General features: G+C 36.9%; 1 protein-coding gene across 1 annotated transcript; it reads left to right on the top strand.

Annotated features, from left to right (window-relative positions):
• The first annotated feature begins 69,882 nt into the window (after positions 1-69,882).
• Positions 69,883-124,272, top strand: LOC149793795 (uncharacterized). Its single transcript, XM_089967788.1, has 17 exons — positions 69,883-70,168; positions 103,484-104,188; positions 105,265-105,686; positions 107,114-107,842; positions 108,396-108,636; positions 108,967-109,219; positions 110,055-110,195; positions 111,915-111,961; positions 112,689-113,393; positions 113,911-114,169; positions 114,991-115,162; positions 116,406-117,040; positions 118,628-118,712; positions 119,907-120,141; positions 120,792-121,044; positions 122,128-122,274; positions 123,288-124,272. The coding sequence occupies exons 1-17, from the start codon at positions 70,105-70,107 to the stop codon at positions 123,448-123,450; spliced, it is 5,256 nt and encodes a 1,751-aa protein (XP_089823914.1). The 5' UTR covers positions 69,883-70,104; the 3' UTR covers positions 123,451-124,272.
• Positions 124,273-144,179: the final 19,907 nt, after the last annotated feature.

Below are 144,179 nucleotides of genomic sequence, written 5' to 3'. Positions count from 1 at the left end.
TCAAGGCTCAACGACGAAACAATATCAGATTTCGAATTTGCTCTAATGGTTAAGATATACGAAGACTGCACCCGCCATTTAAAAACAACAAAGATAGATAATGACAGAATTACTTCATCAGATAGTCGAAAATACAAGCCCCAAAAGAACTTCGATGATAACGGTAAGCTCGACTAACCCTGAATTTAGTATTAATTTTCCAACTGCAATTCCCGTGAAAGAAATCGCACTAGCACAATTGCGAGTATATCACAGTTGGCCCAATATCAGATCAAAATCATTTGGTGGATTACCAGCGAATAATTCGTTTGTGTTTGCAAATAAAAACCGACCAGATGGTACACCAGACTGGAACGTCATTGGGATACCAACCGGGTTTTATCAAATCGAAGAAATCGATGAGGAATTACAAGGTCGAATATAAAATATCACAGGAAAAGAATCCAAGATAGCAATACCCATTCATGAACCAACGCTGTATTCTGCAATCGAAATAAGCACCCCAGACTACGCTGTGGATATATATCAGAGTTCGATCAGAACAGTGTTAGGATGGCCTGAAATTCCACCTGAAGCACCACCAATATCACCAGAACCTAAAAGTCTGATTATCTCACGGACACTAAGTCATATGACGATGATGTCTTCACCATAAACCTTTCTCGTGTGCGAGATGTAACAAATCCAAGTGAATACCGTAATGGGTTTTGGTTTTTTGAAAACATTGGGGATTGGACTTCACTGGATCAAGCTGATGTTTTGGGACATTTCGATACCCTTAATAAAGGTTATAAGGACATGTTAAATGAAATACGGCAGAGGTTTCAAGAACATATTTTTGATTTATCGTTAAAAATCTCAGTTATCAAACGCATAGAAATATTAAATCAAATTGCACATGACATGGAATTGTTTAACCTACGACTTGTTCAAAGCGTATTAAATGCCAAAGATGGTTCTGTCAGAGAAGGGTTTGCAAATAGGTATAAAATACACGTAGATGATATTTCAACATTTAAATTGCCAGGATATATTCCACCAAACGAACTCAAAAATCAGTCAATAATATCATTGATGAATATTTTCCTGATATACTCGCACAGTACAAAAAAACACTGCCACCAGCAACTATTCTCCGGCACAATGACCCAGAAGGGACAGGGCGACATGCATCCCCGGAAATCGTAAATATAACCCCTGTGGTCGCTGTCAATCTTGTGTGTGATGTCATTGATGGCAGCTACAGCACGGACACTACAGTATCAAATCAACCCCAGCAAGGATTTGTTCTTTATTCATTCACCCCGAAAGAACCACCTGGATATCTGATTGTGCAGGAGCCTATCAATCAGGTTTATTTAAGGTGTTATAATCCACTGTTATCAAGAATAAATTTCAAACTAACAGACCAATCTGGCCACCTTCTGGATTTAAGGCATGAAACACTACCTATTAATCTACTTGTGAAATCGTAAATATTTCTATCGTAAAGATCTCATCCTAAAAATCCATGATTTTCAAGGATTTTGTCTTAAGACTTTTATCGTAAAGATTTCTATCCTAAGGATCTGCTATAAACATCTCATCCTAAAAATCCATGATTTTCAAGGATTTTGTGTTAAGATTTTTATCCTAAAAATCTCAATCAAGAAAAAAATATTTTTTGACAGTCAGCGTTGATTTTTTTTTTACTGTCGCTCAGAATAAGAAACTTATATTTTACTGACAGACCCTGATTTCTAATTAATCAAACGAGTATTATATAATGTACCACCATATGAAAGTTTTTATACACGACAAACAAGCACTTGAAAACTACATCAAAGAGGTGTTTATGCAGTCCCCGGTCAGCACAGTTGATTTAGTTATTGATGTATTAAGTATTGAAGACTTTTTATTAACGCAGGGACAGTTAGATGAACTGCGGCAAAAACTTATTTGCATGATCACATGTGACAGAGATCAGATTTTAAATTACGCGCATTCCTGCATTAAATTTGATCGGCTTAAAGAAATATTATTTAACTCATCAGATCCAGGTCAGATTGATACAAGTGAAAATAACTCATCAGATGCAGGTCAGATTGATACAAGTGAAAATAACTCATCAGATTGATGCAGGTGAGATTGATGTAGGTAAAAAAAATCAGATTGATGCAGGTAAAAAATATTATTTTTTTTACTGTCAATGCAACCAGACTGACATTCTACTTTCAAATTCATTTCCACGTACCTGACTTCATTTCCCAGTAATCAAGGGATCTAACTCACGATCTGATATATTTTTTTCAACTGTCTTGCACGAGTATGGATTACCTTCCTGGCTTCGTATTCTTCAGATAATGCTGATCTAATTTTTTCGATTGCACGGCAGAGAGGGACAAATTCATCCAGTTGCTGTTCTTCTATTGTAGCTAGTGATTTATATAACTCTGTCTGGATTTTCTTTATAAATTTATCTGAGCAGGCAAAATATACCGACCTTCCAATTTAGCCTCATATAGTGTTTCAAAATCAGACATGATTTTTTTAGGATTCAATTCATCAGATATATTAATTCCGTTTTCTTCTAATTTTTTAATAGCAACAATTACATCATTGATATTTTCGTAATTCATTATTTATATAATTATATATTCAAAAGAAGAAAAAAAAAATAAACAGTAGTTATGATGAGCGGCTGTTGCGCAATCTCCTTGATGACATCAAGGAGGAGGTAATTCCATCATTGACTTTTACACAATCGCTGTGGAGTTATCTTCGTTATCTGTATCTAACACCAATGGAATATAAGAGAACGAAATCCAGGCATTATGCGAGTATGAAAAGGCCGATTTGGTTATATTTTCTGCAACATATCGTACCACAGCGGTGTTAATACCAAAATATTTACCAGCCGCGGTCATTGACTGAAAAACCATCTCTTTGCCGGTCTCTTCATTGAAGGATTTAACTACCCTAGACTGTCTCTTCCCCCCAGCACACCCACGTGCAACATTTTGGCATTGTGTGATAGCTTGCAGGTTAGACAATTTTATTATTAAGTTTATTTCCGTCAATATGATCGATCACAAGACCATCCTTGATGACCCCACGAAAAACTTCGAACACGAAACGATGACAGAGATATCTTTTCTTTCCGGCACCAAACATTAGATAACCAGCATTATTAGCAATACCAACTTTTTTTCAGCCTACAATGCCTAACTATTCCATCACGAGACGCTTCATAATCCTTGATGATAGGGTGAGAATTATATCGGAAAGAATCTCTCCACGAAGAAATGAGAAAACTCGCACAGAGATATACAGCAAATACTGAGCAGTTATTAGCTAATTGTTTTACAGCTCCGTCAGTTGCTGCCCACGCCGCGAGAGAGAGAAATTCATGGAGACCAACACACGCTGAGTTCCTTGAAGATGTCCAGGATAGTTGTATCGAAAACGGACACGGCGGTTTGTGGAACACCAAGTATAATATCAGCGAGATGATTTCCGTGGACATGACTGCGTGTTATCTCGGAAGTTTTCTTGGGATGGGCGAGTGTGCTGGATATTTTAAAAGATTTGGTCATCCTTGTCATGAGATTGTAAGAGTATCAATTAATGGTCAATTATCTGATTTTGATCTGACATGATTTGCTCGTGTAGTGTCGTTTGAATTCACTATGAATCTTCATGCTATTTGTTATGTTTGGTTTCGCAGACACTTCTCGGAGAAACGTTGGGCGCCACTAGTGTTATTACGATATATGCTTGATAGTAAAATATTGATATCGTTGGTTGTCAGTGAAGCAATTATATCATTTCGGCCGCGGACTTCGGTTTGGTTACCAACACCGGAGCGTATCAGTCTCGATCAAGTCATTGAAGAGTATGCGCAGGAATATCCGGACCTGTCCGCGGATGTCATTGTTAATGATGCTCCTAATATTCTTAAGATTAAACTCAACAACAACGAAAAAACCGCAAAAGATCTCGGCAGAAGAATAATCGGCAAATTTACTCAGGGTGGTGCATATGATGATAAACGACATCTCTCACGACTGATTATGTTGAATTAGATTTTATAACTGCTGATGCCACTGCGAGAAATATATTTTGTATTCAGGAAGATGTTTACTTGTCTGACGGAACATGGTTGGGCACAATTGTTAGTTACATCAATGGAGAATCGCCTCAGTGCACACATCTAAGATCTTCGATGCTTGCTTATGTTTCTATAAATGTGCTATCAATGATAAATAGATTTCCTGACACTGCAGTTAGAGTTGCAACGGATTCATTTTATATCGATAACAGATATTCAGAATTACTGGCTCGTTTCACAAGTAATGATGAATCATGGAGTTCGTGGAGAATAAAGAAGGAAATGTTATATTGTTATTGTGAATCAGCTCATGTTGCGGTTAAAGATAGTTATTGCAAATCAGAATTATCAGGAATGTCAAATGCACCATCTGTGTATGATCCAGTATCCAGACACAAAACCGTTTATTTGAGCGGGGCGGGCGGTTCTGGTAAGACAACTCGAGTGATTGAATTATTTCGACAGAATTCAGATATGATTGTGCTAACACCAACACACAGAATTGCCAGGGAGATGAAGCAGCGAGGAGTCAATTCTTGTACTTATCACAGCTTTTTCAAATACAGTAGTGGTGTGCGGACTTCAGATCGAATGGGAGAGAAATATATTCCAAAAGTTATAATTTGGGATGAAATATGTACGGTACCGTTAGAAACATTAAAAACATTTCTCGATTAGATATTAACAAAAAATACAGCTATGGTTATGTGCGGCGATCACGGTCAGCCACCTCCGTTTGTTGGACCATCTCCACACGATTGGTTGAAGAATGTTGTTGATTATTACGAAGTAGTGACTGATGATCACATATCTCTTGATGCAGAATTAAAGGAATTTAAAACATTAATCAGACTACAACCGAATAAAATTCAATGCGAAATTATGTGCAAGGTAATTACAGAAACTTCCTTGAACGACTTTTGGAAAACGTGGAGGCCAAACGATTTGATAGTGGCAAGTAGAAAGATAGTCAGAGACACACTTCAACAGCAGTAATTTCAATTGCACAACAAAATATTCCCAACACTACCAGTGCCATTGTGTTATAGACCAGCTGATTCGCGGTTACAGAATATTGACGTTGATATACCAGGACAGTCAGGGAGGAAGCAGAATCTTGTGTTGAATGATATTGTCGCAGTTGATGTCAATTTTGTTGAAGATGCACTGCGCGCCGATTAATCCCCGTGGACGCTAGGATACGCAATGACGATTTATTCATCTCAAGGACTGACTATCTCTGATACAGTTGTTTGGATCATTGATGATCGAATCGAGTGGTCAAACTTAGTTTATCTTGCAGTGTCTCGAGTTAGAAAAATATCTCAATTGCGGAGAATCGTCATAGACTCGTCAGAAACCATTAATGATGATAATGACAAAGATATAATAAGAAAAAAATTAGCTGGTTATAAACAAAATGACAAAAAAAAATAATCGCGATTTTGACCTTGATGTTGAATTTATCATGACACTGAAACAACAGCAGAATAAATATTGTGCAAGCTGTAATTGTGTAATGTTCTGGCAGTATTCGAGTAATAATCCAAGACAATTCACCGTAGATAGAAAAGACAATCGTCTTGGTCATACACGAGAGAATGTGATGCTGACCTGTCTTGAATGTAATCGACGTCAGGGTGCTAGTTAAGTGATCTGGGCGGTAATTGTGTGTCCTCGGGAAATACTTGTACTTGTTCACGCGTGAATCCACGTTGAGGAGCAGTTGAATCCAGCCTGTAGATTGCTGGTCTACCAGTTGATCTAGTTATACCAGATATCTTATATTTAGTGATGCTACAGATAGGATCAGTCGCTCTTTTTTACCCTTTTCAAGTTCCCCTGGTTCATATAAATATCTTACAGTGACATCACCCAGTATTGGTTGTGTTGAAAAATCACGTCGTTGTGGTATATGTTTTTTGGTAATTGCGTTAATAGGTTTCATGTTGGTTGTTCGAGTTATTTCATTATTTAATGCAGCTATCACACCTGGTTATCTTGCAACCCATTCGCGTGATCTCTTGTCCTGAATGAATTTTTTCGCGTATTGATATCCAAATAACCGCTCAGCAAGTGTTCGATTACATAGCTCAACAATTGCCTGATCACGATGAATCGCAGTATGTCCTCGTCTGATGTTGACATAATGTTGTTTCATCAGCGATGATACTGCACCCTGAAATTCTTTGCCAGGATCAACTTGTAGCAGATTTGGCCATTGTAGAGGTCCTCGTTGATAAATTCGTTCAAACGCATCGGCTACTTCAGTTGCTGTTTTAGTCATTAACGGTTCTGCATCTTTGTATCTACTTGCAACATCAACTACAGTTAGCGCGTTCTTGTATGTAATTTGACGTCATCGGATTTTAACGGCATCATGTGGCAGAAATAATATATCAGCTTGATGAACTTCATTAGGAACACTAACATCAAAATGTGCAAAGTGAATTTGTTTAGGCGGTGGTTAGTAAATTTGCCATATTGCCTGTTTGGATAACCAATTTTTAGCAGTAACGCGCGTAACTTTTGGTGCTTCAGCGAGTTTACTAATTGCTGCGCTACCCCTCCAGTATCCTCTTGTGGAATAATAAATCGACTCCATTATAATTAATTACCAGCACCTAGCGCTAATTTACCTTTCATTGCAGATTTTATTAACCAACTAGCTAATTTTTCCTTGAGAGATTTATCAGTGATGGAATTTAGCACATGAATTAATTTCACATCCGCGAGATCTCTATCTTGTAGATTTTTACTTTCATAAGCAACGTCATGAGCATGACATGCCTTATCAATAGGTTTTGGTTGATCTTGGTCATCAGGTCTAATATCAAGTTTGGTTCCAGGGCCGCAGTAATTATATCCTGGAAGATGTTTTTCTCCTGGGTATTTAGCCCACGGAGTCCCGGGTAGTTTTTTCTGTTGCTTTTTTGTTCACCTGACTTTGGCTTTGGTTTTGGCTTTGGTTTTGACTTTGGTTTTGACTTTGACTTTGGTTTTGGTTTTGACTTTGGCTTTGGTTTTGGTTTTTCACCTGACTGCACTGACTTGCCAGTGGAAATAAATTTAAATTTCTTTGTATCGCATCGCTCACACTTACCCATAACCGCAGATCTGTTATTTTTTGTTGTAATGGTTGTTAGACCACTTGTTGGCGTGCGCGCCCTGCATTTCACACAATATAAATCCATATTTATTTTATATTATTTTAATGGAGATCACTGACTTTTCTGCTACAAGGAAATGAGAATCAGTTAAGCATCACGCAGCGCTACCAAATTCTGTTCGTATGATTATTATAGGTCCATCTGGAATGGTAAAACACAGTTATCACTTAATTTAATAATGAAATGGATGAAATGGGATAAATTATATCTGGTAGCTCCATCTGTAGACGATCCACGATGCTACGAAGTGTTAAAAGATTTTAATGAAAGTGCAAAATCGTTAAATGAGAGCGGAGATGATGTTATTGAATTTATAACTGACATTAATGAAGCGCCAAGTATTGATGATATTGACGAGTTAATTAACAATTTAGTTGTTTACGATGATATGATGTTGAATAAACAATCAAATCCTGCCAGGATATTTTCTAGAGGTAGACACAAAAACACAGATGTAATTTATGTAACCCAGCGGTATACACAAATTCCTAAAGTGATCAGGGATAACTGTAATATTCTTACTGTCTTTAACGGAGTTGATACTCACACGTTACGAAATATTCATCAGACCTGGTGTAGAAATTTCTTTAGCCGTGCTAAAATAACCCCACACGGATTTATAACAATAAATTTACACGATCCTAGAACACGGTATCGAGTTGGTCTTGAAATTTTTTTTAATTCATAGCAGCAGGGAGGGCGAGCCTCTAACTTGTCACCGACGATCGCGCATTTTTCCTTTAGTTGCATCGAAGAAAAAAAAAACTATCAGCGATAACAGGTAAGCCAATTTGTCATCGACGGAGTTGTCTTCTGAATATCGCATTTTTTTTTACGATTTTTGCGATCTCCCGGGATGTCGTATTTTGGCGAAATACAGGTGAACCAATTAGAGGCTGTTCGCCCTCCCTGCTGTATTATGATGCATTGGTTACAAAGTAAATTTCCATTTTCAACACATTCACTAGATGCATCGAAAGAAGCTGGTTTGAAAACTGATATTAACTGTTGATTTCAGACAAAAAATCTTCATTGGAAAACAAACGATTTGTCGTATTTTTAGTTGACCTATTCCTATAATTTTTTTTTTTTTGTCGTGTTAAACCATTGCGTTCTCTATAGAGACAAATCAAAGCCAAACCAAAGAAAATGACAAATTTTACGACAATGTGTGGCCGTTTGAATGCTCACTTCTTGGATGAAATCTTGTACTTGAAACGGTACGCAGTTTTGTACATTAATAAATACAAACAGCCTCCATGAACAGCAATAAATATAGCTGATGAATTATTGCAGTTCAAGATGGTTATTGACAATGCATGTGATGCAAAACACATTTTCAATCCATTCTGTGTTATTACAGCTGAATCGATTTCACCAATATATATGTGATGTAATTTGCATCAGCCATATTTACAGACTTAGGCATCGAACCTTGTCTGTATTTGAAATCTCTGTACGCTATCATCATGACTGTTGTGACTTTGAGCCAAATTTGTCGATCAATCAGAGATCGAATATTCTTGTAGCAAAAGTTGCAATTTGTAAGGACACATCGCGCTAATGTTCGAAATAATTGTGCGCCTCCGATCTTAAAACTAATTAGCAGAAAATCGTTATAGAAACCAAGGACACAATAGGTCCATTAATATCTATTTATGAGTCTGTCTATCTATCTATCTATCTATCTATCTATCTATCTATCTATCTATCTATCTGTATGTCTGTCTGTCTGTATGTCTGTCTGTCTGTCTATCTATCCATCTATCTATCTATCTATGTATCCACCCATTTATCCATCTATCAATCTATCTATCAACATATCTATCTATCTAGCTATTTATCTATCTATCTATCTATCTATCTATCTATCCTAATGTCTGTTTTTCCACTGTGCCATTCTTTCTACGTATTTGCGTACCTACCTACATGAGTAGCTTCCTATTTACCTACCTACCCACACACATGCATACATACATGCATACATACATACATGCATACATACATACATACTTACACACACACATACATACGCACATACTTACACACACATACATACATACATACATGCATACATACATACATGCATGCATTTATGCATACATACATACATACATACATGCATACATACATACATGCATGCATTTATGCATACATACATACATACATACATACATACATACATACATACATACATACATACATACATGCATACATACATACATGCATGCATTTATGCATACATACATACATACATGCATTTATGCATGCATACATACATACATACATACATACATACATACATGCATACATACATGCATGCATTTATGCATACATACATACATACATGCATACATACATACATACATACATACATGCATACATACATACATGCATGCATTTATGCATACATACATACATGCATACATACATACATGCATGCATTTATGCATACATACATACATACATGCATACATACATACATACATGCATACATACATACATGCATGCATTTATGCATACATACATACATGCATACATACATACATGCATGCATTTATGCATACATACATACATACATACATACATACATACATGCATACATGCATACATATATACATGCATGCATTTATGCATACATACATACATGCATACATACATACATGCATGCATTTATGCATGCATACATACATACATACATACATACATACATACATACATACATACATACATACATACATGCATACATACATACATACATGCATTTATGCATGCATACATACATACATGCATTCATACATACATGCATGCATTTATGCATACATACATACAAACATACATACATGCATGCATGCATGCATGCATACATACATACATACATACATACATACATACATACATGCATGTAACCACATTAATGGAACAAGTATGTAAACTATGTGACCTTTAGGCCTTTTGATGGCAAACATTTTCTCTTTTGACAAATAAACATTATATACTCCGTTGTAATAATTGTATCACAACAAAATTGTTTTTATAATAATAATTATTTCCATGAAAACGATAATACTTGGCCCTTAAACGGGGCATTTTATGGTTTTAGTAACTTGAAGTTACAATGATTGATTTCGCTGGTGACATGGTGCAATATAGCCATACTTAGATCGACGTAAGCTAGAAGACAGATATAGATTCAAAGGCACAGAAACAATCAGAACCCCAGATAGATACATAGATAGATAGATGGGTAGATAGATAGATAAATAGATATACAGACAGACAGACAGACATACAGACTGGTATATATATATATATATATATATATATATATATATATATATATATATATATATATATATATACATACATACATACATATATATATGCATACATACATACAGACAGACAGACAGATAGATAGATAGATAGAAAGATAGATAGAGGTATATATATATATATATATATATATATATATATATATATATATATATATATATATATATATAAGGACGCTGGCCGACATGCAGATAGTCATGCGGATAGACAGGTTGATAGACATAAAGATATGCAGGAATACTGATGTGCCTGTGTCAGATTTTCCGCTTATTACAAATTTGGATGGGGATGAATGTGTCCTTGCATTTCAAATAGGCGTGTTTGTATACAAGATAGTGTTCTCCGTCTGCATCGGTTGTATTTTCGGGAAGCAATTTTGAAGAAACTTTCAGAATTGGACGATCAAATTTTTTCATGAATTTATAAATGCTCTCATTTTCGCGTTTACTTCAAAAATGATGACGTACATGTTTCATCATTAAAATTGTTTATTTTCGAACGTAGAAGAATTTCCAGTCAATTATTCATCGGCGACGCAGTTGCTCTGGTAAAAATAGCAATGAATAATAAAACAAGACATGACTTTATTACACTCATGTTGTTAAGTTTTCAATTTATTTACATGAAGTATAGTAGAAAAAGAACAATATCATAGCATGAATATAGTGCGTGATATAACATGAATACAGCGTGTGATATACCATTAGGAATAGAGCAAGTGATATAACAACATCAATACTGAGTGTCATTCCTAACATTAATATAGCGTGTGATGCAACATGAATACAGCGTGTGATATACCATTAGGAATATAGCAAGTGATATAACAACATCAATACTGAGTGTCATTCCTAACATTAATATAGCGTGTGATGCAACATGAATACAGCGTGTGATCATCATCATTGGCGACTCTGTCTCGAGAGACCAAGCGAATAGCCCCCTTGGGGTGTTGTCTGTCTCTGTGGTGTTGGCATCGTCTGCTGTGGCTGTGCAGGCCTATAGGTGAGTGACAGTCCCTATTGCAGTTGATGTAGACATACTGGGAAGTCTGAGTTAATGTGGTTGCTGCCGCGTTCTTCTTTCTCTCACGTTTCTCCGCAGCCATCTGGCCTCTCCTCACATCAGCGACTGATATGCCCTTGTTTAAACTGAATCACTTTATATTGATAAAGACCATTTGGAGTTGCAATTGGTGAAATTTCTTTTGCTCTCTCCATCAGTGGACTTTCTTCAAATCCTTTCATAATGTCAAACTTGGTGACGCAGTTTGCATTATATGTTTGCAAATGCAGTAATCGATTCTTGGACGTGGAAACTAATGTATTTTGATGATAGTGTCGACTTATCTAAAGTCAGTGCACATGCGGAAAATGTTATCTAGTTTCAGCAGAAGAATACATGCCGAATTTCAGCTACGTATACTTGGTTCTATGAAATAAATCTGCAGCAAATATTGAGTTTCCTTTTGTAAATATTTCTGCTTGAGAAGATTCATCCGTCAAGAATGATGTTTCACAAGTGTAGAACCTACGATTCAACGTCATGGTTGGTTTTGTTTGCTCTTATGCTAAAGTTTCTTGTCCATATTCTTCAATATATATAAGACTTCGAAGATTAAATAAACCAACGTCACTACAGTCAGGCTGAATTTCATCCATTACACTGTGTGGGACAGTACAACTAAATGATTGAAAAATTAACTGGGCTATCTTTATTAACATCCTTCTTTAAAATATTTATATGACAGAGTTATTTATATTTCCTCGTCCGATGATGTCAATTATATAATGTGAGTCACTTATACTTAGCGTGAAGAGGATTTTGAAGTATGCGCTAGAGAATCAAAAAACTACTACCATCATAAATACTCTTGTCTGCATTTCTGTCATACCTTAATTTCGTTTGGGACTGATTAGAGTGGATATTAGTTCTAGCTACTTTATAATCACTTGACAACTTATATTTGAAAACAGCTACATAGGAAACTTAATCTTGGTCACGTTATTTGAAACAAGTTGCTCTTTTAAAAACGTCGATGGTCACGGAAAGTACGCTCACATACTAGTAGACAAGGATCAAAACATAATGATTCTTGAATTGATTCCCTAGCAGCCAACAAACGTAAATGAACACACTTATCCCCAGTAACTTCCGTTATCAAAGCCCTAAAACAGAATCATGTTCGAACTGTTATGAAATATTTCTAAAGCCTTTGACTTTCAAGGTGACAGGTTGAAGATTTAAACTGATGGATGTCTAATTCATGCATAGCTCTAGACATTATATTTGCCGTATGATCAGATTCGACAGATTTCGAAACGACAAAAAGTTTGTTTTAAAAAAAATAACCTTATCAAGACTTTTACTATCGTTTTCAATTTAATATTCCGAAATGGAATTTACTCTGGAAACCTCATCGATGTGCACGTTATGTTCAACCAACAAGTATTTGTTCAATGACATGGTCTTAAAAAAGTCTACATTCTTCAGCACAAAGGTTTGGCAAATGCACGACTTGGTTGAAAGTTGGCCTATGAGTTTTCTTATGATTGGGTATTCCTACCACTTGAAACGACTAATACGATCGACAAATATTTAGAAACATTGATATTGATAATCAGCATATAAAATGAATCATGATCATGCGATCAGTTTTACTGAATCTCAAATGACCAGCCATTGGAGATCGTGGGTTATAAGAAAAATTTGCACAAAATGACAAGGTAGTGTTTGTGTGGCTTCGGTTTCACTAATAGCACTATGAGATAAACAGATATCGCATGATCTTCTTGCTCTTTGATATCGAGTGATCGTGTTTCTAGGGGAAGCCTGATTGAAATAAACAAATGGATAGTGAAAAGTGGATTATTGATATTAATATATAATTATTGATCAATACCAGGAGCAACGTGACTTCATCAAAAGGCTGACCAATAGACTTTTCGGATAAAGGAATAAAACAAGGCTTGACAGTTACAGTTGGAGCAGTCTTATAACGATCTGTTCTCCAGCTCGGTCATTAATTAGTAATAAATTAGTACCCTCAATGGATAACATAGACACCTTTCCGACAATAACGGGTCAAGAAATTAAGTATGATGCTAAATTAGCGCAGTGTAGAGGAACATTAACAAAGGCGCACTCTACTTCATATACAAAGACAAAGTAATAAAAGACTGCAAAAAGCTCCAGCATCACATATAATACTTTAATAGGCATAGGCTTAGCAGAATCGACAATAAGTGATATAGAATCTCTAGATAAGAATGGTTCATAATTCTCCATAATAGATTGAAACGGGTGTTTATCTGACCCAATAAATATATTGCTTTCTGTATAGTTAGATGATATAGCTCCGTCTTCAGCATGTCGTTCATTTTGAAGCCTGTCTCAATCAAATACGAATTGACAATTCATTTTACAATACGTTCACGTATAGATGGATAATTGTTTCTGTTTAGCCTTATCTGAAATTTGATTCCTTACAGTTGTGCAAGACTGATATTTGGAAGTACTCATATGAGACAGAGCTGAATGTTTAACAAAAAGGTGCTGATATGAAGATTTATTGACAAATGAAATTTTATGAGACAATGAATAATCAACAGCTGTGCAAGGGTTATATTCCAGAAATTTCTCCTGTTGCTTATGAAAGTAGTTCTTGATTTTAATATGGCTGCAACTCTTGAACTCTTCAATTAATATGACGTGTCTCAATCTTGATCAACCGTCTTTGCTGAATACCAGCTAATAAATAGTTAGGTTTTTTTCCCTAGCAAAGTCGACATGGGGTTTGTCCAGTTTCTTGTCTACAGTTCCTTTACCTCTGTCGATATGTCTCGGGTACCAGCACATAACCATTCAAGATATATTCCCTAACCACATCAACATTACTACTATGTTGTACCGCCGGTGAAACGAGGATGTCAATATCATTTTTTAATAAGAACACTTTGTTAAGCGAAAGTTCAATGCTCTCTTGGCCAATTCAAGTTTGCAGCTATTTTCTATCAATGAGAAAAGTGTTGATCGACTGTTGCTTCTTTAAAAGGCGGAACGGACCTAATATTTATGGTAACATCAGAACATAAACTTGTAAGCAAATTCGGTGAGGTGAGTTAGCTCTGCATGCATGTTCTGATTATTTTAATTTCATTTTCATTCCCATTCTTCTCTCTGTAATCGCGTTTATCTTTATTCTATTTTTACCTCTTTTCCCTCTCTCTAAATTTGTATTTCTCTTTGCATCTGTTCTTTCTTTCTATCTCTTTGCATTTGAAAGTTTTCTCTCTTCGTTTTTCTCGTCTTCTCCATTTCCTTTTCCTCTTTCTTATTTCGTATTTCCCCACTCTCTGATTCATTCTTTCTCTTTCTCCATCTCCTCTCTTCTCTCTCCGCATTTGCCCATCTTATTTATTTTTCTTTCTCTGCCGCTTTCCAATACCAGAGTTTTTACATCTATTGCCATCTGGTGTTTACTGTCTGATTATTTAAAGATCGTATCAACAGCAACAAAAAATAAATAAAAAATCTAACCCAAATCACTTAAATAAAGGAAAATTATTTTCCGCCAAATTATGAGCGTACAAAGTCCTTATCTCTAGCGGCGATAAAGAAGCCTCCCCTTCAATTTGTTATGTACATGTTAAATCAAATCATCCTTTTTCAACGAATCTTAACCTTCTTGAGTTGGTGTGAAACCCATTTTCTCCACTTTAGTTGGCATTGTGCAAGCTTGTTGGTTTCTCTCATGATTTTCCAAATACGTGAAACTGAACAGTTTACCAAGGAAATATTTTAAAGGTATTTGTACCCCCTACTAACTCCAAATTTCTGTTACACTTTATGGTCTTAAATTCAAAAACCGAAATTGCCGAACCAATACGTTTTGTAAAATTCAGTAATATCTTCCCTAGAAGGCAAAGTTACAATTTCAAATGAACGTACAACATTGTTAAATAAATCACAAATCTTAAAAGTTATATCGCAAATCTAAATGTGTAGAATATTGCGAATGAATTCTAGTATTTCATGTGATGTTTGGTAATATTCTTGGATGAGCTAATATGCCACCAATATTGATGTATCACAATGATATAATCCAGAAGGTCATTAAATGAATTTACAATAATCCCAAAATAATGTTTTAGTCCCAAAGGTTAATGAGTTTATAATAAATCCAATTAATACTTTTCAATACAATATTCATTTCAAATAATATATTAACACAACTGAACTTAGACATTGGATTACACAAGTTTGATGAAAAGAACCATATATGGAAACTAAGACACATCACAAGGAGCAGGATGGGGGTTAAAACTTCATTTCCCGAACATTTTAGGTTATAAACAGGCTCGCGTCGTTTCTTTACACTTTGTAAAACAAAGTACAGATATCCAATATGCCATATTTTATTCCAAGGGAGAAGTCAATGACCTGAACATAAATCCAAGTAAATAAGTCGGTTACAAATGACCATTGTCTTAAAGAATGTATAATCTACAATCATGGACAAAGTTTATTTACTTAATATATTGTTTACAATGGACCCTTGAAATCAACATTTATTGAGAAAAGCTAAAAACACAATGTACAAGATAATTAGACAGTAATACAAATATAATACTATATTGGTGTAATATTACTCACGTGGGAGATTGATACCAGTAAGTACCAGACGTACCATTCACTGCTCAGTAGCGAGAACATGAAAGACTTGGAGAAAGTTAAGGACTAGCGCGCGGCATAACTGGTTGAAAAATATGGGGGCTGTGACCGTAAATATGCTCATTTTTGGCAAGATCTGGTAAAGACGACGGTTCGTGCTAAATATTACGATGGATATAAAGGGTTCCCTGCGCCGAAGTACAAAATGTTCGTGGGATGTCGTCGGCAACGACATGAATCACCTCACGCGGATTAACGCGGATTAACTTTGTCGGTCTAACACCAACGCATGGGTGTATTCTCTTGCATGAAGGTAAGTTTACCCAAGTTTGATATCAAAAGATGAATTTACTCTAATGGAATGACTTCTTGTGCATATCGGCACCATGCGATTGACTTCCTTAAAACTGAGATGACAGAGTTACCTAAAACGCATTTTGGAGGAAATCGTGTATTCGCAGGAACGAATTGTAATTCATCTTTCACAAATACCGGGCAATTTTCCAGTCCATGCTTTTTTACCAAACAACGTTAGCTCTAGGCTGAGAACTAGTGATCTTGGTTTGCTTTACTTTCAAGTACAATCTTGATTCGTATGCCTCCATTGACACCTTACGATTCTTTCTCAGATTGTAGGTAGCAAAGGAGAGCCTTCTCAGATTCAATTCAAAATAGATATTGTTTGAGATTATGTCGGAAACATACAGCATCATAGCTGCTAAGAGGTTCTTCTCCGGACTTTGAAATATTGTTGCGGATAAAACTGGCATAACGTTAAAAAAAAAACGATGTTTTTGTATCGCACACTAATATGCAGCACTTTTTATACCCGTTCTGTAGGTAATCATCTATTAAAGATTTTAATTGTTCAGTGATGAGAAAATAATCTCTTCATGTTTAGTATTTTCATTACATTTTTCATTTACTCGTATGGAAAATTGTCTTTTATCAAAATTTAGGCTATGTATTTATAAAAAGATTATTAGTTTTTGTTAATACCTTCTCGTTTGACGTTTATGCTGTCTGTTCTAAAGAATGCGTATGAATCCAAAGATTTGTTAAATGTCATATGTCTTTTCAAGTATTGTTTTCTTTTCCGTTCTTTCATAAAACTATAAACTATGAAATATTTGCTGACTGTTATATTATCATCGCCGTTGTAGGGTATGCCATTTACATTTTCCTCTCGATTATCTTCAATCAAAACCTTGTTCAACATATCAATTTAATAAAAGGACATTTCGGAAAAAAACAATAGCTTTTTATTACTTATTATACAAAAATTGCATTTATCATATACTGTCCCTGCTTTTTAAGTAATCGTGCTCGCGAACGTTGCGAACACCAACATTTTTGTCACCAAACGTGACACCTTCACTGTCGCAAGGCAATCATTGTTCTGCAGGGAAACTTTTGGCCAGTATTCTTGTCCTTTTATTGTTTCTTTGGATTTTTTATAGGTTTATGTAGCAAGGATTGTTCATTCCTGTTTTGAGTTCGGTCAAAAGAGCATTTTTGCCGCTGTGCTCATATGCAGTTCGACGCAAATGTTTTAAATTATTCACTGTAATTGTAATATATTCATTGACTTTATAACCACAACATTATTTTGGAAATATTGTAATCCATCCAAAAGACATTATGGATTATATTATTGTAATACATTAAGACTATTGGTACATTAACCTAGTAAAGACTACTAGTCAAACAGTACACTGAAACTATTTGAATTCACTCAGAATATTCTTTACTGTTGGACATAAGATGGAACATTTCGTTTTATTTGTTTTTAGTTCACAATTGTGTAGGTTCCTTTGACATTTTCATTTTGTATTCAATGAAAATATATTGTTTAATAAATCTAAGAAAAATGTGTTGGTTTCGCTTCTTTTATATATTTTTGCTTAAAACAATAGCGTCTAAAAATTATTTTGTCATGAACAATGAAAACACGCTCTTAATATCATTAAAGTCAAAACGAAATGCTTCTTAACATTGGTGCATGGATGTGATTGGTTTCTTTAGTAATCACACTAAATGCCTAGATCATTTTAAATGATAAATAAAAAAATTGTCCTTCTCGTTTCGCAACTGCTATAAAGAACAATCTTATAATGTATAATATACAACGTACATAGTAGTGAAGGTCTTTTATCCGCTACCGTTTCTAATTGTACTTTTACTTATTATGTATACAAGGCCAACTCGTTCCAGTAGTGAAAGAGTTTTACAGTATAACGACAACAGCTATGACATTTCTGTAATTTGTGAAGCACGGCTACCTTGCGTATGCTTCCTAATGTGAAATGCTAAATAAAAACAAATCAATTATTGTCAACGTTTCGTCGTATACCTTCAAAACGATAGCATGCACTCCAGTACTATGGTAATGTCAAGAGTCAAAAGCGGACCAAGAAACCGCACCATTCGAGAGCATTTGAGGATTGATGCAAGGTCCAATAACGTTTTTCCAAAGTATTATTTTAAAAACGTTGCAAAGACTCTAATATGGGACGAGATAGAAGTGTTCTATGTTTAACTTAGGATTAGCAGGGAAGCGTGTTTTCTAGGACGGAGGGTGCATATAGTATACCTTAATGTTTTACAGGCTTTCATATAAAAAAAACAATAAGAGATATCAACCTATAACAAATTTACATACGCAACAAACTATAGGTGTCAATATAATTATTTATACATTTCTATGATTTCTCAATAACACTGAATAAATAAGAACGAGTTCAAAATGAAATCAAACAAAAGTAGTCTAGCTTTCTTCCCTCTAGCTCGTGTTAAGAAAACAATTGGGTGCCTGACATTGCAACGGATCAGTAAGTTTCCTAGTAACTGAAGCATATCACTAAGCATATCACTCGTTCTCTCTCTCTCTCTCTCTCTCTCTCTCTCTCTCAGCCTGTCCAGATCCGACCTGATCAACATCTGTAATCTCTGTTTCTCGAAGACTATTTGCTCCACTTTATCCACCACCCCTTTTTGTGAAAACCTTTAATTTAGAATTCGTCTTTGAAACTTGCTATCACCAGGTCTCGTTAAATTCAAAGTTACTGTACAATTTTTCTAACGTGTGGTCCACCAGATAGTTACAGACTACTATATTGCAAAAGTTAATACAGGAAAGAGCCTTTTTGTATCTATCCAGTACTAAGACACAACATATGTTAACCTCTTTGCTCATTCTTTTACTTTACTCGGGGGCATCTAAATCCAAGTGACAATGGCTAGGATGCGTGCGTTTTCAAATCCATTATATGCTTTTTTACCTTTTCAAATACATGCACATAATTATATTAATTTGAATATTACAGGCTTAAGAATTCAATATTTTTATAATAGTCAAAAAGGTTTACTATATGCGTACTTTTTTGTGTATATGTCATGGATAGATTGAACAGAAACTAAACCCTCAGAACTTTGACTTCTATCTGAAAGAAATGTAGGTACTCTCAGACTTGCTTTACCCTGTCAATCGTCAGTCGTTTTTGTTTAATTTGTGAGCGTAGTCCATACCATACGTTGGTCAATGGCATTACCAGCGACTTGTTGAGTCATTTTCCGTAACTATATTGCCTCGTCGTGTGTTCTTCCCGACAATTTATACACTTTATTTTTAATGACGCTTGGCATCTTAAATTTGATTAAAACTGTTTTAACTATGTTTTATACTTACTTAAAAGAGAAGAGAAAATAAACAAGAATGTACAACTAAAATGTGCATGGGTCGAATTTACTATTACTCTAGATATTAACACTTATAAATGCACGCGCGCTCTCTCTGATGATGTTTCACTCTTTCTCTTTCAAACACGTGACAGTCAGGCCGTGTTTAATGCAGATGAAAGCGTTTAAAAATAGCAAGCCTCCTGTGTCAGAAACTTCAAAAGTGTAAGACTCATTTCTACTAACTGGATGACGAATAGTGCTCTAATATAATTTTAGTGTCCTTTTGGTTTTGTGTCATCCTTAGTACATGATAGGTTAAGCATGGTGCCCAGTATATTTGGTGGACAAATATCCAGGGAATGATCAACGACATACTGGATGCTACTTTACAACTTTCTCACATACTTGCGTTGGGTTATCTGAGACTTGAATCCACCTGAACTGTGATGTTAGTAAAGCGCAAGCGCCTTAGACCATTCCGCCATTCGGGGCCAAATTTGTTAGATATAGTGAGTAAGCTGAGTTTGAGTGCATATTACACCCTAACCCCAATTTTCCCTTTCATTATTATGTTTGCACGAAAAGTGTTTTAGCAGAATACAAGTAATATAGCTGCTTTCTCCTACAACTATCTTGTTGGCAACTACAGGAGACTGTCGTTTCTCCGAACATAGTTCATTTATATTATTGGTTTAGCCAAACCACACATGTTTGCTGGCATTACGCATAGCGACCACGGAGGACTGTAAAATGAGGTTACACAATAACCAAGAACACTAAGGGGGCTTTTGCACTTTAAAACACATGGATCTTTGACATGTTCCATGATAATATGGGATTCAGATGCAATATGATGTACCCTTTTTGATCGCCCCGACTTTGTGTGATTACTTGCCATTACAACTTATTTTTACTATTAAATTATATTTATTTAAAACTAGAATAGCAGGCTAAATTACTCTAATCTGGAGTTTTAAGCAAAGACGTCGAAATGTGACTCTGTCCCAGTGTTTCCTATTCGTTGAGTTTGCTGCCAATGTCAAGTATGTATGTTGTGACTCGGACTGGGAAAATGTTGCACAAGGAGAACTAATGATGCACCAGATGTGTTGACCAGAGCTTCATGTATCAAAGCCTTATCAAAGACCAAGTACTATAAATGATTTTATTATTGTACTGCCTCCTCCTTCTCGTTGTTGTTTATGGGAATGATTGATCGATTGATCAAATGATCGATTGATTCCTTGATCGACTTATTGATTGGTATATAAAAAACACGTGAATGAACGACAGGGTTCATCTTCCTGAGGCAATTTTAAGTAAGGTGACGTGCTCAGAGATGCAGAAAAGTGCCACTCTGGTTTGGGGAGGATTAAAACTCGCTGACTTCTGTTATTTATCCGGTATAGAAACAAAAGAGACAATAGACATACATACACTTGCACGCCCATCCAGGCAGGCTCAAAAACACGCTAACGTATAAAAGCGCGCTGTCTGAAAGTTATCCAGCCAGTATTCACAGAGGCATATTTACGACAAAATCTAGAGTAGCAGCAATAATGATAAACAAAATAGTACCGTTAACGTGGCCGCATGTGTCGCGTAGAATTGCGTTTGTATGTTTAAAGACAGAATAAAAACAGAAACAGCAAAATAATACATCAATGCATCAGAAGCACACAAAAACTATAAGAATAAAGATACACAAAATACGTCCTAGATAGCAACAAATAACACGCCAATATTTAATATAGGCTTGTCTTAGAATGAGGACTCATAAGAACGAAATATTTCATGGTCACATTCCATAACTGACTGGGAACGTGAGCGAACTCTGACAGCCTTGTTCATAACCTTGAACGTATATTTGTGTCACTGCCTTAATAACACTGTAATTTGCGATAGTAAAGCCGCCTCTTCAATATCTGATAAAGTACCGTGATGGACACAAGTAGAGCAAGAGATAAAATGGTTTTAGTTAATGTCAATCGCTTAGTAGATAGCATTGACCTGAAGAAAAACTAAGTACTGAGGTGTCCAATATATTATTTTTTGTGGAGCAAACTAATCTTATTCTATCTGATCGAATGGCTAAAAGCAAGCTTTTTGAAATTAACCTAATGTTTAAATTCAAATCATGTCGAATGCATTTTATACATCGTCCAAATTCATCCATTTATATGTGTGTGTGTGTGTGTGTGTGTGTGTGTGTGCGTGTGGGGGGTGGGTGGGTGTGGGTGTGTGTATAGTATGTATGCTGTATCAATCATATACCAAGAGATGTATAACTTTTTCATTAAAAGGAAACGAGGCTTGCCTGAGCTTCCTTTTAATGAAAAATCTATACAACGTAATGCTATGCATATATTTTATTTATATCACATGCATATACACATATTTGCACTTTGAATGGAGTTACGATATTCTCCTGGCAACTGTGTATTGACCGAGTGAATGAACTCATATCCCTGCGAGTGTGTCCGCTACAAAATGTAGTTCTACGATTTTTCTTCTTATTCACAATCACATATGCAAAATGTTTTCTTTTTCAGCTTCTAATTTTTTTCACATTTATGAAATCAATATAAGACACACTCAAGATTTAAACATTAAATATATTAATTTTTTTTATTAAGAAAGTAGTGCACTGCATACACGGTTAGATTCTTGTACACTGAACATGTACTGTCAGGCATTCACGAACAGGCGTATGGAAATTAGCGTGGAATAGAAACTATATGAAATGACTAACCCACAAGAGGTAATTAAAATATTTTAATATATTGAGAGTTCATCTAAGTTATTCTGCTTTAATTAACATTATTTATAAAGGCTATACAATTCTCTCTCTCTCTCTCTCTCTCTCTCCTTCTCCTCCTCCTCCTCCTCCTCCTTTGGACAGCTTGACTATCATTACCATCATTCAAAGACCCAGAGACATCGTCGTATGACACAGGCGAAAATCCCCAACGGTCGTATTTTCATGGATTTTCGCCCGTATTAAGCTACGATAATCCTGAGAGAGGGGGGTGGGGTAGTGGCGACCATTTGGACATTTTTATATTTAATAATTAATAATCGATGTTTAGAACATTATGATAGGTTTAGTAAACAACTACAAAAGATTAAAACACAATGCAGTATGTGTGCCTCGTAACCGACAAATTTAACTTATAGTGTCACGGGCTATTTCAACCATGTATCATTGATATTATGAACACTGTAGATAGATAACGTAAACACACCGTTACGACGAACCAGAATATTGTAGGTGACTTGGTACAAGTTCAGTTTTAATGTTGTCGTCCAGTGCAATATATTTTACTCTCTCACTCCAGATTTGTGGTTAATTTATCATTTACGCACGAGAGGGGAATGGAAGAAAGAAAGGATTCTGATGAAATTGGGTACCATTGTAATATCATTTAGAAACCAGGGACTATTAATACTTGTTATCGTTATTTTCATATGTCATTTATGATTAATGAATGAGTATCAATTCTTCATTGATCTATAGGCCTGCGGTTGGAACAATGTTTATATATTCGTATTATAGCTCCATAGGCGGATCACAATTTCATATACCAATAGTATTGGTATATCAATTTCCTTTATAGCCAAACTTTAAATGTTTTGTTATGCCCCAGCTACCAAGTGCAGAGTATCGATTAAAAAGTGTTCTCCATGGTATAGCAGTGTTAGGGACCAGCTTCGCACTGCTAAAAGAGACCGACATAAAGCTGAGAGGTTCTAGCTTTCCACCAGACTCACTATTCATAAGCAAATCTATGAAGCCGCTAAGAAGAATGTCACAAATATAGTCTATGCAGCAAAATCAGCCCACTACACTACTAAAGATCATGGAAAGTTCCAGCTGCAAAGAGCTATTCGAGATTACTAACAAGCTAATGTCAAAGAACAAATCAACACCACTTACAACTACTTCCTCTCCATTCGTCCTTCCGGACACGTTTGCAAATTTCTTCCATGACAAAGTACAAACCATTAGAGATAAACTTGACACCACAATTTCAATTCACTCGTCGTCACCATACAGTTGGGATACAGAATTTGAGCGTGATGAAGAGTGTACCAAAGTCACGTGAACTTGATCGAATTCCAACATCACTGCTGCTTGAGTGCTTAGATCCAGTATTGCCTTCACTAACTGATGTTATTAATACCTCTCTCTCATCCGGGGAATTGCCATCATTTTTCAAAGCTGCCATTGTAAAGCTTCTGTTGAAGAAACCAACACTAGACCGTAACGATTTAAATAACTACCGCCCAGTTTCTAATCTCCCATTCATATCAAAAATCTTAAAAAAGGTCGTTCTATCCGAGCCTGTATCTCATCTAAATTAAAACAGTCTTTTTAGCAATGTACAATCTGCATATCGCCCTTGCCACAGTACTGAAACTACTCTTCTAAAAGTAGTTAATGACATTCTCTCTGCGTTGGATAGCGGAAAGATTACAGTCCTCACTCTCCTTGATTTGTCTGCAGCATTTGACACAATAGACCATGATATATTACTTCACCGTCTCCAGCATGTATTTGGCATTCATGATACAGCCTTACTGTGGTTCAAGTCCTACTTGGTCAACAGGACACAAATTGTATCTGCAAATGGAATACACTCCAGCCCAGTTGATTTATGTTGTGGTGTTCCACAGGTGTCTGTTCTTGGACCTGTTCCCTTCATTCTGTACACTCAGCCGCTCTCAAGTGTCATATATCATCATCCAGTGTCTCACCAATTGTACGCTGATGACACCCAAATATACAAATCTAGCCACCAAACTGAAGTTGATGTTACCATCCAAGGTGTACAGATGTGCATTTCTGATGTGAAATCATGGATGACATGGAACAAGCTGCAGATGAATGATAATAAAACTGAGGCCATTCTGATCACAACACAAAGACTTTCTCATTCACATCCTTTACCTCAAACAATAAATATCAGCAACACCAACATTAAATGCACACAATCAGTACGAAACCTAGGTGTTACTCTGGACCGTGCTTTCACATTGCACCAACATGTCAAGAACATATGCAAGGCTGCATATCTTGAGCTGAGACGCATCAGCTCAATTCGCAAATATCTTTCAGTTGATGCCACTAAAACACTCGTGTGTTCACTAGTACTTTCACGACTGGACTATTCTAACTCAGTTCTGTCTGGTTCATCTCAATATCTACTCCAAAAACTTCAAGAAAGTTCAAAACACAGCTGCTCGGATCATACTCGGATCGCCGCTGCTCTGTACCCTACACTGGCTATCCATTCGATCCAGAATCAAAAACAAAATCTGTTCTCTGTGCTACGTTTCACTGTCGGACTCTAATCCAACGTACCTATCCGATCTCACCCATGTGTACACACCAGCAAGATACTTACGCTCCTCTTCTGACAATCGTATACTCATTATTCCCACTATGAAAACAAAGTCATATGGACAGCGTTCTTTTGCATACCAATGCCCAGCAACGTGGAATGAATTGCCAACTGAACTTTGACACAAAGACACAGTGATCACATTCAAGATGGCTCTCAAAACTCACTTATTTCGACTGCAAGAACAAACTTAAAGACCTAATAATGTTTCCTACCTGAAATATTCTCAGTATGTTTTTTATTTTTTAATGTTTTTCTAATTTCATGCTGTTTGTTTTTGTAATAATATGATTATGTGTTTTTTATCTTATAGGTGTTGTCTAATGTTGTAAAGCGCTTAGAGCTTCTAAAGATTAGGCGCTATACAAAGTCCTCATTAATATTATTATTTTTATTTGCAAAATATGTGATATATATATATATATATATATATATATATATATATATATATATATATATATATATATATATATATATATATATAATGCATACGAATTTCAAGAACGGACAGGTTTTGTCTTCGAAATGCAAAAACATATTGTTTTCTCTTCTTTTATTTATTATGATATATTTATATTTTTATATCAAATAAAATAGCTATTAATTTTCAAACACAACAACAACAGCAACAACAACAACAACAACAATACTACTACTACTACTACTACTACTAATAATAATAATAATAACAACAAGGTAGTCGACATGTATACAGTTGCACAAGTTTATCGCTCATAGCGCTCCGATATGATCCATATATGATATATACATAACACGATTAAATCATTAGATGCTACACGTATCATGGGTGTGAAATACTTTAAAATGCAACGTTTGTAAACAATCTGTAATTCTCCACATTATTCTTTTTAAATATCTTTTAGTCCATGCTGTTTTGTGTCTGCGTTGCATTTTAAAGTATTTCACAACCATGATACGTGTAACATCTAATGATTTAAATACGTAATAATTTCAAACTGTGAAAAAGAACACCAAAAAAAAACCACAGCTCCGATATGTATCAAAGCAGTACTAATCAAAGAAAAAGACATGACAAGGAAAATATGAAATAATCATATCTAGACGAAAATTTGCCAACATGGTTCATCAGGATGGAATGGCCAATTAATTATTTCTCAGACCACTCCGGTGATATAATTGTTTAGAGCGTCCGCCTCGAATCCAGGACGTCGAGGGTTCGAAACCTGGCCGAGTCAAACCAGACACTTATACAAGTGGTACTAGCAGCTGCTTCCACTGGCGTTCAGCATTAAGAGGTTAGCGTTAAGACAGCTCGGCCTGGTGTTTAGATAAAGTGACTGGGTCTACATCATGCAACATGACATGTGACACGATGCCCTCGTGCTAGACATCGCTATAAACTGCCCCACTGCTGATATCGTAGCGATAGGACTGAACATTTGTTAATGCTACTTTAAAACTCCAAATCACACACACACACACACGTATATTTATCGAGTGCGATTTGAGGGCATGGGGGAGTGCAAAAACACGTAAATTTATCTATAAAGCTGATGTCTTATCAGGGGTACGAGAACACCCCAGAACTGGGAACACTTTTAAGTTTCTAAATCAACACCATCCAGTAAGGTGTTAAGAGGACGTTGCAACCGAATTACTCAATATACCCTCGACAGAGAGACAAAACTCATATTGTATTTAACACCAAATACAACAGATTTAATATCATTTTACGAAATACAAGTTTAGTAAAATACATTGAAAAAGTGGAATAAATGATTGTCTATTACTGGATTTTTTTAAACATTTTTGGTCGTTACATTGGTTTCTAATCCTAGTATGAATAAATATAGTATGTCCTATCACCAGTGAGATAATATAAAGGGTCTCTATTAACAGTAATATACATTTTAAAATTTTTAAAAACCGCTCACCGATTTGGAATTTTCAGGTAGGTTATTCCACACGAGAACTCAAGATTTACTGGAGGTTGTACTATTTCAAATCTGGGATATTCATAATCGGCACACAATTTATAATAGTAACGTGGACGTAATGTTCTTTTTCGATGGTCATTTCATTTAATTTAATGTTTGTACTTTTCTTTAAACAGTATTTTATTTCGCAATACTAATTATGGGAAAAAATCATAAACCAAGTTTAACTAACCAATATACATTATAATCGACATTTTGAAAATGCACAAGACCAGCCGCAATGTTATTTGTTAACTGACTTAAAGGTATCACGTGTCTACTCTGCTACTTATGGTGATTTTTGTCATGGGTTGCCAGGTGTGAATCTGACTTACCATCCCTATACCGTAAGTTTCGTATCAACAGTAAATATTTTCCAATATTCAACTTTTAAAGGTCTCTCTGTAATGCCGCTATGTTAGTTGAGTTAAATAGATTGTTTGCATCCTCAAGGCTCAGAAATGTGCATTAAGAATTAACATGACTGACTTAATATATATAAAGTGACTGTGTTTATACTTGCGAATGGTGGGCACAAATAAGCATCCCAGTCACTGTGAATGATCCCACTAATCCATTTTCCCCACAGTTCTCAACTTTACGGTCCGTTTATTAGCAACATCAACCGGATTGTACTAACAACTTTTAATAATTCATGTCAGGAAATTGCTCGAACTCGGATAAAACATTTTACAGTCTCTTTAATTATGTTTTCTTTTTGTTTTTGTTTTTCATAATCATTTGGATGTGTTTTTGTATCTAAGGTCGCCCCTATACTCAACAAGGGTTGCGAGGATGTGTAATGTTTGATATCATGCCATCTTTAATGAATTTTGCTTAGGTCACGCTTAAGACATAGAGAGTTATCATTCCAATTACCCTTTACCAACAGGAACAACATCGTACAGAGAAACATAGTACAGCATAAGTTACACTCAGTGCTTTTCTCATAGAGCGACACGTGCCAGAATACACGTTACACTCAATGTCTTTCATCCCGTGTCCGTTACTTTTTGCAAGCAAGGGAGCTGCGGTAGCTTAGATGGTAATCTTATACTCGTAATCCAAGATTATCTTGATATATAAATTGCCCAGGCCAGCCTGTGTTGGCTGCCTCTGTGTGTCCTTTGGCCGGGCACTTAGCTTCTATTTCACCTGCATGGGATAATAGTCTGTCAAAGATGCCAATGAAACTAACACAGCCAAACCTAATAAACAACCGTTGGTTTGAGACATGATAAAAAGTCATAAGAACTGTACAATAATTTAAAGATAATAAAAATTTAGCACAGTCATTACTGAATCGAACCTTAAGCGACCATATTATATCAGTGGGTTGAAAAATAATTATTTTACAAAGGACAATCAAGAGAGATGGATGAAGTCAGAATAAAAACTATCAAATGACAATTAAATCTGTTATTTATTACAAATTTGTATATCTAGACCGAAAGCAAAGAAAATCTTACTTTCATCGAATTTTATATAACTTACATGCTGATGTTGAAGAAACACAAGACGAAACAAAAGAATCTGGAATCACACCCCAGACATTATTTAACAGTTATTATCATGTTTTGCTGAATGCAAACTGCACACAATGCGCGTTTCATCGCAATATGTCATTCAAAATAGGAAATGCAGTTTTAAAATATTTGTAGTAGCTTGTATTTTGTTAACGTCTTCGATATCATTTTATTTGGATTAGAGATAAAAACCGAACGTTTCGCGGCATGGTCAGGATTTCAATTTATTAGAGACCTAATATTTATGGTGTAAGAGAATCACTTTATACTACGTTGAAAGGAACAATGTTATATGTATAACACCTGCAACCTTTGCCATCTGGGATAGGTACTGCACACAACACTGGTCGTGAAGCAATGCAGTACTTACTTTCAACAGATCGAGGAACTCCTCTTGACTTTCATTTGTTGTATCTTTGTGACCGTCCTCGCGATTTATGATTGAACATTGCACTTACAACAGACTCTGACGTGATAAGTGGCGGTAATCAAGACATGAAATGAGAAATATTTGTTAGCTACTTCGATAGGATTACTTCGTTATGCGATTAAGAAATAAATGGGATTGCTTTGTTCTACCACTATATTACGAGAGAGAGAGAGAGAGAGAGAGGATTCATCGACATAAAATTCGATAAACTTTGACAACCTTTATGTTTTATTTCCACAGTAAAGGAAACAAAAGTGAGTCAGAAAAGTGTTTCAATTAAGCAATTAATAATTTGTTGCAACTAAGAAGGCTTGCTAAAAATGAACTTGCCCAGTATGAACTATTTAAATTGTTTTCAATTTAGGTAACGTTTAACAGAAACCGCTAAATATTTTTAAATTAACAACAAAGACAACATATATAGGTAACCTATACGTTACACATGCTTACACTAATAGCCATAGCATCTCGCGTAATAACACCTTGCATGGCACATGCTTTGTATTAGCTAATGCACAAAGTTAAATCATTTTTTAATCAAAAGCAACAAAAATATAGGTGCTCACGAAATGTATATTTGTTCTGTGAGTGATGTCATGTCAAAATTCGAAACAAACACCTAAAATTAATAATGCTTAGGCGTAGGTACTTATATGTAAAAATGAGTCGTACAGTATGATAATCCGTGGAGTGGCTCATTCTAGGAATGCTATGTTTACCCTAAATGTGCTACAGCCTGAATACAAAGAACTAGGACGGCATCATTAGACTCTGGCCCACTTTTCTTTAAACCAAATCTTCCGAAACGTGGACGTGACTATCGGAAGATTAAAAATGTTGTAATAATAAATCATTTGATTTAACTTTGATATATATCTAGAATGATTGTTAACGTGAATGTAGAAGTCAATATTTACTTTATGACAAACGACTGCAGCAATCCTGACAAAAATAGAAACAAAAGCAACTAACATAATCAAACTAGGTCTAGGCGGTAGACGTTGGACGTATCTATGTAAGAGATCCATCAAAGATACATGCCTTAAATCAAAGATTCTAGAGTGAAATCAGCCTGTTAGGAATTGTTTAATAGTATGGACAAAATAGCAATGGTGACATAAATTTCAAGAAAACTGTTTTATTTCAGATAACATTAAATGACAAATTGCACAACAGGATAAACAAAGATTTAATGGCATCTGAATCTCCTTTCCAACATTTTGTGTTTTTATGTATCCCTAAGGCAATGAGTTTACTTTGGCAGTAAAACAACAAAATCCAGAGACAAATTCACTGTTTTATTTCGTTGTATAATCATCGCACGTGTGTATGATTTAAGCTAATCCGTTTACAGGTAACTCTGTTGTGATTAAATAAAAAGCATTTGAACCCTGATCCACACAAATATCTAAAGATGAAGTAATGTAGCCCATTCTTTAAACCCCTCAGCAGTTGATTGTACGTACTGAGGTCAACCGAATATGTTATTCTTTTAAGTCGAGACTACTATATAAGAAACGTGATGTTATCGTTCCTGTCATTGAAAACTCTTTTAGTTTCACCTTGAATGCATAAATAAGGAGAATACGTCATTCTCAATCTGATTCTTTCACTGTATGTGTTATAACTTGTGACAGCATAATTCGTAAGTTATTGGTTTACATAATTCCAACATTGTCAATCCACCATAAATTGGCTAGAATCATTCGATGTGACTATTTTGCAAACTGAATAACACTTGAAAATAAATAAACAATTCCTTCACTACGAAATAATATATCACAACAAAAAAAGGGATATAATCACCACCACAACATTCGATAAAACTTGACATACATTATGATTGATTCCCATAGATGAGATTAAACAGTATTTCCATACAAAGTCAACAAAGAAGAGAAAAAAGATCCAAAAATGTTTCTTTTTCAAAACTGCAATCAATAATCCATTTTGCTTTTGAAGCAATAATCTGTACATACTTTCACTGTTTACCTTTGCTGAGATTTTCCATATGTTTACTGGATACATCGATATTCACTGGTTTCAATACATCCTTTCCAAAAAGCGTGTATTCTTCTTTATTCTAAACTTTTATTTAGTTCAAAATACTGGTTATGGCAGGATGGCAATTATAACAAGTAAGCTATAGATAAGCTATAGATTTCAATTATGACTCAGATGTTTCTCCTTGATCTTTAATATTCATTACTATTCTTTTTCTGCACCTCTAGCAAAGGAGATGTTCACGTATTTTGGTCCTTACGCTTGTGAGAGAAGGTAATGCAAAATGGTTTTCAATGAAGTTGACATTGTCTAGCATGTCTAATTCAAGTAGACAGTGGCGATTATTAATATTTTTATGCTTATTGTGTTTCTGTTGTTAACGATTAATAAGTGGAAATTCTTCATCGATCAAAAGAATACATAAGCGATAACTTAAAAACTCACTGTTTAAACTATGTCTATCTATCTATCGATGTGTTTATCGATATATCTATCTATCTATCTATCTCTCTCTCATATGTATATATATATATATATATATATATATATATATATATATATATATATATATATATATATATATGTGTGTGTGTGTGTGTGTGTGTGTGTGTGTGTGTGTGCTGCAACATGCCAATTTCGCTTTTAATTCCAGTCTACCAATTTGTAGGTTCTAGGCATCTTGATCGCAATGTATGTTTGGTTTGAAATCTTCATTGACGTCTTTAACGCTTTCATGACCATTATTTGGTACTTGAATGATTGAGTAAAGAGCAAGACGCCTCAATGAACGCAATACGTGTCATCGAAACCCTTCCAGGGTTATACATTTATTCACATGGGTAATGACTTTAGTCAAGTATTTAGGCTATATACATGTAAACAATTACGGTGTTACTGTGAACTTGGTATGGCATATACTTTTAGCCGTATTTTCTTTACACTCTCGCATGAGTTTATAGTTATCTTCAAATAAGACTGTCCATTTGACTCTTATTTCCTTTTTCCTTTTTCTTGAGCCTGTCATAAAATAAGTGATTGCTGTATTACATGTATTTATCGTCTTGTCATCAAGGGATGTTAATGAAGAAATATTGATTTAGTCCTCTTGCTGCCAATGAGAGTAATGTTGAAATTAATACATCCTTAGACAATATGAAATTAAAGTTGGAGACAAGATCATTTGTATGAAATCAACAATGTATAGTCCTGGATCATGAACTCCAATATATGTGTAGGGATATCTAAACATTACAAATATAAAGAACGAAGGGGTGGGATGTGAGGAGCGAGAATGCTGAAGGACATAAAGTACCAACAGAGCTATGCACGTCTATACTTATATTTGTACAGGTAAAACTGGTGTACAAGTAATGACAAGAACTGAAAAACGAGCCAATACAATAACTCAGCTACGAGTTGAGAACGATCCAAATTCAAATCCACTTAGCAATAATACTGCTTCAAATTCTACACAAATCACTGTTCGAAGACCACCCGGAATATGTTATGGCATCCAGTCATTACGAAGCATTATCGCGTCATTTCCTGATATGCGCCTTCCTGATATGCGTGCTGCTGATGGACCTCACTGTCCATATCGAGGTATGCATCTTGACGTGGCTAGGAATGTTCTTGATGTCGATGACGTCAAGAGGTTAATTAGAGAGATGGCAATGTACTAGCTAAACAAGCTTCATCTTCATCTGACAGACAAATAAGGCTGGAAACTGGAAATTACCGGATTACCATAGCTGACCGAGGTTAGTAATTGACTTTATATTCTAATGGCGAAGGCTCCTGATAGACTGTATACCTAATATACAATATCACAATACAGATTGTAATTTTGTTACATATGAAATAAGAAAGGTCAAATGTCCGACAGTTTATTAATGTGTCTCACTTTAAGCCGTATATTTCCGAACAAATTCATACACAAGCTATTTTATCAAGCTTAGAAGCAAGCTTTGTCATTTAGAAAAAAAGGAAAGCAAAACCAAAAACAACAACAAAAACAAATTTGAAAAAAGTAAAGCTAAAGGCTGTAAAGTATGATAACAGTTTCAATCATCAAACGTTTCTAAATGTACCATACATTAAGAACAACATGGTGTTCTTAATCACATATGGTCTTTTTTGTAAATATAAAGATCAGCTATATAAATGCAAGTGTCGTACTATGCATGTATAAAAAAGTACTGAAACAACAACAGTCATAATTTGATGGTTACAGCGGTCAAATTTCATTTTCACACGTCCTTCATGTAGTAGTTAACATTTTTCATATCTTTCATTGCATCAGATTGTTAAGGGACGTATCTCGCAAAGAGGTCGGTTCTATAACTCGAACGTTTACTTTTAAGATAGTGCATGTGCATGTGATCTGGATTTTTAACGTAGCTTTAATAATTTTTCAGTCATAACTCTACAAAGTCTGCAGTGTGGCGATTTGTAGTGATGTCTAGCACTGGGTCATCATGCTGCAGACATGTAGCATCATGTCCCACCCAGTCACATTATCCTGACACCAGCCCGGCCAGACCTAACACTAACCTCTTAATGCTGAGCGCCTAGCTAGGCAGCTGTTAGTACCATTTGTATGAGTTATTGGTATGACGTGGACGGGCTTCGAACCTGCGAACTCCCGCATCCGAGGCAGATGCTTTAACTGCTTTAACTACAAGGCCACCGGAGCGGTATAATTTTAAGATATAAAATATGTTCATGCACACACACACACATACACACACACACACACACACACACACATATATATATATATATATATATATATATATATATATATATATATATATATATATATAATCAAATCCAAATTTCTTTAATATATAATCCATGTATCATAGCCCACCCCAGCCGCTTATTGTAGATAACAATACAGAAATTAATCATTTCTCTTCAATAATGTAATATAATATTGAAGACATAGTGTGGATGAATGTACGTATTGCACATCATTAAAGCAATATTTCCAGTAACGGACAAATACATAAAAGCGTGAGAAGCAAAACACAGGCGAAGAAAATAAAACACAATATATGAACTAGATAGCAACAAATAATACCCGAAAATTAGAAGAAACTTGTCTTAGAATGAGGTTGCAGATAATAGAATCGTTCATGGTCAAATTCCATAAACGGCTGAGAACATGTATTAACTGTTTACTCTGACAGTCTTGTTCATAACCTTAAAGTTTCATTAGTGTCACTGCCTAACAACAATGTACTTCGCGATAGTAAAACCGCTTATTTATTATCTGATAAAGTACCGTGATGGAAAGGGTCGCGACATAACTAGAGCAACAGGTGAAATGGTTTAGTTACTGTCAATTGCTAATTAGATAACACTGACTGGAAACAAATTAAGTACGTAGATATCCAATATATTATTATTTGTCGAGCAAAGTAACCTATTCAGAATGATGAAACTGCTAAAAACAAGCTAATGTAAATGAACATAATGTTTAAAATCAAACCATGTCCATTGCTCCAAGATTATATTCTTATAACAATTTCATCCACGATGTTGTCCCCTCTAACCTCTGCCTTTCGTTTCTAACTGGTCATCTTTCCAAGCGCTTTTAAAGCTACGTAATTGCCTTCACTTCCCATTTTTTTAATAAAGGTGACATCCACGTCATTTTACGTAAGAACCGTAAACATGAGCACTCAAAGGCCACAGCTGTTATATAACGAAATAATATACATGATGCAAAGTTATTTAAGATTTTATATGCCAGATCAACCAGGTAACACTCATATCTGACACATGTAATTGTTCTAAACCTGATCTGTTCTTTCTGTCTGTGTTGGGAAGATAAGGTCTGTACTTAACTACCAGCCTTCCTCTAATTATATACTGGGTTTTATGTTATATATATATATATATATATATATATATATATATATATATTCAGTCTTTGTATATATTTGAAAAAGAAATGAGTTTTTAAACATAATTGAATCGCTACAATCTGCAAAGGCGTACAGCTACAAGTTTTCGCAACATTAGATAAGCCCTGACAAATGCAAATACAGTGGTACGAAATAATCACAAATGACAAGCGGCAGGAGAAAATAATACAATGGAGTAATAAAACAAAACAAAAAACATGACAACAACAAAAAATTAGGTATGCTAAAAGTTAGAGGATTAATGTTCCAGAAAAATAAATATGAAGAGAGATATCCAAAGTAAGAAAACAATGATGTTACCAAACTTCGAAATGTAATAGCATAGTTCATGTAATAAAGGATTACTGCATCTATATCACTATCAATTGTTCATTGTACAGTCTGCAAAAGAGTATTATTAATAACAACAATAGTCCCTTTATATTTACAATCTAAGGAAGAAACGTTAGTTGAAATTACTCGTATCTTTAATGTACTTTTGAAAGAACATGCCGATGTTCAAAATTTGCGTAGTTAAAGTTCAGGTGTGCCAAATAGAAGAGTGTAAGAGGGTTTAAAGAGATTGGAACCAGCATTTCATTAAGAATAAAGTTTAGAATTGGCCTTTGAACTGTATATTGTGCATATGAAAATATAATCATTTGCTCTTTATGTTTCTATCCCACAGTTGTGTAAGGGATTGTCTATCACACGATTGTGATACGGGCCTTTCTAGGTCGTTACGTTGGTGTCTAATTCTAGTATGAACAATAGAGTATTTGCCATCACCAGAGATAAAATACGAAGGAACTATATTGTTTAGCGGGTCATATACTCTCCAGATTTTTAGATGTCGCTTTCCGATTTGGAATTTTCAGTAAGAGCATTCCATCTGAGAACAGAATATTTAAGGAAAGTTCAATTTGTTTTTTCAAATCTAGGACATTGCAAAATATACGATCTACTGATTCACATGTACATTGACTACTCGGCCCAAAGCAGATTCGCCCAATGAACGTTCTCGGCCCCTAAAGAAGTCGGCCTGCACAAATCGGCCCATAACATACTCGGCACATTACATAAGCGGCCCATGATTTATAATAATAATGTGAATGTAATATTTTTTATTTCAACGGTCATTTCAAATTTTTTTTTCTATGTACGTTTCTTTAAACGGTCTATTTTTATGCTTTTGAAATTCAGGGGAGAAAGTCATAATCCAAGTTTAACTAACTTATGTACTATGTAATCACATTTTGAAGCTGTCCATCTCCCGCGGCAATGTTATTTGTTAATTGAGTTGAAGGTAGCACGTGTCTTCTCTGCTACTTCAGATTGTAAATATGGGTTAACACGCGTGAATCTCTGACTAACATCCATATACCGTGCATTTTGCTTCGAACGTATATATTATCCAGCATTCTCAGTTTAGAACATTTCTATGTAAGGCCGTTATGTTAGTTGAGTTAAATATATAATATATAATATTTTTCTTTAAAAATAAGGAGAGACAGCAAACATTTCTCATTCTTGTGTATTAATTTTTGGTAGAAAACTTTGCATCTTTGACGTCCTTGCTTTGTCTTATTCCTTCTTTTGACCGCTCCGGTGGTGGCCTAATTGGTTAAAGCGTCAGATTCGAGAGTCGTGGGTTCGAAGCCCGTCCATGTCATACGAGAAATTTATAAAAATGGTACTAGCAGCTCCCTCGCTAGGTGCTCAACGTTAAGACGTTCGTGCTAGGAGACTGGCTGGCCTGGTGTCAGGATAATATAACGGGGTGGGACATGATCCTACGTGTCAGCGGCATGATGCCAAATTGTTTTTTTTTTTGGGGGGGGTGTTGGGGGCTGGTTTAATTTGCTTTATTTTATGAGGTTTTTTTTCATGTCATTTAAAACTGCCAACGTTCAACAATCAGGATTGTGCTGACATGGTTAAGATACATTTGCATTAAATTGTAGAACAACGATATTTGATTTAATCTGTGCAAATGTGCCTATACAACCACGCTCATATATACTTAATTAACTCCACGAGTAAACAGTTAACAAAAAAATCAAAACATGTGATAGTTTTCATTTTTATTTCGGTGACACTGGCAATACATTATTTACCATGTATTGCTAAATATCAACAAGAGATAAGAAGCCACAGAAGTTCAAGGTTAAGGTCGACATTGCGTGGGCCGTCGGCCTAATAGGCAGAGTATGTCATGTGGGTATTTCCTAATGAATATGTATGCGCCGAGTCTGTAAAGGGCCGGTTTTGTTATGGGCCCAGTATCTTATGGGCCGAGTATAATATTGGCTGCGATTACCAGTCCCCCTAGGATACATATCTATCAGTTGGTACACGATTGGTTGATTTTGAAGAAAGTCTCGTAAAAAAGATCATTTTCATGTAAGTAAATATGTACATGCTTGCAAAGTACGCTTTCCTTGATATTGTCTGCTAAGCAAAGTCAAGAAATGGGTTTATACTTTTTGAGTCATTATTGCTATCTTCCTTATGTGTTTGTAATAATACGGCTTTTGTTGCAAAGAACGAGAAAACAGTTATCCTTAGGAGATATGTCGCTAACTTTAAGGTTTTTGAAAATGTAAGCTTATCGTCGCATTTATTAAATTTTACCCATTTAAATTTTAAGACCTATATATCTACCCACCTATCTATTTATCTACCTGTCTTTAGGTCTCGCTATCTTTCATTTCATCCCAGGTAATAATAACCCATGTATCAATCAAACCTATATAGGTTTGTGTTTATCGGTTGTCATTAAAATATGATTCATACACGAATTAAAAAGGTACAAATGAGAAATATACGAAACAATACATACACTTTCAAAGAGCATTGAATAAAATAATCAAGATTCATTATGCTAAATCATTTTTCAATTTTGTACATTTTTGCAAAGGTATTTATAGATTTAGATAAAACAACAACTTAAATATGGACCTAGTTGTGCAATATCATTGTGTCTGTGTGCGCGCACGAGCGTTATTTGGTTTAAATCGAGGACATTCATGAGACTGCATACTAACGTACTGAGGACAAGCCTCCATCCTAGGAAATCCTGGCTTAGTAAAGAGTAAAATCTTGCTTCTACAAATAATTTTAACCTGGAACAATGTACAACATGGCTCAGAGGAAGGGTGTACCAAATACTGCACCTGATGCGTAAGAGGTACATGAAACTGCTATTGAAAAAAAATGTATACATTTATTGTTGCGTTGCATAAAATTGTACAGTTATCCTACCTGATTATAAAGTCAAAATGTCATGTTTGCAGTGAGGCTTCACACGTGTAACGTTATTGAAAATACGCTCATGATATGTAACACTTATTGTATTCCATGAACTATATCGGACTCCATTACACCATTACATACTTTTATATCAAAAAAGGAGCAATGTGTTGTGCATCACGTGACTGATCATGTTATATAATAGTGACATTGCATTTCAGAAGACCTACTTTGAAGTTGAATGCATATAACTCAGTAGATTAGACATACAGGCAGACTGACGGACAGGCAGACAGATAGATAGACCTATCAATATATATATATATATATATATATATATATATATATATATATATATATATATATATATATATATATATATATATATATATAGATAGATAGATAGATAGATAGATAGAAGTCCCAAAAGAAATATTTCATTACATAAATGTATTTCGTCGTGCTGTTAAGGTTTGTAACAATATGTGCAAGCAGAGTACACACAGATATATGTATTACATAAATATTTGCTCTTCGCCTTCATTTGCGCGAGTTTGTCTCCACTCGACCAATGAGATATGCGAGAAAGCTTGACAGTAGCTTCCTGTATGTCTGTGGCTTTTACCTCATTATCCCGTGCTCTTTCTCCACCAGATATACTGGCCGCAAGCTATAGCCTATCATGTGCTGAAAATGGCGTTAAACCCATAATAACAGTTTTGATTCACACATTATTCACTTTGCATGACTTTGCTGACTTTAAAGTCAGACCAGGAATTTAGGAATTCAGGACCTGATTCATGGCATTTTTAAGGACAGTCCCTGAATTTGGGACTTCACGATATTCACAACCATTTAAAGCTCAGGCCCCTAACTTAGGATTTCAAGACCTGGTTCATTGCACTTTTTAATGGAATGGCGCGTACTTGAATGATCATTTCCAAAGAAATACATAACTGAGCCATGCGGACGTTTTGCTAATGGTGCAGAAAGAATGGTCGATATTGTTCAATATTAATTTTGGAATCAATTAAAGATCAATGCATGACAACAATTAGCGTTTTGAGAAATGTATGGTTCTTGTATGATTCAGAGCTACATAAATTTCGCATCCATAACACAATCGAATTGCTACGTGTACGAACCAGGCTGTCATAGTACATCTAGGTATTACTCAGCTGACTCATAGTACAATGTACCCATTTCGATTTTCAATAACGTTAATTGCAATAAAAATATTCAATCAAAAGCGGCATAATTAATTTGAGAGTGTAATGTGTGTTATGAAGAACAAACACACACACACACATTAACAGACATGTGAATATATATATATATATATATATATATATATATATATATATATATATATATATATATATATATATATATATATATATATATATATATGATCAAGCAACCTTTCGGTAACATCTGATGCTTAGAGGCGAGTAATTTTATTTCGAGCCACATATAAATGTATGAGCTTATTACATTTTTCTAGCTTGTCCCTGGGAGGGCGAACCTCCGTTCTCGCGGAATCCAATTCGTATCTGAGATAGGTCATGTCTGTGGATGGGGCAAATGTTTTATCCTCAGCCATCGGAACCCCGATGTTGGCACATACAATCAGGAAGCGATCAAGCTTATGCTGGCATTGGACACGAGTTGCATCTAGTATAAAAACATAGTCCAAAACATGTGTCATGTGTGTTATAGATAACTTTGTGTTCGCTATCCGTTGAACTACAACTCATTGCTAAGCCTTTGTCAAAATAGTGCCTATTTCGCCACAAACTCGTCGAATTCCTTTTGCAGGTTCTGAATAAAGTATTTGAAGAAGAAAATAATGTTACCCTTTAAGGTGATTAACATCCGAACTAACGTCAACGATTGGTACTACGTCTCAATCATGAAACAAAAGTTGTTGTTATAGTTAACGTTTTTATTTTTAGAAATAATTGTAACCGTCAAAGTTGTTTACGCCTTCTTAGAAGCTAAATTCCAAACTGAAACATCACTGTATATGAAAATCGACCTCAATCGCCGACATTTTAGGCACATCATTGTATTCATTTTTTAATAACAGAAACAGGATTGTAGGTGCTCACGAGATATAAACTTCTTTTGTGACTCATGGTCAGGTCGAAATTTGAAACAATCACCTAAAACCAATAATGTTGAGACATATATACTTATATTTGAAAGAGGCGTACAGCATGATAATCTGTGGAGTGGCTCATTGTGGAAACAATAAGTTTGCATTAAATCCGGTAGAATCTGAGTTAAAGGAATTTGGACGGCATCATCATACGCTTTCTCCCTTTTCTGTAAATAAAGACTTGCGAGTGGAAGTTTATATCTAAAGATTAAAAATATTGTAATTTTAAATCATTGGATTAACCCGGATATATAGATGGAAATAATTGCTTATGTGGATGTAGAAGCCAATATTTACTTTCTGACAAATGACTGCAGCAATCTTGAATATAAAGAAACGAAAGCATCTAACCTAATCAAAATAAGTTTTTGCGATAAACGTTTGCAGCATCTATGTAAGTGACTCTCCAAAGATTCAAGTCTTAAATTAGAGATTCTATAGTGAAGTCACTTTGTTTGGAATTGTTTCGTAGTAAGGAAAAAACAGCAATGGTGACATGGATTTGAGGAAAGCCCTATTATTTAAAATAACATAAAAGGGAAATGTGTTGCTACTTTAAAGCAGGGCAAAATAAACAAAAAATTTAATGATATTTGGATATTCAATCCAATACTTTGTCTTTGTATTTGTCCATATGTTAACGAGTTTACGTTGGCAATAAAACAACACTCGTCATTTTCGTCGACAGACAATGCCACTGTTATATTTAGCTCTAAAACATCACACGAATGTATGATCTAATCTAATTCATTTCCATGCAACTTTGTTGTGATAAAATACATAAGTAGTATTTGAACTTTAATCAACATAACTATCCACTGGTGAAGTAATTTGGCATATTCTTGTAAACCTTCAGGAGTTGTTTGTATCGTATCCAAGGTAAACCGCGTATATTATCTATATGAGAAGTGACTACAATGTAACGAACTTGATATTAACGTCACTATCATTAAAAACGCTTTCAGTTTCAACATGAATGCATAAATAAGGATAATCCGTCAATCTGATTCTTTAACTGTATGTGTTATATCTTGCTGTAGTATAATTCTTAAGTTATTGGTTTACATAACCCTAACACTGTAACTTCATAATAAATTGTCTACAATCATTGATGTGACTCTTTGCAAACTGAATACCACTTGAAAATATATAAATAAATGCTTCCCTACGAAATGGTATATCACGACAAAAATGGGATATAATTACAACCACAACATACGATGAGATTAAACAGTATTTCCATACAAAATCAAGAAAGAAGTGAAAAATGTTTTTCAAACAAAGCAGTCAATAATCCATTCTGCATTTTAAGCAATAATCTGTACATACTTTCACTGTTTACCTTTACTGAGATTTTCCATATGTTTACCGCGGATACACCGATATTCATTGGTTTCAATATACATCCTTTCCAAAATCGTATATTCCTCTTCATTCCAAACATGTATTCAGTTGAAAGTACGATTTATTCCGGGGTTGTAATTAATTATAACAAGTAAACTGTAGATAAAGACCGTACAACAGAGAATGTGATTGAGATGTTTATCTTTGCTCTTTGATATTCATAACAGCCTTATATTGTTGGTTTGGCGTTCTTGCAAACAACACAAATCTTTTTCTGCAACTCTAGCAGATCATACTCCTCATAACCATTCCTCTAACCGCTCCGGTGGCCTAGTGGTAGAACGTCCGCCTCGATGTGGAATATCGCGGGTTCGAACCCAGGCCGAGTCATACCAGACTTTTAGGACTGGTCGGCCTGATGTCGGGATAATGTGACTGGGTGGGTCATCATGCTACATGTCTGTGGCATGATACCCAGTGCTTAACATCATTATAACGTGCCACACTGCAGACATCGTAGCGATATGACTGAAAAATTGTTAAAGCTATGTTACAGATCTAAATCAGACACACAATTCTTTTTGAGGTAAAGGGTAGGCCCTACAGTAATCATGCAAGTGTAAGGAAATATCTAAAGTCCACTTCAAAAATGTAATCGGCACTACAGTCATTTATGTCGTTCCTGTAAATATCAGCTCGTGACCGAAAATAAATGTTGTTAGTATTTGGGTCATAATCTATGACCTGGAACTTTCGTTCTCAACTTGACTTTCATTTGGAGACTTGTTGTGTTAAACGTTACCATAGGTTTTTAATATAACCATCAGGCAGCATTATTAATAATATATTTAAGAAACGAGGCTAACCGAGCTTCCTTTTAATGAACAAAATCATGCAGCGTACATACTATACATATGTTTTATTTATATCTCATACCAGTACACATACTAGCATTCCTAACAGAGCTAATTTTGACTGCTGTCAACTGTGTATGGACGGAATGGATTAACTCTTCACATCTCTGCTCATTGTGTCCGCTTTAAAATGTTGCTCTACACCTTTTTCTTATATCCATAATCCTAATACCAAACTCAAACGTTGCTTCTTGTCTGTTGTTGAGCTTCTATTTTCATTCATATGGATTTTATAAATATAAGACACGCTTATAATTTAAATATGTAATAAGAGTTAAATGGAGAAAGTAGAGCAGCACAATCACGTTATGGTTCCCTTACTGAACATTTAATGCGCAGCCATTTAGTTGCGTGTGGTTATGTTGAAATGAATTCGGGAAAATAAACCAAGCAAAACTGACGAACCAAGAAGAGATAACTCAAACATTTAAATGCACTTACAGTTGTCTAAGTCGTTCCTACGTTTCAGTTAGCTCCGTTTCCGGCCATAAAATTGTACTAATCTTTCTTTCCGCTCTATGTTGGTCAAATTATATGTAACTTTTACTTCTGTACAGAGTTATTTCTATTACATGGTATAGTGACATTGTCGCATAACTCAAGTACAAGTCCATCATGCTCAGATTTTCATCGATAGTCATACATATCTTCTAGCAGCAGAGGGGGCGAATCGGACATTTTGTCCAATCGTTATTTTGCTTAATTATTACTTTCTGCACTCAACGATCTAGTGTCGTCAGCGCCTGGTAAAAAAAAAACGACGACGGTCCATCCTACACGATGGTGACGTCATTTGGTTTAATTAACACCTTCTGCGCGCCGATCCCCAGCGTCGTCAGCGTCCGGTAAGCACATCGACGACCGCGTCGATGTCATTGCCCCCCCTGCTGCTAAGTGGTTATTTACAATGAAAATTATTTACAACTAACCGAATATTTGGTCAAGTCCGATACGATATCGTGTCCGAGGATCATGTAAATTTATCGTTACGAATCCATGTGGGGTCGACTGAGCATGACTAAAAAAGTTTCGAAAAACATTAAAGTCCATGTCACCGCCGCACCATGTCTGCCAAATATTTCGTAGCGTGTGTGTATCAACGCCGTTGAACACAGCAAGAATATTACAGTTGTCTCTAATTACTTTTGGAATCTGAGTGTATCGTTGAGTGACATATATCACGTCAGTGTTTTTATGCCTGCCTCTGGAAAATATCCTAGCTGGGTTTTTTTGATTGTCTAACATAACATCATCGTACACGACTAGATTGTTAACGTCGCCATCAATATCATCAATACCTGGTGCATCATTGATATCTGTAATAAACTCAATAACATTTTTTTTAGCGATCGCTGATGCATTCTCGTTGAAATCTTTCAACACCTCGTAGCATCGTTGATCATCTACGCTAGGAGCAACCAAATACAACTTATCCCACTTCATCCATCTCATTATTAAATTGAGTAACAATTGCGTCTTGCCGGATCCAGATGGTCCGATGATAATCATCCGGATCGAGTTTGGTAACGCTGCAACATGCTTAACTGGTTCTCTTGTTTTAGTCGCCGAAAAATCAATTATATTCATATCTCTATACATAAATTATGGATCTATATTGTGTGAAGTGTAGAGTACGTACTGGCACAAATGATATGACAACCGTTACGACAAGAAATAACAGATCGGCCCTTACTGGCAAGTGTGTACAATGCGGTACAAAGAAATTTAGATTTATTTCTATTAGACCCGGAGATGTTTTAAAAAAAAGCGAGGAGGTGACATCGCAGCCAAATTGGCAAAACTCCCCGGAACACCGTGGGCAAAGTATCCAGGAGAAAAACACCTCCCAGGATATAACTACTGTGGCCCCGGAACACGATTAGATATTAGACTCGATGATCAAAATCAGCCCAAACCCGGTGAGTATCCAATAAACGCTATCGATAAGGCGTGTCATGCTCATGATGTTGCTTACAAAAGTAGCGATCTGCAACAGCGTCATATCGCGGATGTAAAATTAATTCACGCATTAAATGCTATTCCTGATAAATCCGTCAAAGAAAAATTGGCCTCATGGTTGGTAAAATCGGCTATGAAAGGTAAATTAATGATTGGAAGCGGAGCTTCTGGCGCTGGTAATTGAAAACGATAGCGTTTATAATAACAACATGGAATCCATCTATTATTCTCCGAGAGGATACTGGAAGGGGAAGGCCGCAATTGGTAAGCTTGCAAGCGCTGCAAAGGTAACAAAGACCACTGCGGCTAATTGGTTATCCAAACAGGCTATATGGCAAATCTATCTACCACCGCCTAAACAAATCAACTTCTCGCGCTTTGATGTCAGCGTACCTAATGAAGTTCATCAGGCTGATATACTATTTTTGCCGCATGACAACGGTTACAAATACGCGCTAACCGTAGTTGATGTTGCGAGTCGATACAAACAAGCGGAGCCGTTAAAAACAAAGTCGGCAACTGAAGTAGCCGCTGCGTTTGAAAGAATTTATCGAAGAGGCCCTCTGCGCTGGCCAAATCTATTACAAGTTGATCCTGGCAATGAATTTCGCGGCGCTGTTTTATCAACGCTGAAACATCATAGCGTCGCGATACGACGAGGTCATACTGCGCTACATCGTGATCAGGCAATTGTTGAACGATTCAATCGGACTCTCGCTGAACGGTTATTTGGATATCAATACGCGAAGGAATTCATCCAAGAAAAACGATCTCGTGAATGGGTTAAAAGGTTGCCAGGTGTAATTGCAGCGTTAAATAACGAGATTACCCGAGCAATCAACATGAAGCCCAGCGACGCGATTAAATACGAGTATATACCCGGAAAATCAAAAATAAATAGCGTTTTCAAGCCGATTCTCGGCAATGTCACCGTGAGATATCTGTATGAACCAGGAGAGCTTGAAGGCGGTAAAAAAAAGAGCTACTGATCCTATTTGGAGTGTTACCACACATAACATATCAACGATAACACGATCAACTGGTAGACCATCGATCTATAGACTGGATTCAACTGCTCCTCAGCGCGGATTTACACGCGAGCAACTACAAGTGATACCTAACGATACTCAATTACCCCCACGTGGTCTTAACTAGCGCCGTTACGTCTATTGCACTCAAGACAGGTCAACCTCACATTGTTTTTGACATGACCGAGACTGTTATCGATCCTATCCACGGTAAATTGGCGAGTGTCTTTATCCGAATAACGCCAACTCATTATGCAATTGCAACTTGCGCAGTGATTATTCTGTTGTTGTCGTAGCGAGATTATTAATTCGGCATCAATATCAAAACGCCGCTGTTTTTTTTTATCCTGTTGGCGGTAACCCGAGAGTTTTCTATCAATGACGCTTGCATCGATGGTGACCTTGTCGCCGGCTTCGTCGATGGCTTCGTCAATAACAATTCTTCGAAGCTGATTTATCCTTCGTACTCTGGACACTGCAAGATAGACTAGATTCGACCATTCGATGCGATTATCAACTATCCAAACAATTGTGTCCGTGATGGTTAGTCCCTGCGAGGAATGTATTGTTGTTGCGTATCCTAGCGTCCACGGGGATTTATCAGCACGTAGCGCGTCCTCGACGACGCTGATATCAACGAGCACAATATCATTCAGCACGAGAATTTGTTTTTTTGTCCCCGACGCTGTCGGGGCTGGAATTTCAACTTCAATGTTCTGCCGCCGTGTGTCCGCGGGTCTATAACATAACGGCACTGGACGCGTTGGAAACTTTTCCTTATGCAACGTAAACAACTTCCGCTGAAGTGTGTCTCTGACTATCTTTCTACTCGCTACAATCAAATCGTTTGGTCTCCATGTTTCCCAGAATTCATTCAACGGCGTTTCCGGAATCACCTCGCGGATTATTTCACACTGAACTCTATCCGGCTGTAATCTGATTAGTTTTTTAACCTCGCGCAGTTGTTCATCAAGTGCTCGGTAATCAGTATCGGTTTCTTCATAATAGTCTACGAACCCGCTCAACCACTCATGTGGACCCTCGCCGACAAATGGTGGTGGTTGGCCATGGTCGCCACACATGATCACCGCTGTATTCGCGCGCAGCAGCCACTCAAGAAACATTTGTAAAGTATCTAACGAAACAGTACATATTTCGTCCCAGATGATAACCTCAGGAATAAATTTTTCACCCATTCGATCAGGAGTCCACTCACCGCCGCTGTATCGAAAAAAGCTGTGATAAGTAACGGCGTCAACATTTCGTTGTTTTATCTCTCGCGCTAGTCTATGGGTCGGTGTAAGCACGATTATACTTGCCCGCGTTCGAAATAATTCAATTGCCCGAGTCGTCTTTCCTGACCCGCCACAGCCGCTTAAATAAACTGTTTTGTGTCTACAAATTGGATCAGAACACGATGGTGCATTAGACCATTCTGACAATTTATCACCGCGTAAGTAGTTGTTTTCAACGGTGACATCTGCTGACGGGGAATAATCGCGTCGTATTTCATTTTTAATTCTCCATGTACCCCAACTCTCGTCCGGACTAGTAAACTCGGCTACGTTTCCCTTATACGCTACGTCAACATAAAACGAATCAACGGCTACTCTAACCGCGGTATCGGGGAATCTATTTATCATCGAGAATAAATTGATAGCGGCATATCCCAGCATAGACGCCCTCAAATGTGGATACGCCGGGCTGTCTCCATCGCTGTAGGTAACAACTGTACCCAACCTCGTTCCATTGGACAAGAAAGCTGTTTTGCAGTTCACGTATCTATTTTTTGCCACTGTGTCCTTGATTACGAAATCATATTCTGCGTCATCTATAATCAGCCGTGAGCAATATCGTTTGTAGTCGTGGTTTTTTCCACCTTGTGTGAACTTACCAATTATTCTTCTACCGAGATCTTTTGCCTCGCGGTTTCGTTGGTTAAATATCCTCCTGGACCATTCGATGATATATTCCTCGTCGGCATCAATGTGTTTTCTGGACTCGTCAATTATGCTATCTAGACGCTCCGGTTCTGGTAACCAGACTTCAGTCTGTGCCCGGTATGATATAATCGCGTCACTGACAATCAACGAAACTAGCATGCTACAATCAATCATATACCGTAGCAGCGCTATTGGCAACCACTTCTTTTCAGCTATGTGTCTACCGATCCAAATATAGCAACAGCGATGGAGTCCTGCCGCGAATTCAAATGATACTATGCGAGCGAATCCGGTTAAATCAAAATCAGGCAGTGGTCCATTAATAGCAACACGAGTCATTTCATGACTGGGGTGTCCAAATCGTCTAAAGTACTCAGCGGCGGATCCATACCCGAGAAAACTCGCTGGATAACAGGCAACCATATCAACCGAGATCATAGCGTCGCGGTTGTATTCAGTGTTCCATAATCCACCGTGATAATACTCCAAACAACTGGATTGTACATCCGGCAGAAATTCCTTGCGCGTTGGTCTCCACGCATTTTTCCTTGCTGCAACATGAGCTACAACCGATGGAATCGTAAAACAATTTGTTAGCAGTTGTTCATCATGCTCCTCAAATTCTATGGCGGTTTTTTTCATCCTGTTGTGAAATGCTTCAGTGCGATATAATTCGCCGTTTGGTCTTACAAACTGATCAAAGGTATCCGCATCGTTTTCAGCGCTGCGAAGTAACCACACTGATACAGGGTCGTTTTTACACAAGTAGGCAATAGCATCAAATAGTTTCCTCTCCGCGAGAAAACCATCCCTGGAGAATTGTTCTCCCAGGAATTCTTCGGGTATATACTTTACTGTTCTATCCCGTGGAAATATTGTGATCGCGGGCGTCCACGCGTGTTCGTTATGATCAATAATTTTGATTGGGGTTCCCTTTGATTTATACTTTGATTCGTATAATACTTCACCGGTTATTGTTGTAACGGTTATTGGAAATCTCAGCGATGTTTCTAATCTCGCTATGTCGCTGATGGTTGCTCCACGCTCTTTTACGGTTAGTTCCCACTGGTTGATTTTGCTACGTCGTAAATCAGTCAATTTGTTTCCTCGACATGCATTTGTAAAATGCTCTATTATTCGTTCTGCTACACAATTTATCCCAGTTGACTGTTTCATCGGTTTCAGTTTTCCGATATCAGGTTTCTTATTTAACGGGTATATTCCATAAACAACTGCTGTTTCAGGATACGCTCGTTCATAGTATGGTTTGTCAATTCCGGTTAACAACCCCGGCTTGGAGTCGCGGCTGACAGTGACTGTTTTCTTGTCGCTGAGAACTGGTTCAAATTTATCACGCATGATCCAATCGCCTGATTCCACCCGGACAATGAATTTTACTCTGAAGAAATACCTTTTACCGTCAAGTTGTGATATTATCATTGCTGCGCGGTTGTCGTTCATGGTAGCATCAACAATGCCATCAATTCGAAATGTTGACCAACTGTGAGATGCGCCATCACGCTTGAATTCATTGATACAATCGCGTATTTTACTCAACAGGGTTTTATCGTTTATTAACGCTTTTGGTGTGTCCTTGAGGACTCTATCGAGATTAAACCTAATATTTTTCCGGGGTTTAATTGCTGCCAATCTCTCGAACTCATCCATATAATTAAAACAAGTATTTAAATGAAAGAATATAGTATAATGAATCACTGCAAATGGTTGATGATTGGGTCGACAACCCCGTGCAATAAATCATGTAGAGGTGAATTCTGCGGGTATCATTTACAAAGCGTTCGTAATGGTTCTCTTGGCCCCCTCCCGTGCTTGGTTTGCCACGTCGGTGTAAGAGGAAAATCGCAGTTGTGTATCAATTGTGGCGGAAAGCGATACAGAGAGTTAAAACGTTATTATGACAAACGAATAAAAAACGCCGTCATTGACCCCACCGCCGACTTCGTCATCAAAACCCCCCAAGACTACGTTGAAAGATTCATAATTAAACCAAATAATAAATTAGACAAGTAGTATTATTATACAAATGGACCAAGAATTTCAGCCGCATCCCCTGCTCGTCAATTACGAGGCATCTCGCGACGGTATTGTTAGAAATCGTAGACTGAAGAAGCCGGTTGGATGGAAAAACAATCACGGGTATTTAATGTTTACTGCTGGAGGGAAAAAATATCTCTGTCACAGAATCATCTATGAATGTTTCCACGGATTGATCAAAGATAGTCTCGTTATTGATCACATTGATTCTAATTATCAGAATAATAGACTGTGTAATCTGCAAGCCATCTCTCAGAGTGAAAATAGTAAAAAAGGCCAAACTGGTAAATACTCAAAGAAAGCAAAACCCGTAAAGTCATTTGATACAACAACTCACGAGGAAAAAATATTTCAGTCGATGAATGAGGCAGGAAAATATTTTGACATTTGTATCGCCTCAATACAATTTGTTGCAGAACGAATATATCAAACAGCGATCTCAAAAAAGACGGGTCATAGAATTCGATTTTCATATATAACATCAAAGGGAGATAACTCGTTTTGTGATAGCGTCGCATGACAAGAGTTACGTCCCTTGAAGTCTAATTAATGTTGCGTCCCTTGAAGTCCAATTAATGTTGCGATTAATTAATCATTTTACGATGAAAACTAATGAAATACACGCTATTATCTAACAGCTGTATTCTTTTTTTTAATGTTTTATTTGAGTATTTGGTTTCATTTAAATGCCGTGAAACACCATTAATAAGTATTTAAGGATTCAAACGATTCAAGGGAATTCAAATTAACACACACCTTGTGACTGACGCCGCTGTATTAGTCACTTTATATATAAGATGACTCGTTATAAGCCTGGGGCTTTCGAAAGCCAATTCAACTAATCAAAACTAACCCACGCTCTTGACCCGGGCGTGTGGTTGTCTTTTGTTTACAATCATGCAACCGGGTTAATTTAATTGGGTTGCTTTTGATTGGTTGAATTGGCCGTAGAGTTCCGCCCCGCCGTTTTATGTTTGTGCTGTCTTGTGCCGTCCCATCATCCATCAATCATTTCATTATAAATATATTCATCCTTAATTAAGTACATGTAGTGATGTCCCCCAAGCATATCTTCTGGGCGGTCTACGATGACGTTTGTCACCCTAGGCCTCCCTCCCGGAGATGTATGCTTTGGGGTTCCAAGATGTGAATGTCCTTAATTAAGTATATGTATATGCCTGCAATCTGCCACAACACTCGAGTGGAGATCTACGGCATTGTACTGTCCATGTATGCCTGCAATCTGCCACAACACTCGAGTGGAGATCTACGGCATTGTACTGTCCATACAAAAAACGGGGTCAAAAATGGCCCCAATAATTTTATTAAAATTTTTGATATTAGAAATAAGATGTTTTATAAGAATAATGAATATCGAAGACATCAATAATATATTAACTGAGATTTCAAAATTAAAAAATCAAGGAATTGAATTATCTGATGGTCTCGACAGTGAAAAAATATTATCCGATTATGAGATTATTAACGAACAGTCGAAACGGGGGCGTTTTACCCTGGCCCGCGAGTATTTTTTTATAAAACGATTACAACATACGATTAATGAGAACCTGTACCACAATGACGCAAATGCATTCATTGGACTATTTACTGCCGTTGAAATAATACGAAAAAAACTCGGACGTGTTTATGAACGACGCCGGGAGATTTCTAGTAAGATCAAAAACATTAGAAGGATTATAGACGAAAACTCCGTGGAGCTCCCGATGGTACACTCGGCGGAAAATTAGAAAATTGCGGATCAATTTACAATAATGGTAGGTGAATCACTTACTACTCGGCTAGCCAGAGAGCGGCTAGCAGCGCTTAAAAAGTTTATACCGTTACGAGACAGGGTGAGAGAGAAACTTCAAACGCGACAACAAATGCAAACCGATTTTACTGTTGGAAGCGAACAACTCTTTGCCCCGGTAACTAAAGCGACTAAGGATGTTACAGCGGCAACTGTACCCGTTCTTGGTGCGCTTGAAAAGATAGCGGCAGAGACAAAACAAACAAAAAGGTCTTTAGAAACACTCCCTGCAAAAATAGCGGCTGCTACAACACGGAGGCCACCACCACTCGCTATAACCGAACCACAAGAACCTTATGTTACAATGGCCGACGAGGAAGAATTAGGTGCTACTGCGAAAGAACCAGAAGAAGAAATACCCGAAGAAACACCCGAAGAAACATCGAAAGAAAAAAAGAAAGAGGGAAATATACCCCGTAATGTTCTTAAAAAGTCCGCAATAGATCAAATTAGAGACATCGACGACGATGAAGAATTAGTTAATTTTGTTGCTACAACATCAACTAAGAGCATTCGAGATGAGTATATCAATGAAGGTTACAAGAAAAAAATAACCTCGACGGAGAACTGGGCAAGAATAGTGTATTTAGCGAGTAAACATAGAGAAGCATTACCACATCGTGGTGATCCCGATTACGATAAATTCCTCGAGAAAGTTAAGAGTAGAACACCAAAAAAAGGAAAAGGATACCCTGTTGGTAAAGAATCCTACGGCGTTACCTGCCCTAATAGTGTTCTCAGTGATATATCACGGCTGGAAGTACTAATTGGAGGAAAACGAGCCGGAAATAACTCTACGGAAATAATCAATGAGGCCGCTGATATTTGCAAGCGGTTATTTGCAGGCGGTATTATGGACATTAATGCATATCGAACGCTCATAGACGAACTCGTGGATGATTAATTGGAAAACTGGTGTTTTTAATAAGGATGATCATACACTACAACCATGATAAACCAGTACTCGTCTACTTGGTAAACTCGCGATTGCCTGTTTACCGCGCGTACTATGGAGATGGTCTCGGTAGCACCATTGCGGGGTTATTTACAAGAATGGCTCCAAAAGTAGCGCCGTTAGCCAAACAATTAGGAATGAAGGCTATTGATGTTATTCGTGATAAGGGTATTAGTGCCATTGGAGATGTTGCCGGAAGGGCGTTTTCAGCCGCGCGGGACAAACTAATGTCATTGGTGAAATTCAGGAGAAAAAAACAGAAACCACCGGTAATGCCATCAACGACAGTGATGCCTGCAAATGTCAGTAAGGTAATAAATAACGCCGTGGAAGAAAAATTAGAGTCGTTGGCGACGACTTCGCCATCCGCCGATGCGGCAACCAACGCGCTCATGAACGCGATAGCGGGGAGTGGTTTAAATTCAAGGAATTTACGACGAAAAAATCGCAATTGAAAACATCAACATGATAAATAATAGAATGTTTGCGCGTACCGCTGATCCCGCGTTTGATATGGACGCCCCAGTACGCAGGGATGATTCTGTCCGTGATTATCAATATTATTCTTATTATGCAGCGCAACCTGACCTACGATCGCGAATTGAACTTCAAGTCCAAGATACCAGTAAATATTTTTTGCCGTGTGAAGCGTTTATCGAAATCGAGGGAGAACTCGTGACAAATGCCGCCGATAATGCACCATACGCAGATGACCATCGTGTTCGAGTTGGCTTCGTCAACAACGGTATCATGGCGTTATTTGAGAGCGCCAGATATCTTATTGACGGGCGAGAAATTGAATCAATAGAACGCGAGGTTGATGTTGCAACAACGATAATTGGGTTGGCGAGATACTCGGATGATTATACAAGATCGGCGGGCCCATCTATGATGTTTTCGAAGGACACCACCAATAACGCTGACCATCTTCAGTACGTTAACGTGCTGACACCACGAAATACCGCAGCTGACCAGGATGAAGCAGCTAACCCAGACCGCAGAGCAAAACCAGGTGACAATTTCACTGTTATAAAAAGCACCAACAATGATTTCAATCTAGGATTCGCAACACGAGTAGGAATGTTGCAAGGACCACGCCGAAAGTTTTCATGCGCGATTCCACTCCATCACATATTTGGATTCTGCAGAAATGTCAGAAAAGTTATCTATGGGGCTAAGCATACAATCGCGCTGACGCGAAGGGGCGATGATAACAATGCAATATGGCGTGCTGCTGGTGTCGTCGCCGGTAAAGTCATTTTAACTAAAATGGCATTGTGGATGCCGGTGCTGACTCCATCAGTTACCACGGAAGCACGATTGTTAGCATTTATGGAACAGGGAGGGAAATCGCTGTTGAGTTGGCTAGCGGTAACAACTGATGCTAAAGAGGATAACGTCGCCGATACGTTTACATGGCACCTGGCGTCAAAACAGGGTGTTTCAGCCCCGCGTCATATATTCATAGCGCTGCAGAATAGGAATCGATTGGGTAGTCAAGAACACAGCCATATGATATTTGATCAATTAGGAGTCAGGGATGTTTCGCTGAGAATAAACGGACAACAGGAACCATCCGAGGATATACAGCTTAATTACGGCGACAACCATATCGCACGTGTGTATCATCGATTGCTGTCATATATGGGTCGTGATCAAAACGTCGACACTGGTTTGCAAATATCACAACTTGATTTTAAAAACCTGTATCCGATTTATTACTTTTCGTTGGAACATCTTGATTTAACGAGACAATCCGTCGTTGATATACACTTCCGAGCTCGTATAGCCCCGGGTGGTGTTAATTATAGAGCGGTTGCTGTCATTCTCAGCGATAAATCAATGCTGTTGGAAGGCGTTGGTGGACGAATGAGAATCGTTGATGCACCAGTGGAAAACATGTAATTGAAAACACAAACGCGTTTACAATAAATGTCGTATAGTGTCGTCAGTGTAGAGTTGACTGATGGTCAAGTCAAGAAATTACGATCAAAGTCGGCTAAACAATGCGGAACCACAATAACGCTGAAGCCGTCACAGATGGCGGGTGGTAATCATAAGATATCGTTGACGGCGCGTCAAATAAAACATTTCAATGATGCGATGAAGAATAAAAAGGGTGTTCAAATAGATTTTTCCGCCGCAGCAATTAAAAACATGGAAAAGACCGGTGGGATATTTCCGCTGTTAGCTGCGATTCCAGCGTTGATTGCCGCGGCCGCACCAGCAGTGGCTAAGGCGGCGGCGTTGGGGGCCGTTGGTACCGCGGCGGGAATGGCATTAAAGAAGGCAACCGGGAAAGGCTACAAAAAAAAACGACCCGTGGCCGGAAAGGGTCTAAGACTACCGGGAACCCCGTATTCATGGTATTCGGGAAAGGGTCTAAGACTACCGGGAACCGTTTATTAACTCGGGAGTCAATGACTCCTGAGTCTATGACTCCAATGTCTAATTTTGATTTAATAGACGCCGCAAACGCGTTAGCGATAAAAAACTTCAGAGGTGTTTTTATGAGGGATCAATTACCGGCGGCCCCAAGGAATACTGAAACAGGCATAATTAACCTCGATGGGTCCTCCGGAGCGGGAACTCATTGGGTTGCGTACGCGATTGATCCGCGTGCAATCGTCTATTTTGATTCATACGGGTTAGCCCCGCCGAAAGAGTTCATGCGGTATGTCCGGGCGTGTTCAGCCCGGTGTGTTCAACCCGGGTTTTTTATTCCACGCTGCCAACACAGCAATTGAGTGACCCACCGATATGTGGCCGTGAGGTATTGAACGTACTCGCGGCGATTTCATCATCGCGAAAACCACCTCATGTGGTTGTAAACGAATACACTAGTGGGGTCGTAGAAGCTCAACGGATTTTAGAGAATAACATTTACAATAATAATGATTGATATCTGGGGGCGACCGGTTTCGGCGCTGAAAGAATCCACGGAAACGACCGCCGCCGACATAAAAAAACTAATTGAGGATGAAATCGCTGATATGTTGAATCTAACAAGTGTTGACCCGGGCGAAATAGTTGTATTTCAAGACCGCCAGGGTAAATTGAAATCCGGTAATGTGTCACTGTATGACGTTTTAATACGACAGCGTGATGCCGCCGAGGACACTATCGCGCTGTATACCAGCGACGGACGACTCAAACCGGGTGGACATATATCAGCGGTGACGGATAGGGTAACATTAGTCCAGGACGGTTTTACAAGGTTAGATAGATCGGTGACCGAACTTGACGCGCAGGTGAAAAAATCTGTCGCCGAGGTGAAAAAATCTGTCACCGATATACAACTCACTACCGCTAGTTTTTTTGGAACCCCGACGGTAACCGAACCGAATCTTGCAACAATAAAAAATACTATTTTGGAGTTTACGACGCTGTCGGGCCAATTTACCTCGTTACGAAAAAATGTTAACAGGATCGATGACAACTTTGATAAATTCCTTGGTAAAAAAAATACCAAACCGGATGAAATCACAATAACTATAAATGATATCACTGCGTATGGACAGGAAATAAAAACAATCAAAACTGATGTTGCAACAAACAAAAGGAGTGTAGACGCGCATGAACGGGAAATAGAAATAATCGGCGCTAATGTTGCAACGATCATAAATAATGTAGACTCGCATGGACGGAAAATAGAAACAATCAAAACTGATGTTACAACGATCATAAATAATATGGACACGCATACACAGGAAATAGGAACAATCAAAACTGATATTGAAGCGAACAAAAAGGGTGTGGACGCGCATACACAGGAAATAGGAACAATCAAAACTGATATTGAAGCGAACAAAAAGGGTGTGGACGCGCATACACAGGAAATAGGAACAATCAAAACTGATGTCGAAGCGAACAAAAAAAATGTAGACGCGTATTGGCGGGGAATAGGATTAATCAAAACTGATGTTGCAGCGAACAAAAAAGGTATAGACGTACATACATATGAAATAGGAACAATCAAACTTGATGTTGCAGCGAACAAAAAAAGTATGACCGAGAATACACGGGAAATAGAAACAATCAAAACTAATGTTGCAACGAACAAGAATAATATAGACGCGAATTTGCGTAGAATAGAAATAATCAAAACTGATGTTGAAGCGATTAAAGACGGACTACCGAGAATAACAGAGCAACTCGAAACTAATATTGAAGCGAACAAAAAAAATGTAGACGCGTATGGAGGGGAAATAAAAACAATCAAAACTGATGTTGAAGCGATTAAGGACAAACTACCTAGAATGACAGAGCAACTCGAAAAAATGAAAACACCTCATGGGATCATCGGCAGTGGCGTATACACGGTTCAATACGGATCATTCGATTGGACTCCTACGCGTAATGCAATAGATGTCACCGCAATTGTTAAGGGCATTTATCGATTGACATTGATTTCGGCGATGCAGTTCAGTATATCATCGCCGAGTTCATCCGGGTTTAACAATACAATATCAACAATCATCGACAAGGATACAATCGAACGGTTTATAATTAAAGCCGTTGATAGCAGTCTATTTAGGGCAAACATCACATGGTATGCGGAATTTGTAGTGGATCTAAGTAATTAAAAACACTAGCTCTTTTAAAATAAAAATGACCACCAAGGAAATTGAATCAGAGGTATCACCGACGTCACATCAATATCGATTCGATACCGCAAAAGAATTTTCCGCGAACTTGAAAACGCTTTCCGAACAATACCGTGTAAAAATAAAAAAATACCGTCGTAAAATAACCGCCATCGACGCGGTCGTGTACTCGGTGTCGGGTATAATAGCCGGTACCGGTGTTATTTTATCCACGGTAACCACGATAGCCCCGATCGCTGTTCCAATCGCTGTCTCCGCAATGACAACAGTTGCTGGAGTCGCCAACGCAATCACTAAAAAGATATCATCGTGTTTTCAGAAAAAACTCAACGAGTATACAGTAAAACATCAAATAGTATCCGACGCATACTCGAAATTATCCGGGTTGATCTCGTTATCGATTGATAATTTGTTCGTATCCGATGTTGAATTCTCCACGATGGTCCAGTTGTATAGCTCCGCGATGTCAAAAATCGAGGATTTTCAACTGGAAGCCGGAACCACCTCAATGGGCTCTGGTTATTAATATTAAACACTAAAGACAACAAATAATAATAATGTCACTGAACCCCGAAGGGTTTCAATTACTTCAGCGGATCGCGGAGAACACCACTCCGGTACAAACAAATATGATATCGATAACATCAACGAAACCCGAATTCAGTGTAAACTTTCCATCACCGGTTCCAGTGAAGGAAATAGCGCTGGCAAAATTGCGAGTATATCACAGTTGGCCTAATATTCGAGCGGACGCATTTAACGGACAACAACCTAATAACTCGCTGGTTTTTGCACGGAAAAATAAACCCGATGGAACCCCAAACTGGGAGGAGGTTACAATACCAACTGGGTCATACCAAATAGAACAAATCAATAAAGAATTTCAACGCAGGATAAAATCGATCACAGGAAAGGAATCAAAAATCGCTATTACGGTTCATGAACCGACGTTATCGTCGACGATTGAAATAAGCACACCGGGGTATATGGTTGATATTTATAACAGTTCAATAAGAACCATACTAGGATGGCCTAAGAATCCACCTTATGAAAACCCCGAGGGCAAACAATCGTATCATGAGATTAATCCCAATTATCGAGATGTTTTGTTTGTTATGAAAAACTCGTCACCCCCCGACTGGTTTACATTTCAAGACAGGAATACCATGTATTGGTATTTTAGGTACGAGAAAACTCCTGGATCGGTCGTCGAGGTCGAAGTTAATTTAAATGATATCGATAGGTTTTTTACCGAGATTAATCGTATTTACCAATCACAACTAGAACAGCTACGGGAAACAAAAGCACAAAAACACGTTGAGGTGTTAAATCAACTTATATCAGACATGGAATATATCAATGAAAGAATCATCGGGGTAATATCCACTAGCAGAATTGATAATAAACAAAAATTCCTAACCGAGTATAATATCGCAGAAGCCGATTTACCCGATTTTAAGTTTCCAAGATACAACACGCCAGAACTAAGAAAGTCTCTTAATGATTTTATCGGTCCATCAACTTATATCCTCAGACACGATAACGGGGATGATGGTAGGCATATTGCTCCATACAACGTAAATATCGCATCGGTGATAGCAATCAATCTAGTGTGTGATGTTATCGAAGGGAGTTACCAGGTAGATACCAATCAATCAAATCAAGCTCAACAGGGATATATCCTTTATTCATTTTCACCAACAGCCCCTCCGGGATTTTTAATCGTTGAGAATCCGATTAATCCGGTCTATATGCGATGCCATGATCGGTTTTTAACGAGAATTAATTTTAAACTCACCGATCAGTCAAATAACCTAATTGATCTACAGGAGGAGGAGTTAGTGATCACTCTGTTTGTAAGATCATTGTAAATAACCACTTAGCAGCAGAGGGGGCGATGACATCGACGCGGTCGTCGATGTGCTTACCGGACGCTGACGACGCTGGGGATCGGCGCGCAGAAGGTGTTAATTAAACCAAATGACGTCACCATCGTGTAGGATGGACCGTCGTCGTTTTTTTTTTACCAGGCGCTGACGACACTAGATCGTTGAGTGCAGAAAGTAATAATTAAGCAAAATAACGATTGGACAAAATGTCCGATTCGCCCCCTCTGCTGCTCTTCTTATGATGACCCAGTGAGAGAGGGGGGTGCCTTGGTGGTGGGGGGATATTTGCAATAAGGTCATATTTTTCTGGTTTTGTTCTTTTGGTTTTTTAGTCTATCCCTCGACCAGACAACAAAGTGTGCGGTAGAGGGGTCTTCTGACATTTTATTATTTTAAAAAAATCTGATTTTAGTACCATATACGTTTTCAGTCTCGACAGGCTATTACAACGTTGTATCATTGGTATTGCGAACACTGTATTTAAATCCCGTGGAAAGGGTACAACGACCAAGGTTATTCTATGTTACTTGGTGTCAGTTCAGTTACAACGGTTTCATAAAGCCCAAATTATTTTTATCTCTCACTCCACAGATGTACACGTATTCCTCATGCACGAGAAAGAGACGGGAAACCAGAATGGTTGTCAATGAAGTTGACATTGTCTAGCATGTCTAATTCAAGCAGAAAATGGTGATTGCTAATATTTTTGTGGTTATTGTGTTTGTGTTTTTAATGATTAATAAATATAAACATAAATTCGTCACTGATCCAGAGAATGTAGAGGCCACAATTTACTGTTGAACAAATATTTATGTATGCATCTTGAGACGAAATGGTGGGATCACAGTTTGATATACCAACAATAATGGTATATCAAGTTGCTTATAACAACATTTGAAAGCCATGTTATTTTTAATGTATGTGGGTGTGTGTGTGTGTGTGTGTGTTGAAAAGTTTATTTCGCTGTTTATTCCAGTTTCATACAACAGGAACATAACATCCATTGCATAATTGTCTTGGAAAACTTTCGAGGGATATACATGCATTCACATGGGTAATAGCTTTCCTCAAATATCAAGCTGTATATTTACAAACAATTACGGTGTTTCTGTGAAATTCGTGAGGCTTAAATTGTTACCCTTTTGTTCTGTACACTGTCCGTTGAGTTTAAAGTTATCTGCAAATAATATTGTCCATCTGACTCTTATTTCCTTTCCCTTGTTACAAGAGCCTGTCATAAAAGAAGTCATTGCTATTTTACATGACATTTGTCGTTGTTGCCAACTTTACAAGTCTTAACTTCCTTGTTAGGCAGATTCCGGGTTTGTCAAATTTTATTTCCCACAACACGCCATAAAATAATAATTTCCTCATCAAATCACTATAACAGTGATTTGTGTCTTTCAAATCCAGTAAATTATCGCCAATGTATTTGTATATGTGCATGCAGAAATAAGAATTTATGACACAAAGAAAGCTACAACATAAATATTTTCTGATCTTTAGAAACATTGTTTTAATGTTGGTGGAAAAAATGTGTGTCTGTGTATGTGCTTGTATATGCCAGAGAGAGAGAGAGAGAGAGAGAGAGAGAGAGATGGGGATGGGAATACTCACAGTTTATCACAGATACCAGACGAACACGTTGAAAACATACTAACACACACATAACATATATATATATATATATATATATATATATATATATATATATATATATATATATATATATATATTAAATTTAATATAGCTGTAAAATATTTGAGAAATTAGCTAAGTAGAGTAGCAACCTATCATTAAATGCATTGATGTTGTTGCCTTTATTTTTTTTATATAAATCAACGCAATAACACGTTTAAACCAAACGTCTGGTACAAAGCCAGTATTAAAAATTATATTAAAATGTTTACATTCACGTATAGCGTTTAAAAAGTAAACTTTTATATATTCACATTTTATATTATCAATTGAGCTTGCTTTGTTAATTTTCATAATGCTTGCATTATTTAATGTTAGTATAGCAAGAAATGGGGGGTTTGAGGCTATTATTACCTATCACGACTCGGAACAATAAACCCTTTGATATTCCCCATAACTTTTCTCAACCGGAGACGTCTTTCACAAGTGTGCATCCGCATTTTGTAGCCCTCGTGAGATCGAGTACTGGCCTCCATGATGGATTTAGTGTTAGGAGTCGATGTTGGATGGCGTAGCGTCATACACGCCCTTGTTGACACTGCTGTAGGTATACTACAGTCGATCATTGCTGGGATTCAGTGATATGAGCTTTTATACACTGATAACACGTAAGTGACTCAAGCTTAGAGAACTGTAATTGACTATCACATAAAGGAATTAGTAACCACACACTTTGACACATAAAGCGTTCTGAAATAATTTAAATATACGGTTGCAGGAATTAAATTTCCAGATCAGTGGTGTTTTTGAAACATCCGGCAAAGACACAATAATAGCAAAGATCACCGCAATTTGAGTAATGCATTCAGCATATAACTTTCGTACTGACATTGTGAAGAAATTCAAAAGGAATCCATGTGTACAAAATTATGTATCAGTCCCTCTGTGAACCATTTATCATAGGATCAGAATAGCAAATTGTTATGCATATCTACATTTTTGTAGCTCCTTGTACATGGTTTATCTAATTTTCATAATTCTTATTCATGGCTGTTTTGTGTACAAAATATGTTAAGTTACGTTTTGCCGTTTGACTTGAATTTGTTACGATTATAACATTGCATAGGATCTATAAGTAGATGCTTACGTACGTGTTGACAATTATTAATTGTAATCTTACTAACAAGTTTTAAATGGCGCATATGGCGTAGTTTCTCAGTGACGGATGGGATATTGATGTTTCGAGAATAATTTTGTATCTTCCCGCTGGTTGCGCGAGGTCATGTGAATATGCTTTTATCGATGCAAAATCAAAAATGTATGCTGTTACGTGGGGTCTATTGCGAAGTACAGTCGCACTATACGGTGTATATAATGAGAAATTTAGTCAATCGGATTCATTCAGGTCTTTTGGAGTCATTCACACTTATTGTGTTCCTGCTGTAAATCTGCAGACTTGTTTTGTCTTGGACTTTGATGTTACAAAAAAGTGTTAGATTATTACATCCTTTAAAGGAAAACGACGTCGATTATTATGTTTCACATTCTTTTAAGGACAAAGACGTCGATCAGTATTTTGCACATTTTAAATATATATCATAGAACTTAAAATAGTCAAGAGAGAACTGGTCTTTATTATCACGGAGTGTATGTTTTGGCAAAGTCGTGATGTTTCTATTTCAGTTTCAGTATAGCAGTTGATGACTATGACCTGGTCAAAGAATATGTCTTGATGGGTTATGAGTTGGTACCTGAAGCATATCGATAGCGATTTTGGAAATGTACAAAAGAAAGTAGCCAAACCCATGTTGAGTTTGCTAGGGAAATATAACAACTATTTGCCCGTTGTGTGCATCTAAAAAAAGTGATAAAGATTAGGACAAACATAGACAACTCATATTAATTGAAGAGTTCAGAAACTGCCTCATTGGTGACGTCAAAAGTTACCTTGATGAACACAATCTAGATAATATAGAAAATGTTGCTCGTTCAGCTGACGATTATTGCCTGGCTCACAAAGTTTCATTGGTCAATACGTTTAACTCTCTGCAAATAGTTAGTATAGAACCAAATAAGTCTCAAGCTAGTACTTACAAATTTCAATCTGGTACAACTAGTAAGAATCCAACGTCTCATAAGACTGATCAGAAATCCTTATTTATTCCTTCTTGCACTTAATGCAAGAAAATGGGGCACGTTATTTCTGATTGCTTTAAATTAAAATAATAAGCAGCATGATGAAGACAGAGCAGTTTAAAATGCTCTTGTTTCTCATAAATCAAGGTCAAGGTCATGTTTTGGAAACAATAAATATGTCGGTCCAATTAACCACAGCCTGTTTATATAATGTTGAATTATGAACCATTCAGGTCTAAAGGTTATATTTCACTTATTGGTGATTTGACCAATCCTATCCCTATTATAATATTAATGGACACAGGAACTCCTCAGAGTATTTTTTATTGGCATGCACTTTGCCTATGTCTGATAATTTTTCTTCTAAATGTGTTCCTGTTCAGGGATTAGACTGTAGTTTTATTCAAAGTCCTCTCCATATTGTTAATTTAACATCAGACATAGTTCATGGACCAGTGACTGTCAGCGCTATGATTTCTTTACCTACTGAGTTTGTTCATTTATCGCTAGGAAATGACTTAACTAGAGAGAAGGTTGTGGTTAATCCATTTATAACTGACAAGCCTTGATTAGAACAAAACGTTTATCCTATTAAAAAATGAAAGCCCTGATTTATATCCATCTTGTGCAGTTACTAGATCTTTTAGGAAAAAGAGATATAGAGAGTGAAGTTGATCTGAAAACTATCCTTTTGGCTGACACATGGATTGGTCAGGCGTTTGTTATTGTTAACGTTGCTTCTCTTGCTCATCAGTCAAAATGTTTTGATCATTGTGATCCCCTTTTAACTACTAATTATTATATGTCGAATCAGGATGACAAACAACACTCACATGTCGTTGAACAGGAAACAGATCATGATATCTCCTGTTTGTTTCAGAGGGCTATTAGAGAAGTTGATTCCTCAGTGCCAGTTAAGTCATTCTAAGTATAGCCCATGGAACGCATTTGGCTGGTCTTTAGGAGGTGGTCAAGACATTATTTTTGGCTAGATATAAAATGATGTTTCCAAATATTGTATATCTCGTTTTGTTTGTAAATGGACTTTGTTTTAGCTCTTTTAAACTACCTTTAGGACATGTTGAACATATACCATTTGAGTTGTTAAAAGATAAACTTATATTAACAGAGCATTCCGATATTAATCTCTTAGATTATTCTTTGTTTTATAAATGTTACAAATAACATCTCTCTACTCACTCAAAACTGACAACGAGACGGGTCAAAATTACAAAGGTAAGAACGTTTCATAATGTGTAATGTTCTGTCTTTATTGCCTATACTTCACAATCAAATTCAGGTTAGATGGTATGGTCCTTATAATGTTTTTCAAAACGTTTTTTAAATTATATGAAGACTCATGGGAGGCGGAAACACAAAAAACTCCGCCACAAGTTATATATGTATTTTGCAGGAGTATGTTGATGGTGATAGCTTTGTACATTATTCAAAACATGTATTTGTTCCCGTCCCACATAATGACAATTTAAACGATGACGCACAACCGTTATGTAATGACCTGGGTTCAACCAGTCTTTAGAATTCTGAAATATTACAAAATCTGGACAATAAACATTCATGACTACAGCCAAAGCAAAATAACGATTTAAAGCATCTAATATGTAGATTAGAGCACTTGTTTGCAGTTGTTTTAACTCGACCAAACAAAATCTACCACGATGTTTAAATTGTAGATTCTAAAGATGTAAAATTACTTCTTACAGGATTAATCCTCGTACTCAGGAATGTTTGAAGAGGGATTAATATTTACTGGAGATTGACTTTATTGAATCAAACAAAGGTAGCTGGAGTTCGCGGGTATTCTTGTGCCGAAAACATGCACTTATTTCCAAATGTGCACATAAAACAGCAAATTGAACAGTGTCACGGAAAACAGACGCATTTCCAATACTGATAATTGATGACTGTATTGACAGGCTTGGAAATGAAATATATGTTACTAAGTTTGACCTGTTTAAATGATTCTAGCAGATTCCACGTGCGATAGAGCAAACGAAATTTCGGCTTTTGCAACTCCAGATGGACTCTATCGATACAGAGCGATGCCATTTGAAATGAATAATTCTCCCTCTACATTCTGCGCTCAATGAACATGATAAAGTCTGATATAGATGGATGTGATGCATACATTGACGACGTCATTATTTACAATGATTCTCGGAAGGATCACCTGAAAATTATCTGGAAATAATTATTCGTTCGATTGAGTGGGACAAATTTGACAGTTAACCTAAGAGAAAGTGAATTTTGTCGAGCTTGTGTCAAATATTTAGAATATATTGTGGGACATAAACATGTTTAGCCTGTAGATGATACGGTTAAAGCTATCTATGAATTCGCTGTGCCTATGAATAAAAAGGCACTGATGATAATTTTATTTATGACTAGATATTATCGAAACCTTTGCTCAAGTGTTTCCATAATTGCTGAGCCCCTGACCAATTTAAAAAGTAAGAAGAACAAGTTTTTGTGGTTAGACAAATGCCAGGAAGCGTTCGATAAATTATAGGCCATACGTAAGAGTGCACAAGTTCTTCAATTCCAGATGTCAAACAACCATTTAAAGTGTACGTTGATGAAAGTAGTTGGTGGCGTATTAATATAAGAAGATAAAAATAGCGTGGATCATCCTCTGTGCTATTTCTCAAATACAAAACAAATATGTTAAATAAGCACCAAAAATATTATTTCACTCTCGAAGCGTGTTTGGCTCTAAATCTTGCTTTACAACACTTTGAAGAGTATATGAATGTTACGCCTTCTCCGCTTATTGTATCCAGCGATCACAACCCCCTTACTTTTATCAACAACATGAAAACTAGAAACCAGAGGTTGTTGAAATCCATATTCAGCACATCACCAAAGAAGAAAGTGAAATCGCAGATGCACTTACACGTGTATAAGAGTTTAAATATTGCTTTATATTGTATGCATTTTATACAGTCTTTATACCTCTTCCTTTTTGTTGTTGTTTTAGTTTTTAACGCAATTTTTCAGCACAATATAGGCTATACAAAGCGGCCGGTATCAATGGTGGAGGAAGAACCCGAAAAAGAACGGGAAAGAACCACCGACCCACGAGAAGCTACTAGCAATCTTTCTCACGTACGCACATTGGTCGAACCGAGACTCAAACCCACGCAGACAGAGGCGAGACGGCAGTGATCCGTAACTGTAAGCGCTTTAGACCACTCTGTCATTCCAGGCCCCTATTCCTTTGTAATTTTGTAATTTGTGTATTTGATTAATATGGAAAATAACGCTTTATTGCTTATATCAGTATTTCCCTTATGAATTGGGTGTTCAGTATATATGAATATATTTTTTGTAACTCCCGGTACATGATTGCATCTATTTGTTTATAATTCTTATTCATGGCTGTAATGTGTACAATCTATTTTTATTTAAATTTGGCCTTATATGTTAAGAGCATAATATAGATAGGATGTATATAGTTGTTTATGCACGTGTTGACAATTATTAATAATAATCTTAAAAATAAGACTTAACCGGCGTCTATGGCGCAGTTTCTCATTGACTGATGAAATATCGATTTTTCGGGAACAATTTTGCAGCTTCCCATTGCTTGCGGGAGGTCACGTAAATATGCTTATTTCGACGCGAGACGAATAGGGTATGCTGTCACGATGAGTCTATTGCTAAGTATAGTCGCATTATACGGCGTACATAAGGAGAGATTTAAGCCATCAGATTTATTACGATTATTTGGAGTCATTCACACGAATTGTATTCCTGTTGTAAGTCTGCAGACGTGTTTCTATTATACCTAAATATTATTTGAGAGGAAAAACCATTTGTTAGGACTGTTCAGTGGAAATAGAATATACTCTTTATTCGGACTATAATATTATTCTGAAACCGTTATAAATTCAAGGATTACCAGTATATTTCCGGTATTGGAATATATAAGGAACTTTTCATTCGTTTAGGACTTTACAGACCTTTAAAAGGATTAGTTCGGATCTACGTCATACTACTGTAAGTTTCTCGAACAATTTTTATTTATAACGTTGATAATTTAATTATTTTTCAGTTGTATAAAACATGTTAGCTTTGCTTCTATTCTTCGCACATGCCATCTTCTAAATTATCCTGTGTCATATTGGATGCCAAAGCAGGTAAGAATGAAATAAGAGCAAGGAATTGAATTAAAGACTAAACGTTTGATATATATTTCATGAGACGCTATCAATGAAAAAAAAACCATGCCGTACGAATACGGGTAAACCACACATGATTGCGTTAGACGTTGTGTTGGGTGTTCGACCATGTCTTAAATGTGGTATCGAAGTCAAGTCGCCTAATCAGTTTCTTCGACCATGTTGGTCTGTGGCTGAATATTGGTGTACAGGTGGCCAAGATTTACCAACATGAATGTGGAAATCGGTAGCATCAATGAAGTTGATGAAAATGACAATAATGCTGCCAAAGATATACTATTTGAGTCGATTGCTATTTATTATATTACCTCAAAATTATGCTATAATAATGTACAATTTTAATAAGCAATTAGACAAAACTTTTTTCTTTATATACGGGCATTCGTCTGTGATTTAACTTAAGCAATACATGTGAGAATATTGAAGTACATTAAAGGCAGGTATCTTTTACATGAATATTTTTTAAAGATGACATTCACCACACCTTCAATAATTATTCACTGGCCCTGGAAGAGATGTCGGTTCCTCGTTGTTTTCTCACGGAATAAAAAGCTTATGTGGTGGCATGTCCGTTGAGTACATCAAGCGGGTACCGGATCTGCCCCTAAAGCTCAGCGATACCATTCACGTACGAATCTTGCGTTTATATTTGCAGTTGGAGTAGATGGCCCCATAATTTCAGATGCAAGCAGATCTGCTAAAAGTCTCCAAGAAAGAATTCGAAATGGACTTCTTTAAGCTCATGAACAATGCTATGTTCTGGAAAACCATGTAGAATCTTCGAAAACGAATTCGTGTCGACCATCTAACGGACAGTGATAAATTAAAATTTCACAGATTGATTGCCGACCAGGAGCTCGAGTTCACAAACAGCATGAAATCAAGCGGAAGTTGACAAAACCCATTAAGTTGGAGCATTTGTTTGATCTGTCAAAGTTTTTCATGCACATTACCACCAATGGCGTAGAATCACTCGCGTTGGAGTTTAGCACCAGTTAATACCCGAAGAGCCATCCGATGTTCAGTAAAGTCAACAAAAAAATCGTTGAAACATTTAAGCATGAGTGTGCGGGCAAACTTACATTTGTATACGTGGTACCGCAACCTAAAATGTACATTGCTATAGCAAAAACTTGTTACGCCGACGCCTCTGGCAAGACCTGTAAGACTATCACAAGTACCTAAGGTCATATTTAGTTAAATGTTTTGCTTATATTTGTAGTGTATTTACTAAGCCAAGTCAAGAAACAGGGTTAAGTATGATTACTATTCTTCCAGCACAACCAATATTATGATGATCTAGCGTCATACAGCAGGGTGATTTTTTAACCCATCCTACATTTTAGAAGTAAAATAGCATATAAACAGCTATAGTTGCCAGTAACGAGTCTTTTGGAATTATCAGATTCTATGGAAACTTAACAACTTCTGAGTCGGATTGGGTAAATAGGATATTATATTACTAATAGGCCACAATGGAGTCTATGTGAATTACCATTTCTGTTTGGACTGGCATGAGTTGTATATAAATTGCAAATATCACGTTTGCGAGATAATAGTAGGTGGATGAATTCAATATTTTCGATCTACGTGGTCCAACATGAACGTACGGAATTACAAAATTATTTGTTTCCATTTCCTGTTTTATAACCTTTCCAGATCTTTGAATTTAGTTCCTGGTAATTTTCCTATGTTTATAATATATATATATATATATATATATATATATATATATATATATATATATATATATATATATATATATATATATATATATATATATATATATATATGTATGTATATATATATATTAAATGTGTGTGTGTGTAGCTTTCAACTTCAAATCGAAACATCTGCACCACGTGTCTAGTTTTCATCAATGTATATTACGAGACTACAAACATGGCATGACCGCATTCTTCAAATGATGCATATTTTCAAAATCACATTTCTTTCGTTTACATTAGAAAGGTATCAGATAAGTTGCCACAAGATCGTTTCTTATTTTCGATTTTGTTCTGTATAATTGACAGTAATTAGGATACTCATGAAAATGTGATCCCAAAGTATATTGCCTGTTACAGTAAGAACTAAAGCGGTATTAGATCCTCGCAAATATGTCAGTCGATAGTCTAGAGTACTCATACAGAGATCTATATTATAGTGTTTATCGAACAGTTGGAATGATGAAAAGATCATTTGCAAAATACGAAGAACAAAATTAAAACTTTCTTAGTTATTGTGTAAATTAAAATGAATACATTTTGTTTGTTTTTATTAAAGATAGAAATCGGTGTATTATGAACATAATTTCACGAAGCACATTTAATGACTACAAATATGTTTTGCATACACCGCAATAGTTAGATAGAAAGAGATAGATAGATAGATAGATAGATAGATATAGATAAGCGCACACTTATCGATAATGATGCTGTTGTTTAGTTTGTTTTTTAATTTTGGTGTGGTATATTGGTTCTTTTCTAATTTAGCTCGCTTGTTCGCGTGGGAGTTCAAAAGGACTTATTTGTGTAAAATAATGCTGAAAAAACGAACGAAAAGAACATCCAAATATCAACGACACATAAAAACGACAGAAACGGCAGTATTCAAACTAAATAGCATAAAAACAGCAGACGAGAGATCCAAACTGCTCTTTTGTTCTTTCAAAAACAAATAGTTTGCCACATTTGCATTTAGTAACACTAATTGCCATTACAACGTAAGACCAAAACTATTCTGCACACGTAAACGGTGCGTCGATGTGGTACGTGTAACATCAAGTCATCTTTTCTGATTACACTCACACGGTTTCTTCTGGAGCTGCATAAAAAACACATCAATCATGGTACAAGGTGACGTACGCTCTAGTATTATGGTTGAGGTAATAGTCGAGCGTGGATCCCTAAACCATGATATCAAGTGCATTTGAAGATTGTTTGAATATTGTTGAAAGGCCTGAAAACGCAGAATAACACTGTGCCTTCAAAGTAATCCATAAGATGCATTCCTCAAGAGTCTAATATGGAACGTGCTAGTTGCATTTCAAGATGGCTCCGCAGAGTTGTGTGCTGTTTATGGCTGGCAGGCAAGTGTGTTTTCTAGTTCCTTTCCACAACGTATATTGTATATCATTCCGTTTTCCAGGCCATAACGAAAACGAACAAATGACGAAAATCATCCAATAAGAACAGTACATACTTAATATATTAGAGTTGTCAATGTAATTAGTCATACCTTTGTTTAAAGTCTCAGTAGCATGGAATGAATGATAACGGATTTCTAAAACAACTGTAACCACAGGTAGTTATTCCCTCTAGGTCTTGCTTAGAAATATAATAGATTCATTTACATTGCAACAGATAAGTAGGTTCCCTCGTATCTTTGTTTTGAAACTCGTTTCCAACATATCTCTCTCTCTCTCTCTCTCTCTCTCTCTCTCTCTCTCTCTACCCCTCGTGACAACTCTAGGTCTTCAACTATGTCAAATAAAGAAGCGAAACCAAAACGTTTAGTAAAATATTAATTTATTTCTCAAACGTAAAAAGCAAAAATGTAAAAGAATATTACAATGAAAAAGATCTTCAATAATGTGAGATTTCCTAATAAAGGACCAAAAGGATCTTCAATAATGCGAGATGTCCTAACAAACCTTGCATGCATGCTTGGATTTTGATTCTTGACCATTGATGACTGAAGAAAGAGGTTCTACCATATTAGTTCTTAAAAAATCACCTATTGACAAGTTTAACACTTTAAAACGACATGGATATTTGGCATGTACAGTGATAATCTGGCGGATAAGATGGAACATGTTTTACCCCTTACCAATTTCCACGATGCTGTGCGATTACTAGCTATTACAACTTATTTTAACCATTATAATATCATACCATATTACTCAAAATAATACAAAAATCTAAAACCACTCATCTTTGGAGCTGCAAAGCATTATATGCTTTTGATGCAAATGTGACGGATGTATCTTGTGTTTCTAACCTAGAACATAACGCAGACAAAGCACTATGCGTTGACCATTGCTTCATGAATTAAAGTCACGTCAAATACCAAGTCCTATAATGATTTAAATGATTTTAATATTGTAGCCGCCTCCACACAAGTAGATTAGGATCGGTATTTCTTCTCGTCATCGCTTATTTGATTGATTAATTGACGTTAATGGATGAACGACTACATCTTTCTGAGGCAAATAGGTTTGTTGACTTGATCAGAGATGCACAATGTGCCACTCTAGTATGTGAAGATTCGAGCTCGACATAAGGCATAACACACACATACAGGTGCATGAAACAGGCAGGTACACTCATGTTCACGGTTAAATACACAAACGCGTTGTCTGATTGCGAACTAGCCAGTATTCACAGGCAAACCATTGCGAAACATTGACCGTGGCAGGGACAGGGATAAAATATAGTACTGTTATGTCACGCAGATTGTGTATTTGAAATAGTTCCCTTCAGAGACACCGCTAACCTGTTATTTTTGATAACTGCATTGTATTTTTAACTTGATTTCATTATCTCATTTGCTGTTGCTAATACATGTTGGCTTTGTTAATCCACCATTTATGTGTGCTGTTGAAATTATTTTATATACGTTTCCTTTCTATATTAAACTTCACATATAGTGCTAAACTGAAAGCCTTGTAATAATATGTGTTGTGCTTGCTTTTGCATCTTATACGAGAAAAATTTAACAAATTTCTGACACAAATGTATAATCCAGCCTCTTCGTTTCTGAGAAATACATGTTGGATATCTGCGGAGATTTAAACCTCTAAAAATAATTATTTACACCTTTTGTATGTTTCAACAAAGAATAAACACCAAGACAACTAAAACTACACAGTAAAACATCAGAAGCAAATAAACACCACATAAAAACACAATACTTGTACTGGAATATAACATACACTACACCGTCGAGTTGTAGCAAAGATTTGTCTTAGAATGAGGACTCAGACTGAAAAATAGTCTTTCATCGTCGAATTCCATAACTGACTACGAACCCGAGATAACTATTTATGTGACAGCCTTGTTTATAACCTTGAACTTACTTAACTTTGTGTCACTGCCTAACAACAAAGTACTTTGCGATTGTAAAACTGCCTATTTGATATATGATAAAGTATCGTTGATGAAAGGGCACGGGGAACAAATTGAGACACAGGTGAAATGGTTTTAGTTACTGTCAGTCGCTACGTCGATAACTGCATATATCTCCAATGCAGTATTACCTGTTGAAGAAAAGAAATCTAGACGAATTGGCAATAAATATGATATATGAAAATAACGTCAAATCATGTTGATGGCCCCAAGGTCACATACATTGCCCAATGTCATTCATGTTGTCCGCTCTAACGTTTCCCTTCTCGTTCTAGCTGGTCCTCGTTTGAAGCGGCTATAAAACTCGGCAACTTAGTACGCTTTCCCTTTCTAAACATTAAAGTCAACGCCATTCACATGAGATCATTAAAATGCGAACTGAGGCCAAAATTACTGCAGTATTTAAATGGGAAAAAGTGTGACTCGATAATAGTTATTTTATACTTAATGTGTTAAATCAAACGGATAATGAGCATACCTGACGCATATATATGTTAAAGACCTGTTCAGGTCTTCATATATGAGTGGGTGAGAGATGGACTGACTAATTTTACTCGCCTCGCTCTAATTATGTACTGGATTATATTATATTATATTATATTATATTATATTATATTATATTATATTATATTATATTATATTATATTATATTATATATAATATAATGTATATATAATAAATATAATATATATAATATGCATGTATGTCTGTATGTATATACATGTATGTACGTATATATACATATGCGTGCATAGTGTGTATTCTGTATTAATGATATGCCTTGACATGTATACATTTTTCATTTAAATTTAATGAAAAATGTATACAACGAATGGTTCAGCCATAAATTCTTTACATATATTTCATTTTATCACATACCTGCCTTTTCAAAAGAGTTTAGGTTAACTACAGGCAAATAAGTATTCATAGACTGAGTGAACTCTTCACATCCTTGCCCAGTGCATCCGATACAAAATGTAGTTATGTGCCTTTGTTTCTATATACAGGCATCTTTGCACATAGATAAGATGACTGTTTTAATTTCGAGCTTCTATTTACGTTGATATTGAGAAAATAAATATGACACAAACTTATTCATTAAACATAAAATATTTTTAAAAGGAAAAATGTTGAGCACTATACATACACAATCAGCTTCTTGTACAGTGAACACGCAGCCATTCACTTTCCGGCGAATGCATGGAAATGAGTCTGGAATATAAACTGAGCGAAATGGCGAACCAACAAGAGATAAGTTAAATATTTCAACGTATTTATAGTTAATTTATTTTATTAGTTTGCCTTAATGAGCATTACTACTGACCATAAAATTGGTTTACCCTGCAGCTCTCTCACCCTCTGTCTATCTTTTCCGTTGGTCGATTTGACTGTAACATAAGGACTATCTGCTATTTTCAATCTCTGTCTTTAGTAGTTGGTTAGTCTGCTGCCTGACCAACCAAAACAATGGGAGGCATTTTCATTTTTAAAATAATCGGTTTTTAAACCTAATTTTAGGTTAAAGAAAACCACAAAACAAAACACAAACAAAATGACAAGCATAGATTCAATATGTGTTCCTTGTAACCAAGAAATGTAGCGTTTATTAAAACGGGAAATTGCAACTTTGATTTATAGATATTATGAACACTACAGAATGTAGATCAATCTCAACGAAAGCTTCAAAAAAACCGTTGCGACGAACCATGTTATTTTTTGCTATTTGGTTTAATTACAGTTCCAAGTGTTTCATCGTGTCCAAATTCTTTTATTTCTCACTTGAGAGTTGTTGCATATGTGTCAATTGTGCATGAGAGAGAGGGAGAAAAAAGGAAGGATTGCAGTACAATTATTTCCCATGTTTAATTCAGTTAGGAACCGGGCAGAAACAATTTTTTCTATATATATATATATATATATATATTCTAGCATCGCTCGTAAAAAATTCACAATAGAATCGTCTGTATTCGGTTGAAACAATATTAATATTTGCATATTAATGTCCCATATGGGTCGAATCAAAATTTGATTACCAACAGTAGTAGTAAATCAAATTGTTTATAAGAACACTTTAAAAGACATGTTATTTTAATGCATATATATAAATGTATATGTTTGCACATTCAATTACAAGAACTGACACATTTTTTTTTATTTTTGACGAAGCGAAAACAAATATATTTGGCTATTTGTTTATTAACGTATATTTATACACCTACATACAATATATATTCATTTTGTAAAATAATAATAATAATAATAATAATAATAATATTAAGAAGAAGAAGAAGAAGAAGAAGAAGAAATTCACCATTTATAAAACCACACCCATTTATCGACCGTAGCGCTTTACTGTGCTCCATCTAAAATATATTCATAACATACGTACATACAAGACAAAATAGCGTCAAATACAAAGTGCACAAAATAATCACGCCTGTCATACGTGTGATATATAATGATCGAATCAGATAATTACTTCAGACCGTGAAAGTGCAAACAACTTAGAAAAGAAGGATCTAAACAAGAAGTGCAGACCTGTGTCAAAGCAAAAGCCAATATGAGAAAGATTTTACAAGACAATATTAATAAAATTAAATCTAGAGGAGAATTTGCTATCGTAATTCATCGGGATCGAATGATATATTCTATATATATTGAGTGCGAGTAAATGATGAGATGAGATGTAAATGATTTTAAGCGAACGTATAATTATGAATTAAACGCAGAAAGAGATAAAAGATTGGCGTTTTATGTGGTAGCATCGATGATGTTCAAAAAAGAAATAAACGAAAGCACAGAGACATTGGAAATAACTAAAATAACTTTGCCTGGCAATATTATAACATTGAAAGAAGATATATAAAACTAAAATAATCCCAGATTATAAGCTGGTGTATAATTTTTGCATTATTCTGATTAAGGAGTATCCGATTAATACTAGTTTAATTTAATATCCAAAAATGGCGAATATAGCCATTAGTGAGATGATGAATTCCAAGAAATAAAACATTTGTATGAGTATTTCTATAGCAAACATTTTACCAGAAAACAGTCATGGATTTATCTGTATTTCATTACATTTTGCTGGTTGTAACGTTACACATAATAGATCCATTCCAACCAGGGGTTGTTCAGATAAAAATGTAAATGTTATTCTCCTTGCTTTAAACATGAATATAAATTATTTTATATCTTATCATGACTAAAATAGCATGTTCTTATTCCATTAGAAGTAGACGACAAATTCATGTGTCACTCGCTGGAGAATATAAAAGAGTATGAACATATAGTATACAGCGTAAAATAAATGTTTAGATGCTATCTAGAAATGGACAATCTTTCCATAATTAAAAACAAACTGTACAGTACGCACTAATAATTCTTCCATGTAAAAACTACTGACAGCGGTATCACAATTCGATACGAATAAATCAAATTAGCATGGCTACGTGCGCAGTTATGCCCTAGGGGTAAAAATAAACGTCATATATTTACATTAAGCAACTCATTCGTATATCATCCTAACGGTTCTGATGAAAACAAACTCGACCTATCCATTTAAGCAGTGGAAAACAAAAGCGTTCGATGAAGAGTGACTAAATACATTTGACTATTTTAAAGAATGTGTACATAAAGAGCGAATATACCATATCGTATATATACTTAATTTTTAGCAAGTAGGAAATGATACCACAAGGATTTAAATTTCTCGTCATTATGTCACATATAAACTGACAAGGTTTAAACCCGTACATAATGCCAAAATTAGCTTAAGAAAATATATTGATTGTGTATGGTGCATTCTTATTTCCTTTTGTATCAAAGTGAAAAGAGATGCTGTCTACTAGGTGCTAAACAATTTGGACAGAATGCTTAATGCATGGTGCGGAAGTTAAATGACTACAACATTAGCTCGATATAGAAAAGTATGTGGCTTACCGTGCCAGTAGAAACGAGGCAGCTGAAGTAATTGAGGCCGAAGCCATAACTACGAATTGGGAATATTTGGCAGCAGTACGATACGATTACATTCGAAAATAATTGCCCAGTCGGAAAATTATAAGTTCAGAAATTGATTCCATGGCTATACCACCATGGTGGAAAACATCAATATAACAGCCAACTTAAGTTTAGCTAACATTACACTTAGTTATAACAGGATAGGTTTATAGTTTATTGTAATACTTAAAAAGGATGGAGAGGGTTATCCTGAAACGGTTTGCACTTGTCAGATGAAAATGTCGGTGACTGTATAAAGTCTGATACACATTGTTTGTTACCATGATTTTCATTGTAGGCAAATATTTATAGAAGACATGACATAGTTTTTCAATGAAACCCAATAAACAAATAGTATCGTGGATACGTAATACGTAATTACTGTTAGCGGGAATTTCGTTCTTTATTTAAGAACGATTATCATCATGAGAACTCATCTCATGTATTCAGTTTTTATGTTATATATGATTGCACGATCTGAAGAAAAAGAACTCAACTCTTTGATATTTTCCTTGGAAGTGAATAAAATGCTTTTATATATCTCACGCTGTTTTTATTACTTTTGATCGTGCATTTTGAATGCCTTTGCGTACCTTTTTTTCATTGGAATCCGACTTGGAATTAACCCACTAAACTCTCTAGTCGCAACGCCATTTTAGCTCGTTCTTGAAAAGTCGAGGAATGTTGTTCTTCATCCGTATTATGTTAAACACTTTCGTCTTTTTGATAGTCACTAGAATCAAAAAATTAGATGTCTATCTTCATATCGCTGTATCATTTTTGTGTAAGCAGAAGTCCAAAATCAATGTAATAGTTATGAATAGTCTCATTCTATTAATGTATTATTTTCAGATTATTGCAATAGAACTGATACATGAACAATATGGATAACGTTAGCAGTACATTTATATTTTTTAAATATAACCTTGTCTTGTTTTCTCCACTGGCTGTTATCACAACTGTATCTACTATTTGTTTTGCTTGAGAATATTTTGCGAATATCATTTATTTGATCATTTTTATATATGTATGTGTATTAAAACTAAACTGGCATTTAAACTGTTGGTACATTGATATACTAATTCTATTGGTATATCAAATTGCAATCTGTCCATGGTGCAATAATACGAATATATAAACTTGGTCCAAATCTGCAGGCGAATATATCAATTATGAATTTTCACTTATTAAGCATTAATGGCGTGGAAAATAACGATAAAAAGTATTAACAGTCACTTTTTCTAAATGAATTTGCCATGGTACACAATTTCATGACAATCTTTTCTGTTTTACGTTACCCTTTCTCCTATCATGCATAAGGAGCAACATGCGCAGAAATATTGAGAAACAGAGAGAAACAATTTTGGTTGGATTGAAGCCTTAAAACCAAACTTGCTCAATGTAATCTACAAGAATATAATTCGTTGTAAATGTATTTTTACACATTCTTGTGATCTCTCTACAGTTTTCATTACATTAAGTATACACAGTTGCAATAGACTGTCGACACCACAATTAAATTTGTCGATTACGACGTATATATATTGTTACGTATTTGATGCTTTATTGTTCTTGTTGTTTTTAAAACCTATTATAATGTTCTAAAAATCGAGTATTATTAAATAATATGATAATGTCAAACGGCGCCCCACTATCTTTCTCTCTCTCCCTCCCTCCCTCTCTCTCTCTCTCTCTCTCTCTTGAGAGAGAGAGAGAGAGAAACAATTTTATGGCCAGTATTAATGTTAATTAAAGCAAACTAATTACTTACATTAACTGCAAACTAATTTAAATATTGATTACCTCTTGATGGTTCTCATTTCGCTTAGTTTCTATTCCACGCTAATTTCGATACGCAGTACAATCTTGAGGCTAACGTGCTTGTAGTGCTCTACGTTCGTCATAAAAAACAACCTTTCATGTTTAAATCATAAGTGTGTCTTATAATGATTTAATCTATGTGAATAAAAATATAATTTTAAAAAGAAACCAGTCAAATTATCAATTCGCAAATTGTGAACAACAATGGAAGGCATATAACTACATTTTGTAACCGACACACTTGCCAATATGAGGAGTTCATTCTCTCGGGCAATACACGGATGCCCGGAACATATCTTAACTCCGTTCAAAATGCAAAAGCGTGTATTTATATGTGATGTAAATAAAGTATTTGCATATTACGTACGCTGTATCAAAGATATGCCACTCGCTGTGCAAATGTTTCATTGAAAAGAAACTCGACAAGCATCGTTTCCTTTTAAGGAAAAATGTATTCATCTCGTATCACACACACACACACACACACACACACATATATATATATATATATATATATATATATATATATATATATATATATATATATATATATATATATATATATATATATATGCATGTTCATATCTGTTCATGTTACCAATTTAATTGTTATTACACCGATGTTGAAAGAATACTTACGCCTACCCTACCATATCTGTTCTTATTAAGCTAGCTTCAAGTAGACGTGATTACTGTCTCAACGTGGCTTGTTTTCTTAACATTATCCTTACTGATTTACTGTAACTTCTATTATCTGCGTCATTTTTGTCCCTGTGTGACAGGCATTTTCACCTGTTGCCAACTTCTTTTCCTTGCAAGTTTTCATACAAATGTGCGGCGATGCCAAATCAAGTTTTCTTCTTTTAAATAGTATAACTTTTATTCGTCATTTTATTGAACATATGTATGTTTCACGTAAATTATATTTTGGTGCTGCATGTGAGGTAATCGAAGACGTTTTGAAATTGCCTGATTTTATTTTACATATATGCAAGTTTGTTTGTTTACACCCATTAAGTCAAATATATAAATGACTTTTTTCTGAGAAGCGGTTATTTATATCTAAGCAATGTAAACAAAATCAGTCTTTTCAAAGAATTTGTGTTTTGCTACTTTTCTGACCCAAGAAGGTATGCAAATGTGAAATACGCTATCAATGAAGTCACCCATTTCACCTCTGCTAATGTGTCTTGTTTTGTCGTAAAAGTATATGTACCCTAATTGATCTTGTCTCCTTCTTGAGTCTGTCACTTGGTCTAAACATTAAGTCTAGGCGTTCTTTCGTGCAACCAAATTGTCGAACATAAAATCTGTATTGTTACCGCAGTAAAACATGAGTAGTATATGGGGTCACCCTACGGACAATGGGAATTAGCATTAAAAACACCCCTGGGTCACTCTACGGACAAGGGAAATTTAACATGGAGAAAAATCGTGGGTCACTCTACGGACAAGGGGAATTTAACATGGCAATAAATCGTGGGTCACTCTACGGACAAGGGGAATTTAACATGGCAATAAATCGTGGGTCACTCTACGGACAAGGGGAATTTAACATGGCAATAAATCGTGGGTCACTCTACGGACAAGGGGAATTTAACATGGGATTTTTTTCTTTAAAAATTTTTTTTAAAAAAGGGGTAGGCAATTCAAAGACTATCTCTTTTCGAGAAATATGGCTGGCCCTGAAAAGGGCCTTTGGGTTTTATGTTAATGTATTCATTAACATAAATGGCACCGCATTGGTCTTCTTCTTGTCCTTAGGCTGCGTCTTACTGTTGGTCCGTACATCAGCACTCTTTTCAGGCATCCTTGTCTTTCGACGTAGATCCTACGTATCCACAGGCTGGTGTTTGTCCTGTGGACAACGGTCCACTTGGATCGGACATACATGAGCAAGTCTGTCCGAAACATCATGGAAGACACAAGGGTGGATGACTCAACTGTAGTCCACATCTTGAAGCGACGAGAACAGGTGAATCAATGCATTGAACGGCGCTTATTTATAGGTACAGAAAGGATTGAAACGGATTGAGTTCATTCACCAATCCAAACACGCGTTACAGAATTCAGTCAGCTCGCATCCAATCCGAAGAGAGCAGTCTGTGACGTCACGTAGTCAATATAGATTCGCTAGCGCTTGTGTGCATTCAGTCTATGCAACAGTGATTCAACATGACGGAAACTCAGAAAACGATCCATTGGGGTGCACCAACAGGGGAGACTGCCCAAGGGAACTCGGACTTACTTTCAGAAGAGGTGAATTGGGATTTTGTGGATTTTCTCTCCTCGCAAGAATTTGTTCCTGAACCTTCGTTACCTTCTTCATTACCGCAAGTGGAGAATTTTAGACAGAGACAGAAAGAAGAATTGGAGAAATTTATACAACGACAAAAGGAAGCGGAACAGGCTTTTCTCCTACAGCAACAGCAACAAGAAGAAGAGGTAAGAAAAAAACAACAGCAACAACAGCAAGAAGAAGTAGCAAAGAAACAAGAGAGTGAAAATCAAACGGTCACGGTACTGTTGGACATTTTAGCGGAGTTAAGAAGTCTGAAACAAATGTATCAGACTTCTTTATCACGACCGAAGAGAATACGACCTTCCCGAGCTAAACACGTCAACCCTGTGACTAAGCCTACCGTACCACCCTTAGTGATTTCAACCCAATCATTATCATCATCATCAACATTACGCAGTCCAGAAGTAGGCCTTGGTCGTGGCAAAGGCTTAAGGCAGTTAAAATTGATTGCTTAAACTCACCCCTACACCATGAAGAAAAAGGCCCTTTTCAGGGCCACCCACATTTCTCGAAAAGAAATACAATTTCAATTTGCCAATAACTCAAAAAAACTCACCCATGTTACCCTTATAGTACGTGTCTGTGTATGAGTGCGTGAGTGTAGCTTCTTATTTTAAAATCAAAACTCAAAGACTCTTACCTTATATCATTCATTTATTCTTTTCTCCATTTTTTACAATCCAATTCACAATTCACAACACAACACTTTAATAATAAGTTCATTGATTTCTTCTTTTCTCCTTGTTTAGTCTCTCTGTTTTTTCAATTTCTTCACCGTCACACTCTTTTCCTCTTCTTCCTCCTCGCTTTCTTCCCTTCTTCTTTTTTTCTCCTGTTTCTTTTTCTTCACCTGTCTTCTTTCTTCCTCAGAAGAATCCCTCTCTTCCTCTGAAGAATCCCTCTCTTCTTCTGAAGAATTCCTCTTTTCTTCTGACTCCTCTTGTTTCTTTTTTGGGCAATCTGGAGACCAATGTCCTTTTTCTTTACAATAATAACAGGTATCTTGACTTTTGTCTTTTTTATCCCCTGTTTTTTTTCTTTTTTGACGGTCTGGACACTTTGAAGACCAATGCCCTTTCTTCTGACAGATATAGCAAGTATCTTGACTTTTATCTCTAAAGGAAGGAGAGTAGTCCGTAGGCTGGTCTGAAGAGAATTTTCTAATGACCCCTCGCAAAGCTCTGACGAAACGTTCCATCTGGTCAGTCTCTTCCATCGTTGTGCTCGGCTTGAGAGTGAAATGAATAGTGAAAGGACAAGACACACACCCTTTTATATACGCTGGTCTGCTATGACTATAAAGTAGTTTATGGTGTTTGAACTTGAGTCATTTGACTTTTTGCTTTCAAGATGAAACGATCCCATTCATTCGAGAAGAAAGAAGAAAGTAAGAGGCAGAAACGTGATCTATCGCCTCGTACCAGGGCTGAAATCTTGGCACAAATTCATGCCAGTGATTTTGAAGAGGACATGAGTGAACCAGAATCCGAACCCTCTAAACCAAGTTCATCACCCTTAGTTAACCCTGAAAATTACTATTCCATTCGAGAGACGGAAAAGCGCTCCTCTAGAAAATTTAGAACCACGGCTTACAAATACACGGTGAAGTTTAAAGATTTCAAGGCTGAAGTGCCGTTAGAGAAAGCAGAAGTGTTCATCACTGAGGTGTGGGATTCTTTGCTCACTGCACTCAAGCGACAATGTCAACCCAAAGAAGACGATCGCTTGAGACTTTCCATACAACACGACGGTTTGAAATCCCCTGTTTGGATCGAGTTAAGCACCCCTGCAGAATTAACTGCTTCCAAAGTCATGGACAAGATTCAACACGTACAACAATCTAATGATCAGTTTGACATCACTTATGGTAAAGCCACACTGGACATGACCCACGTCTCTCCTCCTCAAGGGACTGGACGCAAAAAGATGTTATTGGTGGACGATCTTCGCAACACCAAAACAAGTCTCGTCCGAATTAAGAACCCTCATGACCAGATGTGTTTAGCCCGTGCCATCGTGGTGGGACGAACCTATGCCGACAAGAACGACACGGTAGAATGGAAAAGAACCTGGGACACTATTCAACGATCCGATCGAGCCAAACAACGAAACGAAGCAGAACTCCTGTTACAACAAGCCGGACTGTCCAAAGACACACCCTGTGGCATTCCTGAGATGCAAAAATTGCAAGATGCCCTAGCTCCACGCTACACCTTGAAAGTGCACCCTCAAGAAGTGCGCGGACCTCTGTTGTTTCGAGGCCAAGACTTTAAGGACGGAAAATACATTCACCTTTATCATCACGATGACCATTTCGATACCATTACCAGTATCACTGGATTCCTGAGATATGTTTATTATTGTGAGAAATGTGACTATGGTTATAATAATCGAGAGCAACACAAACATTGTGGATGGAAATGCTCAGGATGTTTGGCCTCTCCACCCTGTCTGAGCGAAGAACCAGTGCCTTGTTCCACTTGTCTGCGTACGTTTGTCAGCCCTACCTGTTACCAACAACATCTGAAAACGCAAGGTTCACAGAAGAAATGTGCTTGTCAACTGCTGAGATTGTGCCCTACGTGTGGACAAGGCATACGTACCAATAGTGTCAAGGCACACGTATGTTCAGGAAAAAAGAAATGTCACATTTGTCATCACATCGTGGACTTGGAACACCAATGTTACGTGCAAAAATACCAACCCCCACCAGAGAAAGAGGACGGTCACAAGAAGAAAGGCAATTTCATCTTTTTCGATTTCGAATGCATGCAAGAAACCGGCATTCACATTCCTAATTTCTGCGTGGCTCATCGAGCGTGCGAGAAGTGCATTCAAGAACCTATCTTCAGTCATTGCCCTCACTGCAGCAAGATACCCGGAGGGCGTGAAAAAATCTTTCGGGGACCAAACACGTTAGCCGATTTTGCCCAATGGGTCTTAGACCCCGTCGACAAGACGTGGAGCCAAGAGGACATCGAACGTTACGGAGATTGTCATCGCCATGCCACAGTGATGGCTCACAATTTCTCCGGATACGATGGACAGTTTCTTTTGAGGTACTATACGGAACAAGGTACCGAGCGTCCTAAAGTGACTTTGAACGGAGCCAAAATCATTTTCATGCAAGTGGGACAAGTACAGTTTAAAGATTCGATGAGCTATTTGGCCATGCCTTTGAGTCGAATGCCTAAAACGTTTGGAATGACAGAAATGGCTAAAGGGTACTTTCCACACTTTTTCAATACGGAAGCCAATCAACATGCCGTTCTACCCCATTTGCCTGAGGCTCACTATTACGACCCCGACAACATGCGTACCGAACAACGAGAAGCTTTCTACGCTTGGTACCAGATTCACGCCTCGGACCCTTTCGACTTTCAGGAAGAAATGCTAAAGTATTGTCGTTCCGACGTGGACATTTTACGGCGTTGCTGTGGAAAATTTCGAGAACTGTTCATGGAACACGGAGGGGTGGATCCTTTGAAAGAAGCTTGCACCATTGCCAAAGCGTGTTCCTTAGTGTATCGACAACGATTCATGCCTGAAAACACCGTGGCTGTCATCAGCCCTCAAACGACCCACTTTGTCAAGCGTCAATACTCGGTCAAAGCCCTACGTTGGTTACATTACTTGTGCGACAAGGAAGACAAGTGGATTCAGCATGCCCGCAACGGAGGGGGCGAAAAGACCATCGGAACGTATTCGGTCGATGGCTGGGACTTAGAAAACCCCAAGATCGTGTACGAGTTTAACGGTTGCTTATTTCACGGATGTCCCGTCTGTTACCCTGACCGTGACACTAAAAATCAGTTTTTGCAACGAACCATGGAAGACTTGTACCAGGACACTTGTCAGCGACGCCTAAAGTTAGAACAGCAAGGATACCAAGTGGTGGAAATGTGGGAACACGAGTACGATCACCGTTTGAAAACCGATCCCGAGTTTAAACGCCTCGTGGAAAGTTACCAGTTCATGAACCCGCTGAACCCGAGGGATAGTTTGTACGGAGGAAGGACCAATGCCACCTGTTTGCTGTACCAAGCCGAGGAAGAGATAGGAGAAGAAATCAAATACTTGGACGTGTGTTCGCTGTATCCCTACGTGTGCAAATATTGTCGCTTTCCTGTAGGGCACCCGCAATTATTCACGGAACACATCGACCTGAAAAACATTCGACAATACGAAGGCTTGATCAAGTGTAAAGTTTTGCCTCCCACGAACCTATACCATCCCGTCTTACCTCACCATTGTCAAGGCAAATTGATGTTTCCCTTGTGCCGTACTTGTGCCGAAACGTGCAACCAAGATCAACCTTGTCAGCACAGCCAGGAAGAACGGGCCTTGACGGGAACCTGGGTCAGCGTAGAATTGTTCAAAGCTTTGGACATGGGATACCAACTGTTAGAAGTGTACGAAATTTGCCACTTTCCCAAGACACAACAGTACCGCAAGGGTGATCCCAGTCAGAAAGGCATTTTCGCCGACTACGTGGATGCCTTTTTGAAACTGAAGCAAGAAGCCAGCGGCTATCCTTCCTGGTGTCACACTCCCGAAGACCAAATACAATTCAAAGAGAAATACTACGAACAAGAAGGCATCTCTTTAGACCACATCGAGAAAAACGAAGGCAGGCGATCGTTTGCCAAAGTGATGTTAAATTGCTTGTGGGGTAAAATGGCACAACGACCGTGTTTACCCAAGACGGAATATTTGACAGAACCTTCCCGCTACTTCCAGATGATTCACGACAAAACCAAATACATGAAACACGTGGACGTCGTTCGAGAGAATTTGATCTTGGTCAATTACGAAGAAGATCTGGACTTTGTACAAGACGACCCTTTTGGAAATGTCATCATTGCGGCTTACGTGACAGCCCATGCTCGCTTAAAATTGTACGAAGCTTTAGAACTGTTAGAAGAACGCGTCCTGTACTTTGACACGGACAGTTGCATTTACATCCATCACCCGATTCAACATCACCCTAACATCGAAGGAGACCGTTTAGGAGCCTGGACAGACGAGCATCCCGACGACAAGATTCTAAGTTTCGTCAGTGGTGGTCCCAAAAATTACGGCTACGAATACCGGGACAAACAAGGAGAAGTGCACACGACGTGCAAAGTGAAAGGACTGACTCTGAATTATCGTACCAGTCGAGTGGTCAACTTTGGGGTATTGAAAGAAGCCTTGCAATCGGGAGAGGATGGAAACTTTAAAGTGACCACCTATCAACCGAACAAAATTGTACGTTTACCCACTCACCACATCGTCAGTCGACCCTTGGAAAAAGTCTATCAAATCGTGTACCAGAAGCGAGTTCGACTTCCCAATCATTTCACCTTACCGTATGGACACGTTGGTATAAAACATTGGTTGTAAGAGGATAGCCACCCACCAGAAAGATGACTTCGCCACAGCAAGAATCGAGTGAGAAACCCGATGAGAACTCCAAGTTCAAACCCTACCATTTTCCAGTCTTCTTACCTGACTATTGTGATTGTGCCCGTCGATTGGACACGTTTCAGAAATGGCTTACGGATAGGGAAGGATTACCTTCTTCGCATGTTTTAGCTAGAACAGGATTTGTCTACTTGGGACCTGAGTCAGGATTGGGATACGAGGTACAGTGTTTCGCTTGCGGACTGAAGTTACGAATGGATCTATGTATCTATAAAGATTCAGCTATTCTGGAACATACTCGATGGTCTCCGCACTGCCCTTACCTTTCTATGGCCTTTCCACCCATCACACTACGGTACAATGTTGACGGTACCTTAGAGACGGTACCTTCCAGAACAGGACATAAAAAACGTAAAAAAGGAAACATGTACAAGCTGGAGACTGCATTGCGACTAGTATAAAAAAGGGGCTATGGTCAAGATCGATAGTTCATTGTGACTACCAAGACCGAGCGAACAAGATGAATACTTTCAGAGAAACACAGAACAAGTTGTTTAGAAGGGCACAATTCAAGTGTGAGGCTTCGGAAGTGGAATGCGATTGTGAGCCTTGCGATGGATACGATGCTGTACCTTGTGACCTGAGCGATGCCGTAAAGCATCATGGGGACTTTAGTGCCCCTACCCCTATCATGGAAAGTGATGCTGTGCGTGTCAAACCTGTGGGATGCGAAAGCGATGCTGCTCGTCCTCTTGGACATTTTACTGGGTTTCGTTTTAAAGGGGAATGTCGACCTTCACGTTTACCTCCCTACGGATGTCATCCAGCCCTGAGCAAACTCCTGCCCATTTCACTCAACCCTCATCGAAACGAACCTGTGAAAAACGAATATTCGTTTCCTGTGCGTTCGTCGGAATACTGCGACTTTGAAAATCGTCTTCAATCGTTCAAAGGAAAATGGCCAAAGTATCTGGGAGGACCGACCCCCGAAGAATTAGCCAGAGCCGGATTTTTCTACTTGGGCGAAGGAGATAAAGTCAAGTGCTTCAGTTGCGGTGTGTCACTTCACCACTGGGAACCGCAAGATTCGGCCTACGTAGAACATGCTCGATGGTCACCGAATTGTCATTACTTACCTTTAGTGGGACCGAGACATTGAAGTAACTTTTTTACCATAATCATCTGTTCATGGATACTTTACAAGAGAACATTCGTGCTTTGCCTGTGGAGTTGAGAGAACGCATTTATCGAGAACTGGTCAAAATACAAGTGAAACGTAAAGAACAATTGCATCCGATACGTCACCGGTGTTTGAACCACTGGTACCTGAAGGCTATACAAGGACTGATTCAATTGAAAGTGTTCCATTGGACAGACATTGATCAACGACCTCCTGGTTATAAAAAGGAATGGTTTGGTATTGACGATTTTATCTACTACATTGTAAACGTACTGCATCGAATTCCAGAGGAAGAGTTAACGAATTACCAACATCTTGAACACAATGTCAACTTGGTGAAAGAGGAAACTTCTGAACGAATTGTAATGTGTAGATTAGTGACTCAACGATTTAAATTCGACACTGAAGTGAAACCATGTTTGTGCAAAGAGTACATTTCTTGTGTCAGACCAAAGAGGATTTAGTATGACCTATTCATGGATACTTTACAAGAGAACATTCGTGCTTTGCCTGTGGAGTTGAGAGAAAGGATTTACCGAGAGCTGGTGAAAATACAAGTCAAACGTAAAGAACAATTGCATCCGTTACGTCACCAGATCTTTAACCACTGGTACCTGAATGGTATAAGAGAACTGATTCGTCAGAAATTCTTTCAATGGTCAGACATTGTTCAACACTTTGAGGTCGCTAATGATCGACATGTTCATAATTATGGTTACTTCGAGATTCACCTAGTGCAACGCATTGAGGAAGACAAGTTAAAGGATTACAAACATATTTTACGTGGAATCTACTTAGAGGAAGAGGAAACACCTAAACGAACTCTGACGTTTCGGTTACAGTATGCAAGATTTAGATTCCCTACTGGAGAACGAAGATCTCTGGCTAGAAAGTACGTCTATTGCATCCGAAAAAAAGAGAATATAAAAACAGGCTGCCATGCCACGGTTTATGTCACATGTCATCCAACAGATTCCGTGGAAGGAACTCAATGACCATATTCAAACCGTGGATCATTACCATCAATTATTACAAGAACTATATCCATTCAATTTTGGACGACAAGTGGTGTGTGTCTTAGTGACTTGTTTTTTGGGATTTCGTTTACCAGCCGATTCTTTGTGGACTCTTTACGATCAGTACTTACCACCTCCATGGCCTTAAATGGTCACGAAAAACTCCTTTTGTTCAAAGCCTTGCGTTTTCATCTGGATACTTCTCGACCTCAACAGGAAAAAAAGATTCGTCAACTTTTAGCAACCCAAGACGTGTATGACGATGTGTGTGTAGCTTGTGACTTACACCCTCATTGGACAGATGTTCGTGATTGGAAAAAGGGGGGTTTTGAGGCTTGGACCCAAGAAGTGGCCCAGTATGCACAAGAGTTGTTCAAGGAAAAAAGTTACTTTTCAACCCGTGTTAGTGACGGTGCCAGAAGAACCCGTCACCGAGAACAACCACTCGCTTCAGGACAGGACTGTCATGGACATGCCTGAAAGGTCATTCCGGGAGGACACTTGTTTGACAATACCTCATGTAGAGACTGTAAGAACATTACACACTGTCCCTAGGACATCTTGGTTAACCAAAACATGTTGTACAGACACTTGTTTATATTCCACTTTGATCGCTTTGCTGTGTTTTATATTCCTGTACATCACTATTTGGGTTGTATGTATTTTTGTCTTTCGTGTTCATATTTGAAACATTCAATAAACGTGTTCTGAAAAAGTATATAAACTCTTGTCTTGTTTGTTTTTTCGTGTCACAAGTGACATTTCTCACACCATGGCTACCTCTGCTGTCTCTGCTCCCTCTTCCTCTACTGTCAAAGTCATCGACGAACACTTAGATCGTGAAAGTTGGGAGGCTTTGTATCTTCGCCATCCCTTTAACATGCTCATTGCTGGACCTAGCGGTTCAGGCAAAACCGAATTCGTCAAACGTTTGATCGAACATAAACATCATTTGATCGATCGGCCCCCTCAACGGATCGTGTGGTGTTACAAAGAGTGGCAATCGGCGTACAACCTCTTGCGAGAAAGTCAAGGCGATTCCATCGTGTTTGTGGAAGGCATTCCTAAAGAAGACGACGGCATCGTCTCTGACTCCCGTCTAACCCATTTGGTCATTTTCGACGACATGTTAGGAGAAGACGAAGAAGAAATTAAACTGTGGTTCACGCGCAAAGGGCATCACCGTAATGCCAGTGTCATTTACATCACCCAAAATTTGTTTCAACAAAGTAAAGCCCATCGCACCATCAGTCTCAATGCGCATTACGTGGTCTTGTTTAAAAGCCCTCGAGATAAATCGCAAGTGCAAGTTTTAGCCAAACAGTTAGGAACGCCTTGGCTGACTCAGGCGTACGACGATGCCACTCAAACGTCACACGCCTATTTACTCGTCGATTTGAAACCTACGACTCCCGAGGATTTGCGATTTCGTACCCACTTGTTTCACCACTGGTGCCAAGACGGAGGGCCTGTCCTGTACACGTCTCCGTCCTCGACTTCATTTCACTCCCCATGAAAAAATTCTATAAAAACCTCAGACCCTTTTTCGTCTGTCTCACACAGTGTGAACATGACGTCCCTTCAGTCGCATCTTCCCGTCAAATTGATTCGTGCCTTGTATGGCATCAGCCGAGAAAAAGATCCACAAACACGAGCCCGTGTCTTAGAAGCTAGTCTCAAAGAAGTCTTACGATGGTTCACGGTGACGGCACGTCAATTACTCCAAGGAATCATTCAGATTCCTCATCAAACCCAACGCTTTTTCGATCGAAACAAAGTCGCTTTGGTCCAACTGGCCGATCCCCGCATCGACACTCAAACCAAAAAACAAATCATTTTGAAACCTGGAGGGAGCGGTACTCTAGGAGGGGTCATCATTCGCTCACTCTTAAGATGGGATCCTAATGCCCCCAAAGTTATCCCCAAGACAAAAGTCCAACGAAGCCCCAAGAAGAAAAAGAAAAAGACCAGGTCCCCAAGAAGAATAACTTCTCCAGTGGCAGGACCCTCCTCTTACCAGACACCACCACCATCACCCCGGAAAAAGAAAAGAAGCCCCCAGAAAAAGAAACAGAGAAAAAGTCCCCAGAAAAAGAAAAGTCCACAGAAGAAGAAGAAAACTAGTCGCAAGAGAGGCACTTCGGCCAGGACGCAACCTTACACTCGCAAGCCACGACCTGCCACAGCGTCTCCGGCAGCCTCACGTTTGTCCACTTCTCCGTTGATGTCACCAGGAACTGAAGAGTACTTGGAGACGTTGATCACACCAAGAACTTCTCCGTTGATGACCCCCAAAAGAACTTCCCCAGTGGCAGGACCTTCCAATTTAGCGGCAGTGGCTGCTGCTCACAAAGTACCTTCTCCCAAAATCAAAGTCCATGAAAGATCGGGCATGTTACAAAGTTTACTGGATTTGTCCAAGCAAGAACTGGCTCGATTTAGTCCGTTACGTACCCCTGCACGACGTGTCATGCCTGTCCTCAAACTGATAAAACGTAAAGACAATCAGTGGCGACGAGTTCCAGTATAAAAAGAGCCTGTGACCAAGTCGGGGGTATCAGTGAACTTGTAAAAGATGTCACCTCCAAGAAGCCACAAAAGAAAGAGACAAAGGCAGACGCGTCATCCGACAAAGCGCTTAGCCAAGCATCGACGTTACCCTAAAAAAAGACACAGTCGTTCCAAGAAAAAAAGGCGTCAACAAAGGGGACGATTCCTTGGCGATTTTCGGAAAAACATTGTCACCTTTATGACAAAGCGATAGTCCCAGAAAAAAAGATAAAAGGGTGTGCGTTAAGTCATCGACGTTAGTGTCTGTTCGGTGAATGTCCCGGAACCCACAAGCAAAAATGTCACCCTCCAGAAAACCCCAAGGAAAAAAAAGGAAAGGACTGCCACCACGTTTAGCCAAACATGGGGACCTGTTATCTGTCCTGTCCAAAGCTTCTCCACCCCTACGAAAAAAACTCATTCAAACGGCCTCCAAAGAGGTCATCGATACCGTGTGCGAATGTTGTTTGAACGTTTTGAAAGGCACGATCCCTTTGTCCAAACACCAGAAACAATGCTTAGGCAAACATCGTCACGTTCTTCGGAAAATGGTTCAAAAGAAAATTCCCATTCGTCAAAAAAAGAAGATGTTGGTCCAACGTGGAGGCATTTTACCTCTCTTGTTAGGCCCCATACTAAAAGGAGTCTTGGGAACCATGTTGGGAGGACTGATGGGAGCAAGATAAAAAGGCCTTCGGAAGTCCCAAGATCTCAGAATTCATCCCTGACAACCCCATGGAAGGACGAAAACTAGCTTTAGTGCCTTACAAACGATGGATGGAATACCATCGGTGGCAAGAACAACGCACCCCGCATTTACCTCCCAATCCCAATTTGAGCGAAATGTCCCAGTTACAACACGAATTGCAGTCCTTGATGGATCGCCAAGATTTGTCCGAAACAGAAAAATCGCAAAAGTACGGTCAACTCTTGCAACGATTGCAACTCTTTCACCAGAAAGCTTTAGACGAAACAGCTCTACCCACTCTGAAAGATTTTAAGACCTTGATGAAAAGTCCAGCACCATCACCAGTACCAGTACCAGTACCAGTACCAGTGGTCAAGACAGAAAAAGGAAAAGAAGAAGAAGAGGAAGGGTTTCTAACTCCACCAGAAAAAGTACGCAAGTTAACAACACCACCTACCTCCAGAATTGGATGGATTAAAAAGATGATGGCCACCCCTTCTTCCTCACAAGAGAAAAAGAAAGTGAAGACAGAAGTGAAACAAGAACCGATATCCCCTGCACAGACATCCTCCTCCTCTTCGACACCTATTGCTGGTCGCACACGCAAAGCCTTGCAATCCAAGAAAATACCCCAAGAGAAAAAGAGTAGCCTCTTCCAAGAGTGGGTGCCTTATTAACACATCAACCAACACAAAAAATGGAAAAAGTCTTAGCCAGCATTTACTACGATCCCTCCCATCCTGAAGGTTACGCAGGAGTTCAAAAATTGTATCGTGCTGCCAAAACTCGACTGAAAAGTCTCCGTTTACCTCAAGTGCAACGATGGTTACAAGAACAAGCTACCTACACTTTACACAAACCCATTCGACGCAAGTTTGCCAGAAGTCGCACCCGAGTGGAAGGCATCGATCATCAATGGCAAGCCGATTTAGCCGATGTCTCTCATTTGGCCAGCTACAATCGCGGCTACAAATATTTGTTTTGTGTCATCGACGTCTTTTCCAAATTTGCCTGGGTCGTGCCCTTGACTTCCAAATCGAGCAGCGAGTTAGTGCGAGCCCTGCAACGAGTGTTGAAACAAAGCGGTCGTCGCCCTCTTCGATGGCAAACGGACAAAGGCACCGAATTTCTGAACCAAGCTTTCCAAAAAGAATTAAAGAAACGTGACATTCATTTTTTTACCACCGAGAATCCCGAAACCAAAGCCAGTATCGTGGAACGTTTTCAACGTACTTTGAAAGAACGCATGTGGAAATATTTTACGCATCACCACACTCTGAAGTACATCGACATCTTACCGCACCTGGTGCAAGCGTACAACCAATCTTACCATCGAAGCATCGGACGTGCCCCGCAAGACGTGACTCCCGACAACGAAGTGCTGGTGTTTGAGCGCCTGTTCGGTACGTCCCCGACGAGGGCTGTCCCCAAGAAAAGTGGAGAGTTGGCCGTAGGAGATTGGGTGCGCATTGGCAAAACCAAACGCACTTTCGACAAAGGTTACTTACCTAACTGGACGACCGAATTGTTTCGCGTCACTGAACGAGTGCATGGCCGTCATCCTGCCGTCTATAAATTGGAAGACATGAACGGAGAAGTACTCAAAGGAACGTTTTATTTGCCCGAGTTACAACGTGTCACCAAAAAAGAAGACGACGTGTACGACATCGAAAGCATTCTCGAACGCAGAACCCGTAAAGTGGGCAAACGACGTGTCAAAGAAGTGAAAGTACGTTGGAAAGGATATCCACCCAGTTTCGATTCTTGGATCGACGCTTCGCAAGTCATCGACTATAAAAAGAAGAAGTGACCATCATGCCCTTTCACACAGCAGACGCAGCTACGTCGACCACTCCTTCTTCCCCTAGTTCTTCTGTGCAAGATTTACAAAAACAACCCTTGTGGGTGTGGTGTGGAGAACGTGTGCCTAAAACGCAAATCGTCTTTTTCTGCCAAATTTTCGTGGTGTATTGTGTCATCGGGGCAGCCATCGCCAATTTGAGTTTGCAACAAGGAGACAAACAATTGTGGACCATTTTATTGAGCAGTTGCATCGGTTACCTGCTTCCCAATCCCTCCCTGAAATTCTCCTCGAACGGGAACGTTGTGTCCAGTGCCAGTGCCAGTCACCACTCCAACAACCACAACCAGAACCCCATTTTGGGCGGAGACACACCTCTGACATCCACTAATATTCCCTCGGACAGCCACAGAACTCTGGAATTATGAGTCACCAAAACCAATTTTACTTAACCTTACCCAGTGACAGTTCCATGGAGGTGTTTCCCCACAACACGTTGTGCTGTTACACGGCCAAATTACCTCAAGCCATCCCCTTAGATCACGAAGCCCATTGGGAAGTGGCTTTAGTAGAAATGATTCACCCAACCCAAGTCCTCAATGTCCTTCCCAATCAAAATAAATTTGATGTGGAAGTTTATGACGAGCCATTGCAACAGTGGATGGATATCCATAGCAAATATAGGCATAAAACCCCTGGCACAAAAAATCGACATTACACCACCTATCAGTTGTTCATTCCCCCAGGTTATTATTTTAGTGGTCAACATTTGGTCAACACCATAGCCACCAGGTTTAATGGCGTGTTCGGGGAAGCTTTTAAGAATGTCAAGAACAAAACTGTCACCCTGGAATACCACAAAACAGCTCGTCGCTTCCTGATAAAATTTCCTGAGGATAAAATCATGGGTTTCTATTTTTGCGATGAATTGTTTGACATGTTGGGCGGTAACATGGAGCTGAGGAAGAGAGTAGAACAACAAAAAAAACCCCCCGAATTATCCATCATTTACGACAACGAGTCTTTTGGCCAGTATTTTCATACCCCGGTAGAACTGAACCAAGGACTGAATTTGATGTTTGTGTATTCCGATGTGGTGGAATACAACGTGGTGGGACACACCTCCGTGCCGTTACTGCGTGTCATTCCTTTCAAAGTGGATTCTGCCGCAAACGCTGACGAGGAAGGTGGAAACACTTACCACGTCCACCGCGAATTTGTCCATCCTCACTATTTGCCTGTCAGCAAGTCGTATTTGGACACGATCAACATTACTATAAAAGGAGATTTGGGACAAAATATTCCATTCACCAAAGGAAAAGTCACGGTGAAACTCCATTTTCGAAAACGGTTCTCTCACGACTCGTAAGCAAGTCATGTATCCAGTGTACCGAGGGGTTGCACGACAGCGAGGACACGGTTTAGGAGATATGTTAAAATCGGCCTTTCGTTCGGTGGCCCCGGTGTTGAAACCGATGGTGACACGCGGATTGCACGCCTTGAAAGATGCGGCACTGACGCAAGGCAAAGAATTTCTCCAAAATGTCATCATCGACAAACAAAACCCTAAAGAAGCCTTCATGAGGGCAGGTAAAAATGTCTTGCTGCAAACGGGCAAAGACATTTTGGGCCGACGAGACACACCTATAAATGCCCTGCACGCTACCGAGTCTGGCATTCAGCAAGGACAAGGCAGAAAGAGACGACGAAGAAAACACCCTTTCACCAGACTTCAAGCGAGAAAGGCTAAGAAAAGAAGAACCGTTCGAGACTTAGACGTTTTCGATTATTGAGACACAGAGAAAAAAATGATGCACCGAGAGTCTTGCGCTTGTTCCAAGACGGAACTGGATCTGTTTGCCATGCCCCCCACCATGATGACGATGCAAGAATCTCAATGGGTGGAATTTCATCCCGTCTCCTCATTGACAGCCTCAGCTCCCATCGAGTTTGAAATCAAAGGACAGCCCGAAGATTACATCGATCTGAATAGCACTTACTTGTACTTGAAAGTCAAAGTTCTAGATAAGGATGATGGTGCAGTAGATGCCGCTGAGAATATAGCTCCCGTCAACAATTTCATGCATTCCTTGTTTAGTGGAGTGGACTTGTACTTGAATAACAAACTGGTCAGCAGCAGCATGGATACTTACCCTTACCGTGCCTACCTGGAAAATCTCTTGACGTACGGAATAGATGCCAAGGATACTCATCTCAATGCTTGTGTGCTGTGGGAACCTGACGAAGCGGGCAAGTTCGACCTTGTAGATGGAACCAATAGCGGCTTTGAGCAAAGAGAACTCAAAATCTTAGATAAGAAGAGTTTAGAACTGATGGATCGTTTGCATTTGGACATGTGGTTGCAAGAGAAATATTTGCTGAACGGAGTCAATGTCCGCTTGAGACTGAATCGTAGCAGTGCCACTTTCCATTTGTTGGCTGAGAATGCTAAGGCTCCTAAAAGCAAAATCGAAGAGGCCAAACTCTACGTACGACGCGTAGAAGTGTTACCCAAAGTAGGTAACGAAATCAGTCAAACGTTGAGCAGAACGACCGCCAAGTATCCCATCCGACGTGTGGAAGTGAAAACGTTCACCATTCCCGTTGGACATCATTCCATGATCGAAGATCATCTGTTTCAAGGACAGCTACCCAAACGTTTAATCCTTGGTATGGTCTCGAATTCAGCCTTCAACGGAGCCTTCGATCAAAATCCTTTCAACTTTAAGCACTTCAACGTGAAGAAAATCGAAGTCAGTAGGGATGGCAAGACCTTGTGTACCAGACCTTTCGAACCCGACTTTGCCAAGAACAATTACTTGAGATCATACTTGTCCTTGTACGAAGCCACGGGCCAGTTAGGAACCAACACCAGTCACGGCATTACGTACGACGATTATGCAGGAGGCTATGCTTTGTGGGCTTTCGATTTCACTCCAGACCAGGGCAGCGACGAGGGACATTTCCACCCTATAAAATCAGGTCAGATTCGTGTGGAACTTCAGTTTGCAGAACCACTGAAAGAGACAGTGAACGTCATCCTGTATGCAGAATTCGATAATACCATAGAAATCAACAGTTTGAGAGAAGTCATTCTAGATTATTAGAAAGCCATGGAAGACTGTTATCCCTCTTTACCTAGTGGAGAAACTTTGGAGATGAAATGTGAGGAGACCGTGGAAGGAGAAGAATCCCAAGACAAAGACGAAGAAGTTGTCATGATGAAGTCGAGATGGCCAGAACAAGAAGCCCATTTAGTCTCCTGTTTTGCCAAACACTTGGTCGACAAAATGACGGAATTGATCAAGAAAAAATGCTATGGATGTCAAAACGATCATCCCAGTCAAATTCAACACGATAAATGCCTGATGTTAAGTCAAGAAGAAAAATTGGACGAGTATCTGGACGAAGCTTGGAGTCTCATTTCGGACAAAGACGTGTTGCACCAGTGGTATAAAGACTTGCGTGAACATTCTTGTCCACCATTAACCACTCAAGAGATCCATCGTATCGAAGCTCTCCTGAATCAGAGTGAGGAAACAGAACGAATAACCGTTTATTCGTCAGACATTTTCAAGCAAAAAGTTAGGATCGAATTGACGACTTATTATTACCTGTGAAGAAGAAAAAGCACACACAAATCAATGGATACCTGGGAACTTTATTACCTTTTGAACCACAGTTCGTATACGGCTTCTTGGAATCCTGTCGTCTGTGCTAAAGATGAACTCCCTCATCGCAAACCTAAAGACCATCAAGCTTACGTGATCAACACGGACGAAAGTCATCTCCCAGGAACCCACTGGGTAGCCGTCTACTTTCCTCAAGAAGGATGTGTGGAATATTTCGATTCGTACGGATTGCCCCCTTTGGAAGACGATACCATTGACTTTATGAGAAGAAATGCTCAAACCACCCGATTCAATAATGTGAAATTACAAGGCACAGATTCCTTGGTGTGTGGACAGTACTGTGTGTATTTTCTGCATCATCGCAGCCTGGGCTATTCCTTAGAACATTTAGTGACTCATTTCGATCCTCGTTCTTCTGCTAGAAACGATGTGAAAGTAGATCGATGGTTTTGTGACCATTATGCTTATCTTTTGTCTCAAGCTAGGAAACGTAGTGTCCATCAATGGCCTAATGATTTCCAACAGTGGAAATCACAATTTCATTCACAACGTTGTCAGCCTTGTTTAAAGTAGATTGTATTAGAAGAAAAAAATGTTTGTGATTTGAAAAAAAATTGTTTGATGTTATAGTGTTATATTATTGTTAAAAATGTTGTTGTTTAGTGTTAAGTGATTTTTGAATAAAAAATGTTGTGTTTAGAAAAAAATGCCTTTGTCTTTTGTTTAGCTATAAGAATGTTGGATTGATGCTCTTTCATTTCTTACTATCTCTCTCATGAACGTTGTGGCTCGAAAAACGTGTGGGGGATGTTTTCCTTCACGTCCGCGCTTTAACTTTAAGAACCGGGTTGTTCCCAGTCTAGCCATCCATTGTCGACTCATCCTCCTAAGAAGATGTGCTCCAAACTAGCTAAGCTCAACGAAGCCTACGTGAATTTGCATAGGGTCAGACACAGTCTGATACCGAAGCCAGAAGAAATAGAGAATGTGAGAATGTTAAAAATCACTGAAGACCTGATAGAAGAGCTCTTCAGAGAAGAAATGAACAGGGAGAAAGAAGAATGGACAGAGAAGTACATACTTCAGAGACAGCAGCAACAGCAGCAACAGCAGCAACAACAGCAACAGCAGCAACCTGAAGCTGACAGAGGCTTTGTCGATTGTCGTATCGACACCAAAGAATTCTTCTTCTCTTTCCGAAGAAGCAGACCTATTGCCAGAAAGTCTATCCTCAGAGGACATCGCATTCTTAGAAACTAAAAAAGAATGCCATAGCAAAACAAAAAACAGCCCTTTTCAGGGCTACCCAATACTCTAGAAAAGAAATAACTATTAATTTGCCAGTGTGAGTAGGTAGAGTAGTGTGAAAATAAACACTAACTCTCTCTTAAAAAATGTGAGGGTATGTGTTTGTGTGTTAGTGTGTTAGTGTTAGTAAGAGCTAAAAGTAAGTTGGTGTGGATAGTAGATTAAAATAATTTTTTTGGGGTTATTGAGGTGTATATTTGGAGATAGATTGGATTGCTTTGCTTATGTGGATAGTCCATTGAAGTGATTTATAAAAAATTTTAGAATAGTGATGGGTAGCATAAAAAGTGAGTGAGTGTTTCTTTTAGGTCGGCGCGTTGTTGTTTTTTTTTGGTCATGATCTAGGTAAGATGAATTTTATGTTATTAGGGGGATGTTTTCCATCACGTCCGCGCTTTAAGTATAAATTGAAAGTCGTTCGGCAGTTCAGCTACCCTTGTTGATTGATCAACACCAAAAATGAACACGAGACTGGAGAAACTGTTGGAACTTCATGTGCATCTGGAATATGCCAGGCGCATATTAAATGAACTGCCCGCTGAAGCCATTGTCGAGGAGGGAAGGATAAGAGAGGAGGAAAGAAGAAAAAAAGAAGAGGAGGAGAGAAGATATAAAGAAGAGGAGGAAAAGGAGAGAAGAAATTTCAAAATCCCAGAGAGCGAAAATTGGGATTCTGAAGCAACATATCCTGCCTCTGCTCTCTCCCCCCAAAAGGTAAAAAGTAACTGGGGGATAAGATGCGTATGTGGCGCCAGGCCTGGAAGGTGCCACCATTAACCAGGTGCCCATGAAGTTCCAAACAAAACAGCCCTTTTCAGGGCTACCCAATACTCTAGAAAAGAAATAACGATCCATTTGCCAATGTATGCAGGTAGAGTAGTGTGTATATAAACACTAACTCTTTATTAATAGTGGAAATGTAAGTGTTTGTAAATGATGAAGTAAGTTTGTGTGAATAGTAGATTATGGGTTTCTTTATTGTTTCTTAGCGTATGTGGAGAGTATAGTTTGGGCTTGATTATATGAAATGAGAAAAGTGGGGATGTTTTCCTTCACGTCCGCGCGTTGTTGGGTCATGATCTAGGTAAGATCAATTTTATGTTTTAGGGGGATGTTTTCCTTCACGTCTGCGCTTTTCGTATAAGAACCCACAGTATTCTTCGTTCAAACCATTCTACGGAATAAGAGATAAAAGATGGAAGTGTCGGCGTTGTTCAATGACTTAAGAAATGTTTACTTTTGGATGATGGATGGAGAGTACACTATTGAAAGGATAGAAAGAGAATGGAGGTTGAGAAAAAGTCTTGACTTTGTCAATGAACTAAAATTAGCGAGGAAGATGATAGAGGAGATGATAGAGGAAGAAGTTAAGAGATTGAGAGGATTGATTAAACCAGAGTATGTAAGAGTGGGGACTATAAAAGAGTCTATGGACAAAGTAAAAGCAGTGAGATGCTATTTAGAAGAACTAGAGAAATGGTCAGAGTGGAAGTTCGTGAAAAGGAGCATTGAACAACTAAAGAAAGCGGAAGAAAAGATGAAAAAGATAATAGAGGAAGAAGTGCAGAAAATTAAGGACAGGTGGGCAAAAGATAGAAAAGAACAAGAGAATAGAAAGAAAAAAGAAGAATATGAGAGACTGAACAATAACTGGATAAAAATCCAACAGAAGTTCCGAGCCATGGGTCACCCAGACTGGATACCGGAAAATGAAAAGAAGAAGAAAAAAGGAATTTGGGGAAAGATTAGGGGCTGGATGAGAAGATGGAGGAAATAGAAAAAGAAAGCCAAAGGCCCTTTTCAGGGCCAGCCATATTTCTCGAAAAGAGATAGTCTTTGAATTGCCTACCCCTTTTTTAAAAAAAATTTTTAAAGAAAAAAATCCCATGTTAAATTCCCCTTGTCCGTAGAGTGACCCACGATTTATTGCCATGTTAAATTCCCCTTGTCCGTAGAGTGACCCACGATTTATTGCCATGTTAAATTCCCCTTGTCCGTAGAGTGACCCACGATTTATTGCCATGTTAAATTCCCCTTGTCCGTAGAGTGACCCACGATTTTTCTCCATGTTAAATTTCCCTTGTCCGTAGAGTGACCCAGGGGTGTTTTTAATGCTAATTCCCATTGTCCGTAGGGTGACCCCATATACTACTAACATGTACTCATTTACATTAGGTTTCTCATAAATTAATATATAACTTTTTTCGTTATAACGCTGTTCTTTCTTCTCATTAATGAGAATAAGTTCCTTTTCGATGTATAAGGGTCGCTTTCAGCTTTTGTCATAATTTGCTTTTGAATTGCAAATCAAGTATGGAAATGTTGATATCATTGATCTATTAAAACAGCAATATTCCTGTATATGTTTCACTACTGATATATTCAGTGCGTGTTAGATGGACAAAAACGATATATAAAAAATTGGAATTCATGTGTTTGGATTAAGAACGAACAGAAACATAGCTATCTGCAGAATAACTGGTCCCACACCGTTTTTTAAGTTTACAAATCAAGAGAATCTTGCCTCTCCCAAAGGTAAGCCAAATATTAAGTTTCAGACAACGACAAGAGGAAACTAAAGTTTTGTAACGGAAACAGGAAACTAAAGTTTAATAACGGAAACAGGAAACTAAAGTTTTATAACGGAAACAGGAAACTAAAGTTTTATAACGGAAACTTCATTGTCTAAGGGTGGAGAGATGTTATCGCGTAATCTCTGCACCTTTGGACTAGGGATAAAAGGACGTTTGGTTATCAGCACACTTAAGAGCTGTTCCAATACAGTGAATACATAAATTACATTTATCTCGTTTTAACAGCTCAAGGTAAACATTACTTGCTTTAAATATAACATTATGATATAGATAACACGTATTTTAATACTTATTTCTAAAACAAATGTATATAATTACTTGATAGTACAATAAAATGTCTGATGAAGAAAGTTCATATTACGCTATCAAAATTCTTCACAAGTTCATCTGGAATGTATATAATGAAGGTGACGAGAAGGTTTAATAAATATTAAGGGTCACAAGATTTTTTAGAATGGTGCAAAATCAACGAAATGATTTTAGTATATCTTATTCATTTTTGTTTTCATAATGAATTGATTGAAGGTTAATTTTCTTCCTAAGAAAATAAATTTATTTTAATTATGTTACATTTTGAACTGGTATTAAATATATTTCTTGCATCTACTTCACTGAGCATGTCTAACGTGTTTGATGTTACAACATATTTTCCAAGAAGAAAAAACAACATTGACATTTCTAGTTATGCGTCATTCTTCCCTTTGTCTTTGTTTTTAGTGTCAGTAGTAATCACAGCACATTTGTTAGTAGTAAATATCTGAATTTCCTCTTTGTGCAATCGTCTGCGAACCTTTAAATGCTATGGGAAGATAACTGTCCTGGTTGTCAGTCAATAATCTTCTCTATCCAATGTGGGTAACTTTCCTTGAATGCTTGTATGCTATTGATTCTGATGAGATTCGAGGATAGCATCTCCACTTTGAAGTATATCATGGTCCAATTATAGTTCTGACTGTCATTAGATTCGAGGATAGTGTCTCCACTTGGATGTATGTCCTGTTCTTTTTTTAATTCTGACTGTCATACGATTCGAGGATAACATTTCCACTTGGATGTTTATCACGGTCCAGTTATATTTGGGACTTTCTTCGAGATTAGGCGACGACATCTTGACTCCCTCCTGGCCGGTGCTGTGGGTGCTCAAGCAGGTCTTGGAATGATTCATATAAAACTTCATTATTAGTAATGAATTATTAAACTTCCCTAGTATTGCAAAGCATTTCTTAATTTCTAGATTCTCTAGTACAGACTTCTCATCGATGTCAATGTTAGCTATGGGCTATGAACAAACACCATATCTCACCGCGAATAGTCATCGGTTCACTTAAAGATACTGTACTTAATCGGGTCTTCTTTTGTATGTTATCCTTAAAACATGTGTCGTCCTAATACAATTATTATGTTAAACATGCATAGGAATGCTGCTGACTGTACAATAATCTAGTTACTGTAGTTAACCATTATCGTTACTGAACATTTCTTCCTTTCATTATTCAGTGCTGGGATGGTTATTTCTGTTTTTCCTTTCCAATTCAATCCATCTTTTCTTTCTTTGATAACTGCCAGGTCAGTCATATCAATCTTTAATTTCATCGATAAATGGCAGGAACGTCCTATCAGTCTTTACTTTCCTCGATAAATGGCAGGCTAGTCCTATTAGTCTTTACTTTCTTCGATACCTGGCAAGGTATTTCTATCAATCGTTATTATCCTCGATAACTGGCAAGGTATTTCTATCAATCGTTACTATCCTCGATAACTGGCAAGGCAATTATATCAATCGTAACAATCCTCGATAATTGGCAGTGCCATCTTATCAAACTTTAGTTTTCGTGAACAAAATATTGATGCCAATGTGTCCATGTGTTGCATTATCCATTGAATTATTATGTTTCGTCTCATTTGAATTACTGTAAGAATGTTAACGTAACTTACCTGTTGCAAATCATGAGCAGGTATCTCTGAATATCTTAAAATGTATGTGGCCAGATAAGTGACGTAAGAAAGAATTTCCTATGAATATGTAACATACATTCTGATTGTATGTCAACTCTTCATTTCTCTCGGTTGAATAGTAATTGAGATCTATGCGATGCATCTGGGAACCAGATCAGTAAATTCGCACAACCAATATTGTTCGCCGTTTTGTCATAAATTCTAAATATAATAAATCAACCTTTATAACATTGTAACTGATATAGAATTATTAAATAATTCCTTTAAAGTTATTATTTCAACATTTAAGTATTTAGTATCTCTTTCCATGCCGCTATTCGGTAAATGACGTAAATGACATTGCTATTGTTTGTTTAATATGACTTTAAATACATTACCATTCTCTATGTCAAACAGTCATCCCACTTATTAAAGTTTAACCCTAATGCTATGATATTGTGACTAGGCCGTTAAATACAACTCGTGTGCTTGATATTTAGTCAAATGAAAATATCCTTTTACATAAGTCTCCATTTTGAGAAGAAACAGTTTAAGAAACGAAAGTAAAATATTAAGAACCTTTTATATTATAAGACGAAACAATTCACACAGAAATAATATGATAATATTCCAATTTTATTATTTTGTGTTCAGACAATTCATCCGGTTATTTTAAACTTCCTCAAGACTTCCTATAGGCTGATTTGATGCAAATATATAAATTATATACAGTTAGTCAAGACCTCATGTAGACTGACTATTCTTGTATATATATATATATATATATATATATATATATATATATATATATATATATATATAACTGATAAATTGCAGGCATTAGTTTTGCATGACATTATTCTTGTTTCATTACCATCAGAGTCGAACTGAGACAACTGATTGGACCGGTGTAGTTGACAAATAATTTTGATTTACCATTACAATTGAAAATTGAAGCTTATCAAGACAGTAGTATGTTATTCTTACAGTTTTTTAATATAAACTATAATTTTTGTTTTTATGAACCTCTTTCTTCTTGCAGTTCTCGGATCACAAGCATTACTACAGCAGAGCCATCTTGATATGATGGCCAAGAGCATTGCCGTTAGAGCAAAGGTCGAAGACAACTTAAAATACAGCACCATCAAACATAGTGTTGAGATCTCCTTGACGAATAGAGGCTCTAGTCCCATTCCAGAAGTTGGCTGGAAGATGTATTTTCACAGTTTCTTTTTAGTTGAGCCCGATCACTTTCCAGGAAACTTTAGCAAAACTATATTTCTTCATGACCAAAATATTAGATTGTATATGATTCAGGGTGATTTATTCGCCATAGAACCACAACAAGGGTTTGGATTATTGCAGCCAAACAATACAAAAACGATATCAATTTTTGTTAGAAAGTGGTCTTTATCAAGAACGGATTTCATGCCAAAATGGATTATTGCGTCCGATGGACTGGAACCAAGAATTATAGAGTCTACGGACGATCAGGCATTGAAATTTGTGGATGCATTTGTGAAGCCAAGGCAATGGAAAAGATACCCGTTTGAAAGATTTAATCCCTACACCGCCCAAGAGAGGTCTCACAAACTGTGCGTGATGGACCATGGAGAAATAGGAAGCCTAATTCTACCAACTCCGATGGTAATTAGAATAGATAAACTGGCAAAGATGACTTTTATTCCACAGGATTGGACGATACAGTACTTTGGAGACCTGGCGTCTGAGGCAGAATATTTATCTAGTAAGATGCTGAAATTTTAAAATATTTTTAAATATATAAAGAAGTGTGTCTATTCTTATTCAAATTCGTATCAAAGTTACAAATCTGACTTGCATAGAACGGATCTTGATAACAATTCAGTAAATGGACAGATTCCTTGAAACACTGCTGCTCAACACGTACATCTGCTCGAAGATTGCCGTATGAAAATAATCTAATAATACTCACTTTAATTGAATTAGAGGTGATTCTAAATATTGTAAAAATAAGTGATTTTAACGTAGCGAGAACATTTCAAAATGAAATAGTTTTGAAGCGCTATCTATATTTTGTTCACAACATTTCGAACTGTAAGCGCGACATTTGCAGAGAAGCCATCTTAATCGAACCATAATACCGAGTCCAGGTACACAATTGTTGGACAAGGAATTGTTTCATTTTGTATCAATAAATTTGTTTGAATTAACTTATCAAATTGACAGCGACATTAACATTTTTGACATAATATATTAAAGTCAAATTAAAGTGTATGCGGAAATATATTACAGGCCACTGACTGTAATGAATTACATTAAAATCAATGAAAATTTATATACGCCTTTATTTATAAACTTCGGTATACTTAAATGTAAATCTCCAAATTTAAACGGGAATGAAAATTACAAAAAGTAACCATAATGTATGAAACACGGTCTCACCTAATTTCATATGTGTTGCATACAGAATTCCATGAACGTTCATAATAACTATTGTTTAAGAATAGAAATTGTCGAGATGATATCCGGATTGTCACATGGTGTGTCTGTGTGTGTGTGTGTGTTTATTAAATAATCATGTTTCAGTTTAGTTTATTTTCATGGTAGGTTCACTAATTTGCAATCTATTAGATCCAAAATCAAAATCAGATTAAAGTTAGGGAGATCTTGGTTACGTCGCTGTCAATGATAAACAATATCAAGGTAACAATATGTTTCTTCGCATCATGAATCCCTATTTATGCAGATCGCAAAATTACAAATCGATCAAACGCAGAGAAAAGAGATGGAATGAACATAAATCATGTGACAGGATAATGCAGTTCTGTATTTATTTTACAGATAAAACTGGCGTACAAGTCGTGACTGGAGCTATACTTCAAACCAGTCATGTAATTCAGCTTCGAGACCAGAAAGATTCACTTGCAAATCCCGAAGTATATACTCTGAACATTTATTCTTCATCAAATTCTATACAAATCACCGGTAAAAGCCCAACTGGTGTATTCTATGGCATCCAGTCACTATTAAGTATTATGGCGTCGTTTTCTGACATGCGCCTTCCTGACATAAGGGTCACTGACGGACCACGCTATTCATATCGAGGCATGCATCTTGACGTATCTAGGAATTTCCATGACCCAGATGATGTCAAGAGGTTAATTAGAGCGATGGCAATGTACAAGCTGAACAAACTTCATCTTCATCTTGCGGACGACGAAGGATGGAGACTAGAAATTCCCGGATTACCAGAACTGACTGAGGTTAACATCTTAGTATGTCTTTTAATAGAGCAACTGTGCAACAGATAAATAAAAAAATATATGATTAAATGATCATGGTTGGGTATTTATCGATGTGTAAAGTTAACCTAATCACTCACAAAGTAAATAAAGTCTGAAGGACTTTATGTAAACTTTGTGAGTGATTAGGTAAAATTTACACATCGATAAATACCCAACCATGGTCATTTAATCCTTATAATTCCAATTTACTTCCTTTCTAACAGCAGATGAGCGGATTTAACAAACGAAACATTCACTTTTATGTACAGCGAAATTTTCTTTCATTAGCCTTTTAACTGCAATAGAATACATAGGCCAATCTTCGCTAGCCAAGATTCATCGATCGATTCTTTATACTGTGATATGGGGTAGAATGTCATGGCGTGTCATGCCACTGATAAACTGTTATGATCATTATTTTAATACATGAAAAATGGTTGTTGCGGTTAAACTAGGAATATTCCTTTTTTTTTTTGAAAATTACGTTTGCGTGTGACACGTGTTGTTATAGCAACGTCGTTGTTTCTTTCTACGCATTTCGATCTTTCAAAAGCAAATTCGTGACCATTTTTAGCGACATATGACCCTGACCTTTAATAACCGCTGCTGTAACATGTTGTCGAGGTGAAATGCAATAATTTCCGAAGATTAGGTTCTAAAACCTGACATATTCCTTCTTCGGCAAAAGGGGTGAGTGTTGGAATGCAGGAAGGTTTGTGCAATTACATTGTTTTAACTTCTAGAAGTCGATTTTAAGCTGTGGCCTTTCATTTTTGATCAGAAATCACAGGAGTGGGTGGGTGGGAGCTTGTTGTTATTATTATTAGGGTGCAAGACGTTGATATCGATACAACTTCACATCAGATAATCTGGTAACAGGGAACCAAAAGTAGTCCGCAGAATTTATCGATGTGTAAAAAAATTCTAGATCAGTTTCACGTGACTGTTTACATCCAATCAAAGTGCAGAAAACGCAGGCAATTTATACAAATTGGAATTATATATATACATATATATATATATATATATATATATATATATATATATATATATATATATATATATATATATATATATATATATATATATATATATATATATGCGGTATCATGTCTTAAAGGTTAATGGTATTGCTTCTATTGCTTCAACTCCAATAGTCTACAAAATATGTCCCACCCCGAACCACTCCCCGAAGTTATTGATTCAGGAAAAAAGACATTTCGCGTAATTTTGTAATTGTTTTCTGGGGGGGGAGGGGCTCTTTGTTTCGAATTTTAGTTCATTCAATCTATTTAAGCTTTATTCTTTGTGAACAATCTTAGGGACCAGATCAAAACAGAAAAATATCACATAAATTATGGGTGAATTTAAATGTTTTTCCCCATTTTTGTTCAAATTCGTCACAGGTCGGAGGAAGGCGCTGTTTTGATCTAAATGAGACGGCATGCATTGTTCCTCAGTACGGATCAGGACCTACAAACGAAACTTCTGGATCTGGATTTTTCTCTGTTGATGATTATCGAACCATTCTTAGCTACGCACAAAAGCATCATGTTGAAGTCATACCAGAGTTTGACTCTCCAGGACATGCGCATAGTGCAGTTAGGTCTATGGAGCAGAGATATACCAAATTTGCCAGGAACATTACTGCTGCTAATTATTTCCGGTTGGCTGATGCAAATGATACATCGCAATATCTCTCTATACAAATGTTTACCGACAACGCCATCAACCCATGTATTGAGTCAACTTACAACTTTGTTGGACATATTATGAACGAGGTTTACAAGATGCACCAAAACATTCAACCTTTGAAAATTTTCCATTTTGGCGGTGACGAGGTTGCGAATGGAGCTTGGGTGAATTCACCTGCATGCAAACTTTTCCTTACAAACAATCCAAAGTACAGTGTATCTAAGGGCTTGAAAAAATATTTTGCTGAGCGAGTTGCAAAAATGGCTGCGAGTTTAAATTTGAGCGTCGGGGGTTGGGAAGACGCTTTTATGGGAGATGATAATCAGCCTTTTCCAGTCGAGGAGCTGGGTAATAATAATTGCATTGCCAACGCGTGGGATAATATTTGGGAACTGGGACTCGGAATGAGAGCCTACAGACTTGCCAATAAAGGATACAAGGTGAGTAAAATTAGCTTTTATTGTTCTATGTGATCAACTCAGGCAGAAACCCACCAACATTGACTCTCTAAAATCGTTATTGTTATAACCACGCATGAATGAAATGTAATCCACGTAAGAAAAAGGTGTTAAAATAAAATTGTACGTCCATATTAACAGAAGACCAAACATTTTCTTTGTCTATATAGCATACTGAAATTTGGACTTTTTGATTATTCACAGAGCCTGGTTCGAAGCTAACATTACTTCAGTAAGAATTACGGTTAATGACATGCCGATTTCCAACTTTTATTGGAATTGCATTTATGCTTGAAGAGTAGTTATTGAGCACTGGATATTCTAGAGAGGAGAAAATAATCCATTGCTGCAAATATTGGACATAACTTCGTCCATTATTGACTTTAATAGCACTTTAAGTTTGATGTCTTAATTCACTAAACGACATCGTAACAATCATAGTACGAAAAGGTGTCGTGTACTCATTTGCCCCATATGCAGTGTATGCAAAAGGTGATGCTCGTTCTCAATATGTGTTACTTCATTGTTTACACAGGTTGTAATAGCTTCCGCAACACACCTTTATTTGGACCATCCATATGAACCAGACCCAGAGGAGCGTGGACTCTACTGGGCTACCAGGTTTACTGACACAAGGAAAATGTTCGGATTTATCCCGGACAGTATCTATGATAATATCGACATAGACAAATCCGGAAAGCCTCTAACTAAAGCCGAGATATGTGGCGAAGAAATGGAAAAATGCGATTCCTTAGAAAAGCCGGAAACTATATTAGGTAAATAAATAGGCGTACAGACACACAAGCATATATATGGCGCGAAATTGGTTTTAAGACAGAGAGCAACAGGCATCAATGATTCAAAATTCAGTTAGAACCAATTAGATGGACATTGGCAACAACAACAACAAAAACACAATAAAAATGTCTAGGTGTGGAAGTAATACACGTTTTCGGACGGGAGTGAAGAGACAACTCCAGTCCTAATAATCACCATTGTTAAACCATCGTCTAATTCCATCTAGCATTTATCCTACAACTAAAACATTTACGCTCTTTGGTGAGAACAATATAAATGTATATAAATTCATACCCTTGTTTTTACAGGAATACAGGGACAATTGTGGAGCGAGAATGTTCGTTTTAGTGAACACATGGACTACATGATATTTCCACGTATCCTGGCCCTGGCGGAACGAGCCTGGCACAAAGCACCCTGGGAGGACACTAAAGATGCACAGGAACGAAACTTGAAGCGTGATTCTGACTGGGAAAGGTTTGCTAATACGCTCGGACATAAAGAACTTAAACGGCTCGATGATGAACATATCAAATATAGGATACCACCACCAGGAGCAAGGTAGGTCTTCCTTCTACAGTGGACATTGCACGGAGTTTACAGCATATGACGTTTATGAAACGAGTTGACTAATAATTTGCATACCACAGGCAGCAGGTAGTGATATCATACAGTATCGTTAGATGAAGTATACACTTTTATAGCTGATGAATAGGAGCTTTGGGTTATGTTGACCGTACCTGTAATAAGCAGACAAGTGTGAAGTTAATCAGAGATGATTCCATGCTGATTAAATCGAGAGTTTGTTCGTATAATTGTTTTAGCAATCTTACACGTTGATAGATGAATGCTTTGGGTAAATTTCGCATTTGTTGCGATCTCGTGAGAATTAAAAGTTTCCTCTAATATACATGAAAAAGCATTTTCATTGCATTAGTATCTAAACTATGACAAGCATTAACACCCTACTCTTTGTGTGCCAAAGAGATCGAATTTCATACATTTTAAGGAAAACACGGTAAGTAGGTCGCATGGTGCAGAAATAAACTAACGTGTATCCATCGGATTGATTTCCTTTTAAATTTATATTGATCCAATCACTACAGGATTTAAGGCTTCTGTTAATTTCAATCACACATTATTACGTTTATTAAAAGATAGTCCTAAGCTTTTTACGAACAAACATTTAGTTTGCTTCTCATGTGTCAAGAAAAGTATGAATGTGTATGAATATATTGTGTATGTTTATAAATGTATTCCAGATCTTATCCTTGTAAAGCTCTTAATGATTCAAAAGATCCAGTTTAATCTATTCGCGTGTATATTTACGTTGAAATCTATTTTTCCGGAAAGCAATAGTAAATGAAATGGAGACACATTTGCTCTTCCTTTAAAGAGTTGAGAACTCCAAGATCATTGTAACAACAACATATCCTGGTTTGAAAGTCCAATACAGCAACGACGTTGGTAACACATGGGCCGATTTCCACAGTGATCTCCCATGGAACGGAGAAGAAACATGGCATCTTCGAACAGTGTGAGTCACCAACTTTCTTTGAATCAATAGATTTCCGATTTCTAGCAATCATCCTGAAACATTGTTAACATATAAGTCCATAATTAAAATTTCTTCAGATCACTTCTAATGTTAGAATAAAATGCCCTAAGATCTATAAAAATGAAATAGTTTTAAATTGGTGTATTCTTTTGTTTGGCGGGGGCTTCTAATCCTTGCAGCCCAGGATGTATATGCTTTTCACAAGGTCACATGGCAGGAATTAAATATAGATAGCTGAATAATAAAAAAAATATATTTTAATGGTTTTGCATTACAGTTAATATCAACAAAACAATCTACAAAATTGTACATGTAATCAGTTTGAGTAAAGGAAACCAATGTTTAAAAATGGAACTTCAATCTTATATCGATCAGTCAGTATGAGTAACTATGAATAGTGATGCTGGATGCGTTCTTCCTTGATTCCCATACAGTATCATATAGTCAGGGGCATTCATCTCTGTAGCGTACCATTTTATGACAGAAACTAGTAACACATTTCATATTCGGAAACAAATCCACTATTTCAGTTCTAGTATGATTTTATTGTATAAAGGTCGTTACCTAGTAAATATATAAAATGTACAAAATTATTCAAACTTCCAACTACTATTCGTAATACATTTCATAGAGCATACATCTTGATAGTAACCACAGGTTGTCACTAGATCATTTCCGATGCATAGTTCCTACCTCCCTTTGTAAATAAGGAATGCAATTTATGTTTATTCTTATTACTTAGCTACGACGCTTTGAGTTGCAGAAGATTAACTTAAAGTATGGTCAGCAAATTAAATCTGACTTTATATATTATTCAGCCTTCCTGACTTCTTTATAAACGTGTTAAAGACCCTGATGCAGACTGACTAATTTCGTAATAAGTTTAATCTTATCAGGTAATTTAAAACACATCAGGTAATTCGAAACTCATCAGGTAATAATTTTAAACTCGTCAGGTAATTGTATACTCATCAGGTAATTGTATACTCATCAGGTAATTCTAAACTCATAAGGTAATTCTAAACTCATGTGGTACTAATTTGAAATTTATCAGATAATTTGAAACTTATCAGGTAATTGTTACTATTAGTATGATTATATCAGAATTTCCGTTGTATGTTCAGCATACATTAAATAATAATTCATTAATGTATAGTTTTGCACTCACTTGACCTTTAAACAGAACATTTTCCCTTAAAATGGTTTGAACTAACCCGGCATTTGCCATTGCTTTCAACCGTACCTATGAGTACTGACAAAGCGATACCAAGAATGTGATTATAATTAATTTTAAGAAAGTGAATGAGTAAAAACGTAGCAGCATCAATTACCTCTCTTGCGATGTGTAACTTTGAGATATTTAAAAAATTGAATTGCAACATAGCGGAGAAACAGAAAATTAAAAGGCAAACATTGATCGAAAGCGTATTATGGAACGTGCACATTTCCCACAAAGTATTAGAAATGAAATTCTTGCTGAATATGGACAGAAAGCTTTGCGTAAATATTAATATATACATGTACATTTATGTGCATCTTTTACACTCAACATATTTGAATGCTTATGACTATCCATTCGTAACACTGATTGTGTGTCACATGTTAATTATACTGCCAAGAATGCGTGGATAATCCATGCAACTTTTCAATGTGTCTTTTTTCAGTAACTATAACATATTGGTTCCTTTTCTCTTTCAGGTCAGCTTCTGGTACAAGATTTAGTCGAGCCATTCAGCTGTTTGAAGGTAAACTTAAATAAAACCATTTGCTATTTGACGATATATATTAATTACACCGTGCTCTTTTCGCATGAATTTACATATTATCTATGCTACCATGGAGACGTGAAAAGAAACAATGCAAACGATATCACTCCAAAAGATACCACACTATCTAGGGTCAATCATTATTATGTTGATTTAGATATGTATTTCTCTGAATTCTAAACTTTAGATGATAGAAATGTGAAATTTATACAAACGGATTGGCTGATCTGAAGGGAGAACAACAACATTGAATGGACATTGAAATGGTTGACTCGTTTCATTTTAGTTTAATATATACGTGTCTTTGTGAATATTAGAGGCTGAGCCAGATACAATTTCCGCCAACACAGTGCCATACTCGTCATGTTAAATCTTTTTCGACGATCAGAAGAAACAAACCAACAAGAAAAATATAATAAATCAAAAGTGCTGCAATCGTAAATTTTCGTATGATTTGCACAAAGGCAATATGCTGTAAAGTACATTACTGGTATGCAAATGCAGTTTTTAATATCCATGAATTAATAGCGTTAAATGATAAAGGACGTCCACATTCTTTTATAATAAGAAAATTGATCGATATCTTATTGGATGATGTGGCCTTGAAATATGCTACATGCGCACTGCAAACGGATTTTTGCAAACAATGCTCTCACATTAAACTTCGACTATTTACCTCTCATTGAAATAATCCATTGCTTTCCAGTGGAGCCTATCCCTGCGGCCGACCAGACCATTGTCGACATTATAGCGAACAATATGGATGTTAAATATGACGTCATCGACAATATAAACAAGCTGGGTCGGGATTATATTGCATCCGTAACGCTAAAGAATGTTGGACAGACTCAAATCCCTCTTGCGGCATGGGAAATATATTTCTATAGCTTGACACGAATCCGAAACAACACGTCCCCATGGGTAGATAGTTTGGAACTAAACGATTGCGGACTTTCTGTCAGTTTTGTCGAAGGAACTCTATACTCGCTTGCACCTGTTAATGCATTATTTAAAGGCCTGAAACCAGGAGGGAGCGTCAAGTGTAAAATTCACGCCGAAGATTGGAATGTAGCCAAATCTGACGTGATGCCAAATTGGTACATCTCAGCTGAGGACATGGTTCCTAAAGTCATCAATTCTACCGCCCATGAAGAGACTGGCTTAGCAGGGAAATATGATACTCCTCAAAAGTGGAAAAGATATAAAAATGATCAATATGAACCATACACGCTACGTGTTAGATATGCATTAAATACTGATATCCGGGATATTGGGAAGGAAGTAAACTTGGTTGTTCCAACACCGTATAGCATTAAACACAGCTACACGGAAGGGCATATTTCACTCGAATCCTTTGATTGGAAGATTTATTCGGAACCTGGGTTTGAGACTGAAGCACAGTTTTTGTACAGTGAGTAAATATATTGACCGATTGATCTTCTTCCCGACCTACCGTTAAACTTCAATAAATGTGTTTTCTTTTCCGCTTCATATTTTGTCTGTATAAGGCCAGGAAAACATAATGCATCAGTTTGTACCATTTTGTCTCTCCTATTCCCAATTAATGCAATCTACTGCAATGATGACTGAAGAAATTTCAACTGATGCGCACTTAATGACTTAACAGCAGAATTAAAAATGTTATAGAGGAAACACGTTTTTTACTTTTATGATTGACGTCTTTCCATGTACATTTTGCATAAATTACAGGATGATTCATTTTTAAGGTATTTTGAAATACAAGAAGGTTATCCTGTCAAGATATTTCAAAATGTCATTTGCTGCAAAAGTGTTTACGTAACATATTTTTTAAATTATTTTTATTACTTTTAGTGAATACTGTAGGTTAAAATTGTGCATCATAGATACCTTGCCTAACAGGAATGGAATATACTTAAGACCTCTTCTTCCTGTCTTTGTTTGTGCAGAGCATTTCAACTTCAGCATTGTAACAGCACCAGTGGAGACCAAGATGATTCTTATAAAGAATGGAAGTCTAACGTCAGCTTTTTTGACGGAAGAGTCGTACAAAGAATGCTATTCTATCAGAATGAACAAAACAAGAGAGATAATCCAGATATGGGCTACAACCTCAGCAGGGGCTTTTTATGCCGCTCAGTCGCTACTAAGTTTGTTACAACCAGAAAAAAATCGTATTCCAGTCGTTCAGATTGATGACCAGCCAAGGTACAAATCAGTTTTTGTGCGATAGATTCTATGACTATAAAAGATACATTCCCATTCACCTTTATTGGCAGTGTATTCAATTACCAGATTCTGATTTAAACTACTATTGATTTTTACCATTTCGAAATATACATTTTGTAATTCTGTGTCGACAACTTGTACGTGGAAGAAAAAGCGGAACCTTGTGATCACGGCCTTCTTGCATAAGTTTATTCCTCCCTTATCATTTTTTTCTCTTCATAATACCGTGTAATTCCTCATATTCCACTTTTAGAGGAGAGACTTCACACTGTAGTATACAAATGTCAAAGACAATCAAATGTGTTCAGTTGCCTAAAAATTACATTTGTGTGCAAAAGTTATTGTCCCGCGATGTGCATTCACGAAATGTAAAAGCACATCTGATTTTATGTTTGGCGAAAAGAATTTTAGCTCAGTTAGAAACAAAACGTTATGCGATATGTGATATGTGATGCAGAACAAAATACGATTAAACAGGTTCAACGTTGGTTCCCATTTTCACATGAACCATATATTCGTCACTCATTAACATTTGAAACAAATTTTCCTCCAACTTTCACATAAAGTATCTCCGATCATATTTTTGATGACGGAACGTTATTGTCGGTTATGCTTTTTGGCTTCACAAAAGTGTGTCAGCTCACACATGTTCGTTTTGTTGGAACTAAGATTTCCAACGTGTTTGCTTCGTAAACATGAAACGTTGCATTAACCATTGAACCTGGGCCTTAATATTTAAATTTTAAAATCGGAGCTTTTGTCCGCAACTTTAAAGGTACTCGACATTTTTGTTTTAAAAGGTTTAGGTACAGGGGCCTGATGCTGGACGTTGCAAGAAATTTCCAACCGAAAAAAGAGGTGATAAAGCTACTGGATGTGATGGCTGTGTATAAGCTCAACACGCTGCAGATACACCTCGCAGACAATGAGGGATGGAGATTACAAATTCCCACATTACCTGAATTAACCCAGGTATTCATGAAAACAAGACTCTTTTGGGATTTGTTTTGCTATTTTTATTTTGTTTTTGTTTTCTTTACGGAGAGGGTGTCAATCAGTTTGCTGCTTATTTATGGAAAAATCATTTATGAAGACAACCTGTTCTATGCCATTAAGTATCATGACATGATCATATAACTTCGTTTTTTATTGCAACATCGACATGATTATACGACTGAGTAATAATTTTCAGTAATAATATCATTTATAGCTGCATCGAATATCTGCATTTGTCAGTAAAAATAAATATTTATTACTCCAAAATACAGTAACTATATATAAAAGATATCTTCTAACTCTGCTAAAGTCAGGAAAAATGTACAAAGTTATTCTAAATTTCTCTTTTTAAGAGAATATATTCCAGTGACAAAGTTCTAACTTGAAACATGATGATGATGATGATGATGATGATGATGATGATTGAAATTATTTAATTTTTATTATTATCACTGTGCTGATCAACATTGACATAAGCAATAGCATCGGTAGATATAATATCAGCAGACGCAGTGACCAGCAAGAATTATTCAAAGGTGCTGTGAAGATCTTTTATTCCCTCGATTTAATTTGGCTATAAAACGGTGCAAATAAATTGACAATAAATAGAAAATGGTACACCGGTGCGATTTCAAACTATATTATTGAAACCAGTTAAATGGTTTCTACCTTTTCCGAGCCTTGACCGGCTAACTGATTAATGCTTCCCAACAAGGTTCAAAAATATGGTTTGAATTGAGAACAATAGTAAGATTGTATCTTTCAATCACGAAAACATTAAATGCTCTATTTAAATAACAGCAAAATGAACAATGCTTCGAACAATCACTTAATTGATTTACATGCTTGTGTGGTGTAATTTGCGACATTTATGAGGTAACGATAAAAATGATATAAATTAATTAATATAGGAAACATAGAGCTAGAGAAAAGCGAACCCCTTGAAGTACAAGAAGGCATCAAAGTTAACGTTTAAGCTTTATTTTATTTGCTTGCATTAGCGTCGTGTATATTTTGAAATCCTTTATCTTTCATTCAGTCTGTCCTTTGTCGATCCGTCCGTCCGTACGTCAAAATGTTGCTGCATCTGCTTCTAATGCGCAAAATTGAAGAATGGCTTCATCTTTGCAGTTTTACAAATGAGGGCCATTGAGGCAGTTCTTTATTTAGCTTGCTGAGATGAATCTTTTTTTTTTTTTTGGTCCTTTTTCTTTTGTAGATTGGGGCCCAAAGATGTCATGATCTCCAAGAGAAAGAATGTTTGCTCCCATCTCTTGGATCAGGACCAGATAATAAAACGACCGGATCTGGCTATTATACATCTAAAGATTACAGAGATATTTTGATTCATGCAAAGAGTAGACACATCAATATTATACCGGATATAGGCATGCCGGGACATTCGAGAGCTGCCATTATGGCCATGGAAAGACGTTGTTCAAAATACCCAGATGACGAGTGTCGTTTATCCGAATCAAACGAAACATGGAAATATGATTATTTTCAGACAACTGTATATAGTGACAGTGTTGTTAACCCATGCTTAAACTCAACGTTCACTTTTATTGATACTATCTTAAAGGAACTCTTTCTTCTACACAAGGATATTGAACCTGTTAAGATTGTGCATTTTGGTGGTGACGGAGTGCCAAATGGAATATGGCTCGCTTCAGAGGCCTGTCAGAAATTGATGCAAGACAACAATATGAATAGTAATGAGGACGATATAAAACTATACTTCCTGAAAAACATTGCCCGCGTTGCAAAGAAGTATGCTGTGGACATTGCTTCATTCGAAGATGCATTTATGTCGTCTAATGGTAAACCATTCACTAAGGGCAGTTTTTCTGCCAGGTAATGTTTGACGTATGCGCGCGCGCACACACACACACACACACACACACACACACGCACACACACACACACACACACGAGCGCACTATATATATATATATATATATATATATATATATATATATATATATATATATATATATATATATATATATATATATATATATATATATATATATATATCCTTCCATATTGTTCTCAACCTTGTTATAGTTGATTTTGTCTGGATAGTCCTGCGAAGTAGTTCGGGTTTGGAGCCTTTATCTGTGAAGTTTGATCCTAAGTACTTGAAGCTTGTTGACTGTTTCCAGCGTCTGTCCAGTGACCTTTATTTCTGCACTGATGACATTGATGTTGTTTGTCATCAGTTTGGTTTTAATTTCCGTATGCTGTTGAGGTTGCGTAGAGCCGCTCAGGCAAGCCAGCCAGTTCTTTGTCATCTCCTGCTAAGCAACAAATATCATCTGCGAAGCGAAGGTTTGTGTTTGCACATCCTCCGATATTGACAGTACCCCCGTGGTCTTCCAATGCATCCTCCATGATCCTATCCAGGACAATTTTGAAGAATGTATGTGATAGTATACATCCCTGACTGACTCTAACTTTTGTTCGGAACCAATCTGCTCTGCTGCCGTTGATGAGAACATCACTGGTAGCTTTGTCATAGAGGTGTTCAAAAACACGCACCAAGTATAAGCTGATATTGTACTTCATCTTGTTTGCCCATATTGCCACATGTCATACCCTGTCAAAGGCCTTCTTGAAATCTATAAAAAAAAAACAAGGTAGAGATTTTGCAGATATTAAAGGTATTTCTCGCAAAGGAGTCTGAGATTGAAGAATATTTTCTGTAGTGTTCCTTCATCCTCGGATACCTGCTCTCTGGCAATGATATTCTCTGTATGACGCTTTTGTCTCTTAAGAATTAACTTCAACATGACTCTGTTTGTGTGGTTGATCAAACTGATGGTTATGTTGTTTTGACATAGATGTATGCTTTTTATTTCTTGGGGAGCACGATTATCAAAGACTGAGTCCATGTCGTGGGCCATTATCCTGTATGCCATATCTTGTTGCAGATTTTTCCTAGGACTATTAGTATCTTGTCTCCTCCTGCTTGAATGAGTTATCCTGCTATGTTGTCAACACCAGCTGACTTTCACGAAAGTATGATCCTGCCCAAATTAATCTACGTGAATTTACTACGAAAGCACAGGCTTGCATGTATTTCATTATTTCCTTTCAGAGTTAGGCCATTTAAAATAAAAGGAAAAATGTTGCATAGGCTCGATTATCCTCTGAAGCATCTGACATCCTTTCATTACTCTAACATAGTTTTAAACATGTGTGTGAATGGTGTCGAATAGCAAACGTAAAAAGCGATATGATACTGTCAACCAAGTTTGTGTATTTGAAAGAAAAGTTATAAAATAACTTTTGTTAATAATTGTATAAAAATTTATTGTAGTGCATATAACATAAATTACAAGCAAATAGTAAGATTTGCTCACCTACTTTAAATAACGTTTATACTTACTTTATGACGAAAATTAGTGATTTTCTCATAGTGATTTTATTTACTTTCAGGGACTTATATGTTTACCCAACACATAACATTTGGGAAAACGGGAAGAGTAACACCTCATATGAGTATGCCAATTCTGGCTACAAGGTACATTTTCAGTCATTTTATTGAATTCACATATATATATATATATATATATATATATATATATATATATATATATATATATATATCCTATACCCATAGGAATCATTCATTTGGAAGCTTAGGACACACTTGTGTTGTTGTTGTTGTTGTTATACGGTTTAACGCCATTTTTCAGCACAATATAGGCTATATATGGCGGCCAGTATAAATGGTTGAGGAAGAACCCGGGAAAACCCCAGAAAGAACCACCGACCCGCGAGAGGCTACTACCAAGCTTTCTCACATGCCCACATTGGCCGAATCCGAGACTCGAACACAAGCAGGCAGAGGTGAGATGGCAATGATCCGTAACGGTGAGCGCCTTTGACCACTTGGTCACTCCTCCCACCCCCGGTGTTGCGTCTTGTCCATAAAAGGATTATTAAATTGACATTTGAAGTTTATAGTTTTACTGTTTAATGTAAAACTGCTATTAACATTTAATCAGTCAGATCTATATCTTATAAAATAAGGATTCCTATGCTTATACTTATCGGGATTAGGTACCCAAGTTGCAGTATATTTGTTACATTGTTCATGGGGGCCCCGAGTGGCCGAGTGGTCTAAAGCGCTCTCCGTTACGGATCACTGCCATCTCACCTCTGTCTGCGTGGGTTCGAGTCCAAGGCTCGACTAACGTTGGTACGTGGGAAAGCCTGCCGGTAGCTTCTCGTGGGTCGGTGGTTCTTCCCTTGGTTTTCCAGGGTTCTTCCTCCACCAGTAATACTGGCCGCCATGTATAGCCTATCTTGTGCTGAAAAATGGCGTTAAATCCTACAACAACAACATTGTTCATGTATAACTCGTTTATGACTACATGCAAACCGTTACGAACCCCACGTGCAGAATTATGGTTTGTGCTTTTGAATTGACTTTCTCAATTTTATCATAGCTTGCTTCTACCCTTCAGCACTTTTTTCTCTTTATTAGGTTTACGTGACAGGCTGCATTTATGTCGTTCATGAGCATGTTTCTTTAACTCGAGTGAATAATGTAGGCATTGGAATATTGATATTTTTTTCCTATTTTCAACACTAATAGCTCGTTTCGCTCCCATCTTAAGTATTCGAATTAGTTCCTAAAATTACATACATGTGATATAAAAGAGATAACATTTTAGTTTCGAACATTTGTCAAACACTCTATTCCGTCCAGGTCATACTTTCCCCTTCAACACATTTATCCTTCGATATCTGTTACGAACCGGATCCGGAGGAAAGAGGCGTCTACTGGTCTGCCCGTTACATTGACACTCGGAAGGTGTTCGGCTTTGTTCCTGATAATATATATGCTAATGCTGACTTTAAGGTCTCTGGAGAGGAACTCAGAAAAGAGGAGATATGCAATGGAACAGAATGTCTGCAATTAACAAGACCGGAGAACATTATTGGTAATACTATTTCGAGACACATCAATTGTTAGCAATAAGCATCAACAAAATGCAAGATTAAAGGGTCATGGTACAAGCGATCATGTCCCTGTCCCTCAACAAGATAATATTCCATATGTAAAAATTACCATATGTGTAAAATGATCCAGTACTTCGTAATCTAAATTGTTGGTCCTAGCTTCATTCAAGGAATGAAACTGAAATTTTACGCATTTAAGTTCTTGACCAACAACAATGCTGGCCTGTCAAATGTTTCAGGCATGATTCATATGTTAGATAAGTAGTATGACTGATACCGTACAACGGAAGTTTGTCAGGAAAGTAAAACAAAACAAAAGAATGGCTCATTTCTTTCCCAATTTTTTAGCTACTTTAGGTCTAGGATGGCTATAATACATGCGATGAAAATATTCGACGGATATTTTTTTTTTGCGATCTATTTCTCAGACCACTAAATCCATAAAATCTCTCCATCACTAAATTTATTAAAGACCGTATTCACAGAAAATGAGTCATGCATAACCGTTACAGTCAACTAATTCTTCAGTATTTCTTGCGTTAAAATGACAGCTCTATGCGATTTTAAATTTGAAATCTAAAAGTGGCAGCTATGAAAATTTGTTTGATGTAAATAATGATTTCCGTATTAGGGATGCAAGGATACTTATGGACTGACATTATACGATCTGAAAATATTTTGGAACACATGGCCTTCCCAAGAATCATTGCTCTAGCTGAAAGAGCCTGGCACAAGGCATCTTGGGAAAGCATTGATAACGCTGAGCGTAGGGCGTCGGCGATGAAAAGCGATTTGGAAGCTTTCTTGAATACACTCGGTCATAAAGAACTGAAGCGATTAGATGAAATGAATATAGCCTACAGAATTCCACCGCCTGGAGCTATGTGAGTAGCTTTGAAATACATTTTTAAGCAAATCGGTATCATGTATCATGGGCGCATTTGGCAATTTCTAATGGTGTCCGTCGCTTTTCATGTTAGAAGAAAATTTTAAACTACTTTGCAGTATTTCCAACGTAAAGATTTTATGTGATTTGTGAGTAGTAAAATCTACATTTCAAAGAAAAAAATATTTCCTAGCTTGATTTTGAAAGTGTGACGTAAACGAGTATACTTTGGTTTTATTACTGCTACAAAATGCATCAGATATCAATGACTTACAATGCTTCACGACTTCACATAGCTTCACACAAAAATACTCATCTTGAATAAGTTTTTCTCGTCATTGGACTGTATTATCCTGAGTTTTTCAAAAGTTACATAAAACTGTTTTATGCGGGGGCCGGGGGGGGGGGGGGGTAGACAAGCTGTGTCCCGAGACCATATAATGATATCTTACCTTGGGGGTAGACAAGTTCAGTTTTCCCTGATCATATAAAGCTTTCTTAACCAAGGAGTAGATACCCTGCTTTCTCCGTAGGTTAAATATATGTCTTACCCCAGGGGCACATAAGCTTCATGCGCTACCATTGTAAGGTCATTTATCGTATGTGACCAATGCACTAGAAACGTATGTATAGACTTTCCCTGCTCTAAAATAAATGTGCGGAAAATATGTGTGTGGTGGGCGAATATCAAACAATATAGAGACTTTTGCCTCTGGGGGAACAAGATTTAGAATATGAATTCGACAAGCCCTATGTCCGACAGAACACATTACATCTTTATTTTGTTTTTATCCTCGGGTAATTATTGATATATGTGGATTATAAAACCAAACATAAATATACAGATAAGCCTGAAACTATTTCACAAATTTAATATCTTATATACACAAGTAACATAATTTTCTACCCTAGGGTTAGAATTCACGCACCTGTCCAGATACAAGTGGAAGATTATTTTAATAGGGAATGGCTTTATAATGTACCATACTTGAATTGGAATCAAAGAATGCATAGTCTATAGTTTGTTTCACTTTGCCAATTATCCGTAACTTACCAATATTGTAAGTTGCTGTTCTTTCAGCATTGACAAGGGACTGCTAAAGGTGAACAGTCCGATTCCAGGACTTAAAATAGAGGTGTCTTCAAAAGGACAAAACACTTGGAGGGAAGTCACTTGGACAAATCCAGTTAAAATAGGCAATGTCAACGAATTTCAGATTAGAACAAGGTACGCAAATACAGCTAGTCACGTTCAAAATAAATAAGAATGATAATATAGGCAAATTTACAAAGTCGTATAATACTATATTACGAATCTTCATCAGCTGACTAGAAACTATCACTTTGCATAAATTATTCATAATTATTTCGAGCATACATGATCCTCTTATTATACTAATTAGGGAACAAGACCAATCAATTTTATTTGAATCTGACACTATGCCAAAAAGGAAAAAATATACGTGCCACTTTTCATGTCAGGAAATTCAACACCAATATATATTTTTACATCAAAAGTTGATTTCTTAGAAACTCAAAACTGCCTCTCTATGAGCATGTTGAATTTACAATGTTTATGTCTGATTAGTTACATATAACATTTCCTATAATGGCTAAAATGTTAAATATTGAATTATATCCAAACCATATCTTTGCCATTAAACTTTAATTGGAAACTGGTAAAATATAAGTGAAGTTGACGGTTTGATATTAGCTACATGGGGTAAAATCGAAGCTTTTGAACAAAAGTTCTAATGCATCGACTACACACCCACTCTGTTATCCCAAGATCTCGCCCTTTTGCAAGTCCCAATTAGTGGTTCGAAACAGTAAGACGATTATATATATATATATATATATATATATCCTTAGACGATCTTCAATTATCTCATAAAGTTTGAAGTCCCTATCCCGGTGTATAAAGAATCACGTACTATTCAATACGCACACACGCATCGACGGACAGGATAACGTGGTTCCTCGGTATGCTTAAAATATGTGACCAATATAAGAAATTAACATCTGTGAAGGGACTATCCTCCTTAAAACTCTTTTTAAATTTCAGACATTATAATTATTATTATTATTATTATTATTATTATTATTATTATTATTATTATATTCTCAAGTAGAGTTTGTACATAATAATTTCATTATATCAACTTCAGTCATACGTTTTGATGTGTTAAGTTTCTTAGGACTCTTTTGTTCTTATGCAATATTTTATTTCGCACGTTTCAGGTCGGCAGATTCCCGGAGATACAGTCGTATTTTGGAGGGAAAGGTCGAATCCACCAGTACCATTTCCAATGCTGCGTGTTTCTCCACCTCTCGCGGGGTGATAAATTCGTGGTCGTGGATTGTATTTTGTATAATTCACCAGGCAATTACCCAACATATTTGAACACAAGTATAGAATAATCGGTGCTTGCGTGTGCTTGTATATATATGTTGAAGCAGTGGATATATGTAGTGATTGTTGAATTGAAACTTTTATAAAGATCGATGCAAATTTGAAAATTCCGAAGCACAAATAAAAAACGCGAGAGAGAGAGCGAGAATATATACATCTTCACTGCACATATGAATGAAGTAACAGTGATCATTACTGGTTACTTTTTTCATGAAACAATCATGAATATTTGCTGTCCATGAATCATAACGAATGTAAGATGTTCAATGCAAATGATACAGATTTAATTGCACTACGTGGAAAGGCGCAAATTATTATTATTATTATTATTATTATTATTATTATTATTATTATTATAAACTTGGAAGGGCAGGAAAATATGAATTTGTTTAGTTTGGCACTTTCGCAATACAACACTTTCATTTGAAAATGCTAAATGTTTCGTGTAAAGATATTTAAAAAAACAAAACACTTTTTTAGGAAACTGAAATGGTATGCAGAAATCTATTTATAGACTTCATGTCTAAGCAAACTTAAGCGTTATATCCGCTGGAGGTACCGTCATGCACTTAAATATGTTTTTGTGTTCATATTGCTATGTTGCCAAATATTGATCGAATGTGCATACCGTCAGTACTCGAATGTTAAGTCTAGTCAAATTGCAAGTAACAGAGACTTTTTCCCGCCATAGGATAATGTACATGCATTTCAGGGTCTACGCTGTTTGTTGTACTGATTACTCCTAATAAACTATACAGACCCAGAACTGGCGGCGCATTTTGCGACGGTAGATCTGGATCTGTGCAATTTGCAGTTTGACTCAATTTATAAGCCATTATAGACGGTTAAGATCACCATTTATGCTGATAACTTACCTGAAAGCTTTTTGGGGGTTTTTTTTGTTGTTTGTTTTTTTCTTTTTTTTAATTTTTTTCTTTTTTTGTTATAACTCGTATAATTTCACCCGGGCATAATGGATATACTTTGTTTATACACTTTTTTGCATGTTGCGCCACATTCGGATATTGTAACTACTCTTTAAACTTTGTTCAATGTAACATTTTTGTTAAATCCAACCAGAGACTTTATTCAAGCCTTTGTGTTTTATATTGAATATCAAATACTTTTGTCAACTAAATGTAACCGCGCATATCGATTATGTCTTACAGTAATCATTTGATAGCCAATACTAGTATATACTTTTAGCTTTTTGAAGCGACCAGCATACACTATTATTGGGTGAATTTCATAGTCTGTTTCTTTAAGGAACAAGAATTTGAGATTCTCTTTATCGCATAACGGGAACTTTTATCTGAGTCAACGAGTATAATGGGTTACGTTATCCTCTGCAGATTGATCTCACATAGGAAATGGGTTATGTTATTCTCTGTAGATTGATCTCACACAGGAAATGGGTTATGTTATCCTCTGTAGATTGATCTCACACAGGAAATGGGTTATGTTATCCTCTGTAGATTGATCTCACACAGGAAATGGGTTATATTATCCTCTGCAGATTGATCTCACACAGGAAATGGGTAATTTGCTGTAACAATCTTGTTGAAAAGAAGAGTAAATATATTCTTTATAATATAAACCGTAAATATTGTTTGAAAATGTCAAAATAAATGCAGTATGATATTATTATATTCCTTTGAAGTACATGTTTAAGAGTGCAGATAATGTTCATTAAAATACATGATCAGAAGTCCAGATAATGTTCATTAAAAATACATGATTAGAAGTCCAGATAATATTCATTAGAAATACATATTTAGAAGTCCAGATAATGTTCATTAAAAATACATGTTTAGGAGTCCAGATAATGTTCATTAGAAATACATATTTAAGAGTCCAAATAATGTTCATTAGAAATACATATTTAAGAGTCCAGATAATGTTCATTAAAAATACATGTTTAGGAGTCCAGATAATGTTCATTAGAAATACATATTTAAGAGTCCAGATAATTTTCATTAACAATGCATATTTATGAGTCCAGAAAATGTTCATCAGAAATACATTTTTAAGAGTCCAAATAATGTTCATTAGCAATACATGATTAAGAGTCCAGATAATTTTCATTAGAAATACATGTTTAGAACGCCAGATAATGTTTATTAGAAATACATGTTTAAGAATCCAGATATTGTTCATTATATATATATTTTTAAGAGTCCAGATAATGTTCATTAGAAGTACATGTCTAGGAGTCTAGATAATATTTTTTTTGGAAATGCATGTTTAGGAGACCAGATAATCAACTACCTGAAGTTTAATTATACTGTGCTTTGAAAGTCCCGAACGATTGAACGACGATATCATTAAAAGCATGAAAAGCATAAGCACTCTGTCATAATATCCTATTTATTTAACATCCAATTTAAAGGCATCGGCCTAAATAACGAAATTTGTTCGGTGGGGTACACTCTGCAATCACCATCCTTCGACAACAAGGACTATCTGTTGCGATGTGTAGTAAACAACAGTATATCAATAACTAAAGGGAGATAATTATTTTGTCCATGCCGCTAGAAGAAGAATGTATACATAATTTCACCCCAAATGAGCCTGAGGTCAGCAAGAAAGCGACTGCTTTTATTGCTCACGTGTTGGAGACTATGTTGGAAGAGGTCAAACTATAAGTCAAACAGAAGATTAGGATCGTTGACATCTTTCTATTATTCACGATAATTTGAAATGTCCTGTTTTTGTACACCTGCGGAATTAACCTATTCCCAAATCTTGGACACAATTCAGTACACCCAACAGTCCAGTGATGAGCTTTACTGGTGGATCACATTGCCCCAAACAAAACAAGTAAGATTAATTATACCCAAGAGCAGACCTGTTTAGCTAGCGCAAACTTGGTCACTAGAGGTTATGCAAAGAACAAACATACACCAGAGTAGACACGATTATGAAAAAGCAATATTCAGTCGGACAGAGGTAAACAACGGACACAATCAGAAATTGGGCTGGAAATTTAAAAGAGATCGTGAATTGAGTTCATCAAATGATATAAATTGCAGATAAGTTAGCACACTGTTATGTTTGCAAATTTACCCTCAATTCATACGTGCAGATCTTTCTTGTCCAGAGTATGTAATGTGTGTGTGTGTGTGTGTGTGTCATTTTGGAGTTTAAACGTAGGTTTAACGATGTTTTAGTCATATCGCTACGATGTCTGCAGTGTGGCGGTTTGTAGTGATGTCTAGCACTGGGGCATCATGCCGCAAACACGTAACATGATGTTCCACCCAGTCACATTATCCTGACACCAGGTTGACTAGTCCTAGCAATAACCTCTTAATGCTGAGCGCCTAGCGAGGCATCTGTTAATACCATTGTTTCTAGAAGTCTTTGGTATGAATCGGCAGGGGTTTGCACATAATATAAGTACTAAAGCACATTTTATAAAGAAGTTTGCACATCATATAAGTACAAAAGCATATAATATAAAGACTTTTGCACAGCATATAAAGAAGAAATCATAACATATAAAGAAGCCTGTACATTATATAAGGAAGAAAGCATAGCATATAAAGAAGTTTGCGCATCACATAAGGACGAAAGCACCGCATATAATTAAGTTTGCACATCATTTAAGGACAAAAGCACAGCATATACAGAAGTTTGCACATCATATAAATACAAAATAACAGCATATAATGAAATGTCGCCTCACAACTTATGTTGCAAAACAAAATGAAAGATATGTCAATGTTGGGAATTGTCACACTGTGCCCATTTAACAATCACAAGATTAACACAACCCCGAATGTAGGTGGCTGATGCTTGGGACATACAGTTGGAAGATTCATCATTGGATACAGGTAAGCTGTCTTGACCGCCCTAAAAAAAATTTTATTCATACTCATCTACATAATATGCAAAAAGGCCTGGTTGATGAGAAGTGGGGATTGTAATCATAGGCAATGTCTTTGAAATATCGGAGTATGTAATACAAGATATCTTTGAAAACGTAACTTCTCTTCTGACACTCATTAATTCTGCACTTGCTGACTTCAAAGATGAGAAAGATGGCTTTCTGATACTGAATCGTGTGGATTTATTTCTTACATTTGGTGCTTGTTAGTCGTTTTTAGAAGCTGATGAGTGTTGTATGATGATGACATTCTTCTTCTTTGCTAGAGACACAGTAAAGAAAGGTGTAACACATTTCGTTGTGCTTTTGGACACCTTTTGTACTAGTTCTCTTAAAGAAATCGTGTAGGTTTTCATTTTTCTCTGCTGTATAAAAGATGGAAATTCATAAATGTAAACAACACTGCATTGTAATTCAAGCTTCCAGTTTTGCAAGTAATTGTCCTACATTTACAAAAATCGTCTGCTATCCAAAATGTCAACTTGCCGTTTGAACGGGATCTTCAAGACATTCCCAGGTTTACAGTCTGTTTCTAAAGTCTTTAGTAAGTTTGTTTCCCCATATACGATACTTTTTACACACATTACATTATGATCATTGTTGTTTTTCTTCAACATAATAGATTTTTTTGTATAAAATGTTGGCTTTACCAAAAAAAATGTACAACATCAGTTACATCTTTTCAAAGCTATGAGCAGAATAGGCCGACATATCGCGAGTCATGAAAAAAACTGGGGTGGTATCCCATGTGTCCAAAATTAATATTATTTTCAGCAGAATATTCTGGTGACAGTTGCCTCTTTTCAAATGGTCAGCATTGCAGTATTTTATTTTTATTTTTGCTTCAATATTGTTGACGGAGACATTACGTGCGCAGATATGCCCAAAGGCAGTGTATATATATATATATATATATATATATATATATATATATATATATATATATATATATATATATATATATAGAGAGAGAGAGAGAGAGAGAGAGAGAGAGACAGACAGACAGACAGACAGACAGACAGACAGAGAGACAGACAGACAGACAGACAGACTCTCACATAGATTATGATTTGATATTGAATTTATAAAACGAGTTGAATAATGTCAAGTTTTGCGAGCCTTGCCGAGCAAAAGCTAGACATTATTCAACTAGTTTCATAAATTTAATGTTAAATTATTACCCATTTGATAGTCTTTTCATCGCATTGGTTTTATTTCAGTGGAAATTATTAAGATGGAAAAAGAGCGAGTAATTTCGTTCAATTTGACAGATGTTCAACCTTTCATTTGTTGTGCATAAAAAATAGTCCCAACCAAAGTTAAACCAGTATTGACGTTTAAAATCAGATTATACGTCTCCTATAAACTTTAAAACAACGAACAAGAATTGTTTTGAATAAGAAGGACACTCTGCACATACAAAATCATTTTCAACACCGAATGTCCAATGTATGTGATTTCGCATTGTATGATTCACTGTCCTTACAGTTGACGATCCATGTTTACATGGATGAACAGCCGCTTGGCTTCGTGTGTTAAAATTTCCTCTGGAAATCCTGTTTGCGGCGATACTTTAGAGCCTGCGACAATATAGAGTATATATAATCTATAAGCCCAGATGATTTCTTCGGAAACCCGCTGGCTGTTGACATGAAACTCTCTGATATTAACACAAAACTCGAAGGTATTAAGACAGAATAACACAAAAACTCTTGTATGGTGACATTTTGCCCGACAAATAAAAATACCGAACATTCGCCACGACTGGGGAAAATATACACAATTAATATTGCACATATAACTAATGTTTTCTCAGCAGTGATAAATGGCTCAGAATAACTGATGATGCCATTTCCCCCGAAACAAAATACGATACCCACTCTCCACGACAGAGGACCTAACCTTCATTTTCATTATTAGAGTCAATGACAGTATTTTCATTTTCTGACATAATCATTCTTAATTGTCTTACACGTGTGTTCATAATTTTTTGTTTCGTATTCGTGAGATTATTCTGATTTAATTTTTTTTTATCGCGCGCGAAAGTGATACAAAATTACCCACTTCTGTTCCCTCGACCGCAGTCAAGGATTTAAACATAGCCTGTTGAATTTGCTGAATGAATTTCTAATCCGGTGGAAGTGTATATCCACCTTCAAATTTACGTTATTGTAATGATTTTAAATCACAAATACTTATTTAGGAGTTTTTTATTTGCAGAAACAATAGCATTGATATTTTCATAGTTCATTATATAATACATATGTATTTAAAATAAAATATATTTACACAACACCCATGTGAACCCTTTGATTGCCAAACGCCTTTCAATTAGGCTCAGAGGGCGATATATTTACAGTAGATTTAAGGACGGCACAAACCCAATGTGAACTCTAGATTGCCAAATAACTTTCTAGCAGGCTCAAAAGGCACACAATATTTACACAACATAATCCCATGTGAACCCCTAAATAGACAAACGAAATTCTAGAAGACTCACAGGGTGATATATATATAGTAAATCATAGATCTAAGGACGGCACAAACCCCATGTGAAACCATAGATTGCCAAACCATATTCTAGCAGCTCAGAGGGCAGTACCTACAGTAGCATGTTATCATTATATTAACAGTATATACAATCAATACGGCACAACGTACAATCTTATCTAACTTAAATCAATATACAGGGATCCTTCTCTACGTTCAACAGATTGTTGCCCCCTCCCATAATCAAACCCGGGAGAGTGTAAAAGAGCACCCACCACGTGGTGACATGCTGAGAGGGTGTGTTTTTTCCTGTTGAAGTTCGATGTTGGGGTTGGACCCTTCAATTTTGTAATGAGAAAACCTGCGATTATCGCCACCGTCGACAGATGGCAATCACGGGGTTCGAACTCGAAACGTCGAGCATAAGAGTTAAACGCGTTAGAACGTGCTACATTCCAATATTACAAAAGTACAATTCAGAAATTATTATATAATTTTCTATGCTGGATTGCAAGAAATAATCATTATAATAAATAAAATTACAGCTTAAATTTATAGCTGTATAAAAATACTTATAAACGTATTTCAGCTCCGACAAAGTCAGGGTTGAAATAAATTTACTTTATGCATAACAAATAGATCTAAACATATTTCAGAAAATGGTGTACTTTATTCTTGTTTTTTTTTCCTAATTGGAATCGCTGAGAATATATAGATCAAGCAATAAACCTGACAGATTAAGTAAAATAAGGATATTGCTTTATATCCATTACAGTGTTATCTCTCTTCATCTGTCTGCGTCACACGTACGGGAGATAGTATTGTAGTACGTTTTGTTTATACGTTTCAGAATACGCCGATTTGTATATTTTATTAGCGACTGATTGTACTGAATGCATGCAAATATCAAATTACTTGCCATTTGCATTCATTGATTGAAATATTGGTTCTTCACCAGTCTCTTTACTTACGGATTTAACGCCCCTAGGAATTTATTTTTATAATTTCCAGTATTTCCAAATTAACATTTCTCGCTCTGAGTGATAGCGCGCAAATTATCTAAAGAGCTATTGAGTTTCTGTGCATCAATATGATTGATTACAATACCGTCTTCTAGTACTCCGTGATAACACTCTTATATAAATTTATCAGAGTAATACTTTTTCTTCCCAACAATAAATCTTAGGTAACCAGTATTATTAACAGTACCAACGGAGTGTTGTAGTAGACAGTGCTTCATATTTCTTGATGATAGGATGCCTCACAAATTCTTTGTGCTCTTTATATATACTATTATTTGTCTAAATTTTTCGTCTTAAAATCTTGTCTTTTGCATTTCTTATAACTTTATCAGTATTATCAGTATTATTTTATTTATCATATTTATCATAATATCGTTTTAGCTCAGTATTTTTTACTGCTAGATTGCACACACAACTCCATCGCCACACCGTAAGCATGGTTTAGGTCCTAAACTCCCTTTCCGTACACTTTATGAATGGCATCCGCTGAATTCCTTTGCGCAAGCTTTGATTCAAGGAGCTATATAGCCTATTATTAGCCACCTACATTTGTTATTTGTTTGAATCATATTTTAATTTTGATACTTGTCTTAAAAATAATGTGGAGATCCTCTGAACATGGATTAGATATCGGCAGAAGATCCCCTGACTTACCGATGCGAGCTCTGGTTTATCCGACGAAAACTCTGATTAATAGTATTCGAAATGATAAAAAGGAAGTTTGCAACGATGGTGCATTTCACGTGTGGTAGACATTCAAAGTCATACGCGACACCAAAGTTGTAGACGAAATCATTGCTGATGGTGTCGTCAATGCCACAACGAATGACAAACGAGCGGCAGAGATTATTAATTATCTCAAAGGTCAAATATATTTTTTCAGATTAAAGTGTATTGTATGTATTGTATTTACTTGGATTATCCGTGACAAACATGACTCTGTTCTTCATAGTGAAAAAATCGCCGTAGTAATTAAAAATTCCAAACCAGGGATGTAGACTGGTATTGACAAACCATATTATGAAAGAGCATATCCTCTGATCGCGGTTATTTATGGAATTTATCAGCTGAATGACAACCCTAACATTAATGATCTGGCACTGATAAAATTTTCACAAAACAAATTGTGTAGCCGAACCAGTAACGGAACATTTCACAAACGCAATACGTGGAAATTGTTTAACGGATCAGCGACGTGAAACAACAAACAAATGGGCTGAAAAAGTCATGGATACCGGAGATAAAATAAATGATGTTGCGGAACTGGGAAAGAAATTAAGATTCCCAATAATAGTAAAAACTATAACCGCAGAGACTTTGTACGAATCACAGAATCAATCAAGGGCAGCTTCAACTGAAATTTTGGATCATAATGCGCATGCGTGGACTAATGCAGGAGCAAAATTTCCACGAAATCAAACTGTTAAATTTTACCAAGAAGATATGTTCGATTTTATTAACGAAGTAAGTAAGAACGATCCTATACCAGTATGGTTATTTCAGAGTGCTTAAAACGACGATAAATTGATTAGACGAGATGGAAGTATCTGTATCAAAGACAAAAATAAGTTTGATCAGTTTGTAAGACCGAGCGATGAAATATATCGAAAATAATCTCTTCACGAGAAAATGAAAAATGTTGCGCGGCAATATTTACTGCTAGATATGTCGATGTCAGATCTGAACAGTTACTGATTAATTGTTTTACCGTTCCATCAGTGGCGGCTCATTTTGTTCAGAAGACTAATTCGTGGAAACCAACTCGGTTTGATTTTCTTGAAGAAACACAACGTAGTTGTTTAGAATATTAAACGGTGGATTGTGGAATATTAAATGCCATTATAGAGATGTTATCTCATTTGATATGGTCGCATGTTATCCGGATACTTTTTTTTGATATCAGAGAGTGTTCTGAGTATTTTAGCCGATTTGACCAGATTACCGATAAATGGACCATTACCGGATTTTGACTTGACTGGATTCCCTTGTATCGAGTCATTCAAATTTGTTAAAGGTCTTCATCCGATTTGTTATGTTGGGTTTGGTAAACACTTTTCAGAAAAAATGCGGACACCAATAGTTTTATTACGTTATATGATCGATGTAAAATAAATACTGGTATCGTTGTTGGTCAGTGAAGCAATTATATCATATCGTTGTCTGAAAGAAGTTTCGTTACCGCCACAAAAGCTGTATTCAGATGATGAAGATCCTGATTTTACTGACTATGAAAATAAAACAGCAAAAGATCTTGGCAGAACAAAGATCGGTAAATTCACCCAAGGAGGATTATATGAACATAAACGACATTGTACAAGATTAATTATAGACGATGCTGAGGTAGATTTTATAATTGCTTATAGAAACGAATCAAAATACTTCAAATAAATCGATAAACAGTTTTCTTGTCAAATGGAACTAAATTAAGTTCAGTTGTGAGTTATGTGGATGGTGAGTCACCGCCGTTTACTCATTTAAGATCTTCAATGCTCGCAACATTTCGATAATCTATTATCGATGATAAATAGAGCTTCTGAGTTTGGGGTCACAGTCGCTACGGATTCATTTCATATCAACAAGAATACAAAATTGGTAGAACAACTACATATTGGCAAGTATGCTTCATGGGGTGAATGGAGAATAAAGCGAGAAGAAATACTCGATTATTCGGAATCCGCTAAGGATACTATTAAAGATATTTATTACCAAAATAAATCAGATATCAAAATTATCATCTTCACCATATGTTTTTGATCATGTGACTAAAAGTAAGACATTTTATCTCAATGGTTGTGGTAAAACAACTCGTGTGATCGAATTATTTAGACAGAGTACGTCAAACTATATTGAAATAATTTTATTTACACCTACACACATACTCGCAAGAGAAATGAGAGAAAGACGTATTATATCGTTCACTTAACATAAATTCTCTCGCTGGAAGGCGATAAATAGACTTGTGAGCAAATGGGCGATAAATACATTCCAATGATTATTGTTTGTGATGAAATATGTACCGTGTCGCTAGATACGCTAAAAATACTTCTAGATTGGTTGTTAACAAAACAATTCAGCTGTAATAATGTGCGGCGATCATGGTCAACCAACTACTTTTGTTGGATTTTCTCCACACGATTGATTAAATAATTTTGTGGATTATTATGAAGAAATAACTGATGATCATCGAGCACTTGATCTAGAATTTTGTAAGAAATTAATCACACTACAACCAACAGAATGAAATATGTGAATAAGATAGTTTCAGAAACTTCTAGGAACGATTTTCTGCAAGTGTGGAGACCAAGTGATTTGATAGTTACAAGTAGAAAGATAGTTCAAGATACATTTCAACAGCCGTTATTACGGTTACATAAAGAAAAAAATTAAAATCTACCCGTACCGTTGTGTTGTCGACTGGTTGATACATGACGACAGAATATCGACGTTGATATACTAGGATCGTCACAGAAACAGAATCTTGTATTAAAAGATATTGTTTTAGTTCCTGTCAGTGTAGTTGAGAACGCGTTAACCCCTGACGGAGTCAGGGACATAACTCCATGGACCCTAGGATACGCAATGAAAATTCATTCATCTCAGGGGTTAACTATTTCTGATACGCGAGTTTGGTTCGTCGATGATCGTATCGAATTGTCAAACTTAGTTTATCTATCCGTGTCACGAGTCAGAAGAATATCTCAGCTGCGGATAATTGTCAAAGATGTTTCAGAAACTGCTCTCGATGATATTGACAATGCTATAGTAATACAAAAATTAGTTATAAACAATGTGACAAACATAATAAACTCGACTTCGATCTCGATGCTAAAACAACGACCAAATAATCATTGTGCGAGCTGTAATAAAGTAATGTTGTGGAACAAGATTCTTAATAATCCAAGACAATTTACCGTAGACAGAATTAGTAGTAGTCTTGGTCATACACGCGAAAATGTGATGTGACCTGTCTTCGGTGTAATCGACGTAGCTTACAAAAGTGATCGCGGTGGTAATTGTGTGTCTTCAGGAATTACTTGTATTGGTTCACGTACAAATCCATGTGAAGCAGTAGTTGAATCTAATCTGTAGATTGCAAGTCTACCCGTAGATGTAATCTGGCTAGAAAGTTTATGGGTTGTAATACTCCATATAGGATCAGTTGCTCTTTCTTTACCACCTTCACGTTCACCGGGTTCATATAAATACCTGAAAGTAACATTACCTAGCACTGGTTGTTTTGAAAATTAATGTCGTTGTATTGGTATGTGATTTGTTGTGATCGCTCTAACTGGTTTCAACGCAGTTGTTCGAGTAATTTCATTATTTAAGGTAGCTATCACACTTGGCAATCTTGCAACCCACTCGCGAGATCTTATATTTTTTTATGAATTATTTCCTTCACGTATTGAAATCCAAATAACCGCTCAGCAAGTGATCGATTAAATAGTTCAACAATTGCATGATCACGATGAAGTACAGTACGTCCTCGTCGTATTTTGACAGTATGCTGCTTCATCAACGACGATAATGCACCTTGCAACTTGTAACAGCTGTGGCCATAGTAGACCACCTTGTGATCCAGATCCTCGCCGTTCAAATGCAGAAGCAGTTTGAGTTGCTGTTTTAGTTGATAATGGTTATGTTTCCTTGTATTTACATGCAACGTCAACGACAGTCAGATAGCATTTGTATGTTAACTGACGTCAACCAATTGTAATAGCATTATATGGTAAAAATAATATATCCTCCAGATGAACTTCATTTGGCGCGCGGACATCAAAATGTGCATGCTAAATTTTTTAGGCGGTGGTAAACAAATTTGCTATATTGCCCGTCGTGCTTACCAATTTGCGGCGACAGAACGTGTAACATTTGCTGCATCAGCGAGTTTACTTATTGCTGCTCTACCCTTCCAATATCATATTGGGCTATAATAAATCGATTCCATTATTTTACTAATCGGTTGATTAATTACCGGCTACGAATAATAATTTACCTTTCATTGCAGATCTTACCAACCAGTTAGCTAATGATTCTCTGAAACTTTTTGTTTACAGAATGTATCGCATGAAATATTTTTACGTCTGCAATGTGTAGTTGTTGCAGATCTTTACTTTTATAAGCTATATTATGAACGTGGCACGCTTTATCAATAGCGTTTATTGAATACTCCCCGGGTTTTAGCTAATCTCGTTTATCAAGTCGGATATCAAGTCGGGTACCAGGACCACAATAATTATATATATGTTTTTCTCCTGGATATTTAGCCCATGGAGTTTCTGATAATTTTCCTAGCAAAGCGGCAATATAACCGCCTGGCATTTTGTGTCCGGAGATAAATTTATATATTTTGTACCACATTTTACACACTTGCCTGTAACCGCATGCTTTTTATTTTGTGTTTTCGTAGTTGTAATCCATTCGTGGGAGTGGATGTTCTGCATCGAACACACTATAGATTCATATTATAAGTATATGGATGTAATTGATTTCTCAGCAACAATAAAGCAGAACCAGTCAAACATCATCCAGCGTTACCAAATTATATCAGAGCCATTATCTTAGGTCCATCCTGTTCCGGCAAAATACAATTGCTACTTAATTTGATATTGAGATGGATCAAATGGGATACGTTGTATTAAGTAGCTCCGTCAGCTGATGGTCAGCGATGTTACGAAGTAGGCCTATTTAAAGATTTTAATGAAAATGCAAAATTGTTAAATGAAGATGGCAATGATATTGTATTTATTACTGATATTGATGAAGCTCCATCTGTATATGACCTCGATGGATTTATTAATAGTTTAATATTATAAGATATCGTAATGCTGGACAAACAATCAAATCCTGCTAGAATATTTTCTCGAGGAATGCTTAAAAACATTTATGTTACTCAATGATATACACATATACCAAAGGTGATCGAGACAACTGTAATATTTTAGTTATATTTAACCGTCCTATAAGCAACCATGTCAGTTAGCTGAAGAAAATTATACATGAACCCCAAAACATGTGCTGGGATTGGGGCTGGTAGGTAGTAAATGCGGGCGGTATAATACGTGCTTCATTGGCTCAGTTACCATCTTAAATCGAGTTGATACACATACTCTGCCAAATATTCACCAGACTTGGTGTAGGGGAGACATGGATATAACTAAATGTAATAATTTCATTTCGCGAGCACAGTCAACCCCACGCGGATTTGTAAGAATAAATGTACATGATCCTCGATCACGATATCGTATAGGCCTTGATAAAATCTTTGGATGAGTGACTGATTTAAGTATAGCAGCAGAGGTGGTACGACCTCAATGAAGCGTCACGGTGGGTAAATACGCGCACATACTTTTTAAAAAAAAAAAAAAAAACGCTAACGACAACAATAAAGTTAAAAAAAAAACTTTTAACATAATTGGAGAAACTCTAGGTCGGTTAGAGGCTTTGGTTTGGCGTTATTAACCTTATTTTTTCATTTCGTAAGAAGCTTTATTTTTCATTAATGGACCTTCAAAACGCCTAGAGTTTGTAATGCGTTTAGAAGCCAAATTGGGCAGTTTACTTTCATAGCCATTTTTTTATTAGCGACCTAAGCTTTCTGGCATCAACTGGTGCGTGTAAAAACCAATGTTCATTTGTCCCAGGTGCATGTACGTAAATTACAGTGGCAAGGTAAAATGGATGGTCAGGGTTACAAAAATCACTTGGACGTTTGTTCGTAGAACATTTGTAGTATGTTACCGGACATCTATTTGGAAAGAGAAGGTTAGATATCGTTCAAAACTTCCCATCGTACCTATAATAAAAAAATATATTTATAAAAAGCATTGTACCTAGAGTAGCACATTCTCTCTCTCTCTCTCTCTCTCTCTCTCTCTCTCTCTGTTTTTTTTTTTTTAATAATTTGTCATCCATTTTGGGGAGGGCCTAATTTGCTTTATCAGTCAAGTTCTTTAATTTATAAAGTAATTTACATTTTGAAACTTATAAAATTATTGCTCATTAAAAAGCATTTGTTTAAAAATTAATTATTCATTGTGGCACTCATTCAAAAATTCATTTATGTTTTAACAAATTTAAAGTATATCACTTGCGCTATGCATCATTTCATTAGCTCATACATTATTCTTAAAATTCAATTGTGTGTTATCAATCAATATGTAGGCTATTTTTTACCTCTCAATGTTGTCGGCTCTTATTCACTCCAACATTCTGACGAATCGAAAGGTAACATCTTGAAAGAATGCTGTTCAGGGCAGGTGCCGGCACTTCATGTATAAGGCAAGTCTCATTGTTTTTCTCAAGATAATCTTCTAGCAGTTGTATTTGTCCCAACGTCTTGCATTTGGTATTCACATTTTCATGCTCTAAAACAAAATGTGTGACAAATTGATCGTCCACTTCTGTAAATCTGCTCTCTTTGACCGTTTCAGTGTTCTTTCATTTCCACTCCTGATTTTGATATTTTCTCCGAGGAAAGTTGGTTCTGTTTCAGAAACACATTTATTTCATTTGTTTCCCAGTCATCAAAAAAAAATCCTCTGAATCATGCTTTCGGGAAATTACTAATTCATGTTTAACATAATTTGTGAAACTTCCATCGTCCAAAAAACGTACTGTATACATGGAATAGGCACCCAGTGGGTGGTAAACATTTATGATTTTTGCTCTCCTACCTTTAAGAGTAAATATGTTTCCTAGCTTGTAGTCCATTTTCTTTTTGTCTTGTCTTTATCGTTTTCTTCCTAAAGCTTCTTTTTGTAAGTTATTTTTTCTCTGCTCCAAAAACATATTTTTTAGATGCCCCAAAGTGTTAGCGTTTGCTTGATCGGAAAATAACTCCATCAATCCAATCATATGACAACAATGGTTGCGTCCCTTGATAAAGTAGTTCGTAGCGCGTGGACACTTTGACTGAGATGACTAGACTTAGATAAGAAAAGTAAGATTAGCAAAACAGCTAGATTTCTCTATTGCATGGGTGAGAAAAATATTTGGCATTACGGATAATAGGTTAGCTGCAATTCTGCTTCATGTACCAGGATCTGCATATCACTAATGACAAGGAAATAAACTTAGACCACTAATAAATTTTAGTTTGCATTTTGAATACATGTCTTAAAACCATATTCATTTCAACAGTCGGTGTCAGTTCACGAGTATGTTTCCCACATAATTATGTCAGATTATTCATCTGGGACATATAATTTGTATATAATACATAGGTTTGAAAATTGAATTTGATGTGACAGTATGTCATGCAACCAATAAAAAAATGATGTACACACTGTTAACAGTATGTTAAAGAAATAATCAAAAATGAAAGTATTCACTTGAAAAATAGAATTGTGACCATTTAATGGAGAATCAAATGAAATCATTAATTGTAAAAGAATCTTTTGTGGATGGCGTGCAGTCATCATTACAAATACCTGGTTCTGACTCCATTCGATTCTCTTTGATTTCCCTACACCATTTTTAATTTCTAATCATCATACTTGAGTTTACATCTTGATACACATGTGTTAAAGTCCTATAATCTGAATCAACATCATTCAGACGATCGGTTTATCTTCTCAAAACAAAAGATCAAAGTTGATATTGATGTAAGTTATTGGATAATCACCAAAGATTTACAACTTCTCATGAGAACAATGGTAACTTATTACCAGGTCTTGCAGGTATGATCCTTGCTAACTTATTAGCAGGTCATACAATTATGGTCCTTGCTAACTAATTAGCAGGTTGTGCATGTATGGTTTTTGCTAACTGATTAGCAGGTGATGCAGATATGGTCCTTGCTAAATGATTAACAGATCATGCAGGCATGGTACTTGCTGAATGATGAACAGGTCATGCAGGTATGGTCCTTGCTAAAAGATTAACAAATCATCCATGTATGGTCCTTACTAAATAATTAACATGTCATCCAGGTATGGTCCTCGCTAAAAAATTAACATGTCATCCAGGTATGGTCCTTGCTAAATAATTAACATGTCATACAGGTATGGTCCTTACTAAATGATTAACATGTCATCCAGGTATGGTCCTTGCTACATGATTAGCAGATCATGTAGGTATGGTCCTTCAGACAGCAAGAATGCTAAAGTTTATCATATGTTTGTCACATAAGGCAAAATATCTGAGCATCAAAATGATGCAAAGGACAGAACGCATGCACTTTAGTTTCAGGTCAGATATGAAATTCTTATGTCAAAACCTGTGAGTACAGGTGCAAGGAAAGCCCTGTGCATGTGCTTTATCTCTGTTTTGATGAGAAGATTTGATACCTTATTTCAATGAATCAATCGGCAGGGTTTGAAACACTTGCATGTCATCATGTACCATATTTTATACAAGATTATGAGCTTGTTTTGCTCGTCTGAAAATAAGAACTACAAGCGAATCATCATAAAAATCATGTTTTTTTTTAAATGTCATATGCAGATATAGTTTACTTTTGAGTGGTTGTAAAAAGTCTTCGTTTCCGTCGGCAGCTTTACACACGTTCTTAAGTTCCAAGCGCAAGGCTGAAGAAGAACCTGACTGTCCTTGCAGAACTTGAAGAACATTATGCAGGGGAGTGATGTGTAGTTAAAAGTGACAAAACTGAAGCGTGGCTTCTTTAAGTTCAGGATTTCATAAAAATCTCCTTGCATGGACGAATCTGTAGGATAAACATGGCACTGTACTGCAGGTACTATGACTCATTTGCAGACTTAGCTGCTTAGCTGACATGTTGCCGGTTTCACGGATAATGCAAATGGCATTTGAGTGATATTTTTTGTCAAAATAATTGTCGAACGACAATGGGTCATGGATATTTAAAGCAAAAACCTTTAAAATATTTGATGAGAGTGATGGAGAAAGGTCATTAACTCATTTTGATCTAAAACCAGCAGTGGAGAAGTTTATAGTTTAAATGAAAAAGGGTAAGGGAATATATTCGTCCAATAGCATGGGGGGGAGGGGCAATTTGGATATTTAATGTAGCTTTAAAAATTAATCAGTTATATAACTGTGATGTTGTCAGTGTGGTAATTTATAGTGATGTCTAGTACTTTGGCATCATGCCGCTGACAAGTAGCATGATGTCCCACCAATTCACATTATCCTGACACCAGGCCGACCAGTCCTTACACTAACCTCTTAATGCTAAGCTGAACGAGGCAGCTGCTGGTGACATTTTGATAAGTCTTTGGTATGATTCGGTCGTGGTTCGAACCCACAACCCGCGGCCTCCTGCATCTGAGGCATACGCTCTAACCACTAGGACACAGGAGAGGTGTACAGTTTCTTGTTATATTTATTTATTGGAAATATGTTTCACAATCAATGGCCATTAAGAATGTCATGCCATTTATATTGGTGATTTAAAAATACAAACAAAATGTTTTTAATTATTGCAAGGAAAATAGGTCTCATTATTGGGACTCAAATTTTTAGAACTGGGACTCCATCATTTTTACTGAAGGAGTCATGGACTTCAGCTTCCAAAATCCCTTAGAAAATCATGTCATGAAAGACCAGGTTGCAAAGATTAAACTGTTCTAGAAATATGTACAATGACTAACAAAAACATTTTTTTGTTGTTGTTGGAAATGTAGATAAGCCATGTGGTAGATTAATACTCAAGGAAATATAGAAAGCTGCCACATACATATTTGCTAATGATTTGGAGAATTAAAGTGAAAGTAGTTTGCAAGGGACAAGAGAAACTCATGTGATCCATTTTTTAGTATATAGTGGTATAACCAATGAAGCAAAGGATACATTAAGTCTGGGCTTTCATCCATTTAGTTAAGTGGGAATTGATAATTTACATCTAAAAGTTCTGAAGAAAGTTCATTAAGAACCTATTGCTATCATGAATTAAAACATCATTGGAAGGAAAACTTCCAAATACTGTTTTTTATATGTGGATTAAAACAAGTGTGTTGCATGTTTGCAAAATCATGCATGCAGTATAGTGTGCAAGAAAGGAAAAATGGATTTGATTGTTTGCACATAACATTACTAGATGTCATGCAGTGCTAGCTTCGTGTTACTAAACTAGTTGATTTCGGTACTAAAGGTTTGGAAATGTCACTAAGATTAGGAAATGTCACTAGAACTTCTCAACCGTGCAAATATGGCATCGTTCACTATAATAGTGTTGAACATGAAAATGACTTTAGCACCTTGTAAGCACATGTTTGTACCAAGCGTTTTGTTAAGAACATGTGTCAGCTGTTTGGTTATCAACATAATTTGAAAAAGATGCTAAATGTTTTGTAAAATGGTGGTGTTAAGACTATATGCAATTATTTCTGAAATACAAATTTTGATAAATTTCAAGTATGTTGTTACATCAATCACTATACCAAACATACTGGTTTTAGTTATTTTGTTATTGGTTTTCTATATCATACAAAATCAACCATGAAACTTAGGCTGGACACTGAACATTGTCAATTGTAGAACATATGCTAAGTTCAGAACTTAAACTTTAAAAGACATATGGGTACATTCTTGCTCAACAAAGAAATTTCATTTTTGTGTTGATAATATCATCATGAAGAAAGGTTGAGCATGTCCAAATGCTGAAATATATAAACATTTAATCATGTAATATTGGCATTTTGTTAAGGTTGTGTCATGTCATCTATGAAGAACATGTACAGAACTTGAACTGCAATTATTCTTCCCTGTCTTTATTTTTATTCTTAGTGGTATTATATTTTAAGTACAAGTCAACTAAACTTACCCACAACGTCTTATATTTGTTTGGTTTGGCTTATTAATAAATGTGCATTGTGTATCAAGCTTCTTATTTAAACTACACTGCGTGTGATTGTTTTCATCATGACATACGTAGGCGTAAGTACCTGGCTTGTGAGGAGCTTGCTTACACTGGTTTGTAAACTCATTATATATTGGCAGACGAGCAGTAAGCCGATAATGGTTACACTTTGCAGAGAACGAAGGACAAAATCACATATATGCCTTTCCTCCTTAGTCTTCCCATTCATTTCAGGTCTGGTTCTTCTGGAGGTTTGATAGATTAACCAAAGTCGACGATCTAATGGCTTCCTTGGATTCCGAAAGGATATTTGAAGTAGCCTTTGTCCTAACTTAATATAACTTAAATATTGAAGTTAAGAAGTAATAAGCTTCTGTTCTGGAGGGAGGGAGAACAAAAGAGAACAGCAGTTTGTGCTTGTCCATCGCCATGGCAACAGGTATAGCAGAAACATTTTTTAAAAATGTATATTTTCGTGGCACACTACTCAAGAGCTTGGATAAGCCTTCTCAGTGCTCCATAAATCGGATCAACCCGCGTCCGGCACCCCTCAAATTTTAGATAGGGCCCCACCTGTATTCTAAGTGATGTACCTGTCTGGCTTGTTGTAAAACAATTTTTAATATGATTCAGAAAACTTCGTTCGGGCTGATGAAATACGGAAATTCATTTTCAAGATGTTGATATGCCTGCCGTAACACGATGCGTCATGCTAAAACACTTTTTTTTTACTCACAAATCCCACTTTTGTATATGTCTGTGATATGTCGCGTGTATAAAGTCATAACTGGAGCTGATGTAAAGATATGCTCTGGGCAGTTTAAGTAAGAGCATTTAAATGACTATGAGCTCAGGTATCACCAGAAAGGGTGAACAACCTCTAATTGGTTCACTCTCCGTTTCGCAAAATAAGCCTTCCTGGAAAAATCGCAACAACAAAAAAATATCGCGATTGTCTCAGTATCCACTATGAGACAACCCTGTCAACGAACTTAATAAACTCTAATTGACTTATCCAGTCTATCGCTGATAAGTTTTTCTGATCGCGAAAAATCTCAGAGACCGCGTCGGTGCCAAGTTGGAGGCAGCACCCTCTCTGCTGCTATAAATTAAATCATTATTGTATTAATAATGGCTAACATCGGAGAAGCATATACCACTACATTAGCTCGAGAGCGACTAGAGACAATAAAGAAATATATTCCCGTACGAGATGCTGTCAAAGAAAAATTACAAACAAGACAAGAAGCACAAGTTGAATTTGCAACGGGTGCAGAACAATTATTTAAACCGGTTACTAAATCCAATGATAAGCTCTTGCTTCCATTAATAGACACAGCTAGATCCAAGATAAAACGGCAAGACAAACTAATGAAACAGAGAATATTTTAAGAGAACCTCCGGGTAAAATAACTGCAGCTCAACCACAGTTACAGGAAGAAATTCAACAAGTACATGATAGTGTTGACGAAATCCACGAGGAGATCGATGATGTAAAGAAACTTGTCACACCAGAGTCAAAACCATCTCCAAAACC

Source organism: Sinohyriopsis cumingii, chromosome 8 (assembly GCF_028554795.1).
Source record: "Sinohyriopsis cumingii isolate HCF-2022 chromosome 8, ASM2855479v2, whole genome shotgun sequence".
Lineage (NCBI taxonomy): Eukaryota > Metazoa > Mollusca > Bivalvia > Unionida > Unionidae > Sinohyriopsis > Sinohyriopsis cumingii.
Note: the sequence above shows the minus strand (reverse complement) of the source record. Positions and strands in the feature narration are given on the sequence as shown.

Excerpts from the sequence above, each read along its gene's own strand:
- LOC149793795 (XM_089967788.1), top strand. The coding sequence starts at position 70,105 with ATGGAACGTGCTAGTTGCATTTCAAGATGGCTCCGCAGAGTTGTGTGC. Across the intron at positions 120,142-120,791 it reads AAGACCGGAGAACATTATTG|GGATGCAAGGATACTTATGG; the intron begins GTAATACTATTT and ends TTTCCGTATTAG. Across the intron at positions 121,045-122,127 it reads ATTCCACCGCCTGGAGCTAT|CATTGACAAGGGACTGCTAA; the intron begins GTGAGTAGCTTT and ends CTGTTCTTTCAG.